Raw genomic sequence first — 138,861 nt, forward strand, 5'->3', positions numbered from 1 at the left:
TGGGGTAGGTGGGTGGGGTGCGAGCAGGGGAGCCACACCTGGGCACACGGCAAGTCTTCTTCCTCCCTAGAGAGATGTGGGGTGATCTCTGAGGACGGTGGCAGGTGGTGATGGGAGCAGGGAGGATGCTGCCATTCTGGACTCAGCCCTGGGTCACCCCTGGCATCCCTCTGGGGCTCTGGCTGCTCAGCTGTTCCCAGCAACCAACTGGGAGAGAACCCCAGGGCACCCTCCCACTTCCATCTGGGCTGGGTGCTGGGTGTGGAGTGGGGGAGGGAGTGGACTCAGACCACTAGGCTGCTCCTGCTCCTGGGGTTGAGCAGGTGCTCCCGGGGCTGGGCAGGTGCTCCCAAGGCTGAGCAGGTGCTCCCAGGGTTGGGCAAGTGCTCCCGGGACTAGGTAGGTACTCCCGGGGCTGGGCAGGGGCTCCCGGGGTTGGGCAGGTGCTCCCAGGCCTAGGTAGGTGCTCCTAGGGCTGGGCAGGCATACAGAGACTGGACAGGTGCTCCCAGTCCTGCCAGTCTGGGCAGTGGCAGGTGACCTAATTCTGCCCTCCCAGGGTTGCCGGGCTCCAAGCTGGCCTGCATGCAGCACAAGGCCCTTGCCAGCCTTTTAAACACTCTCGAGTTAGGTAAGCCACAGACCGCAGGAGGAAGGAAGCGTGCCCGTGTCTACGCCGGGACAAGCCTCCTGTTCACATGATCCCAAACGTGCACAGGCACAAAGCATTTTGGGAACAGAGCAAAGAGGAAAAAGAGCTTTGCCGGGGGGTGGGAGAGCATCCTGAAAGCCTTGCCAGGAGATGTGACATTTCAGCCACACCTGGAAGGACAACAATATTAATATTGAATACTTTTGTGTGGCTGGTTAGGTGCCTACCCACTGTTCTGAGGCCCGTAGAGGAGTTTCTCACTTAATTCTCTCTCAACCCTGTGAATGAGACACGTGTCACCCTCGTTGAACAGATGAGAGAAGCCAAACCGAGGCACAGAGAGGTTGAGTGACTCATCCAAGACCACACCGCTACCAAATCTACCAAATGGCCGGAGTCAGAATTCAGACCCGGGAAGGAGACTTCTGGCAAGTGACCCCACCTCTCAGAACCCCAATTTTTTTGTTGTTGTTGTTTTGTTTTGTTTTTTTGTTTTTGTTTTTGTTTCTAATCCGCAGATGGACGGCATACACGGCATGCCGAGCTGCTGAGGGCTCGGAACTGAGGTAATCCACATGAAAGGCTCGGTCCGTGCCTGGCACACAGTTAAGTGTTCGAGGATTGCATATGGCTCTTATCGTGTCGCCCTGGCAGTGTTATCTCCGCGCGCCTCCCCTCCCCCTACGGCCTCGGTTTCCTCCCCCGCAGTGGCAGCCAGTGACGTGGGAGCCTCCGCTGGCACACTCCGGGTTTAATTGGAGGCGATGCAAGGTGGTGGTGGGGGGGATGTTCGAGGCCCCTCCCTCCTCTCGCATCAGACCCCCAGGGAGTGTGCGCCGCCTGCCGCCCAGCGGGAGTACTGTTCGGGGGACCCCGAGGCTGGTGTTGGGTGGCAGGAGGTGGGAGAGGCGTGGAGGTGCTGGGTTGGGGGCACCTGGGAGACACCCGGGTTCTTGGAGGGCCCGATGCCAGTTCAGTAGTAGCCCGCTGCCCTGCCCGACTGCCCGCGGTGCCCCGCTCTCTCACCCAAAGCTCCTGGGGTCCCCGGTTGGGTGCAGCGGGCTGGGGTGCCAGCAGGGGGCGCGCGAGTCGGGGCTCAGGGCGGGCGGGGCAGCTGTGGGGGGCGGGATCGGGAGGGACCTCCCGAGCTGCAGACGCCAGGCTCAGCCTGCCCGGAGGGAGCGCAGTGCACGCACGGCTACCTGTGGCTCGGGGCGCATGTCCCCTCTCGGAATCCAGCACTTCTCTCTCCTAGCCTCGCATCCAGCCCAGTCGCACCCCGGACCCGGACCCGTGGGAGCCTGGCGGGGAGCGTGCCGGGCCCGAAGCTGGTGACATGTAGGGTCACCTCCTGGTCCAACCTTGGAACCTCGGCAGACTCCTTGCCTGGAAAGTTTGGGACTGTGTGCGCCATGGCCAAGAGCGGCTCGCTGAGTATTCGCGTGGTGGAGGGACGGGCGCTGCCCGCCAAGGATGTGTGAGTCCCCGGGTGCCCACTGGGGTGCGTGGAAGGGTTGTGGGGGCCTCGGTCTAGGACCCACCGTTGGGGATCCGCCCTCTCTGTCCTGTGAGAGGGGGCACCCAGGCTTAGCAGATGCCGCGCCCTGCTACCCTGGGAAAGGAAGGTGGCTTTGTTCTAGGATGTCCCCAAGTGGGTCTTCCAGGGCAGGAGAAGGAATCTCTGCACGGGTCTTCCTAGAGCCAAGGAGCGGACTGAAGATCCCCTTCCTTACCTAGAGCAGGTGTTGGAGGTGGGGCTTCTCTGGATGACGGAACAGGGCTACCCAGAGATCACGGGTAGAGCCCCAGAGGACTGTGGTCCAGATGGACCCCAAGATTTTGCCTGCCTCCGAGGCGTTTAGGTTTGCAGAGTTTCGCCAGGTGCTCTCTAACCCGGAACCCCGGGTCCCCCAGTCTTACACCCGCAAACCCATGGTGGGCTGTCTCGGATCCCCAACTGCTCTAAAAGCCACTCACTCACATGTACCCCATGTGATGGGGCTGGGGGCGCTGGGTTCCTCTGCCCCTATCCTTGCTTGGCTCTGCTTCTCCAGGGCTGAGTCAGCAAGTGCTGACTCAGCAGAACGGGGTGGGTAGGGGAGCGGGTTCCCCCTTCCTGCTTGGTCCAGAGCCAGAAGGGGCTCTGAAGGTGCCAGCACCTGAGACAGGTGCTGCGATCCTTGGGAGGAGCTGTGCTGAGTGACCTTGACCCTGCCTTTTGCCGGCCCTTGGTGTCCCATCTGGAGAGTGTAGAACGGGAAGGAGGTGTTGCTTGGATCCCGTGTCCAGCTGGGTGGGTAGAAGACACTGGCTGGGGGGGGGGTCAGCTGTGGAAGGGTGGGCAGACGGGGGACCCGGAGTCCTTCTTCGCTTGGGCGGAAGTCCCAATTACCCAAGCTGCAGATTCTGCATTTCCCTCCCCCCCCCTCCCCACACCTTTGATTTTGGGAACCTCCTTATCCGCCAACAGTGCAGCTGTACCGAGAGGGGAGCTGTTTGGAGTAATCTTAGCGTCCCATCTTTCTCATCGGCGACCATAAATAAACACGCACCTGAAGTAAATGTAGGGAGTGACGGCACCAGCCGCGAGCTACCCTCTCTTCAAGACGTCTCTGAGCATTAGAGATTGCAGAGCGGTGTGGGGGGCAGGAATGGAGACCTGGCATTTGCTGGCTGGCTGTAGGGACCTGCCCAGAAACAGGACTCTTGCTTCACTGAACTCCAGCCGGTCCACCCGTCTTGGGAGAGACTTAGGAACCAGTGGCAGATGTTGCCGCTGGGCTAAAGAGACAGGCTCAGGGGTCCCCCGCTTCTTCTGGAAGGGGCTTGAGTTTTCTTTCTCTCTTGCATCTTGCCCTCTCCCTCCAGTTTTCTGGCCAAGGTAAGCTCTGGGGTGGGCCATGCCCCAGAGCAAGGCTGAGGAGGTGTCACCGTGCCTGCTGGGCATCCTGCCTCAGTTTCTCTAGTGGTCAGCTCCCTTTCCCCAAAGGGATCCTCTCAGAGCAAGCTGGGGTTCCCTTGTCTGAGAGTGGGGTGTTAGCCGGGGTGTTGTCTCGTTCCCTCTTCTAAGGCAGAGGGCCTAGATTGAGCCTGACCCTCAAGGTTAAGGGGGTGGCCGGCCCTGCCAATCATCACTGAAGGCTTACCATGGACAGGGATCATGTTTAACACTTTGTGTGGGCCGACTGCTTTCTCTGTTTTACAAATGGAGAAACCGAGGACCAGAGAGGCAGTCATGACTGTAAGGTCACAAAGCTAGGACATAAATACTAACAGCTTCAGTGTATGAACCGTACTGGGAATTGATGGCTGAGGGTCACATTTTCCAGTGCTTGACTTAGGGGCCATGGGAAAGGCCGAGAGTCTGGGGAGACCAGGGCCTGGGAGAGGCCAGCCCTGCCTGCCACCCTGGCCCCTACCTGATAGGAGACTGATAAGGCCATGTAAGTCATGGCTCTGGAGCCGAACCCTACTCCCTTGAGGGACCTGGGGTCAGCCAGGTTGCTTGGGAGAAGCTGGATCTCCAAGCCTCCCTGCCAACTGATCTCAGTCGGTCTGGGCCACATCTGCCCTGGGGTGGCTGAAGAATGAGAGAGAGAGGAGCCGTGGAGGGAAACTGAGGGACAGGGAAGGACTCAGCCAGCTAGCCAAAGGCCCAGGTTGCAGCCAGCGGCATCCGGTTCCGTGTGGTTGAGTGGGTGGGTGGCCGGGAGAAAGCAGCTGGAGGAGCAGAGGGGACTTGACTAGGAGAGCCAGGCTGAAATCATGGCTGGACCGTCCATCCCATCCTCCTGCGCTCCACACATCCATTCATCTTGAACCTTTCCTGCAGAACCACCCCCAGACCCACGGAGAAGTAGGTATAGCTGGTACCCCAGGGGTCACAGTTCAGAGCTTGTAGGATGTAGAGTGTCTGTCCGTCCATCCATCCATCCATCCATCCATCCATCCATCCATCCATCCATCCATCTACCCACCCACCTATCTATCTTTCTATCTATCTATCCATCTATCCATATCTATCTGTCCGTCCATCCATCCATCCATCCATCCATCCACCCACCCACCCATCTATCTATCTATCTATCTATCTATCTATCTATCTATCTATCTATCCATCTCTCCATATCTATCTGTCCATCCGTCCGTCCATCCATTCATCCATCCACCCACCCACCCACCTATCTTTCTATCTATCTATCTATCTATCTATCTATCTATCTATCTATCTATCCATCCATCCATCCATCCATCCATCCATCCATCCATCTATCCATATATATCTATCTATTCGTCCATCCATCCATCCATTTATCTATCCATCTATCTATCATCTCTACCTATCTATCTATCTATCTATCTATCTATCTATCTATCTATCTATCTATCTATCTATCTGTCTATCTATCTGAGCCTGGCTCTCACTATGTTGCCCAAGCTGACCTTGAACTCCTGGGTTAAGGCAAACTTCCTACCTCAGCCTCCCAGGAGGTTGGGACTGTGGGTGTGGCCCATCCCAAATGGTTTGGAGGGTCATTTTAGTCAGTGAGAGACAACCTCTCCAAGGAGGTGGCTTTGGGAGTGAGGCAATGGAGACCCAGGTAGGCAGCCTGGGGTTTACTGGTGACTACTATTACAAAGGGGAGGTGGGTGGGACTGCCTTTGATTGGCCTAGGGCTCAGGACTTTGTGAGGGGGAGATAGCACATGTCTTTTGGGACTTGGTTTTGCTTGTTTGAACATGCTAGGCAAACACTCTACCACTGAGCCATACTCCAGCCTTACAGCCATCTCTATGGGTTCAGTTTTGAGGTCCCGAACCCTGGTCTGTGCCCACAAGTCCTTCCTGCTGGAGATGGGGCTTGGGGGCAGGCTGGGGAGCGAAGTGTGTAGCTCAGAAGTTGGCATTAGGGTCTTGTCTGTGGCAGGGATCTCAGGGTAACCCACGATCCCTCCCCCACACCTCTCTTTCTTTTAACCCCTCCGGCCCTCTCGGGGGGCTGGCTGGGTGGGTGTTACCATCTGTTGGAGTCGTATAGTAACAAAAACAAGGTCCCAGAGCAGGATGGACGTGCAGGCTTACACTGCCTGTGGATGGTAGGTGACTGACTGGCCTGGGCAGCAATGATATAACCTGCTAATGTTCCCCAAGGTCTTGCCTTTTTGTAGGAGTTGCTGTGTGACCCAGGGTAAGTCCCCTCCCCTCTCTGGGGCTTAGCTTCACCCTGCCTGAGGTGGGAAGTTAGGCTTCCACCATGGCTGCCCCTTCTTATAGCCTCCTGGACCTCCTCTTCCCACAGGTCTGGGAGCAGTGACCCCTATTGCCTGGTGAAAGTGGATGATGAGGTCGTGGCCAGGTGCGTAGTCAGCATGGGGTCCGGTGTGGAGGGGAAGGGACCCAGCACTTCCCAGAGGAGCAGAGCGAGCAGCCCCTCATGGAGGTGGGGGTTGTCTTTCAGGCTTCAAGGACTTATGCCCTGGCCTTTTGGGTACACCACTGTGTGTGTATGTGGCTGATGTCAACTGGCCAGTATCCTCTGTCTGGGGACCCATGATGTCCCTGGCTCCCTGGGGCTGACTCAGCCAACCACCAGGCTGTGCCTCCCCAGTGGCCTGTTGGGGAGGGGGTGGGGTGGGGCGGGCATCTCACGCTTGGTTGGTTTGGCTGTCTCCGGGCCTCTGGGTGCTGCGGGTGTCTGGGTGTGTTGTTGTATTCACACAAATGTCCAAGTGGGAACGTGCATGTGAGTGTGTGTGTGTGTGTGTGTGTGTGTGTGTGTGTGTGTGTGCACGTGTGCATACCAGCCTGCCCATCTGGGGTGCCACAGAGCTGGTGTGAATGCTTCTGACCATGTGTGAGTGTCCGTGTGGGTGTGCAAGTCCGCAGGACTCCTGTGGGTACCAGAGCACGCAGCCGGGGGGGGGGGACGGGGGGGGGAATATGTGTATATGCCTCAGGTGTGAATGCAAAGGCGGGTGTGTGGAGATCCGTGGGCGCTGAGTCTGGAGGGGACATCAGCTGAGCTGGGCTGCTCTTCCCCCGCAGATCAAGGGACAGCTCTCAGCCCCCATAGACCTGAGGGGGTGGGTGAGTGGGTGGGTGGGTGGGTGGGTGGCTGAAGCCTTGGTTTCTATGGAGACGGCAGGATTCAGGATGCTCCTGGCACTAGTTCTGGTCCAGATGGGCTGGGAGCTGGGGGTGGGGAGCCCCCAGGGAATGCTGACCCCTCCCATGGCTCTCCCTGTGTTTATCCTATTATAAGATGCTAGCCCCCCCCCCCCCAAGCCTCAGACTGGCTTTCTGTATGCCTGGAGGCAGCTGTTCTTCCTTCCCTGGGCTGCAAGGAACCAACAGAAGGAAGTAAGCTTTGCACACTGGTTTGGGCTTGGGCTTCGCTGGGCAATGTCTTTGTCTTTGTCCCTGGGAGCAGCCGTGGTGGGTGGGAGCCCTGTCAGGGTGCCAGGCCCAGATGTTGAACATATGTACGTGTGCCTGTGTCCAGCTTGGGCTTGACCCTAGCGTCCCCGGATTTTCTGGATGCCATGAAGCCCTGAGTGTTCTGACCACCGCTGGTCCCACAGTGTCCTGGCCCTGCTCATGCATGCCCCAGGGCCTTTACACATGCTGTTCCAGCCATCTGGAAGGCTTGTCTTCCTTGCCCAGTTCTCTTTTGCCTGACTAATTTGTGTGGGAAGCCCTCCCCTGTTCTCAGTCCTCCTCAGACATCACTGAGTTTACCCCAATCTAGGTGATGTCTACAGTCTGGGCGGGGGTGGGGAGTGGGGGGTGGGGGGCAGGGGGCAGGGGGCCGGGGGGCCAGGAGAGAGTGAATGAATGGGCCACTAGGTATTGGTGACTAGTGTATTGTATGTTGTTATGTAAGCATGTCTTTGTGTCCCCCCTGGTCCAGGCTTGTGTCTATCTGGGACACCGTGTCTGTATTTGCAAACAGACTTCTGGACGTTTCTGAGGTTGCTTGTGTGCATCTGTGTCTGTGTGAACGTGACTCCCTGTGTCTCTGGCTTTCTTGGCACTTCTAGGTGTGTGTTTCTCTGGTTGTATGTATCTACGTGTTTCCGTGGGTTCTCTCTCTCGTGTGTGTGTGTGTGTGTGTGTGTGTGTGTGTGTGTGTGTGTGTGTGTGTTGGTCTACTTGTGAACCTCTTTAGTTGCTTCTTGGGGACGTGGGTATGTGCATGAATGCCTGCATGTGTACATGCACCACACACGTGTCGACTCCCTGCAGCTGTGCCTGCATTGGTCTGCGTCTCTGTGTGCACGTTGGGCCTGGATTTGCTTCCCTGTCTGGGCTCATGCGTCTGAGTGCATTTGCTGTATTCCTGGGATGGGGTGTGTGTGTATAGATTCTAGAAGCGTGTGCATGGCCATGGTTGTCATGTTTGTGTGTGTGTGTGTATGTGTGTATGTGTGTGTGTATGTTGTGTGTGTATGTGTGTGTATGTTGTATGTGTATGTTGTGTATGTGTGTGTGTGTGTGTGTATGTTGTATGTGTATGTGTGTATGTGTGTGTGTGTGTATGTTGTGTGTGTATGTGTGTGTATGTATGTGTGTGTGTGCCCTACCTGTGTTTGTGGGGGTCCCCAGGTCACCCACCGTATGACGCCCTAGCCCAGCCCCCCTCTTGCAGGACAGCAACCATCTGGAGGAGCCTGAGCCCCTTCTGGGGGGAGGAGTACACCGTGCACCTGCCGCTGGACTTCCACCACCTGGCCTTCTACGTGCTGGATGAGGACACGGTTGGGTGTGTGGTGGGTGGGTGGGTGGGTGGGGAGTGCCTGGGGATCCCAATCCACACACCAATCCACACACCGGGAGGAAGCATGCTGCCTCCAACCCCTGGCCCTTGTCCCCACGGCTCCACGGGAGCGTGCTGGTCCTGCTCTGACCCTCTCCTGCCTCCTCCCCACAGACACGACGACACCATTGGGAAGATCTCCCTGAGCAAGGAGGCGATCACGGCCGACCCTCGAGGTGAGCAGGGCCTGGCTGGGATGAGAGGAAAAATGGTCTGACCCACAGGGGCCTTGCAAGGACTTAGGGAGTGGCCTCAGAGCCTGGAGTGGGAGGATTCCCCCACTCTCCATCTCTCTCTCTCTCTCTCTCTCTCTCTCTCTCTCTCTCTCTCTCTCTCTCTCTCTCGGTTTTTGAGACAGAGTTTCTCTATGTAGCTTTGTGCCTTTCCTGGAACTCACTCTGTAGCCCAGGCTGGCCTTGAACTCACAGAGATCCGCCTGGCTCTGCCTCCCAAGTGCTGGGATTAAAGGCATGCACCACCACCGCTGGGCTCTCTCTCTCTCTTTTTTTTTTTAATTAAAGATTTATTTATTATGTATACAGAAGAGGGCGCCAGATCTCATTACAGATGGTTGTGAGCCACCATGTGGTTGCTGGGAATTGAACTCAGGACCTCTGGAAGAGCAGTCGGTGCTCTTCACCTCTGAGCCATCTCTCCAGTCCCTCTTGGTTTTTTGAGACAGGGTTTCTTTATGTAACAGTTCTGACTGTCTGAGAACTTGCTTTGTAGGCCAGGCTGGCCTCATCCTCACAGAGATTCCCCTACCTCTGCCTCCCAAGTGCTGGGATTAAAGGTGTGCGCCACCACTGCCCGGTGGATGTGTCCTGTCTCTTTAATTTGTAATTCAGCTCACTTATTGAGCAGCTAATTTGTTTTTGTACACCTGGGGCTCACACAGCAGAAGCGTGACACCCCTTCCCACCTGGGCCTCTGGTCCCCATCCCATGTAGTCAGCAGGCTTCAGTTTTGTCTGTTTGAGACAGGCTCTTTCAATCTAGCCCTAGATGGCCTCCAAGTTGTGACCCCCATGCCTCAGTTTCCCTCATGCTGGTATTCCAGTGCACAGTATCATGCCTGGCCGTGGCCAGCCTCCTTGTGTGTTTTCAGACACTTGATATTTGCCTGCTGGCGATGCACTCAGGGCCTCACGAGCGCTCTGCCTCCAAACTGTACCCCAGCCCTGCGGTGCTTTTTTTTTTTTTTTTTAACATATAAAAGTAAGAATAATAGTAGGAGCCGCCACACTGACACATTGTGAATGCATGCCGAGCCCTCCTCTGAGGTGGGGACCTGTAGTCCCTTGTGTTTTTCCTGTGACCGTGCTGAGGCCTAGAGGGTTCGGTGACTTGCTCATGGTCACAAAGGTTTTGTGACAGCCAGGACTTGGGACTAAGGTTGTTTGGGTCCAGGGTTTTGAGCTCACCATGCTGCACTCTGTGTGTGTGTGTGTGTGTGTGTGTGTGTGTGTGTGTGTACATGAATTGTGTGTGTGAGTGTATGTGTACATGAGTGTGTGAGTGCTTGTGAACATGGGTTTTCTCAGCACACACAGCCTGTTACACTTGATTTTTCCCTAGTTGCCTTTTTTTAAGACCTCATGGTGTATTTTTAAATGTGAATTTATTTATTTATTTTACATTTTATTTATTATGTGTACAGTATTCTGTCTGCATGTTTGCCTTCATTCCAGAAGAGGGCATCAGATCTTATTATAGATGGTTGTGAGCCACCATGTATGTGGTTGCTGGGAATTGAACTCAGGACCTCTTGAAGAAGAGTCAATGCTCTTAACCTCTGAGCCATCTCTCCAGCCCCCTTGAACTTATTTTTATTTTATATGTGTGAGCACTTTTAAGCATGCTTGTCTGTAAGTGCACTACTTGTATGGAATGCCTGCAGAGGCCAGAAGAGGGCGGTAGGTCTCCTGGAACTGGAGTTACAGGTGGCTGTGAGTCACCATGTGGGTGCTGGGAACTGAACCCCAGAGCTTCTGGAAGAGCAGACAGTGTGAGCTGTCTCTCCAGCCCTCTTCATCATGTATTTTGAGACAAGTCACCCAGGCTGGCTGCAATGCGTGACAGTCCAGTCTCGGCCTCCCAGTATTGGGACGACAGGCAGACGCCCCTGTGCCTAGAAGCCACACTGTACCTTTTGGGTCTTTGCTTAACGACGCTTGAAGGATTTCTGAGTTCTGAAATCACTGCATTCTGCTGTAATTTCCCATCATGCACTTGGCTGGCTCCCTGGGGCATTGGCAATGTGTTCCCAGCTCAAGCAGTTGCAGTGAGCAGCCCTGTACTTACTAATGGTGTCACACATTCAGGTCCCCGCCAGTCAGAGAAATTCCTGGAAGTTCATGCATTGAACCAAATCATACTTTTTTGTTGTTGTTGTTTTGGTTTTTCGAGGCAGGGTTTCTCTGTGTAGTTTTGGTGCCTGTCCTGGATCTCACTCTGTAGACCAGGCTGGCCTCGAACTCACAGAGATCCACCTGCCTCTGTCTCCCGAGTGTTGAGATTAAAGGCGTGTGCCACCACCACCCGGAAATCCAATCTTACATTCTTGTATGTATTTTTTTTTCTTTTTTTTTGAGACAGGGTTTCTCTGTGTAGCTTTGGCCCTTTCCTGGAGCTCACTTTGTAGACCAGGTTGGCCTCGAACTCACAGAGATCCACCTGGCTCTGCCTCCCAAGTGCTGGGATTAAAGGTGTGCACCACCACTGCTCGGTGTATGTATTCTTTTTTAATACATCACAGACCCCATCAGTTTCAAGAGCCAAAGGAAAGAAGGATGTCTCAGAAAAGGGCACCTGTGGGTGCTGGGCAGGGGGACTTTGTCCTCCTCTTGGTGGGGCAGAGGGATACCACATCTTACCGCTGGGAATGCCAGCGAGAAGGGTAGATGCTGATAAGAGGGACTTCCCAAGTTGAGTTTGGCAGTACATGCCTGTCATCACAGCCTTCAGGAGGCTAGCCTGGGCTACATAGTTGAGACCTCATTTGTGCACTATCATCAATCACCATCACCACCACCATCATCATCATTACCATCATCACCACCACCACCACCATCACCATCACCATCTCCATCATCACCACCATCATCATCAATCACCACCACCACCACCACCATCATCACTATCACCACCACCACCACCACCATCATCATCACCACTACCATCACCACCATCACCATCATCACCATCATCACCATCTCCATCAGCACCATCACCATCATCACCATCACCATCACCATCATCACCATCTCCATCAGCACCATCATCACCATCTCCATCACCATCACCATCATCACCATCATTATCGTCAGTGCTGGGATCACACCAATGGCTCCTCACTGAGCTACGCCTCCAGCCCCAGCTGCATGTTCGCTGGTTATTGTATTAGAACTGCAGGGGCTGGAGAGATGGCTCAGCAGTTACGAGGGAGCGTCGCTCCTTCAGAGGTCAGAGTTCAGTTCCCAGCACCCACATGAGGCTCAGAAGGGTCTGTAACTGCATTGTCAGAGGATCCGATTCTGGGTTTCCTTCCGGCAGCAGTAGGGAGCCACCGAGGGTTGTTTGCTTGTTTGTTTGTTTGAGACAGGGTCTCACTGTGTCGCCCTGGCTGGAATTCGGGGCTTTTCATTCCCTCTGACCGGAGTGACTTAAGGGAGAGAGGGTTTATTCCGATTCACAGTTCGAGGGAGAAATTCATCATGGCAGGAGCTGGTCGCATCCCACCCACCATCAGGAAGCAGAGAGGAATGGCATTTCTTCATCTTGCAGGGTCCAGGGTTCCAGCCTAGGGAATGGTTCTGCCCGTATTGTGATGGGTTTTCCCCGTGTCCGTTAATCAAGAGAATCCCTCATGGGTGTCCTCAGGGGCTAACCTCGATCCAGCCGATCCTCCCCAGGTGTGCCTGAGGCCTATCTTCCAGGCGATTCTAGAGTCTGTCAAACTGTTAACACCAGCCATAGTCACAGGCGCTTCGAGAAGTCGGATGTTTAAAGAGATAAAGGGGCCACAGCGGGTGAAAGCATGGAGCCAGGCATCGTGGCCTCGGCTGTGACCCCTACACTCAGGAGGTGGAGGTGGGAGGGACAGGAGGTTCTGGTCTAGCCTGGGATATATAAGGAGACCCTGTACAGAAACAAGACAAAAGAGAAACAAGGGAAGGAAAGATGTTTGCCAAGGGGGGTTGGGCTGGAAGCTGACTTGCTCATAGCTACAGTGGGGGTCAGAAGTCAATAAACAGTATGTTCAAAGTGTGACGAGGTGTGTGTGTGTGTGTGTGTGTAGTTCACATTCAAGAGTACCCAGGATGACAGTCCAAAGCGTCACCGCCCACATTCAGACTCCATCTCTGTTGTTTTTCTCCTTTTTTTTTTTCTTTTCGAGACAGGGTTTCTCTGTGTAGCCCTGGCTGTCCTAGAACTCGCTTTGTAGACCTCAAACACACAGAGACCCGTCTGCCTCTGCCTCCCTGACCTCTGTTGTCTCCCAGCTGTGGGGTAGAGGGCAGTCTTGTCTCTGTGCCTCAGTTTCCTCCTCTGACATGGGGCTGGTTCCGGACCGAATCTGAGGTCCTGCGCGAGAAGCCGCCAGCATCAGGCGTGGTCGTCAGCCGTGGCAGTTCTGAGCTCATGCGGTGCCGAGTGAGCGCAGGTGCTTCTGAAACACCGTGTGTGCCCCGCAGGGATCGACAGCTGGATCAACCTGAGCAGAGTGGATCCAGACGAGGAGGTGCAGGGCGAGGTCTACCTGGCTGTGAAGCTGTTGGAGGATGCTCGGGGCCGATGCCTCCGCTGTCATGTGAGACAGGCCAGGTATGCTTGCCCTGCCTGGGGGAGGCGTGGGGTGCTCTGAAGATGAGCGAGGGATGGGAGGCCAGGGATGTGGCTCAGTGGGTAGAACACTTGCCTAGCACGCACAAGGCCCTGGGTTCTATCCGCAGCAGCACCACCACATAAACTGCATGGTTGGTACACATGTCTAATCCTAGCACCCAGGAGGCGGAGGCAGGAGGCTCAGGAGGCTCAGGACTTAAAGGTCATATTTTTAGGCTAGCCTGGGCTATAAGACACCCTGTTTCAACAAACAAAAACACAAACCAAGCTGGGTGTTCGTGGCACACACCTTTAATCTCAGCACTCAGGAGGCAGAAGCAGGTGGATGTCTGTGAGTTCAAGAGTCTCTCTATGTAGACCAGGCTGGCCTCAAACTCACAGAGATCCTCCTGCCTCTGCTTCCTAAGTGCTGGAATTAAATGCTTGGGCCACCACACCTGGCAAAAGCAAAATCTTAACCCAGGTGTTCAGGGACAAATAACAGTCTGCTAGATCCTCGAGGTGGGCAGACAGGTGAGTGTGTGTGAGGGGCAGACAGATGAGTGTGTGTGGGGTGGTAGATGAGTGTGTGTGGGGTGGTAGATGAGTGTGTGTGGGGTGATAGATGAGTGTGTGTGGGGTGGTAGATGAGTGTGTGTGGGGTGGTAGATGAGTGTGTGTGGGGTGGTAGGTGAGTGTGTGTGGGGTGGTAGGTGAGTGTGTGTGGGGTGGTAGGTGAGTGTGTGTGGGGTGGTAGGTGAGCGTGTGTGGGGTGGTAGATGAGTGTGTGTGGGGTGGTAGATGAGTGTGTGTGGGGTGGTAGATGAGTGTGTGTGGGTGGTAGGTGAGTGTGTGTGGGTGGTAGGTGAGTGTGTGTGGGGTGGTAGGTGAGTGTGTAGGGTGGTAATAATCAAGTTTTAACAGCTCAGGGCTGGCGAGATGGTTCAGCAGGTAAACCACTTGCCACTCAAGCTGATGACCTGAGTTTGATCCTGGAACCCATGGTGGAAGGAGGAAAGTTGTCTCTGACCTCCACACATGTGCATCAATGCACAGTCACAGACACACAGACGCACACAGTCACAGTCACAGACACACACAGTCACAGACAGACACAGTCACAGTCACAGACAGACACACACACACAGTCACAGACACACACATAGACACACACAGACACACACATATACACACAGACAGACACACAGTCGCAGATACACACACAGTCACAGACACACATACACACACACAGACACAGACACACAGACACACACACACACACACACACACACACACACACACACACACACACCATACATACACAGACACTAATAAATAAATAGCAGACATTACTTCTCGGGCAGAAGACTTAATTATTGGCTCATGGAGGTGATGGGTGGCCTCAGGCGTGAGGAATCCAGGAAGAGTGACGTCAGGCAGCGTCTCCAAGTGGGGACACGATAGGCCTCGTGGCCTGGGGCTGGTGACCTACCGACTCTGCTTGTACAACCGACCAAGAACCTCACTTTTACAGAACATCGCAGGGTGAATTCTTGTTGGCTCAACCTGGGGGTCACACTGGAGTCTGAGGGGCTGAGAGGGAGGGCGAGGAGGAAAGCTTGAAGGAAGCCAACAGACACAGGGACAGGAAAACCCACGGACGGCCTCTAGAGACCACATCCATCCTCCCTTCAGTCTCCCTCCCTGTCCCCAGCCCCCCTGTCCCCTCCTCAGCCCTCCACTGATGTCCCTCAGCTCTCTTACATCTACTCCCTCTGGACATCCTGTCTTTCTGCCCTCCACTCACCCCCCCTCCCGGAACCTCCACTCTCAGGTTCTGCCCACACACATTAAGGACAATCTGCATTTCTAGCTTGCTGTGTGACCATAAGACCCTTCCTTGCCCTCTCTGAGCTTTCCCTGGCACCTCTGGATTCAGGTTTCAGCCTCGGACCCCAGCTCGATGGGGGAGACCCGTGGATGAGGGAATGACCCAAGAAGGAAGGGGACCGCATAACAGATTGTGGGCAGGGGTCTGAGCTCGGCTCTTCTGCCCACGACCCCCTCCCCAGACACTAGGCTGTTAGAGGATCCTTGCAAGCAGGAGAGGGACCAATGGCTGTCGCTTAGCAACTGTGTTGGTTCCTAGGAAACCAAAGGCTTTGGATGCCCAGCAAGGCTGGGAAGCAAGCGGGAGGAAGAAACAGCCCCTGGTGGTGGCGGTGGTGGTGGGGTGTTCCTGGATTTGGGGGCCCCCCGCAAGAAGGGGGATGGGGAAGCTGACTCAGGTGAGGTTTTTTGGGTTGCCATGGTAACCCACAGGCAGGATGTCTGTGTCTTATGCTTTCCCTTTGTTCCTGAGCAAGGTGTGGGCACGGATGTTTGTTGAATGAATAAGTGAGCTGAGCTGAGCGAGTGCTACGCTAAGTAACTCGCCTATGCCATCTCATTGGACCCTGAGCTCTGTGAACTTGGTCTGTGATGGTCCTCATTTTCTGGACTCAGCCTCAGGGAGAGGAGGCGACTTTTTCTAATGTCACCCAGCCAGTGACTGCAGGGTCGGGTTTTGGATCTGTAGGTCCCCGTGTAGGGACCTCTGGGGAGAACGAGGCATTTTTTTTTTCATCCCCGTTGTCCCTTCCCTTGCTGAGCTCTGTGATACAGAGTCTGATCTCTCTGTGCCTCGGTTTCCCCTTATCAAGGGAAATCTGGAAATCTCATGTTTCCCCGTAAGTTTTGTGTATGGAAACCACAGAGTCTGCATGGGCCTGGCCTGGGCCCCTGTGATGGACTGGCTCGTTGCCCTGGAAACAGAACACTGCCATTAGAATGATCTAGCTTGAGCTCTCTTTCCTAGGCCCGCCTTGGGTCTGGGTCCTCGAGGGCCTGTGACCGACCACACACCCCTTCTCTTCCTCTGTCCCCAGGGACCTGGCCCCCCGGGACATCTCCGGCACGTCAGACCCATTCGCACGTGTGTTTTGGGGCAACCATAGTTTGGAAACGTCGGTGAGCAGACAGCCAGGCAGGCGTGGGACACCCCTCAGTGGGTGGAGCCGGTCACCTCTTCCGCTCACAGCTCTTTCCACCCTCAGACAATCAAGAAGACCCGCTTCCCACACTGGGATGAGGTGCTGGAGCTGCGGGAGGCGCCGGGGACCACGTCCCCCTTGCGAGTGGAGCTCTGGGATTGGGACATGGTGGGCAAGAATGACTTCCTGGGCATGGTGAGCGGCCCTCCCACTAACCAATGCCCTCTGTGGCTCCCCATGGCCTGCCCTTAGCAGGCAGCTGAGGTGGGGTCTGAGGACAGATGCTCAAGCTGCCTTGAGTGTCACGGCCAGCCTGGGTAGTGGAGTCTCACTGTTCAATAGACAGGCAAGAAAACAGAGACCGTGAAGGAGGCAAAGACCTATCAGAGGCCACAGGGTGGGCCCAAGGCTCCTCGGTAGACTGGTGCCAGCCCTCTGCATGGACCTAACTCTGTCACCACCCTGCGAGGTTGACAATCATTGTCCCTCTATGTGCATGAGGAAATTGATGCTTGGAACGGTGATGTGGCTTTTCCAAAGCCCTGTGCCTTTTAGCTGTTCTCTGGGGACATGGCCCCGGGCTTGTCTGAGGCTTTGGCTGTGACAGTGGCATTGTGCTCACTCCTGGGTCACTGTGCAGCCCAGGGCAAGCCATCTCTCCAAGCCTTAACTTCCCTCTCTTTTATTTATTTTTTGGTTTTTCGAGGCAGGGTTTCTCTGTGTAGCCCTGGCTGTCCTGGAACTCACTCTGTAGACCAGGCTGGCCTCGAACTTACAGAGATCTACTTGTTGCTGCCTCCCCAGTGCTGGGATTAAAGGCGTGCGCTGGCCGCTACTGCCTGGTGCCTTAGCTTTTCTCAATTGTAAATTAAGTGTCCCCTAGAGGCTCCAAGTGCCCTGGCTTGAGAGAGAAGAAGAATTGGACCCCGGCTGGCTACACGCCATCTGTGGATGGCAGTCTAAGCGCTCCCTCCAGGGCTGGGTGGGCCCTGCATCAGGCAGGATGGGGCCTCCAGCTGAGGTCTGTGTGTCCCCCCACAGGTGGAGTTCACCCCACAGACCCTCCAGCAGAAGCCACCCAACGGCTGGTTCCGCCTCCTGCCCTTTCCTAAATCTGAGGATTCTGGGTAAATATGGGTGCCCGGGGAAGGGCACCACCTCAGCTTGTGGGCAGGTTATCCTGGGTGCTGGTGCCAGCCCACCCTGTCCCTCTGGCCCTAGTCCCATGTCCCCAGGATGTTTTTGCGGGCCCACGCAGCACCCCTTGGCCCAGCTGTCCATCACAGACAGGCTCACATACCCAATGCATGTCCAAATGTTGGGTCCCCTCACACCTGCCTTCCTGGCCACATTCCTTGCTTTACTATGTAGTGTCAGGAATTGAACCCAGGGCCTTGGCTGTGCTAGGCAAGGGCTCTACCACCATTCTGAATAGCCACCACTGCCCGTGCACTTACATGCTGTGCACACAGAGCTCCCTGCCTCCGCCAATCTTTTCCTGGCTGTTCCCGTCCACACTGTTCACATACCTGGCTGCACCACGGTGTCCACAAGACCCACGTTTTACTGCCCTGCTTACTCTTGCTGTTCTGCCTGTCCTGTGTGTGTCTAGGCACCTGGCCGTGGCCTCCACTGTGGCGTTTCCATACACCGTCTGGGGCCCCCAATCCATCCTCTTCCTCCCTATCCATTTCGGTCCCCGCTGCTCTCCTATATCCTTTCCCTGTGTCTCTTGCCTCTTCCCAGGCTCATGTCTCCTGCTCTGGGCTAGCCTGCACTCACACCCCCTTCCCTATGCTCTCTGCTCCGTCTAGGGGGAGCCTGGGTGCCCTGCGGCTGAAGGTGCGCCTCACTGAGGACCGTGTCCTGCCTTCCCAGCACTACCAGCCTCTCATGGACCTGCTTCTAGAGTCGGTACAAGGCCCAGCTGAGGTAGGTGTGATGCAGGTGCCTCCCCCTGGGCTTCTGGGTCCGGGGTATTCGCTCCCCTCCCTCGGAAACCAGGGTCAGCTCTTCTGCTTTGGGGCCTCGGGTTACCTGTCGGCTCTCCCGTCCCTGCTCAGGAGGACACCACCAGCCCCCTGGCTGTGCTGGAGGAGCTGGCCTCTGGGGACTGCCGTCAAGACCTTGCCACCAAGCTGGTGAAGCTCTTCCTGGGCCGAGGCCTGTCTGGGCCCTTTCTAGACTACCTCACAAGGCGTGAGGTGGCTCGAACCAGTGAGTTGCCCATTCAGGTGCCCCTCCCCAAGGACGGGTCTGCAGAGGATCTCCAGGGGGAGAAATGGGGCTCCTTAGAGGACTTTTATGTGTTGGGTTATCTATGCTGTGAACCCTGGAAGGCTGAGAGCACAGATCCAGCTTCAGATGCTGTGTGACCTCAGGCAGCTTGCCAAACCACTCTGGGCCTCTGTACTATGAATAAAGTTGACCTTTTGGGTTCTCCCTGATTCTTGAGGCTGAAAGAATCATATCTCCACCTTGAGTGAGTGGAGTGCTCCCACACACACACACCAGCAAACACATCCCCCTATCCTCCCAGATGACCCCAACACCCTCTTCCGTTCTAACTCCTTGGCATCCAAGTCGATGGAGCAATTCATGAAGGTGAGTGGGGACCTGGCATGTCCGGGTGCATGTGGCTTCCTCCCCCTGCTCACCCAGTTCCCAGAGCCTGCTGGCCTCAAGTGGCACTAGACGGCTGAGCTGGGTGCTGGTGACAGGTGCCTGGCTTCAGCCCTGGGCGGCACCCTTGGACACGGCTGGCCTGGCTCTCAAATCTCCCTGCACACCCCCTGCCCCAGCCCAGGGTACTCCCCTGCCACCCTTAGCCGCTCCGTGTGACCCCTGCCCCCAGCTCGTGGGCATGCGCTACCTGCACGAGGTCCTGAGGCCGGTCATCAGCCGCGTCTTCGAGGAGAAGAAATACATGGAGTTGGACCCTTGCAAGATGGACCTGAACCGCTCCCGGTGAGCCAGACGGGGTGGCTCAGGCCTCCCCCGGCCGCCCCTTACCATTTGTAGCCACCCCGGGCTGCTCCGTGCTGGCTGCCACCTGCCTAGGGACACGTGCGTGTATCCTTCAGGCCTCTGTGTGCTGTGGTAGCTCGGGCTGTTTCTGGGCCAATCCGAATCCTGCCTCTCCCATACCCTGTGACTTGGGGGTGTTGGGGGTGCTTGTAGGTTTTGCATGTGAGGCTCAAAACAGGGTAATGCTGGGAGTGTGTGTGGGGGGGAGGTAAATGAGTGTGCGAGGAGCAATAGATGAGCGTGTGTGGAGCAGACAGATGGGTGTGTGTGAGGTGGTAGATGAGTGGGGGGGGCAGTAGATGAGTGTGTGTGTGTGTGTGTGTGTGTGTGTGTGTGTGTGTGTGTCAGACAGATGAGTGTGTGCTGGGAGATGATGGAGGCCCACATAGGGATCTTCTGCAAAATGGGTCCCAGGAACCTTCTGTGAGATTGGAGGCAGGCTAGGCTGTGACTAAAAACCATCCCATACCTCCCATGGACTCTTCCTCCTTCCTTTCCAGAACCTTCTTTGCCACAGTCAGGGGGCTGGCTTCCACGAAACCCCGAGAGCTAGATGCAGGCCATCTGTTAGCCCAGTAATGAGGGAAACAGAGGACCCACACCTCTTGACCACCCCAGACTCAGGCCTCAGCACCCTCTTTACGGATCCTCAGTCAGGGGAGGTCCCTGTCCAAGGTCACACAACTGGGAAATTGCAAAGTGGGGATTTGAACCCAGGCCCCAAACAGAAAGACAGGGTCATCTATGAAACCCCCAGGGTATAGCTGGAGACCACGGGAGACTCAGTGGCACTGACGGGGCCCTGGGAACTTGGGTGGGGCAGGGTTGCAGATAGATCCTGGAGTTGGTCCTGACTTATAATCTCAGGTCTGCCACCTACTGGTAAAGTCACGTCGATGGGCCTCAGTTTCCATGCCTGTGAAAATGGGAGGGGTCAGATATGCAACTCATGAATTACCGTTAGGACCACCTGGGGCAATGCCAGGGGCCGTAAGTGGGATACAGAGGCTGAGAACTTCCAGCTTGAGGGCTCCGGGCAGTGGGGGCGGCAGGTGCCGAGGTTCGGAACATGCATCCAACATGGCCGTGCTGAAGACACCCAGAGCTAGAGCTTGTAACTGTGAGTGACGGGGGGTGATGGCCATTCTGAGGAGGTGGCACTTTGGCTGCATGCCAGCATGTTCCAGGGCAAAGGAACAGCCACTGTGAAGTCTCTGAGATGGGACGCTGCCTACTGCCCCGAGTGTTCAAGCTCCCGCCGCCAGGAGTCTGGTGTGCGGGAACAGTGGAGGCTGGCGGGGGTTCTGAGGCAGCGGGTGTGGTGTTCTGACTGAAGGCTCTGCCTGCTCCCTCCAGGAGGATCTCCTTCAAGGGCACGCCTACCGAGGAGCAGGTGCGGGAGACCAGCCTGGGGCTGCTGACCGGATACCTGGGGTCCATCGTGGACGCCATCGTGAGCTCTGCAGGGCGCTGCCCGCTTGCCCTGCGCCTGGCCTTTAAGCAGCTGCAGCGGTGTGTGGAGAAGCGCTTCCCCGGGGTGGAGCATCAGGTGGGCTGGGTTCTGTGGGGGCTGACGCAAAAATGTTGGGGTGGGCTGGGCCCCGTGTTCAGGGTCACACGCAGAGTCAGGCCAAAGGTGACATTAAGACCTGGTGTGTGTGTGTGTGTGTGTTCTGGCAGAGGGACAGTGTTCTTGGCAGGTCCTAGAACCCAGGGGACCGTTGATGATGCCTGGTGAAGGTGTGGTTATGATGGTGATGGAGGTGATGATGATGATGATGGTGATGATGGTGATGGTGGTGATGATCGTAGCAGGCTTTTTCTTTTTTTTTTTTTTTTGGTTTTTCGAGACAGGGTTTCTCTGTGTAGCTTTGCACCTTTCCTGGAGCTCACTTGGTAGCCCAGGCTGGCCTCGAACTCACAGAGATCCACCTGCCTCTGCCTCCCGAGTGCTGGGATTAAAGGCGTGCGCCACCAACGCCCGGCTTGCAGGCTTTTTCTTTTAGGCCACCAACCAGCTCCCAAATCATGACACAGAGACTTATTATTAGTTTTGAATGCTCGGCCCAGCTTAGGCTCTTTTCTGGCTAGCTCTTTTAACTTAAATTAACTTGTTTCTCTTTATCTACCTTTTGCCTTGGGCTTTTATTTTTATTTTTTATTTTTTGAGACAGGGTTTCTCGGTGTAGTTTTGGTGGCTGTCTCGGAGCTCGCTCTGTAGGCCAGGCTGGCCTCGAACTCACAGAGATCCACCTGGCTCTGCCTCCTGAGTGCTGGGATTAAAGGCGTGCGCCGCCGCCGCCGCCGCCGCCGCCGCCGCCGCCGCCGCTGCCCGACTGGCTTGGGCTTTTTAACTTTTCTTCTGTATATCTTACTTTCACAGCTTCCTGGGTCTGCTGGCTGGCAGTGGCTGCCTGGCTCCTCCCCCCTGGGCTTCTCTCTCTTTCTTTCCTCCTCCTCTCGTTTTTTTCCCCTCTTCCCTTTGGGCGCAGATGTCTCCTCCTGTTTATTCTCTCTGTCTGCCAGCCCCGCCTATCCTTTCTCTGCCTAGCTATTGGCTGCTCAGGCTCCTTATTAATCCAATCAGGTGCCCTAGGCAGGCAAGGTGAAGCAGATGCAACACATCTTTACATAATTAAACAAATGCAGCATAAGCAAAAGCAACACACCTTTATACGGTTAAAGCAACATTCTGTAGCATAAACAAATAGAGCCATCTTTGCCCAGTTAAAAATAATACTCCACATAGATGGTGTTGATGGTGATGATGGTGATGGTGTTGGTGATGGTGGTGATGATGGTGGTGGTGTTGATGATGATGTTGGTGATGATGGTGGTGATGGTGATGATAATAATGATGATGTTGATGGTGTTGATGGTGATGGTGATGGTGATAATGGTGGTGGTGATGGTGTTGATGGTGGTGATGATGATGGTGATGGTGATGGTGATAATGGTGGTAGTGATGATGATGGTGGTGGTGGTGATGATGGTAATGGTGATGATGTTGATGTGGTAATGGTGGTGGTGGTGATGGTAATGGTGATGATGTTGATGGTGGTAATGGTGGTGGTGGTGGTGGTGATGATGGTTATGATGGTGATGGTAGTAATGAGAGCAGAAGGGAGGGAGAAGGACAGGGCCAGGATGAAGGCACAGTGTGTTCTGTAAGTGCTAGGCTTTCCCAGCCTGGATACAAAAGATGGAAACTGGGGGCTGTGCTTTTGGGCCAGGTGAGGTACATGAGCAGAGCAGATGCAGAACTCTAGGGAGTGGTGGAGACCGTGGCAAAATGTAGCCCCACAGCTTATCTACAGGGACCGCTCCGGCCAGTGCTCTACACAGGAACGGGGCCTCGTCCCCTGCTCCTGCAGAGCCTTTTTCTCACCCCTGTGCTGGGGCTAAAACACAAGTCTCACACACACCAGGTGGGCACTCTACCACTGAGCCAAGGCCTAGCTCTCTCTTCACTTTTTTATTTTGAAATAGGGCCTTGCTAAGTTTCCAAGGCAGGCCTTGAACTTGCAGTCCTCCTGACCCACCTTCTGGAATATCTGGGATGACGGACAGGCCTTTGCCCCAAGCTGAGCTGAGCTGAGCTGGGCATCTTCCTTCCTTCCTTCCTTCCTTCCTTCCTTCCTTCCTTCCTTCCTTCCTTCCTCCTTCCCTCCCTCCCTCCCTCCCTCCCTTCCTTTCTTCCTTCCTCTTCCTCTTCTCCCCCACCCCCAACTTCCCCTCTCTCTCTTGCCAACTTTCAGGATCCTATGTAAAGTCTCCCAGTTTTGAAACATGAGGGCTAATTCACCCAGACACACAAGCAAAAGTCACTTGGAATCAGTCACCACGTGTTGAGGTTGTCCTGGACCGGGGGCTGCCAGTCTGAGATCCCTGTTTTGTTTTTGTTTCGATGGTTTTTTTTTTTTTGTTTGTTTTGTTTTAGGTTTTTTGAAACAGAATTTCCTGGCTGTCCTGGAACTCACTTTGTAGACCAGGCTAGCCTTGAACTCACGGAGATCTGCCAGTCTCTGCCTCTTGAGTACTGCTGGGATTGAAGGCATGAGTCGCCACCACCCGGCTGAGATCCCTGTTTTAATAATGTTCAGTGCACAATCTGAGGTGGCTGTCGGGGGGAGCTTGGTGGCACAGGCCTGTAATTCCAACTCTCCTGGAGGTTGCAGCAAGAGGATTATAAATTCAGGGCTAGCCTGGGCAACAGACAGATGCCACTGATGTTGTCTTCAGTTACGGATGAAGCCAGCAAGATTTTTTTTTTAGATTTATTTTACTTATGTGTGTTCGCTCACACTCAGAGGCCAGAGGGCGTCATATGAGTCCTTAGCATTCCAGATGTTTGTGAGCCACCTGATGTGGGTGCTGAGATCTGAACTCGGGTCTTTCTGATAGAGCACTAAGCATGCACTATTAACCACTGAGGCAATTCTCCTGCCTCAGCTGAACTAACTTTTCCCCAGTGCTAAATACAGACCTCTTGGCAGAAAGATCCAGAACCTGCTGAATGCTGGAGATGTCACAGCCCAATCCTTACAGCCTGCATTAAGAGCTTTGAAGATGTATATAGCATCTCTCTCTGCTTTTTGTTTACAGACTGGGAAACTGAGGCCCAGAGAGCTTGAGATTTCCTCCCCAGATTCCCCCTCCTCCCCCATGGGATTGAGCTCTGGCCTCCCATCTAGAGGTGACGTCATTGCACCCCAGTTAGCCTGGCTCTCACCCGGGCAGCCTCAGAGGTGTTAAGTGGGACACGGCTGAGGTAGGAGGAGGGAAAGAGATCAGGAGGCCAGCTCCCCACTCAGCTCGCCCCTGGGAGCCAACATCAGCGCCACCCACATGTCCCCAGTGGGCAGGGACCACAGATTTTCTCAGATCATGAAGCCCTGAGCAGCCTGTGTGTGTGTGTGTGTGTGTGTGTGAGTGTATGTGAGTGTGAGTGTACATGTATGTGAGTGTGTGCATGCATGTGAGTGCATGTGAGTATGTGTGAGTGTGCATGCATGTGAGTGTGTGTGAGTGTGCATGTATGTGAGTGCATGTGAGTGTGTGAGTGTGCATGTATGTGAGTGTGAGTGTGCATGTGTGTGAGTGTGTGTGAGTGTGTGTGTGTGTGTGTGTGTGAGATGTAGCCCAGGCTGGCCTCTTCTAACTTACTACGTGTCCAAGGATGACTGTTCTCATTTGCTTTCTACCGCCGTGATGAACACCAAGACAAATTTGGGGAGAAAAGAGCTTGTAGTCGGTCATGGAGGGAAGTCGAGGCAGGAACCTGGAGGTAGGTAGGAAATGGAGCAGAGGCCACGGAGGGACACTGCTCCCTGTTTTGCTCTCCAGGGATTGTTCGGTTGGCTTTCTCATGCTACCCGGGAACCCCTGCTCAGGAATCGTGCCGGCCACGGTGGCCTGGACCCTCCCGCATCAATCATGAGTCAAGAAGACGCCCCCACAGCTTTGCCTCGAGGCAATCTGACCCGAGTTGTTTTCTCAGTTGGGGGTCCCTCTTCCCAGATAACCGTTGCTTGTCACGTTCACACACACACAAACAACTAGCTAGCACAGTGACTTTGGACTTGTGGTCCCCCTGCCTCCGCCTCCCACACACTGGGATCAAAGGCGTGTGCCACCGCAGCCGGCGGCGTCTGCGGCACTGGGGAGAAACTCAGGGTTCCCTGCACACTTGCCAAGCACTCCCGTGGTGAAGATGCACCCACAGCCCTCTTTTTCACTTTTACATTTTGAGACAAGTATCGCTAACTTGCCGAGGCTGGCCCGGAACTCACTCTGTAGCCCAGGCTAGCCTTGAACTTGTGACCCCCTGCCTGGGCCTCTGTGAACATGGGATGGCAGGCCTGCACCACCAGGCGCATGTGTACCTTGATGAGCTAATGTTGGGGCTTGAAATGATGTGGGGGAACCTGCCTGGGAGGAAGTGGTGATTTGGAGACAGTTCAGGGCTCTGACTGAGATGGTCCCCTCTCGCTGAAGCCTGGGGTACAGACCTTGCCGGGCCCACGGGCAAGGCTGACATGCCCAGGAAGCTAGCTCGCTCCAGGGTAGCTATTGTCACAGGTGTGACTGACACCCCAAAATAAACATAGACATACCTACTCAGGCTGGATATAGCAGTCGGGGAGCGAGCTGTGCCCAGTGTGGAAAGTCCACGGAGGGACTCAGGTGGGCTCTGTAGCTGACTGCCCGGCTCCTTGGTGAGCCGCCTCGGTCTCCTCATTTGGAAAGCAGAGATTAAATGCACTCTTGACCCTTGACCCTCGGGTAGATGAGACTGAATGGCCGGAGAGTGGCAAACAAGTCTGCCTCTGTTGTTGGTTGCTGGGTAATCTCGGGCAAATGACCAATCTGGGCTGTCACCCGCCCTAGAGTGAGTGGTAAGTAAAGTCTGTGGGAGGAGAATATGGCCTGTTCTTGCCACCATAGGTCATAGGTCTGGGTTTGAATCCTGACTCCTCTGCTGTGTGACCTTGAGCAAACCACTTGGCCTCTCTGAGGTTGCCACGATATCCCTCTCCTCTGGCTGTGTGTTCCGAGCACAGGAGTCTGCTAAAACCAGTTTTGTTGGCCAGATCAGTTTCGTCACCCCATTTTCCAGCTAGAGAAACTGAGGCAGAGAGGAGGGAGCACCCTCCTTGGCAGGCTAGGAAACGCCTCCTGACCCAACTCCCTCTCCCTTCTCTGGGCACTTAGTGTTTGCTGCCTCAGTTTCCCCAGCTGGGACAAGGGCTTCAGAGCCTGTCGTGATTCTCCGGCAGGATGTGAAGTACCTGGCCACCAGCGGTTTCCTCTTTCTCCGGTTCTTTGCGCCTGCCGTCCTCACGCCGAAGCTGTTCGACCTCAGAGACCAGCACGCGGACCCCCAGACCAGCCGCTCCTTGCTGCTGCTTGCCAAGGTGTGTGTGTGTGTCTGGGGGGGTGGGGGGTGGGAGGGGCTCCACCTGGGTCCTCTCAGCTGGAGAGAAGCATGATGGGAAAGATCGGGAAGGTCGTCTGGGAGAAGGCCCAGAGGAAGCCAGTTTCCTTGTGGGGGTCTCTGTTTTCTATGACATGGCCTTGCTGGGCCACTGAGACCTAGAACTTGCCCTGTTGCCCAGACTGGCCTAGGACTCAGGGTAATCCTCCTGCCTCAGCCTCTCAAGTGCTGAGATTATAAGTCTCATTAAAAATGACCACGGTTAGGCGGTGGTGGCGCACGCCTTTAATCCCAGCACTCAGGAGGCAGAGGCAGGCGAATCTCTGTGAGTTCGAGGCCAGCCTGGTCTACAGAGCGAGTTCCAGGAAAGGCTCAAAGCTACACAGAGAAACCCTGTCTAAAAAAAAACAAACACAACAACAACAAAAAAACAAACAAACAAACAAAAGAACCCCACTGTGTCTGGCTTTCATTTGCCCCCCCCCTCCCCTTTTGGTAGTACTGGGAATTGAACATGGGGCCTCATGCATGGGAGGTGATCACTCTACCACTGAGCTACAGCCCCAAACCCTGTTGCTCTCTTTTCCTTTTCTCCCTCCTTGTCTTTATTTTTTTTTAGATCATGAAAACTCACTCCTTCCCAAAGAAATGGAGGAAGTAGGCTAGCAGTCATTTATACCTCAGTATGAATTAAGCCATTCTTGATAAAGTAGCCACAACCTGTGGCTCTGACAGGTCCCCAAGGACACGTGATAGAATTGGGCAGTGCTGGGTGCTGGGTGGGAACTGGGTGCTGGTTCCAAAAGGGAGGGAGGGTCAGACGGTGCCCACGGTGTACAGATATGAGAACAGAGTTTGGGGTTCCAGAGGCCGCTCGCCTCAGCAGTGACCTCGGCTTCCTTTCTCCTCTGCTCCAGGCCGTGCAGAGCATCGGGAACCTGGGCCAGCAGCTGGGCCAGGGCAAGGAGCTGTGGCTGACCCCCCTCCACCCCTTCCTGATGCAGAGCATCTCCCGTGTGAGGGACTTCCTGGACCAGTTGGTGGATGTGGACGGGGATGAGGGTGAGTCCTGTGGTCCTGCCACTCCTGGCTTGCGACCGCCGCCCCCCCCCTCCGGGGGAGGGGAAGTACTCAGCATCCCACTCCATTGGTCCCCAGTTCCCCAGCACCAAGATTGTGGACCTGCAGGTCAACTAGTCAGTCAATTAACACTGGTGTCAGACTTGGTTAGGTCATCTCTACCAATGTGGCCACGTGGCAGGGTCATGGCATGGAGTCTCTGGCATGGGTACGCTTAGTAAGTCTCTGCCATGTTAAATAGGCAGCACCTCAAAGACCTGGGGCTATGGCTTAGTGGAGGAGAGCACCTTGCATGCATGAGGTCCTAGGTTCAATCCTAGCACTTGAAAAAAACAAACCCTTCTAGATGCTTTGGATAAAGTGGTTAATGGAAGGGAAATGGCTCAGTGAGTGAAGTGCTTACTGAGCAAGCTTGAGGACCCGAGTTCAAATCCCTACACTCCCCTAAAATCTGGGCGTGGCTGTGCCTGTCTGTAACCCCAGCACTGGTGGTATGGAGGCAGGCGGATCCTCCGGGCTCCCTGACCAGCCACTGGAGCCACATGGTGAGTTCCGGGTCCAGTAAGTGGGCCTGTGTCAAATCATAAGCTGGGGGGCAACAGAGAAAGACTCCAGATGTTGACCTCTGGTCTCCACATGAGCAGATGCACACACACATGCATGCACTACACACACACACACATGCATATGTACGTATACACACACACACACACACACATGCATGCACTACGCACACACATGCATATGTACACACACACACACACACACACACACACACACACACACACACGAGACAGGAGAAAATCTTGGACTTATTCATAGGATTTCCTTCTAGTGGGGACCAAGGTGTAAGACAACAGCCAGATATACAGAGTGTTGGGGGAGTCACAAAGTGGGTGCTGGTGTGTCGTGGTCCACATTTTTTTTTTTTTTTTTTGAGACAGGGTTTCTCTGTGCAGCTTTGCGCGTATTCCCGGAACTCACTCTGTAGACCAGGCTGGCCTCAAACTCACAGAGATCTGCCTGCCTCTGCCTCCCGAGTGCTGGGATTAAAGGCGTGCGCCACCACCGCCTGGCCGTGGTCGACATCTTTAATCCCAGCACTCAGGAGGCAGAGGCAAGAGAGGCCAGCCTGGTCTACAGACCAGGATAGTCTGGGCCACACAGTAAGACTCTGGAGAGAGAGAGAGAGAGAGAGAGAGAGAGAGAGAGAGAGAGAGAGAGAGACAGAGAGAGACAGAGAGACAGAGACAGAGACAGGCAGAGACAGAGAGACAGAGACAGACACACAGAGAGAGACAGACAGAGAGAGAGAGACAGAGAGAAGATGGATGGCCCAGAGTGGCCTCCCTAGTGCCACTGGAGTGAACATCTGGAGTGAGCACTGTGACTTTTTTTGGAGTGTGTTAAATCAACATCAGCTCCCAGACAAGGACACTGCCAGGTGCCCAGAGAATGGGGTCCATACTTACTCCCCCAATGCTGGGTTTTCTCGAAGTCCTCTCCCTGTGAATCACCTAGCAGCAACTCCCCCCCCCCCCATCACCATCACCACAAACCGGGAGCTGATGCAGTCCTGGGTTTAGAGCGCCACCTAGTGTCAGCGCCTTGGAGATGACTGCAGACTGCAACAACAGGGCACAGACCAAAACCGGGAAGGGGTGTGTGTGTGTGTGTGTGTGTGTGTGTGTGTGTGTGTGTGTGTATGTGTGTCACACGGGACTTACACTACGCTCTATTTTGCTCTTATGGGAGATTCTGATGGCCTCAGAGATACTGACTGGGGGGAAGGATGGCTTGTCTGGCTCCTGTCTGGGCTCACAGAAGAGCTAAAGGGCATCTTGGTGCAAGATGGAGACACTCTAGCTGGGATTCGGGGAACTGGTCCCAACGTAAGAGCAATCCAGGCAGTGAACAGCACGTGCAAAGGCCCTGGGGTAGGGACAGAGGGCATCAGAGAAGCTTGTGCAGAAGAGAGAAAGAGGAGAAGAGAGAGAAGAAAGCTGTGGGAGCAGTCCTCCCGACACCAGCCGGCTTGTGTTGGGAGTGGAATGGTGTCGTGCGCCTTTGAAGCTGAGGACTTGGGGTAGAGGGCACTTTGGAGACTCAGGTCACATTGGAGTAACCAGGTGCAATGGAGACCCCCAGCCAGCTGCAGTCTTACCTGCCGGCCCCTGGGCTAGGAGGAGGGATCTGGGTACCACTTTCCTCTGCTCCTTAGTCCCTTCCCTCAGTGTGTGTGTGTGTGTGTGTGTGTGTGTGTGTGTGTGTGTGTGTGTGTGTGAAGGAGTGGGGTCTGAGGTCATAGCCTTGGTCTTCCCGCCCCTTAGGAGCAGACAGTTGCAGCAGGTGCCAGAGGCCCCAGACATAGCAGAGTCCCCCACCCCTCTCTCTATTTCCCAGAGGCTGGGGGGCCAGCCTGCGCCCTGGTCCAGCCCTCGACAATTGTTCGGGAAGGCTTCCTGCTGAAGCGCAAGGAGGAGCCCGCCGGCCTGGCCACACGCTTTGCCTTCAAGAAGCGCTACTTCCGGCTGAGTGGGAAGGACCTCTCCTACTCCAAGACTCCAGAGTGGCAGGTGGGACTCCGACCACAAGAAGACGTCACTAGGGTACTCGGGGGAAACTGAGACCCAAGGTGGGCGTTGGGGCACCCCCACCCAATATCATAGCAGCTAAGGCAACAGATTCCAAACTCTCGGCTGGCTCCGAGCTTGGGGCCAGCCTGGCCCAGAACAAGGACACATTTCATGGTGGGACATTCTGTCTAGGGGTGGACGTGCAGGGGTGGGGGCCACAAGCATGTCCCACACCAAGCATCATAGACTCACGTAGGATCCATCTGTTCCTCTGGCTATGTGCAGGTGCACACACACACACACACACACACACACACACACACACACACACGAGGCACTCACTCAACAACTCAGTCACCATGCACAAGCTTTCCCTGTGTGCCTGCGTGTGCCGGGCTCTGTCCTAGGCAGATGACACCACTGTCCTCCATGCTAACCAGCCCGAGGGAGACTAGGACTTGGCATTTCATCAGCCGTCTGGGTTGCAAGGCTGCGTCCACAGACGGAGTGACTTTGGCAGGGTCGTTTGCCTCCGTGCCTCAGTCTCCCCATCTTCACATTGGGGAGAGTAACAGGCCCAGTCTCAGAAAGTGGTGGCGGTTATTGAGTGAGCTGAGGGAAGCAGGGTTCGGAAAGCCTCAGCCCAGTGCCACACAAGCAACTGCTGTGGCAAGGATACTGGTGGTGGTGATGAGGGTGAGGGTGATGATAGTGATGATGGTGATAATGGTGGTGGTGGTGATGATGGAGGTGATGATGGAGGTGATGATGGTGGTGATGATGGAGGTGATGTGATGGAGGTGATATGATGGAGGTGATGATGGTGGTGATAATGGAGGTGATGGAGGTGATGATGGTGGTGATGATGGAGGTGATGATGGAGGTGATGATGGTGGTGATGATGGAGGTGATGTGATGGAGGTGATATGATGGAGGTGATGATGGTGGTGATAATGGAGGTGATGGAGGTGATGATGGTGGTGATGATGGAGGTGATGTGATGGAGGTGATGATGGAGGTGATGATGGAGGTGGTGATGGTGGTGATGATGGAGGTGATGGAGGTGATGATGGAGGTGGTGATGGTGGTGATGATGGAGGTGATGATGGTGGTGATGATGGAGGTGATGATGGAGGTGATGGAGGTGATGATGGTGGTGATGATGGAGGTGATAATGGAGGTGATGATAGAGGTGATGATGGAGGTGATGGAAGTGATGATGGTGGTGATGATGGAGGGGATGATGGAGGTGATAGTGATTGTGATGATGGAGATGATGATGAAGGTGATGATGGAGGTGATGGTGATTGTGATGATGGAGGTGATGATGGTGGTGATGATAATGATGGTGATGATGGTTCCAGTGACGAGGGTGATGGTGATTGTGGGATGGTGGTGATAACGACGGTGATGACGGTGTCAGTGATGTTAATGTTGGTGAAAGCCAACTTAGACCCGGGGAAAGTCAAGTCACTTGGCAGGTGACAGAGCAGGACCGTGGGGAAGACACAACAGAGCTGTTCAGAACTGAGCGCATGTCCTTGGCGGCCCCACCTGGTGCCACAGCCAAAGGCATGCCGCCTGTGGCTGCCCACAGGTTCACTCATCCATCCCAGTGTCCTGCATCCGTGCCGTGGAGCGTGTGGATGAGGGTGCCTTCCAGCTACCACACGTCATGCAGGTGGTGACGCAGGAGGGCACCGGGGTGCCGCACACCACCTACCTCCAGTGCAAGGTAAGGTGCCACCGCAGTCAGGGGTGGGGACCCTGGGGACCCTGGCTCAGGCTCACCCGCGTTCTGATTGGCTCCACCCCTTGCAGAATGTGAATGACCTCAACCAATGGCTGTCAGCCCTGCGAAAAGCCAGCGCCTCCAATCAGGACAAGCTGGCGGCCTGCCACCCGGGTGCCTTCCGCAGCGGACGCTGGACCTGCTGCCTCCAGGCTGAGCGCTCAGGTGAGGGGGCGGGCTTTGCTGCAGGCTCCACCCTCCCCGTCGGCCAATCAGTAAGCATCGCACTCTCACTTGGGCGTGCTGTGCAACCATGAGCAAGTGACTCAATGTCTCTGTGCTTCAGTCTTCTTGACTGGGCCGCAGGGTTGAGGATAGCCCTGACCTCCTTGGTTCTATTAGCCGATACTGAGTTGGTACACTCAGAGCACCGTCTGGCACATGGTGCCAGCCACACACAAGTACTGTTTCTAACACTCCCACTCTGTGCGAGCTGCCCAGAGCACACAGTCTGACTTGCTGAGCCTAGATGACAATGATGGTGACCATAACAGGTTGCTATGTTGTTGCTGGGATGAATCTCTGGCCCTGAGCGCTGGCTGTACCACAGACCCCATCCCGGCCCCATCCGGACAATGATAATAGCGTTAGAATCACAAAACTGAGGCTTGGGAGACTTGGAGAGTGTCTGAGACCCAGCCCCAGGGCAGGGACTGGGGAAGGCTGTCTGGAGGAGATGTTGCTTTGCGTGACGATGGTGAGCGAGGGTGTGCAAGGCTGAGCAAAGGGGGCTGAGGCAGGACTCACGGGTCAACACGGTCCGCTTCAGCGTCCTTTCTGTTTCTGTGATGAAACCTTCTGCCCTTAGGGGAAGAAAGGGTTAATTTGGCTTACATTTCTAGATCACGGGTCCATCCCCGAGGGAAGTCAGGGCAGGAACTTGAAGCAGAAGCCATGGAGGAACACTGCTCGCTGGCCCGCTCACAGGCTCACACTTAGCCAGCTTTCATATGCAGCCCGGGACCACCTGCCTAGGGAATGGTGCCGCCCACAGTGGGCTGGGCCCTTGCGCATCAATTACCAATCAGCACAATCCGCCCCAGACATGACCACGGGCCAACCTGATCTGGGCGTGCCGTTATTCGAGACTCTCTTCTCAGATGAGTCTAGGCTGTGTGTCAAGTTGACCGTTGAAGCTGAGCAGGGCCGGGGTTCGTGAGGCCATAGCTTCTGAATCAGAGTGGAGGCGGGGAGGAAGCTGGAACCCAGGCAGGAGCTACAAGGGGGGGCCTGACTAACTGGAGGAGGGAGAGGCTTGCACAGGAATTGGGCAAACTGAAGAAGGCAGGGCGTGGCGACCACCCCGCCTAGAATGAGGCAGAGGCTGCTAGCCCGGGGCAAGACTTTCTTGACCGCACTGTATATCCTCAGCTGCCGGCTGCAGCCGCACACACTCAGCCGTCACGCTGGGAGACTGGAGTGACCCACTGGATCCTGACGCCGAGGCCCAGGCGGTGTATCGCCAGCTGCTCCTGGGGCGGGATCAACTCAGGTGGGTGTCACCCCACGGTGGCCTCTTTACGTTTACGTATCCCTTAGAAAATGTCCCCCTCCCCAGGGTTTCAGCTAGCCCAGGCTAGCCTTGAACTTGTGTAGCAGATGACCTTAAACATTTCTTCTTCTTCTTTTTTAACTGCAGTTTTTAAAAATTATTTTTATTTTATGTGCATTGGTGTTTCATCATGGGTGTTGGGTCCCCTGGAACTGGAGTTACAGACAGTGGTGAGCTGTCCTGTAGGTGCTGGGAATTGAACCCGGGTCCTCTGGAAGAGCAGCCAGTGCTCTCAACTGCTCAGCCAGCCCCGATCTTAAACTTCTGACCTTCCTGTTCGTACTTCCTCAGTGCTGGCCTTACCTGCCGCCATGCCTGGTCTGGCCTTACAGATGTGCGCCCCCATGCCTGGTATATTTATGTGGTGCTGGGGGCTGAGTCTGGAGCTCACGCACGGTGGGCAGGCTCCCCGCCAACTGAGCTGCACGGCAGGCCCAGTCCGTTGCCTTTCCTTTCTTTCTCTGTTTGTCAGTGCTGGGGTAGAACTCATGGCCTTGCGCTCCACTGAGCTTCAGCCAAGCCCTATTGATCCATCTTTTAGCACTCTGGCTGAGCTTTCAGAGGCTCATGGGCCACCATGGGGCCTCAGTGGCCAGGAAGTCGGGTCTTGGAATGATCTGTAAGGCACAACAGGTTGTCTTAGGTCTCACTGCTGTGACAAGACCCCATGGCCAAGGCAATGTCTAAAAGAAAGCATTTAATTGGGGACTTGGGTTTCAGAGGGTCAGAGTCCATGATGGCGGGCCAAAGACATGGCAGCAGGAACAGCTGAGAGCTCACATCTCCACCCCAAAGCGTGAGGCAGAGAGAGCTGACCGGGAACAGTTTGAATCTTTTGAAACCTCATAGCCCACCCCTAGTGACACACCTCCTCCAACAAGGCCACACCTCCTGATCCTTCCCAAACGGTTCCCCCAACCGGGAACCAAGTACTCATGCTTATGAGCTAGTGAGTGATGTTCTCATTCAAACTATCCCAGGGAGCTTGGGACCTTACAGTATGGCAGCTGCAGAGATTTGGGTACGGTTGGTCTCTTGAACTTGGCTTTGAGCCTCCCTGGTACCTTGGATACCTCCCTCCCTCTTCCTGGCTTGAAGAGTTGCTAGTTAGTGACAGGTTTGTACCAAGCCACTGTAGAGAAGGTTCTGTACTGACCCGGCCAGTTAGTGGCTGTGTGGTGTTCAGCTAGTCACTTGACTTCTCTGTGCCTCGTATAGCAAAGGAGGGGACAGGGCATTGACTTCACAGTATGGTCCTAAGAGTCAAGAGCCAACCCAGTGAAAGGACACCACATAGCTTCCCCCATATAGGAGCTATCATGGTGCTGTGTGAACTTAGGCAAGTCCCTCAATCTCTCTGCGTGTCTGTGGTTTATCTGGAGAACAGCGTTACCGGTACGTACCTGCCTTGTGTAAGTTGGCTGTGCCGTTAAGTGAATTCGGGCATGTGCAGGGCTTCTTGGTGTACAGCCTGCTACTCTAGAAACGTTTGTGGTGATGGAGTGGTGATGGTTGGGATGATGCTGGTGGTGATGGTGATGGTGGCGATGGTGATGATGATGATGGTGGTGGTGATGGTAATGGTGGTGGTGATGATGGTGATAATAATGATGATGGTGGTGGTAGTGATAGCAATAGTGATGATGATGATATAGTGATGGTGATGGTGGTGGTGATGGCGATGACGGTGGTGGTGATGGCGATGATGGTGGTGGTGATGGTGGTGATGGTGATGATGGTGGTGATGGTGATGATGGTGGTGTGATGGTGATAATAATCATGGTGTGATGGTGATGATGATGGTGGTGGTGATGGTAATGGTGGTGGTGATGATGGTGATAATGATGGTGGTGGTAGTGATAGCAATAGTGATGATGATGATGATATAGTGATGGTGGTGAGGATGAGATGGTGTTGATGGTGATGATGGTGTTGATGGTGTTGATGGTGGTGATGGTGATGGTGATGATGGTGTTGATGGTGTTGATGGTGGTGATGGTGATGGTAGTGATGAGGAGAGCGATGGTGATGAACCTCTGATTTCCCCTGCAAGCAGCAGAGAATCTTGGGTAGGAGTAGCACTGTGCCTTGGAAAACAGCTTTGTCCCTTTTCCTCTCAACCCTCAGGCTGAAGTTGCTGGAGGACTCCAGCCTGGACCCAGCTCCGGAGGTGGACCCCGGGAAGGACTCTGGTGCCGCGGATGGTAAGGGAGAGGGGTTCCATTCTCGTCCCTTTCAGAATCGTGCCCAAGTTGGCCAAGCACACTCGCCATGCCCTCCTGTTTCCAGTGCTGGTGCTACAGCCCCAGGAAGCCCCTGGGCTCTGGTGACAGCCACCGAGAGCCTGATGAACCCTACTCTTTCCCTCCAGGGGCCTGCGTGGAGGTTCTGGCTCGGCAGAGAGCCGCCATCACCCACCTGCTGCAGGTACTTGAAGACTTGGAGCAAGCCCACGAGGAGTTCCAGAGGCAGGGGCAGGGGCGAGTGGCCTGCTAGGATGCTGAGGAAGTGCCAGAGCCCGTTGAGGACAAGGAGTCACGGGGCCTCCCCCAGCGCAGTCTGGCCCAGGCATCTCCTTCAGGCTGCCCTTCTTCACGGCTGTGGCCTGGAGCCTCCCAGGCAAAGCCTGGTCCTGTGTGCCCTGTGGCCAGCCAGGGCGTGGGAGCCTTTGGCAGGGTCCAGCCCTGTACTGGGCCAGACCTCACTCTCTTCTCTGAGCCCAGAGTCTCGGCTTCACTGGATGCCCCTCGGCCAGTGCCGGTGGAGCCCAGCTCACCCCGAGCTGCTGGATACAGCTGAGTGTGCTTTCCTCCTGTCTCAGGCCAGCACCAAATAGGCTTGACCAAGACCTCCCCGTTTCCACTTCTGTGAGTCCCGTGACCTCACAGATCCTTCTGTACCCCACCCTCATCTGGCAGCCCCGACCTCAAGCTTCTGGAACCAGGTGTTCTCAGAACTGGGGTGGGAGCCCAGCATGCCGATTCAGAGCCTTGAAGCTGGACACGGGCTCTTTCTCCCTCTTTGAGCCTCAGTTTATCCTGTATAAAGTGACGAGTGAGTGTGCTTGGCTGTGAAGTGTTAAAATTGGGGTACCCTGGGGGCCAGTGAGAAGATTCTTGGCCATAAGCACAGGTTCCCAGACTCTACCCGGCCACTGAGGGTTTTGGGGGGCAGGCATCTGAGTTCCGGGGCTCACAGGTCTGGACTGTGGGCTTGGGATATGATTTAAGAGTGAGCCACAGAGGGCGAAACGTTTGGGAACACTCGGCTGGCAGAGCTGAAGACTCCTTGAAGAAACTCAAGTCTACCGGCTGGATCAGGCGCTCCAGGGACGGTGCAGCGCTATCCCACATCTGGCCAGCAGGGGTCGCCTGGAGCCGGAGCATCATCTCCCACTGGCTCGGGTACACCTAGGCTGCCAGAGGCTCTGTTAGGAGGGAAGCTTTTCCTCCTGCCTTGTCCCATGGCCAGGGTGGCATCGGCGGGCCGATATGGTACCTCCCAGCTCTTCCACATCCTCCAGGAGGGCCGCACAGAGTTCCGATCATCCTTGTCACTCGGGTGTGTGTGTGTGTGTGTGTGTGTGTGTTGTGCTGTGTGTGTGTGTGTGCACGCGCGTGCGCGTCACTTCTGCATCCTTAGTGACTCACGAGAGTTCTGCCTCCTTCCCTCGATGCTGCAAGACAGCACAGTATCAGGGCCCATCCACTGCTTTCTCCCGCGGCCCCGGGCAGTGGTCCAATGGTTATCATTGTCTCCCAAGCTGTCTCTCCCCGGTGTTCCCTAGAAGCACAGTCACCCAGCACCCTCTTGGCAGAAAAAGGCCTGACAAGGAGAAAGACCATTTATTTCTCCACCCACAGTGGGACTGGTAGATTTTTTTTTTTCCCTTTCAAAAGAGCAATCGCTGGCGTCCCTTTAAAGCTTGGCTGACTTCCATCGCAGCAGCCAATCCTCAGAGGCGGAGCTGGTGAGTTGCCTGGGCAACGGGCCTCTGGTTGGCCTGAGACGATCAGCCGCCCACTGCCCACTTCCAAGGAGCGAGAAGTTTAACACTTTGCCGCCTGCTCTCCATTTTCAACGCGTGGGCCTGAAACAAGGCCTCCCCTCGCTCCTGAAGCCAGAAGCTACAGCTTTTGGGTCTCAAATGTCCGGAGCGGTTTTGTGGGGGAGAAGCCGGCATAGAGAGAGGCAAGAATGACGCCGTTGCCTGGGATACACAGAGGTCTAGAGATGGGCACAGGAGGAAGAGGGTGGGGTGGGGTGGGGTGGGGGTCCCAGGAAGATAAATAGACACAAGCACAAAATAAGAAAGCCTCGTCCCCAGTGGCCCGCGAAAAGCGACTCTGTAGCCTGGGATTTCTACCCCATTGGCTTGCAGTGCCCAGTGGGCAGGCAGGTGGCAGAGCTGGCATGGGTTAAGAGGGTGAGGCGCAGGGGCAGACCGGCCCCTGGAAACCTTACAGACTCCCCATTCCCCCAGCGCTTGGCCCAAATCCTGGGAAGGGGACGAGCCTACATAGATGTGATGGAGACACAGTGGGAGGATCCACGGGATGTGTCGTCAATGGGAGCCTTTCTGTCTCTTTTCCTCCCCATCCCCTGCAAACAGGGGGGAAGTCAGAGGCACGTGGGTGTACGTGCGTGAGCGTGTGCGTGTGCGTGCAACAGGACGTGTGTGTGTAACAGGACGTGTGTGTGTGTGTGTGTGTGTGTGTGTGTGTGTGTGTGTGTGGCGTGAAGGGCAAAGCTTCATCTTTTCCATAGGGAGGTTGCCCTCTCTGGCCATACTGTCTCTGTTGCCCTTGCTGGGAGCCACAGGTTGTTGGAGCCAGCTGGCCTGGCGTTCCCCTGTCACCCCCCACAGCCACCGGCCAGATCCCCTTAGCGCTTCTGGCTCCTCCCACCTGCTGGAGGGAGGCCTATGCCTGGCTAGGGGCAAAGCAAGAGGAAAGGCAGGCAACTCAGGCCTCAGGCCTTAGACATGGCCTCAGACACGCCCTGGGCGGTGAGCTCGGCTAGCACGTTGTCTAGGTAGCTGGCGTCGGGGTAGCCGTGGCCAGTGAGGTTGGAACCGAACTCCGTCTTGTGGTGAATCTCGTTCCACACCACGGTGTCCGACTCGCCCGTGGTATTGGATGTGCCGATGGTGAAGATGAGTCTGCGCTCCCAGGCGGTGATGAGTAACCTCAGCACCTGGAGGGGTTGGGGAGGGAGGGAGGGGTGGGGGGGGTAGGGGTGAGTGTTACTGGCAGCCTGGGCCTCAGCCTGCCCCGCGACCGGCCATTTCAGAAAGTTCTGTTTCTTTCGGGGGCCCTGTCAGCAGCGGCACTGCTGGGGCTTCGTCTCCACTCTTGGTACAAAACGGCCGCTTGGTGAATTAGTTCCCGTGATTAAAGGTCTGGAGACTTCGCAGGGGAATCGAAGGTGCTAGCTTCTTTGGTGAAGCAGTCAGTGACAGTCAGATGACTTAGGGAGAAAGGCTGCTGTGACCGTATATAAGTGACGTGCCCTCTCTACTACGGTTTCCCTTAGCTGGTGAATGAGATGAAGTAGGGTTTGGGAAGGAACGTCGAAGCAGGGACTTGGACAAGGGAGAGGCAGGCCTAGAAAATGGTGGCTGGGGACCCTGCCCTCATTCATTGTTGAGAGCCGGGGTGGGGGTGGGGATGGGGGGGTGGGCACCCACCTTCCGGCCTTTCTCATTGTTCGGTAGGTAGCAGTGGCGAGGGAAGCCTCTGGCGGTGAACTTCTTGCCTGGGTTGGGATGTTCAGGGCCCTGTGGGGACAGCGGCGGCGGGAGGGTTCAGATCCCAGACGGGTGGGGTCTCTGGAGGGGCCAGGGAGTAGGGGGCTGTGGATCCGCAGGGCTCACCTGGATGCCCGTGGGGATGTCGTAGACAATGCGGATGGTCTGGGTGTCTGCAAAGCCGGGCAGCGAGTGCGGGATGACGTGAAATTCCATCTTCCCTGGAGGCTGTGTCCCCGTCTTCTCCCCATAGATGGCTTTGCAGGTGGGGCACTGCAGGCTGCCATCCTGGGAAGGGTGGGCTGGTGTGAGGCCCCTCCCGGGGCCCGGCCCCCACCCACTGCCCATCTCACTGCCTGGCCCCCACCCACTGCACGGCAGCCCACCTTGTGGCCCACCTTGTTACCGTTGGAGTACATGGCCACCAGGCAGAGCAGGTGGTACATGTGGCCACAGCGGCCCAGGCGGCCCACGAGCTCGGGCCGCACGCTCTTGTTCCGGAGCACACCCTCATAGCCGGATGCTGTGACCAGCCGCTCCATACAGATGGTACAGTCCTGGGGGGCCAGGGAGAGACACTGAGGATGGGAAGGGCCATGGGGAAGACGATGAGGCGCGCTACAGAGGATGGGTAGAGCCATGGAGGGACACTGAGGATGAGGGTCATGAGGAAGGCCACAGAGGGACACTAAGGATGGGAAGGGCCACAGGAGGACACTGAAGAGGGGAAGGCGGGAAACCTTGCCTCTGATTCCCTCCTCAGACAGCCCCTGAGCAGGGGTTAAATGCTTAACTACCCCAAGCAAAACCCTGAGTGGAAAACGTGGCGTAAACCCATCCATCACAAAGTGTGGGAGCCCACAGAGGTTTCCTAGTGAGAGCTGAGCTTGCTTTATACAGCAGGGATGTATACAGGATGTTACAGGATGGCTGGACCACGTTCAAGGTCACCAGGTATCTGGGATGGTCTGCACTTGGCTGTGCAAGGGGAGGTCTTTTGCTCCACCCCTTGGCATTCCTATAAAAGCCCTTTAGAAGAGACAGAAGGGGATGGTGGGTTTTGACCCAGGCCCTCCCGAGGCTGTCCTGTGATTCTGTCTGCCTGTCTCCCCTATATTTCTATCTAAATATTTCTCACTTCTCCCTCCTCAAGAGTACCCTGGGGGGAAAAGTGGGGGCAGGTCCCCCACCACAAGGACGGACTGGTGTGATGCTATAAAACTTAGGCTCCTCCCCAGGGCCTGGTGAGGACCGTGAAACCAGGATGGGTAGGAGGGAGGGAGGCTGGGAGGAGCTGGTCCTGGGAGCTGAGGCCCCCGCCTGGTCGGCTCACCTCATCAGGTGGGTTTTTCACCTTCTGCATGTACCTCCGAACCACATCCTCAGGGTTCTTACCTGCAGAGATGGGGGGGGGCACATGTCTCAGGAGGGGTGAGGTGGGGGGGGTCAAGCGCTGGGGAGCAGGTGGGGCAGTGGCCGGAGGGGGGGGAAAGGGCGAACTGAGGGTAAATAGAGGCAGGTGCCTGCTGGGTCCTAAGAGCACTGGGATTGTGATTGGGGTCACACGGGGCCTACTTTTCTTGAGGTGCTTTTTCTTGGTCTTGCGGCACACGCCGGGCACTCCAGGAACAGGCTTCACGTCGCTCTTGCTCACAGGGGGCGGGTGCAGGATGGGTTTGGGAGCTCGAGTCAGGCACACTGGCAGCCCGGCTGCACACAGCAGGATCCCCGTCATCCCTGGGGTGGGGGGTGGGGTGTAGTGATAAGGGGTGGGGTCGTGACAAGCCACGCCCTCCCTCCACGGTTGGACTGATGGGGCAGGTGGATGCCACAGAGGATGGAGGACAGGGTGTTCCCCCATACTCTGACCCTGCCTACCCCAGGGCACCACCACCCCAAGTTGCAGCCAAGCTAACCTAATGGGAAGGACCGCACTTGGGCCCACCCACCAGTTCACCCAAGGGGCGGGGAATCATGAGGCTGGTGGGCGGGGCCTCACTGGGTTGGGTCTTACCGGCCAGTGCTGGGTGGACAGGGCCGGTGCCATTCAAGTTCTTCACAGGAAGTGCAGGAACCCTGTGGGGACGAGAGGAAGCCTCTGCTGGACTCCAGCCCCAACACTCGGTGCAAGGATCTGGCTTGTTTTTACCTCAGGCTTCCTCCTGGCACACCCCATCTCCTCTGCCTCTGTCATCTGGATGAGCCACCAGGAAACCGCATCCCGTCTTGAGCGCCTATCAGCTATGGGACCAACACCCTTATGCCTAGTTCTGACTCTTGTGTTTAGACATGCTCTCATGTATCCCAGGCTGGCCTTGAACCTGCACTGTAGCCAAGGATGACCTTGAACTTCGGGTCCTCATGCCTTCACCTCCCATGCGTTGAGGTTGCCAGTGTGTTCCACCATACCCAGTTTTATGTGGTGCAGGGGATTGAACCCGGAGCTTCAGGATGAGGCAAGCACCCTATCAAGGGAACCACATCCCAGGCTCGAACTCCTCTTCCCCCTACTGATGGCCTCTTTCCACCAGGGAGTGTTTGGGCCCCGGTTACCCCTCCTTCTCTGGCCTGAAACCCAACTATCATCGAGTAAACTTCTCTTAAGGTTTGTTCTATAGAGAGCCGGTTCCTGCGAAACACTCTGGAAAGGACTCAGGAGTGCGTTGGGAGATACCACACTGTCTCCCGCGCCAAGATTCTTAGCTTATTTGAGCACAATAAAGGCTCGTGAGGTGTCCTGACACCAGGGATCACACGGTCCCCTCTTCAGATAAAGAGCCCCTGGAAAGAAAATATTCTTTGTCTTTTGGGGTCAGTCATCGTTGCTTTTGGTTCTTAGTTCAGCCACTAATTAGCTGGTGACACACAGCACATCAAGTCAGCCTCTGTACCAGTTTCTCTGTCTGTGGAATGGGCATGATGTGGTGCCTGCGTTTTGTTTGCTGAGAGGAGCATGAATCCTGGTAGCTAAGGAATATTCTGAAATCATCATTATTAATATCACTACCATTGCCATCATCACCACCATCATCATCACCACCACCACCATCATCATCATCACCACCATCACCATGATCACTATCACCATTATCACCACCATCATTATTATCATCATCACCATCACCATCATCAATACCATTACCATCTAGGCCCATCTTTGGGGAAGGGGCTGGGACAATCTAAAATCATTATCATTGCTCCCATGGGAGGCGGGAAAAGGGAAGAGGGATGGATGCTCTGAGCCCTGAGTGGAAGTGGGATGAAGGCACTGAGCCTCAGTTTCCCTACCTGTAATGAGGAGTCTTGTGAGGATTCAAGAGCTTCTCCTTCTGCAGTGTGGTAGGACCCAAAATGAGAAGGGCTGAGCACCCATGTGACCTGCCTCAGGCTTTGTCACCACCCTCCAAGACCTTGCTGGAGGACAGCACCACCGTAATTATTACTCTTCATACTTATGGGGCAGCAAAGAGAAGTGGTCACGGTTTCCAGCCTTTCTTCCCACCTGTCTACAAACACTGCATGTGAACACACCAGTTGAAGTCCTGCCCTCATCTCCGCCTTCCCACTTCCCCTTTCCTTTCTGCCTCATGAGAACACCCCTCTTCTTATTCAGGACAGTGTATAATATGGGCAGGGAGGAAAATATTTAGCATACACACCACTACCTACTTATCTCCTACCAGGGGCAGGCATGACTAATCCATCACAGCTCTCTGAAATCCAAAGAATCCATCACACAGCTCTCGAGTCAGCCTCTATCAATCAGGATAGTCAGATTGCTATTTAAGATATATGATGCCCAAAGTCTGGTCCAAATGATTCCCCATCTTGCTGAGTCTCTGTCCCTGGGAGGTGGGCAGGGAAACCCCAGGAAAAGGATTTTTGAGATCTTGGCCACACTTATATTTCAAGAAAAGCTTTACAAACTTTTTTCTTTGTCTTTTTTTTTTTTTTTTTTTTTTTTAAGAGGCCTCGTCTACAGGGGGGAGGCTTGTGTGGGGCCTGATGGTGCAGCATCTCTATGTCGTAGGGGACAGTCCCCAGGTGGCACACACCCTCTTGCAGTCTGCAAACTGCCGACGAGAACCTTCCGTGGCACAGTTCCCATGCCACTAAGCGTGGGAGCTTTGGGGGGTGGCCCTTTTGATGTGGGAGATACCGCTTCCTCTCAGGCATCGAGAATACCTCCCTGGACACGCACTGCCGCCCAGAACCTCCAGTCAGAGGGGGCTAGCCTTCACTCCTGCCCTGCCTTCCTGGCCCCCCCCCAGGTTGACTGAGGGTCTGAGAACAGGCTTCCCTAGGGCCTACCTAACTACCACTCCCAGCTCTGGTCAGCTGCCCTGTGTCCTCTGCCCTCTATCCTGCCGAGGCTAGCCCTTTGCACAGAGAAACAGCTGGCCATCTGATGGCGCCTCTGCTGCGCTCTGAACCTCATTTCCGGTGTACACACTGTCTCTCACGCTTTACACTAGCTCTGCTGATCTCACATATTCCGGGCTCATTCCCAACCCCAGGGTCTTTGCATCAACCCCTTTCTCGGATGGCTCTTTCTGAGATGTTTCTCTTGCTCCCTCCCTCGTGGAGATCTCTGGTTCAACGCTGTCTTCCTGGACAGCCTGTTTCTCCTGATCTTACTGTTTTCTCAGCATTAGCGTGGATGTAAGGAAGTCCTCTGTCTCCTTCACACACAGTAGCTTCTCTAATGTGTGGACTCAGTCCCTCTTCTGACCTTTGCACATCTGTGCCCTCCCCACCCATATCCCCGACTAGGTCTCTCTGGATGACGCCGGACAGAAAGGATGTTCGTTCATCTCTGGTGTGTAGCAGATGCTCAACACACACACACACACACACACACACACACACACACACACACACACACCTGTGGTACCAGGGCACAGAAACAGGGTGGGTACTGTGTTGCTCTAAGCACGGGATCAGAGCACACTGCCCCTGGGTGTTCTCCGACCATGTCTTAAGGGAGCCACGAAGCAGGTTCTCAGGGAAGACTTCCTGCAGCTGCCAGGCTGTGATCATGCCGAGGCGAGAGTGCTCAGGGAGCCTCCTGAAGAACAGCAGCACACCAGCCTTCTCTAAGGAGTCCTCAGCGATGGTGTTAATCCCTCGCAAGGGCAGGGTCCACAGCAAGGCTTCCAGAATGCCTACCCTGAGCCAGGTTCTCTTCCCATGGCTCAGAGGCTGAGCTTCAAGGAGCTCCATTTGAGGGACACAGGAGCTCATCTTCCTCCCCAGCCTCAGAAGGAAGGGGCCCATGTGGTCCCTCTCCCCACCAGCCTCCACGTCTATCCATTGACCACAGCCTCCTCCACACCCTTTTATCCGAGAGGGACAGAGTTCATCTCTTAGTGAGGATCTGGGCATTTTCCATCTTGTTTTCTAGTTGTGTGGTTCAACTCTTATCTCGTCTGCCAGATTTCAAGCTCTGGGAACCACCCAACCCTGTGACCCCAGGACTGAGGATAACAAAACAAGCTCCCAGTACTGAACAGATAAGGAACCAGCTTACTACCTCTGGGGTCGCTTGATTATCATTAGACACAAGGGCTCCAATTCCAGATGTTCCTCCCCGATCTCCCAAACAAGATCAGAACAGATGTCAAATAAATAACATGCATACCACTATTACCAAATTTGCACCCATGGCAGACATGAGCAATCAATCCCAGCACTCCGTCCTACACAGCTACAGTGTAACTTGAGAATCACCCTCAATACCATACTCTAGGAAGTCTGTACTTCCAGGGCAAAGACACACGTGAGATGGTCGGTCATGGACCCTGCACCTGATGGCATGAAGCTGAAAGAGAGGAAGTGAGATCACTTTGGCCCCCTAGCTGGCTTGTGATGCTCTTGGCAACAGGACTTGGAATTTCTGGGCCCAACTCTGGGCTGACCTTACTGGGTTGGCCAAGGTTGGGGGTGTTGTGGATCTGAGACCTACGGGGTTAGGTAAAACCTCAGAGCTGGACCTGCAGAGCCCGCTCAGGGGCTGTACAAGTGACCTCAGGACAGGTCATTCATTGGTTGTCCATCAGAGTGAGTCACCACCTTCGGGAGCAAGAGCCACACCAATGCCCCCTATAGATCTCCTGAGTCTTCATCTCTCCGTCTTTGTTTTTTTCCCCCCCGGAAAGCCCAGGCTTGCCCCCTTCTTCCCACGAGCCTCAGAGCTTCTGAGGACGCCTAACATGTACCCAGCAGTCCCCCGGGGAGCCCCCAAAGGCTCTGGAGAGGAGAGGGCTGGAGTGAAACCATGCCATCTGGGGAGAAGAAAGTCCCCCTCACCCTTTCTCTAGAAGCTCCTGTGAGGATGCTCTTGTCACCTGCTGCCTTTTAGTCCCACTCCACCTTGTAGCCAAGTCCCTGTCCTCCAGGTCACCTGAGGCCACCCCCTGAACACCCCATCTGTGGAGACAAGGCAAGGCCTGGGAGACGGAGCCTGAGTTCATGAGTCCACTATCAGTGATCTGGGGCCCTTTGTTCATGTTGTTTGCCCCCAAGGCCAGCTCTGACCATCTGCAGGCCTCAGTTTCCCCTTCTACCTCCCAGGGTGCACCCCACAACTTGGAGCCCTGGCTGGCATTTGGGGATGTGGATATCTCTCCGGGACCTTGGGGCTCAGTCCTGCTTTCAAAGATTGATTTATTTTGTGTGTCTATGTGTTCTCTCTCAAGGTCTGCCCTCCCCAGAGCTCCGGGTGGAGCCCAGGTAGCGGAGGGCGGGCTGGTTGCTGTTCCCACGCCCCTGGGGAGCACACAGTGCAGACAGGAGTGTGTGTGTGGCTTGGCTTCCCAGGGAGAGGGCAGGAAGTGCTTCAGGTGGGGGCTGGTTGGGGAGGCTTTGGGTTTGACCTTGTGGTGAGGCTGTGACCTGCCTCATCACAGCTACCCTGGCCAGGAAAGGGGGATGGGTGGGAAGCCAAGGCCCCTCCTTTCCCAAGTTCAGGCTCCTGCAAGACTTTGGGACATAAATGTTTTAGAGAGCCATTTAAACAAAAAGACCGAGAGAGAGAGAGAGAGAGAGAGAGAGAGAGAGAGAGAGAGAGAGAGAGAGAGAGAGAGAGAGAAATGTGGTGCCATGCGGCAGACATAAAAATCACAAGAAATAAAAATAAACAAGGGTTGAGGGTGTGGCTCAGTGGGTAGAGTGTTTTGCCTAGCATTCATGGCGTCCCGGGTTTGACCCCCAGCACCACATGAACCTGGCACGGTGGCACACACCTGTATATTGAGCATTAGAGAGGGCAGGAGACAGGAGGACCAGCAGTTCAAGGTTATCGTCAGCTATGTATCGAGTTCAAGGCCAGCCTGGGCTACATGAGACCTTGTCTTAAATCATACACACACACACACACACACACACACACTTCAAATCACCTCTCCTCCATAGACAATCGAGAACATCTCTCCACAGCTGAAGACTCTTAGCACTGGATCAAGCCGGTTAAAGCAAACCAGGTCCCACAGCCTGTACACACTCCATCCTCTCTAGCTACTTGGGCCTACCACATCAGCTCAGTTCCCGCCTCCTTTGCACAGTCTGTTCCTACTGCCTGGAAGAAGACTTGTCCCTCCCTCCTTCCCCAGGCACGCTGCCCACCCCCACCCCCCACCCTACGTCTCAGCATCGGGCCAGGCTGGCCTATCACGATCTGTACACCTCAGCCCCCCAAATGCTGGGGTGATAAGTGTGTGCCACCACGCTTCTTTCTCTCCCCAACCCCATTTATTATTTTGCATATGTGCACATGTGTGCATGTGCTGTGATGGGTATGTGGAGATCAGAGGACAACTTCTGGGGGACAGTTTTCTCCATCTACCATGTGGCTCCCAAGGACTGAACTCAGGTCGTCAGGCTTGGCAGCAAGTACCTTTACCTGCTGAGCCATCTTGTGGGTCTCCTGTTGTGGAATATATTACTTTAACTGTAGAAAGGTGTGTTGTGCTGATATATTGTGTACCCTAATAAATTTGCCTGAAGATCAGAGAACAGAACAAGCCACTAGATTAAACATAGAGGCCAGGCAATGGGTGGCACACACCTTGAATCCTAGCACTCGGGAGGCAGGGATCCGTCTGGACCTCTGTGAGTTCAAAGCCACCCTGGACTGCATGAGATTGACTCACTCTAGGAGAGAAACAGAGCCAGGCCGTGGTAGCACACACCTTTCATCCCAGCACTTGGCAGTCACACGACTTTAATCCCAGCATTAGGAAAGCTGAGACAGGAAATGATATGAATGGGTGGAGAAAGGTATATAAGGCGTGAGGAGACAGGAACGAAAGTCTTTCAGCTGAGGAAAGCTTTTTAGGCTGAGGAGTCCTAGAGGTAAGAGGTGGCTTGTTCCTTTGTCTCTCTGATCTTCAGGCAAATTTATTACAGGCACACAATGTATCACCAGAGTGTGTTACATTCGTTTATGCTGCATTTGTTTAACTATGTAAAGATGTGTTGCATTTGTTTCACCTTGCCTGCCTGAGGCACCTGATTGGTCTACTAAAGAGCTGAACGGCCAATAGTTGGGCAGGAGAGGGATAGGGGAGCTGGTGGGCAGAGAGAATAAACAGGAGGAGGAACCTAGAGAGAGAAAGAGGAGAGAAGAGAATGAGGGAGAAAGAGAGGGACGTGCCTGGGACAAGAAGCCAGGCAGCTGCCAGACAGACAAGCAAGACAGACAGAAGGAAAAGGAAAAGGCCTGGATAAAGGCAAAAGGTAGATAAAGAGAAACAGGCTAATTTAAGTTTTAAGAGCCAGCCGGAAAGGAGCCTAAGCCAGGCCGAGCATTCAAAACTAAGAAGTCTCCGCGTCATGACTTGGGAGCTGGTTGGTGGCCCGAAAGAAAAAGCCTGGTACAGTCCCTCTCTTTTTTTGAGATAGGGGCTCGCTGTGTAACCCAAGATGGCCTCAAACTCCCAGCAACCCTTCTGCCTCAGCTCCTGGAGTGCTCAGATTAGAAGTGTGCACCGCCAGGCCCGGCTCTGACTGGCTTCTTGACTCCCACCGTCTCCTCGGCCAAATGCAACTTTACTTTTCCAAGAACAGTTATACTCTCCTTAAAAATAAGGCCATAAAATAAGACGTCATCCCTGCCGTCCTTCTCTTGCTGTGTTTCCTCCGCGGCACCAAAACCACCTTCTAGCATGTTCTAGGATCCATTTCTTTTGCATTGTGTTTGTCTCCATGAGGCTGTGAGCTCCTGGGTGTCGGGGCCTGGCAGCTTCACTGGCTGCTGGGTCCCGGGGTCCCCCACGGTGCCGGCTACACAATGGTTCTTTAATAAATGGGGAGTTGATTGACGGAGAGACGCAAGTCGTGCCGTGCCGGGAGCTGGGGGAAGATGTCCGGTTCACACTGTCACGGCAGGGAGAGTGTTTACAAGGGCGGAGAAGAAAGGAGCAGGGGAAATGAGCCAGTCACGGGCCACCGGGAGCCACTGAGGGCCTGCACGCAGGAAAAGGCCTGCTAAGACCCAGGTGTCCCAACGGCGCCTGCCTGGTGCCTGGCACCTGTTCAGTTGGCAGTGTTGCGCAGGATAACAGGGATGGGGGAGCAGGGTGCAGCCTGGGAAACAGGGGGAGTCACGTGCCAGACAATGCCCTGTGTGGCCAGTCCTGTCTTCACAAGTTGCAAAGACCAACGACCAGAGAGGGCCATGGGTTCGGCTAGGGTCACACAGCCAGAGAGGAAAGTTGAAGCTGGGCCGCAACTCGGCGGCGTCTGTTGCTTCATCCTCTCTCTGGGGGTTCTGTTATTGTCCAGGGCCACAGCTTGGAACAACATGGGCAGGTGGGGGGAAACAGGACCCCCACATACCCCACTGACCAACTTAGGTTCCAAGTGACCCAAGCGAGTGTCATGGTGTTTTGGAGCCTCGGTTTTGCCCTCTGAGAAGTGGTCGCAAGAGGAGGGGTTGCTGTGGATTTCTGTGATGGAGACAGGCGATGCCGGCAGAGCTGTGAGATGGGACTGGGGACCCGGGGTGGGCTGTGTAAAGAGAAACAGGCCTGCAGCTGTCCCCATGAGGGGCGGAAAGCCTGACTTGGCTCCTCCGCCCTGCAGCTGTGTCCCAAAGCCATGGACACTGACCTCCCGTGAGACAGGGCGGATCTTCCCACCCTGTGTGTCCTCCCCCTGCCCAGGGCCCACCCTGCCAGCTGGCTCCTGGCCCCAGCACAGGGAGAGTGGAAAAAACCCTGACCTGTCCCCACTGGCTGTGTGACTCTGGGCAGGTCGATCTCCTTCTCTGGGCCTCCCTCCTGGTCCCCCTCCAGGGATGACATGAGCATCGCATCATAGGCCGAGGAGTCCTTGGCCCCCGCCCCTGCACTCTGATCACACCTGATAAGTGTAAGGATTTCTTACAGCCCTGGACAGGTGTGGGGTGGGACTCTCTGTGTCTGGTGGGGGAAACTGAGGCCGAAGAGGTGAAGCTATCCTGAATGTCGTCGCCCAGCTGGAAGGTGGCAAAGAAGGAGAAGGGAGGAGGGGCTGAGAGGAAAAGGAGTCGATGGGGGCGGGGCACGGAGAGCTGTGGAGGGAGACACAGAGACCCCGGGACCTAAGCACCGGATCCCGGAATCCCAGAACGGATGAGGACGGACGCAGCCACTTGACAAGACACCGAGGCCAGCGAGGGCCTAACCCAACGTGGCCCTGTCCTCCCCAGCGGAGGCAGTCTGGACTCGGGGCCACCCAGAGAGAAGGCACCATGAGGACCCCAGGAGACAGGACACCCCGAAATCCAAGGGACGGGACCTAGAGGACAACCGGCCCCACCCCGCCCTCCATCTTGGGTTTCTAGAACTCAGAAGTTCAGAATTCAAATTCGGCAGCTCAAGCCCTTGGGTTGGTGGGTGAAGGCAAAGACTCAGAAGTAAGGGGCTGTGAGGGGGCTTGGGGAGTGGGCTGGGGTGGGTGAGTGTGTGGGGGTGCCTGGTCCACAGAGACACCCACGACTCTTTCCTAGTCTAGTTCACAACAGGGGTTGGGGGCCCCTCCCTCCCCATCCCGTCCCCCCTGGGATCCACCTATAACTCATGATGAGCCAGGGGTCTATTTCTTGGGGCTCCTTGGGGAGGGAGGATTGGAGGGCCTGGACACCGACTTGTCAGGCAGGAGGAGGGGCGTCTGCATGGCCGCAGAGCTGAGACCTCAGGACAGAGAGGCATTTATCTAATGATTAACACCCCCAGCCGACCACTTTCTTCTCTCCATGGCCCTCTCTAGCTCAAGCATACTCTATGGTTCCTGGCTGCTGGCGGCACCAACCTCAAGCTCTCTTGAGGCTCCCCAGTTTATCTCTACGAAGGAGGCTTTACCTCTGTGTGGTTTCTAGAAGCTTCTAGATTTGTTCAGCCTCCACCCCTATGCACCTGCAATGCCTAGCCTGGGATGCCCTTCCCCCTGCTAGGTACAGAACACCTCCAACTCCTCTCTGGACACACCGCGTCCTCTGAGCACCCTAGAAACAGCCTCTTCTCACACGCTCCTCCCCATGGTGGCCTGTCCGGACCGTTCACTCCCTCCAGACCACACGCCACCCTGTTCCACCACCTCCCCAGACCTCCCCACTCCTCCTAGGATTATGCCCACGGACACCCTTGATGTCTGTGTGTCTGTCTCCTGTGTGTGCATCATGAGAACTCAGTCCTCCCCGACCAGCTCAGCTTTGTGAGCTCACGCCCATGGCACACTCGTGGAGAATGGACACTGGGCAGGAAAAACTGAGTGGGTTATATAGCATGCCCCAGGGGAGTGGCTCCCATGCCTGTCCTCACGGACCCACGAAATATGAGCAGAAATGGGACCTGCGACATGGCTCAGAAGGTAAAGATGTCTACCGCCAAGCCTGATGGCCTGAATGCCATGCCAGGGGTCAGCACAGTAGGAGAGAACTGACTCCCACAAGTTGTCTTCTGATCTACACACACACCTGGTCTCACACACACACACACACACACACACACACACACACACACACACACACCAAACACACAAATATATAAATACATCTTTAAAATATATGTAAAAGTGACCTTGCCGGGCAGTGGTGGCACACGCCTTTAATCCCAGCACTTGGGAGGCAGAGCCAGGTGGATCTCTGTGAGTTCGAGGCCAGCCTGGGCTACCAAGTGAGTCCCAGGAAAGGCGCAAAGCTACACAGAGAAACCCTGTCTTGAAAAACCAAAAAAAAAAAAAAAGTGACCTCACAATGCAGAGAACACCGCGCGCGCGCGCGCGCGCGCATGTGTCTGTTGTCTCTGTGTGTACACATGTATGCTGATGCCTGCAGAGGCCAGAAGAGGGCATTGGATCTCCTGGAGCCAGAGTTACAGATGGTTGTGAGTGCCATGTGGGTGCTGGGAACTGAACTCGAGTCCTCTGGAAGTGTGGCTCCGCGTTCTCCAGCTGCCCCGTTCACACACTGAATCCAAAGCTCACCGGCGGCTGATGGAGCTGTCACAGCAAGCAAATGGCCCAGGAGGGCACGTGTGTGTGTGTGTGTGTGTGTGTGTGTGTGTGTGTGTGTGTGTGTGTACCCCTGAAGGGCTTGTTTGCCACCCTTCCAGGGACACCTTCCAGCTGTAAACGGGATGATGGTGGCCCCTGCCTCATCCTGCTGTCTAGCTTGCTAACGTGTGCTCCACCACAAAGCGAGTCCGTGAGGGGTGGCCCACACCTTACCTTTTTCACCCTAGCCTTGGCCCTGGTGGACAGTGGCCCCTGGGTAGCTCCTTGCTGGGGGTGGCCCTGGGTGCCCTTCCGGAGGAGGGGGGGGCGTCTTACCCAGGCGGGATAGAGGCGCGTGCGCTGACGCTGGTGGATCGCTGGGGTCCTGGCCGGCTGAGGTTATTCTGGCCCGGGGCGGGCGCTCCGTTGGGGGCGCTAGGACTCCGCGGGGGAACTCCTGGAGGCGGCGCGGTCTCTGTGGGGCCGGCGGCAGGTGCGGCCCAGAGCGCAGCCCCGGCGGCGAAGGTGGCGCTGGGGCGCACAGCGAGTGTACCCGGAGGCCCTCCTGGCGGCGGCAGCGGCGGCGGCGGCGGCGGGGGCGCTGGGGGCGCTGGAGGCGCGGCTGGCGCAATGGGCGCCTTGCGGCGCTGCGAGGCCAGGATGGCGTTGGAGGCGGCGCGCGTGCTGTTGACCAGCAGGCACTGCTGACACGAGCAGGGCTGGCCCGAGTTGGCTCCCACGGGCCAGGACTGCGACTTGGGGATGGAGCCGACCGTCAGCGGGTAGGCCAGGTCCAGGCGGCGGCGCAGGCGGCGGCGGCGGCGGGTCTGGCGGTTCATCTGGGACATGCTGTTGAAGTAGATGAGGTAGCAGAAGCCGAGCGACGAGAGGTCGAGCCACGGGTGCTGCTTCTCGTACGCGTTCTGGATGGTGATGCAGATGTCCATGTCGTAGGCCGTCCACGCGCCGCCGTCGCTCTCCCACTCCCACACGATGCCCTTGCCCGGCGCTGACGACGGGTCGTAGAAGTTGCGTCGCACTGGCCGCATGGTGCCTGCGCTCAGAAGGGAGAGGGGGTGTCAGTCGGCACAGGCCCCCCCAAGGGGACCTTCAGGGCCAAGAAGGGGATCTGGCCGGGCGGTGGCGGCGCACGCCTTTAATCCCAGCACTCGGGAGGCAGAGGCAGGCGGTTCTCTGTGAGTTCGAGGCCAGCCTGGGCTACAGAGTGAGTTCCAGGACACACGGGGACTGGGCCGATGAGATGGCTCAGCAGGTCAAGGTGCTTGCCGCCAAGCCTGAACATATGATTTCAATCCCATGATTCCAATCCAATCACAGGATGGAAGGAGAGAATCGGCTCCTTCAGGCTGTGAACTGTCCTCCAATCAACTACTAAAAGCAATGAGATTTGATAGGGTATGGGGGCTGGGAAAGAAGCAGGCAGAGGCCCGCCCAGTCAACATGTGGGGTTACAGGTGCATACAAGAAGGGGTAGGTCATAGAGAGGAGGTAAAATCAAGGAGTGGGCCCTAGAGAGCCAGCCCACCCTCTGCAGGGCCAAGGCAGGCCCTGAAGGTCCTGGTTATCGCAGGAGTAGCAAAGGTGGGTAGTGTCCACACACAGAGCAAGGCTCATCTACAACCCCCCCCAACTCCCTCCCAGACTCCCAGGGTGCCCCCAACCTGACCATTGTGGGTTTCTGCATTCACACACAGGGCCCGTTGGATTCCACACTTCTCTCATTGGTCCGTTCATCGGGCCACACTTTCATTCATCCCCCCCCCACTTCATTCATCCAGCCACGCCTTCTTGTATTCATTCACACCCGTCTGTACCCTTTCTCCTTCACCCCAGCTTTTCCTTCCCCTCCCCCCTCCCCTCTCTGTGTTCCAGCCCTGGGTAAAAACCGGTGCTGAGTACCCGCGGTGAGAGCGGAGCGTGCACGCCGCCGACCCCACACGTCAGCTCTGTGGTATCCTGGCCTGAGGTTCACCCGTGTGGTGTCTCCCGGCTCCTCTGCTCTGCACTGGCTGAGAGCCACGCTCTTGAGGAAGCTGAGGTTACCAGCGAAGGCTGCAGGACTTCTCAGGGCCTTAGCTGGCTGACTCGGGGCTGCCTGGCCCAGGTGCCACAGCACAGACATGACTCTCCTGGGCATGCAAGGCTGCCACCTGCTGCAAAGCTGTGGGAAGCCCTCCACCCCAGCCCCCCCACCCCCCGCAAGCCTCTCCAGGCCCTGATGACAAGGAATACAGATCGTTGACTCTTTGGCAGGGCCTAGCATCCATGACCTAGGAGCCAAACCTCTGGGCTTGTCTGGGAGGGAGTTTCTGGACTGGGTTGGTTGAGGTGGGAAGACCCATCTTGGATGTGGGCGGTACCATCCCCGTGGGCTGGGGTCCTGGACTGCATAAAAAGGAGACCGGAAGCTGAGCAACTGGCATTGATGGTCTCTCTCTACTTCCTGGCTGTGGATACCACGTGACCAGCCGCCCCCAGGCTCCTGCCACCTCGCCTTCCCGCCTTGTAGGCCCGAACTAAGGAGTCAAAGTAAGCCTCGTTCCGGTCAGGTATTTTTGTCAAGGCAATGAGACAAAGGATTAACCTGCTGGCCTCCTCTTGACAGTGGCAGGGAGCTCCCTGGCCCACCGTGCCCCGCGCCTGCCGGGAGCACTTGAGCGCGGAGTCTGCGAGAGGCCCCGGGGATGGGGCGCAGAGAGCCCCCCATCTCAAGTTCCCACGGCCTGACCCTCCCGTTCTGTAACCGCGTTCAGACGACTTCCTCTGTCAGCCTTGGTTTCTCATGGGGGGGTGGGGGGGGAATGGTCCAGGTGGGCGGAGCTGCCTCGGCTTTGATGCCATTGGCTCCGCCCCCTCTCCTGAGGGCTCCCCTCCCCCACAGGCTTGTCAAGCAGGCTTTTTGACTGCTCGCTCGGTTGCCTGATTCCGTCCTGCTCTGTGAGCCACACTGCCCCTCTTGTGCTTGGTTCCCAGCAGTAGACGCATGCCCTTGTCCCCACCCGGGGACATCCTGTCCAGCCCACACCGCATCCATTCTCAGAGAGCTCAGAGTCCTGTAAAAGCTGAAATCCTCATGATGACCCAGCTCTGACGTCCTCCTCTCTGACGATGTCCTCCTCTCCTGGACTCCCAGCTGCTCCCTAGCCACCTCAAGCCCTGCGAGGCCGCAGGGCCTTTGCACTGGCTGTTTCCTCTGCCTGGATTATGACTTGGCCATCCTTCTTTAACCGGGGTCTGTTTGGATGTCACCGGTTCAGAAGCACACACCCCACCCCACCGCCAACCAAACTTGGCTTCCCAATAAGCTATTCTATCGCTGCCTTGTTCTGCCCCACTTCCCGGGACCTGCTCATTCTGGCCACAACAGGCTCTTTCCTCTGCCTCCACCCTATGGCCCACCCATCAGCTCAGGCTCACAGGGGGGCCCCTCTGCTTAACCCTCCGGCTCCCCCACCCCCACAACCGGCACGGTGACTCACACAGGGGGTCCTCACAACATGAGATATTTCTGCAGCCAGACGGGGGCACCCAGCGTGGCACCCTGCTGGGAGGTCCCCCTTCGGACCACAGACCCTGTTACTGTACTGCCACTCAGGTCTCAAAAACCTCATCCTCGGCCGGGCAGTGGTGGCACACGCCTTTAATCCCAGCACTCGGGAGGCAGAGGCAAGAGGATCTCTATGAGTTCAAGGCCAGCCTGGGCTACAGTTTGAGTTCCAGGAAAGGTGCCAAAGCTACAGAGAGGAGCCCTGTCTCAAAAAAACAAAAAACAAACAGCAACAAAAAAAACCCCTCATCCTCTGCCTTGCCTTTTAGAATGTCCAAGGCTGCCCCTGACAGACCCTGAGAGCTGGGGAAACTGAGGCACAGAGCTGCATCTGTGGATAGGAGAGGTGCAGGATGGAGGATGCCAAGAAATAAGGCCCCTGGGCAGCAATAATATCCCCGTCAACCACTGGAAGACTCCCCAGGGCCGGATGCTTGTTTGTTTTAATGGAATTCATATTGATTTTCTGTGGTTTTCTTGGTGCTGGGAGCAAGCCTTCCAGCCTGCCCCCTTGCTTCTGAGTGGGAGTCTCATCTCTGTGTCTCACAGTTCCCATCTGCAGAACCAGGAGCTGTGAGAGAGACGAACCTTACGTGCCGTGGTCACCTTTCGATGAAGTGACAGGCTGTGTTCTTTGGATGGGACAGGAGGAAAAAGGGAATCACCCTCCTTGAACCCCATCTGTTGCCCGGGTCCTGAGCCAAAAGGGGACCTGGGGCCAGAATGTGTGAGAAAAACGGGGGGCAGAAGCCGCCAGGGGGCTGGAGAGGAACGCTGGCCCCTCACACAGCCTCAGCGTTCTTCTACGTAAAATGGAGGTAGCAATACCCACCCCGAGAACTTCTGGGTTCGAAATAAAAGAAGGCGTGACAGGTGCTTAGCACGTGACTGAGCATAGAGAAGCGATCGTTGAGTGTTGCCTGTGACGGCTGCCAGCATCACACACTTGACCCACTTCCAGCCTCCCCACGCCTGGTGAACTCCTAACCATCCCACAGAGCCCCTTGCGCGCGCCCGGCCCCTCCAGCAAGGCCTTCATTCTGTTGCTGAAGCTGGCGCGTGCGGCTGTTGTCCTGTCCTTGAACCATTTCTGCCTGTGTCTCCTGAACTGGCTGATAACTTCTGGGCTGACGAAGGCCAGATCGGCGCCACCGTGTTCCCAAAAACCTGCCCCGAAGAAAGACATGGGCCGCCGAAACCCAGGCCCCGTGGAGCCCAGCGGGAGGGGAGGGGCCAGGCCTGGCAGGGAGGAGGGGAGGTGGACCTAGGGCCGTGGGGGGGAGAGAGAGCGGGCTGGAGGAGATTGCCTTGGCTACTCTGCTGCAAAGGATTCTGGGAGCTGTCCAGCCCGCATCTGCTCCCCGGGGCTCTGTTTACCAGGCATGAATTTTCTTGCCTGTTTAGTGGTGGTTATTAAAGGCAGTGTCCCTGGAGTCCTTTTGAGAACGGATCGGAGCCTGGAGAGCGGGAGTAATTAGGGCGGCTGCGCTCGCCCCTACCCGACCCGGCACTGCCGCGCCCGCGGCTGCCAGGCCACCCACCCCTCCAGCCCAGGGTGGCCATGAACCAGGGGGGGCGTGGGGAGGGGAGGCAGCTGGCTCCCGGTGTCTGCTTGGACTTGGGTCTTGAGATTTCTTAGCTGTGCCGGCCTCTTCCAGGGTGGCCTTGGCCTAGTTTTGTGGGCAGAACAGGGAGTGAGCCCAAGACTGGACGCCCGGTGCGTGAGCCTGGGAGACGGGCCACGGCTCAGGCTTCTCCTGCCCCGCCAGGCTGGCCATCCGGGGTGGGATCCCAGGGCAGTCGGCCCCTGGGCAGAGGACTGTCCTGGGTCTGCTGTTGTCTGTCAGCTTTTTGGAGGGGGGGGGGCGCTCCTTCCTCCTTCTCTGTCCAGTGAGAATGGACAATTGAAAAATTGCCAGAACTGGTGAGGGGGCTGGGGGCCATTGTGGGCGGGAGTCTGCAGGGAGGTGACAGCCAGACAAGGGAGGGGGCCTGGGTGACAGAGAGAGAGAGAGAGACAGAGACAGAGACAGAGACAGAGGCAGAGAGAGACAAGTAGACAGACAGAGAGAAACAGGGACATACACAGAGGAGGAAGGGGGCAGAGGGACACAGACAGAGGCAGACAGAGAAACGGGGACACACACACAGAGGAGGAGGGCAGAGAGAGACAGAGAGACAGAGACAGAGAGACAGAGACACAGGTAGATAGATAGGCAGACAGAGACATGGACACACACACAGAGAGAGAGAGAGAGAGAGAGAGAGAGAGAGAGAGAGAGAGAGAGAGAGAGAGAGAGAAGATGGGCAGAGAGAGCAAGAGAGACAGAGAGACAGCATTCACTGAGACTGTCAGATCCTTGTGGGAACTGGAGGGGCAGGTACTGTATACGGAGCCAGAGAGAGGCTGGAAGCCTAGAGGCTGCCCAGCAGAGTCAAGGAGAGGGCCAGAGGCTAAGGCTGAGGCTCAGTCCGAGGAGGGAGCCACAGCCCCACCACAGAGCTTCAGTTTGTCCGCCCTACTGTACGCCCTTTGCCGAGCACTTGCTCGGCGCCTCCGTGGTAGCTCATTGCTGTCCTCTCCCTCCGTCTCTTTCCTCTCAGGCCACACAGGCCTGTCCCCCCTTTTACCTTGGAGGAAACAGGTCTAGAGAGAGGAGATAAGGACGGGCGAGAGTTTTGGGCAAAGCAGGGCACGGCAGAGCATGGCTTGCTTCCTGAGGCTTCCAGCCTAACCTAGAATTCCTCCACTCACGGGGATCTCACTACCTCAGTTTGCTTTCCTACCTGGATAGCTCCCCCCCCAAATACCTTAGAGGTACAATATTGGGGGAGGGTCTCTGCCCCAAGCTCAAGCTCTTCAAACAGAGTGGCTTTGTGAATAGAGGTAACCCTTGCTTGCCCCTCTGGCACCAAGCAGTCCCCAGTAGGGGACCCTCCCTTTGGGGGCGGCTTCCTGGAGGGAAATGACCTCAGTTAGGGGCACCCAGACCTGCCGGGAAGGAGGGCCTGTGGGAGGCAGCCACGGACATCCATCACGCGGTGTGGGGGGGGGGGCTCCGCCCAGGAGGGAGCGATGAGTGGGTTGAGCAAGTTTGAGCATCTCTGGATGCCGGGCTCGAGGACGGATGGGGTGGGATCTTCAATCATCCCAGAAACGAGTGGCATTGCCAGCAAGCTTATTCTCGTCCAGAGCTCGCTTGTCCCCCACCCCATCCTCAACCACGCTGCGAAGTGGAGCTGGCTGCCCTGGGTACAGCGGAGGATGCACAGGGGCCGGGCAGTTCTGGGACACGCACACAGGGTCGTCTGCAGTTAGTTCCCTGGTCTGGTTGACTCCAGCCTGGGGCCGCCTGCCTTCTGGGGCTGCTCCTTCAACTGTGTACATCCACAAGTCCCTGCCGCCCCGGGGGGGGGGGAAACTGAGGCACACAGGCTACACGGCATGTCAAAGACACGGCCGAGGCCGAAGGGAACCCCCAGGCTGGAGTATCGCAGCTTTGCAACTCAGGCTGGCTGCAGGGGCTGGTGGGTCTCCTGCAGCAACAACAGCTGTTCCCCCCCCCCGGGGGGGGGTCCATTTGAAAAATGGGGAAACTGAGGCTCCTCAGGAAGACAGAAGTAGTCCAGCCCTGGCATTGGCTGGCTTGGGTAGAAACAGCTGGCTCTGGGTCAAGGGCCTCCCGCTCCAGCCGCGATCAATGCACCGGCAGATTCTGTTTCCCTCCGATTGCTCCCAGGGGACTCTCAGGCTTGGCTCTGGCTCATTAGCGGTTTGGGCACGGGGCTGCTCTAGCTCTGGGGGGGGGGGGTTGCTGCTTGTGGTGGGGTGGGGAGGACTCAGGCCCCCACATTTCCTCCACTCTGGCCACTGATGACCCAAGGCTGCTGCAGTGTGTGTGTGTGGAGGGGGAGGGGGTCCTTGTGCACCTCCTGGCTCTCAGGGCCTCCCTGACACCAAGTCCACGCCCAGGATTCAGGTGCCCTGGCTCAGCAGCAGCCAATGGGAAGGGGAGGGGGAGGAGACAGCACCGAGGGGCCCTGAATCCTCCTCCCCTGGGTCCCCCAAGCTGTTCCCTCCAGGCTGTGAAACGGACACAGTACTTAATAACAGTATACTTGGGGGCTACCACCTGCCAAGCCTCGTCTAGAACGTTCTTCCATCTTCCCAATTTTCCTCCCTGCTGAGGTGAACTTCCTTGGCTCAACTGTGTCCTGGAATTGTCTCCACCATCTGAAAGGAGAATCAAGGAGTCTCCCACAGGCTCCCTCAACACCCTGCATTCTCCAGCACCAGAAGCTGGATCACTAGACGGCAGGGTGGCCTGTGTCCCCTTCCGTCTGGCCATGCCCCTTACTCAGAAGGTCAGGCTGGTCTTCTCAGCCTCTTGCGAATCTCAAGTATAGTCGGTAGCAGCACAAGATCAACACTGTGGAAATAACGCTGACTATGAGCGAATGAATGATGCATTGAATGAATGATGTGTTGGATGAATGATGCATTGAATGAATGAATGATGCAATGAGTGGACATGGATGATGCTAATTGGGCCATTCCCACCTCCAGGCTGGAGACTCTCACTGGAGAGAATGTGGGCTTCCTCTGCTCACCCACTGCTTATGATGAGGGAAAAAAAAATCGTGAGCAACATTTAAGAACTGGCAGTGTAGGCAGGCAGAGTGGCGCACGCCCTTAATCCCAGCACTCAGGAAGTAGAGGCAGGTGGATCTCTGCCAATCTGAGGCCAGCCTGGTCTACAGAGTGAGTTCCAGGCCAGCCAGGGCTACATAGACCTTGTCTCAAAAAAAGGGGTGGTGGTGGTGGTGATGGTAAGGACACATATTAGCCTACTTTTCCAGAACCTCAAATATCCAGAGATGTGGCTACAAGGTTTGGTTTCCCTAGCAACAGGTAGCCCGAGCTGGGTCAGGGCCACCCTGAGCGTGACTTCAAATTTTTTTGTTTTTTGTTTTTTTTTTCCATTTGATTTGGTTTTCTCTTGTTTGAGATTGGGTTTCACTAGGTAGCCTAGGCTGGTATCGAACTCATAATCCTTCTGCCTTAGCCTCCGGAGTGCTGGGATTACAGATGTAATACTGGGCTCAATACCTTCAAGGATCTATTGAGGACCTACTATGTGCCATGTACCGGTGAGCAAGATACTCTTAGACCCGTCCTTTTCCCAGCATAGAAAACCATGCAGTGTTATTCAGTTAGACAATTGAATCTGCAGCCTCTGCACAGATGGGGAAACTGAGTCCCAGACAGAGGAACTTGATAGTCAGACAGAGTTTGAATGGGGCCAGGCCACTCACACCTTGACAGGAGCGCTCCTCCGTCCCTCTGCCTCCATGTGGCCACTCGACTTAAACTCTGGTACCCTTGGTGGCCCCACGGGAGCCCAAGAGAGCAGGACAGAGACTCACAGGGGGGGGCATGCCACTGTCACTGTGGACGAGGTGGCGAGGTGTGGGCAGGCTGTCTTAGCAGCCACCTCTGATGGCTGGGTCCTTTGTTCTGCAGCTCAGGGTGCCGGGCTCCAGGGCTTCCTGCCAGGCTCCTTCATATACCCAGTCACCGAGTGCCACTGCTGTCTGGGCAGGTAGAGGTGGCAGCCTGGACCAGTTCCAGGGAGACTGTGGGAGGGGCCCAGAGAGGCCCTGCCATCGAAACAGAGCAAGGGTGCAGCCAAGCAGGATCTGGAGGAGGCTTAGCCCCAGTCTGGCATCTGTGGAGACTCAAGGTCAGGGACAGCCACATGTTCTGAACTTCTGTGGTAACCTGGCTTCCTGTACTGGGTCCTCCTCACCCCACCAGAGCGGACACATCAGAGACAGGCTTTCTGCGTGTGCCCTGTTGATGTGACATTCCTAACACTTGTACACAACAGACGCTCATGAAATTCTTATGGACCTTTTTTTTTTTTTTTTTGAGACGGGGTCTCATGTAGTCCAGGCTGGCCTCAAGCTCTCTACGTAGCTGAGGATAACTTTGAGTCTCTGACCCTTCTGCCTCTGCTTCTGTCTCCCCGGTGTTGGGATTACAGCTGTATTCCACCATGTCTGGTTCAGGCAGGGCTGGGATTCGAACCCAGGGCCTTGGGCACGCCAGGTAACATCACTAACTGGGCAGCATCCCCAGTCCCTGTGGAATGAGTGAAGACTGAACAGTCTGGCCACAGCTGCTGCTGGGTGCATCATATCACAGATGAGTAAACTGAGGCTTGGAGACGGGTGTGGGCCTTGGCCAAAGTCACAGCTTCTCACTGTGCTTAGTTCGGAGTTCCTGGACCAGACCTGGGAGCCCTGTCCTCACTCATGGGCTCCCGAGGCAGTCTGTGTTAGGGTTGGGGGTCCCCAGACCCTTGGCTGAGTGGGGCTCAAGGTGAATGAGTATCTTGGGAGCAAGGCTGTCCTAAGAACTGGCCAGTGCTGGGTGTGATGCTGTCGTCAGTGGCTAGGCAGAAGGCAGGGACACAGGGGTGGAGGGGCATGCAGAGAGGCCCCTGGGGTCCCTGAATGAAGAGGGATTTGGGATGGTGCTGCCCCCAAACTCCCACTTTCCACCTCTTCCTCCTCATTCTCATCTCTAGGAAGGCCTCACCCCCTCCCCTCCAATTCCTCCTCCTCCTCCCTCAGGTCCTTATCTCCTCGCTGGCTTCCTCCTTCACCTTTAGCCACGCCCCTTCTTTATCACCTGCTGCACAATCTCTTCCATCAGACCAGCACCCTCATTGTGGCTGTCGTACCCTCCTCACATCGAAGACAGACCCCACAGCTGCCAGAGAAGAGGGGAGGGGAGCGAGGCCGGGGACACTGTGACCAGGACCCCTCCTTACACACTCAGGATGCTCATAGCCATCCAAGGTATCACAGAGCAGCCCTGGGGTTTGCGGTGGTGGGTGGTGGGTGGTGGAGGTGGGGGGCTCTGTCCCAGCTCCCCACCTGTGTCTCAGCCCCTGGCTGTGTCCTGGAGCTCCCACCTCCCAGCTTCGGCGGTGTGTGCTGTCACTCAAGGGAGCCTTACTCACTGCGGAGAAGCCTGCCTGCCCTGGCTCTCACCTGTGCCAGCCTCTCAGGGCCTGAGATTAATGATGCTGCACTGGCTCTGGGGCCCTCGGGGCCTGGCCGCTAAAGGGCAGCAGCTGGTAGCCATGTCTGCCAGGTCTTAAAGGCCCCAAGGGAGCACCTTTCCCATCCCCTGCTTGTCACGGCCTCCCTCTGTCCCCAGGCCTGAGTCCGGGGCTGGCTGCTTCTCCTCGGACCCTCACACAGGTCCGCAATACCCTCAGGAGCCCACAGTGCCCGCTTGGTACGTCAGAAAGCACCTAGGTCCTTCTCCTACCTCAGTGCCCGTAAGAAGGATACACAAGACTGTTCCCCAGGCTTCCCATGAAACCATTTTACACTGCAGGAAATGGAGGCCCAGAGAGGTTAAGTGACTTGCCCCCTGCCACACAGCCAGCCCGCAGGTGGGCTTTGTACACCTTTCTGTTGGCCTCAGGGCCAGAACTGGGGTCACAAGTCATTTCCAGGATGTTCTGGCTTTTATCTCTCCTAGACTCTGACACAGATTTGATAGATTGATAGGACCTGACATGGATTGATGTTGTCTTTCTCTCTAAGACCCCCAAGACCCAGCCCAGGACCAGGCCCTGGACAGCAATAATGCCTGTCCAATAGAATGATGATGGAGCTGGGCAATCAGGAGGCTCGTGGGCCTGACCAACAGTCGACCTCAAAGAACAGGAGTACCGGGAGGTACTGTGGACTGTGACAGGGACCCAGAGGCATGGGGCACCCTGTGGATGGCTTAGCCAGACCTGATAGGAACCTTCTTCTAGTCCTTGCTCGGGCATCAAGCCCAGCAAGGATGAGACAAGCCAGATCTGCTAGGAAAGGGCCCCAGAGGTGTGGGAGCCTGGGACTCAGGCCCTAGAGGCTCCATGGTAACTCGGGATGTCCCTGCTTTAGTTCAAACCCTGACAACGAGCCCAACAGAGCTCTCAGGGGACAGGGAGAAGGGACACCCAGCCCTCACCTTCATCCCTGAGACCTGACGTCGGAGCCTAGTTTTGGATTGAGAGTGAACTGCTGTGTGACCTTGGGCAGGTCACTCACCCTCTCTGGGGCTTTGTCATCCCATCTGGACTCTAGACGTTGGAGGTGCTTTCCATGGCAACAGCTGCCCTTCCTCTCTGGGTGACCTCACTGGTCCTCCTCAGTCCAACTGGCGCAGGCAGGACCTACCCCTAACGGCAGGATGCAGGGTGAGGGAGCCCTGGCCGCCCAGGGAAAGGGTGTACCCCCCCTCCCCATGGTGCCTGTCTCCAGTCTAGCATCTTGAGACACTTGAGACAGAGCTGCTGGTGGAGCTTCTGACATGGCCTCTGTCTTCTTCACTGTGTCTCTTTATAGAGTGGATGGGGGGGGGGGGAGATGGGAGACGCATGTCACATAGGAACTCTCTAATCCCTACCAGCCACAGAGACCACGGGGTTTACTATCCACAGGGGACCAGATCACCCATTTCTAGCTGTGTGGAGAGGGTCTGGGAGCCAGGCCCTGGGGGCTGCTAGGCTGTGTGATCCTGGGCACGTGACTCACCTTCTCTGGGCTTCGATCTTCCTCTCTGTCCCCTAAATCTTGTAGGCCTCAGAGAAGTTGTGTGTGTGTGTGTGGGGGGGGTGAAAGTCATTCCTCACCCTCACCCCCACATCCTGGTGGCTCCCCAGCCTCTGGGTGCCCTCTTGGCCAAACCCCTGGAGTCCTGACTGTTCATTTGCAATCACCTAGGTTCCTCTGGGTGGGGAAGCTTCAGATAAAAGGGGGTAAGCTTTGGGATCCCAGGCAGACCTGGTGGGGCAAGACCATCATCTCCATCTACTCAAGAGACTGAGAAGGAAGGCCACGAGTTCAAGGCCAGCTGGGGAGAACCTGTCTCAAAATGAACGCTAAAGAGGGCTGTTGATGATGTAGCGCTCAGTGGCAGAGTGCCGGCCCAGTGTGTGTGAGGTCCTGGGTTCAAATCCTAGCATAGAAAAGCAAAGCAAAACAACGCCACCCACATGGAAGTGTGAGGGAGACACTAGCAAGCAGCCCAGGGGTGTAGCTGTTAGGGACCTAATATCCCATGGCCAGGGGATATAGCCTCTGCCTCCCTGTGAGGGGCTATAGCCCGGAGGGTTTCAAACGGAACCTCCCTCCCCCTCCCCCCATGGGCAAGAGTGGAAACATCTGGGGCAGCTGAATAAACAGCAGTCCCCATGTGACAGGTCTGTCCTCTCCACTTGTCCCCAAGCCTGACATCTGGCCCCCTTCTCTTCCCTTCCCTTCTCTTCCGCCGCCGGCTGCTGCTGCTGCCGAGCAGATCAAGCAGACAGACAGGACATTTGTGTGCCGCCGGGCGGGCGGCGGCTGATGAGCAGGCTGTGGCCGCGTGTGTGTTTGCGCTGAACATGAGCTCTGTCTGGCACATCCTGAGGCGTGCCTACATCATACCGGGTGTTCTGGGGTGTCAGTCCTTGTCACACCCCATAGGCATAGATTAGAAGATGCTCTGGCAGGGGGTGGGGGTGGGGTGAACCTCAGCGGGGGGGGGGGGGGGAGGAGGTGGGGGTCGACACACCCACCTTAGTCTCTGCCTTCTCAGAGATTAAGAATGGAAGAGTGGCGTTTACATTTTCAAACAGTTGTTAAAAAAAAAAAAAAAAAAAAAAAAAGAGCCAGACAGTGGTGGCGCACGCCTTTAATCCCAGCACTCGGGAGGCAGAGCCAGGCGGATCTCTGTGAGTTCGAGGCTATCCTGGGCTACCAAGTGAGCTCCAGGAAAGGCGCAAAGCTACACAGAGAAACCCTGTCTCGAAAAACCAAATAAATAAATAAATAAATAAAATAAATAATACTTTATGAGCCATGAAAATGGCACAAAATTCAAATGTCAGTGGTGGCCACAGTGTTTACGTCAACCCAGCCACAGTCACTCATTTGCATAAGTCCCGGGCAGCGCTCATGCTCCAGGGGCAGGATATGGGTCCCCACGAGGTTAAAAAGCCTACCAGCTCCTGCATCAGGGCAACACCAGACTCGTATTTCCCCACCCGAGGCCAGATCAGCTTCCAGAAGCTTCCAGGAACTTTGATACCAAGCAAGTCTAGATGGGAGTCCTGTACATTTTGGGGCATGTGTGTGAGTTTTGGGTTTTACGGCTTTACCTTGGTGGGTTGTTTTGTTTGCTTTTTGAGACAGGCCTCATCGACCCCAGGTTAGTCCTGAGCTCGCCATGGCTGAGGATGACCTTTAATTTCGGCTTCCAACTGCGTGCTGGGATGACCAGTGTGCACCACCACATTGCCTATGCCTGATCTATCAACTGAGCAAAAATCCCAACCCCTGGCATTTGGATTTGCCAGCCCCTCCTCCCCCACAGTGTGCCCACAGTGTTCACCATAGAGCAGGAGTTGGTCTATGAGACAGGCTCTGTTCTCTCTGACCTGCTGGTGTGGAAACTGAGGCCTTCTGGCCTGGGCCCCCAGCTGGTCGGAGCAGAAGGGAGACCCTGTATACATCTTGGCTCTTTCCTGGAACTGGGGCAGCGAGGGCCAGAGGCCTTTCCTAAGTAGCTCAGCCCAGCCTGCCTGTCTGTCTGTCTGTGGGGAGGCAGCCCCACCCCCAAGCTTCCCAGGTCTCCTAGCTGTGGCCCCCCACCCTGTTCCCAGACCCTTCTCCTTCCTTGGAGGGGGTAAGGGGGTGGGGGGAGGTCTTGGCAGGCACACAGAAGCCTTGTCCTGTTTCTAGCTCACAGGCTGGACGAGAGAGGCTGGGAGTGGAAGACTGGACGGCAGAAGGTTGCTGTGGAGAATGGGGTGGGTGGGTGGGGGGCGATGGAGCAGGCCTGAACCTGTCTGTGGACTTGGGAGCTGAAGTGGGGTTGATGAGACTCGAAGAAGGCCCCAGGGGAGGGCTGCAGGCAGAGATACTAATTTGAGGGCCTTGGCGGGGTGTGTGTGTGTGTGTGTGTGTGTGTGTGTGTGTGTGTGTGTGTGTCTTCTAATTCTACTTCTCAGGACCCCCACTCTCCAAGTTAAGTCCTGGAAAATCTCTATAGCCAACACTCTGAGGCAACAGAAAGCTTAGCCAAGGTGGTGCTGGCGAGGGGAACCCCTTCTCCTCTCAGGCCCCACCCCCACCCTCCTTTCCTCCTGAGAAGGAGCCTCGGGTGTCACCTCCAATTCTCAGGCTCAAATCCACAGTCCTCACCATCCAGGCCTACATCTGCATGTCCGGGGCCAGCTCCTCTGCCTCCCAAACCCCAGAGAGGCGAGCATGCACAGTCCCTTGTCACCCCAGGACCTTTGCACTGGCTATCCTATCCCCCCCCCTTTTTTTTTCTGGGAACACCACTTCCTGACTGGTCTTCCCAAGTACCCGAGCGCATCTCTGTCTCACAGGCTCCTGCCTCCTGCTTGCTCCTTGACCACACAGGGATGGTTACTAGTGGTCAGCCCCGGCCAAGAAGGGTCTTGCTCCACACCTCGGCACTAGGGTACACAGTAGGCGCTCAGGAAATGTCTTTAGGATAGGCATGGCCACGGCTGATGCCCGAAGCTATGGAAAACAGATACATTGAAATGTCACATTGTTGAGTTGCTGGGGATGCGTCCCCTGGGTGTCTGAAGTTCTATAGCTGTCACTAGAAGGCCACGCTGAGGCCACACTGTCCCCTGCCTAGTCCTGCTCCTGAGTGATTGAAGTGGGGCTACACGCTGATGTATTTTTTTTTTTAAAACTAATGTGAGTTGAAATGGCCACAGGTGGTTAGCGGCCTCCAGGCTGGGCAGGGAGCTCAAGGGAGGAGGAAGACTCTATTGTCCCCAAGGTAGCTCGGCCACGGTCACCCTGGCAAGTGCAGCGCAGAGGCCTCCCTAGCCCCTATCACTGCCCCTGGAGGCCAGACACACCAAGGTTCCCACAAGGCAGGGCCTCGCTGGCCGCGCAGTGCCTGTCTCAGAGGCCGCCGGGTGATGTGGCAGAAACTCTCCACGGAGGTGACAAATCCCCCGGAAGAGGAGAGAGGGCCTGAGAGTGAGGCCATCTTCAACGTCACTGTTACTATAGTACTACAAGTACGGCCGCCATCAGCAGCCACCACCCACACCATGGGGCCACCAAGATGGCCAGCAACACCCCCTCACCCCGCAACCCCCCACTCCTGCATCACGGGCCACTCCGAACATCCCTCCCAGCAGGACCACCAGTTTCGGACCATCAAGGAATCCCACACGACATCGCCACCATCACGCTCTCCTCCCTCACGACCCCACCCCCACCCACCTGGACCCCACGGCCCGCCCCGGGTATCACCCGGACCATTACCACATCCCACCCCTCCCTCTGCACCACGCCAGCTCTGGACTCCCAGCTATCTGCATTTTGATCCCAGCTCTGAGTGCGATTCACTCAGCTTCTGGGAGACTCAGTTTCTTTGCCTGTAAAATGGCCCACTAGGATTTTTTTTAATTATTATTTAAATTTTTGAGTTGGTGGAGAGAAACCGAACAACCCCTGAGTTTGATAAATGGGCGTGTTAAAGCGCTGAGGGGCTCCGTGCTTGGGGGGGGGGGACTCGCTTAAAAAAAAATCTTCACAAAGCTCTGAGAGACAGAGATCCATCCACTTTGCACGTGAAGAAACTGAGGTTCAGAGAGGTGATTCGTTTATCCACATCTCCACCCCCACCCCCGAACTAATACGAGATAGGGCTGGAACCAGAGTGTGAACCTGGACCAGGCCACACTGTCCGTTTTCCCAGTGGAGGGAGAGGGAGGAAGCCTAATTGGCCGGCGGGATCTTTCGAACCCCAGTCTCCCCTTTCAGGAACGCTGGGAGGGGGGGGATTGTTGCATCCCCCCCCCCGCCCCGGCCCCCATCCTGTGAGAGGCTGGCCTGGCCCGTAGAGGTCTACTCACCTGTGTCTTGACGGAACTGATGCATGGATTGTAGGTCGATGATGTAGGGCACCAGCTGGGCGTCCACCTGGCCCAGGACCACGGAGCCCCGGGCATCCTCCTTGAGAACATTCTCGATGTGGTGGCACACGGTGGCCGTGTACGGTCGCCAGCGGCTGTGTTCATTGAGCCACTCCCACACCACCACCCGGGCCACGTTCTGCGGCGGGAAGCCCAGCCCGTTCACCGGGACCATCACACCTTGGCCTGGCCGTGACATGGCCGCTGCCGCCTGGGGGGCCAGGTCACCGCTGTTGCTGGCCCAGCTCCTCCTGGGCCTGGGAGCACCGGGGAAGCGTCGTCCTCTCTCTCTCCAGGGCGGGCGGCGAGGCGTGTGGCCTCTTTTCCAGCTGGGCTCCACTCCAAGGCCTAGAGGCCTGGGTTAGGGGGGATGGGTGGCCATCCAGACGCAGCAGCGAGGACCCCCCTTCCCGCAGAGCGCAGCTGTTGCACACAGGGGTGCGCTCAAGGCAACGTCTGTCCTAGGTGTGGGGGGCGGGGGATGCGCTCTTAGTTCCTCCGTCCCCTCGGTGCAGGTGCGGGAGTGAGGCGCTTGCCCCTCTAGGTCCTCCTGCCTTTCCCCGATTCTCTGTGGTTGCTTCGGTCCGCCACGCAGGGCCTTGTCACCCGGGAGGCCCCGGTCCCAGCCTGCTTGCTGCTCACTGCGCGCTCAGCTCTGCGTCTCAGACCCCGTGCCTCACTCCTGGCTGACTCTCGGTTCCGCCCCTCCCGACGACGGCTCCACTGTAGGGGCTCCCTGCACCCCTGCACCCCTGTCCCCTCTCCTGGCCGGCCCGAGTGCTCACAGATCTCCCAGGGAAGGGGGCGGAGCGCAGAGATTTCGCTGCTCTGGAAGCAGAGTCTGGGGGACCCCTGGGGGGGGCGGGGGCCGTGGGCACGCCCCACCCCACTGGTGTTCAAGACCTGCAGGGGCGACAAGAAGGGGAGAGGGCCCTTTAAGAAGAGAGCAGCCCCCTCCCCCTCCCGGGAGCCGCGGTGGAGAACAATGGGGTGCCGGTGGGGGGGTGGCAGGGGGGTTCGGGGGTCCACGCCCTGCGGTCCCTGGGGTGCCTGGAGAAGAGCAGGCACGGTACCCTAGACTGTCACCCGCAGTGACCCGTGCTCGGTTGGAGCGCGTCCCCCGCCTCGGGCCACGCGCTACCGGGGGCTGCGGTGTGGGATGCGGGGATGCATCGGGATGTGGGGACGCAGGATGTGGGGTTGCAGGATGCGGGGACGCAGGATGTGGGGATGCAGGATGTGGGGATGCGGAATGAAGGATGAGGGATGCAGGGATTCGAGCTCAAGATGAGGGATATGTCGAGACGGATGGCGGGTGCCAGCTGCAGCCGCGACCCAGTTCTCCTCAGGGGTCGCGTCCCCAGAGGCCAAAGAGCCGCAGGTCGCTATGTCCCTTTCCGGTGGCATCTGCCCGCGGACCCGCCTGAGCCAGGGATGTGGGGTCCCTGCACTCATCGCTCACCGTGATCTCCCCGCGCTGGCTCCTTCCCTGCCGGCTCCCAGGAGGGAGGGAGGGAGGGAGGGAAAGGAGGGGACGGTCCTGCCTCCGCCCCAGCTCGGACCTCGCCCGCCGAGGACAGACCGACAGACAGATAGACAGAAGAACGCAGCAGCCCTGGCTCGCAGACGCGTCGGACGCGTCGCCGGGATCCCGCGGGTGGAGGCGGCCTCGGGGCGGGGCGGGTGGAGGAAGGGGAGGAGACCGACCCGCCCAGCCGCCGTGACACCGGAGTCACTGAGTCCCCGGCTGGGCCCGCCGTGAGGCATCGGATCCAGGCACGGAGAAGGAACCCGGGTGTGTTCAAGGGTCCCAGGTCCCAGTCGATATATCATCTTTGCATTTTAGCAGCGAGGCCGGCGCCTGGTATACATAACAGGCCCTCAGCAAATGCTTGAATGAATGAATCTGCTTTAAAGATAGTCTAAGGCCTTCTGGGGTGGACAAGTAAAGGGCTCAGAAGGCCCATCTCAGAGCCAAATGGAACCATGGAGCCTGGAGGGCGCAGAAGGAGGCCCACATAGGATGAAAATCAATTCAGAGCACTGGCTGCTCTTCCAGAGGACCTGGGTTCAGTTCCCAGCACCCACACGGTAGCTCACACCTGTCTGTAACTCCAGTTCTAGGGGATCTGACTCCTTCACCCAGATGTACATGCAAAATGCCAATGCACAGAAAATAAAAATAAACACAGCTTTAAAAACTAAATAAAGAGCCAGGTGGTGGTGGCACACACCTTTAATCTCAGCATTTGGGAGGCAGAGGCAGGTGGATCCCTGAGTCTGAGGCCAGCCTGGTCTACAGAGCAATTTCCAGGACAGCCAGGGCTACACAGAGAAATCCTGTATTGAAAAACCAAAAAGAAAGAAAGGAAGAAAGAAAGAAAGAAAGAAAGAAAGAAAGAAAGAAAGAAAGAGAGAAAGAGAGAAAGAAAGAAGAGAAAATCAAGTCCCACATCATTGGCGTCTGAACAGCGACCAGACCTGCATCCCTCTCTAGTTTGGCTTCAGGATCCAGTTAGCACTTTCCTTGACAGCCACCGGCTCTTCCAGGCCAGAGGGATGGGGATGGCATCTCTCTGTCGCAGAGGGGCAAGGGACCAGGCCTGGAGGCAGACATTTTAGAGGAAGGGTGTGGGGGGGGAGGGGGGAGGAGGGCCTCAAACCAAGACCCTTGCGACCACCTGCAAACAACAGGTGTTTCATAAATGTAGGGACAGCAGTTCAAGGGTTAAATGGATGCTACGATGGGTCCTTTGTCCTCTGGCAAGCTGGACACAGCAGCTGAGGACACACACACACACACACACACACACACACACACACACACGCTGAGAGGAGGAGGCCCTCCCGAGCCTGTGATGTTTAGATTGGCGAAGATAAGGACTTGGCTGCCCAGGCTGTCTTGGAATGGGAACTGTGGCCTAAGCAGCTGAGCAGGGTCAACGGGTCTGTTTGGGAGTTAGCCCAGAGTGGCCCACGCTTGCTCCTCTGTCTCCCCAGGGGGCAAGGTCAAGGGCAGGCTGCACTGGGCACTTTCCCAGAACCACACTGGGTCAGCTGGAGTAGTTCCTCCCCTGCCCCGGCTCCCCTCTGGCCCACAGGGCCAGCTCCCACAGATCCTGGGCTCTTCCAGCTGGAGGTCAGCGGCCTGTGGGAGGGCGGCCTCCAGGTCTGCGGAGACAGCCTCCCACAAGATTGGGGAGCACTGAAATCTTAGTTCAGGGTCTTCAAATGACTTCCGGGGAGGGGCGGGGCATAAAACACAACCTGCACCAAGGAGCAGACTTAGGGGATTATTTTTCGGAGAAGAAAGCCATTTACAATCATTTGTAGTCACTGCTAAGTGACCACCTTGTGGCAGGTGGGAGCCAGAGGTCGTCGGGGGAGGAAGACATGGGCTCAAAGTCACGCAGGGATTTAGCAGCAAAAACAAAAGAGGAACCCAATCTAGTTTTTTTTTTCTTCTTTATGTTGCTTAAGGCTCAAGCAAACACCACCACCTCCAGGCAGCCTTCCTTGATTCATCCCTCTTCCTCTGTGACGCCCTGTGTCTCGCCATCAGCTTCTTAACCACTTACGTGAAACCGGTTCCTGCTCAAGAGGTGCCTAAGGACCCCTGCTCTATTCACCTCCGTGGCCTGGGCTCGCTGCACGATGGATTCTGTTTGTGGAGTGGCTGTTACATATTGCCCCTGGAGGAGAGACTATGTCTTCATTTTACACGCGGGAAGCAGAATCCCCGGCAGCTCAGGGAGGTCACCTGATTTGTCCAAGCTCCCACAAGACGGAGGAGGAGAGCTGGGAGTGGACTCCCTAGATGCCTTTGTGTCTTCCACGGCAACGTGCCGCCCTGGTGTTTGTTGATTTAGAGCACAGTGAGGCTTTTCATGGAGGATGGCTCAGAAGACGGGATGGATAGAAGCCGTGAGCGGTGAGCCACCTGTGGCTCCAGGCCCCTGGAGGGGTTGTGTCTCGGGGTACAGTCCCTCGGAGCACACATTTTGTCCCTCCTGCCCGTGACCCGCAGAACAGGGTGGATGCAGGCTTCTGGGCTCTTCTCAGGCCCTCTCTGTCCATCCAGAGCTGGGACCAGCCATGCTCTGTCCTTCTGCCATTGTGACAACTTCAAGTGGGGAGCAGGAAGCAGAGTGTGGCCAGTTTTTAATGTCTTCGGGGCCCTTGGAAGTCAGGGGACTTCCTGAGGCTGTAGAGCTGGGTGTGGTGAAGGTGGATTAGCGGGACCCCAGAAAGGTGACCTGTGAGGCCCACCCTGGTGACAAGGAGGTTCTGTGTTGATGATCACATGTCTAAGCTGTGGCCCAGGATCCCTGTTTTCCCATCAAGAGGTAAGGAGACCAGGCTGACAAGATCCTGTACCCATCCTGAAGTCCACATCCAGCCCAGCATCCACCTGTGAATGCTAGTCTCCCCCGGGTGCACAGGAAGTCTCCCCGAAGAGTTCTCAAAGACGGCGAGACAACAAGCCTCACCTAAGAAACTGAGGTTGGCCTCGGATCTGATTTGTTTTTCTGGAATTGAACATGTGACACAGAGGCAGGTCGAGTCAGGAGGTCTGTAGTCTGAGCCCTCCCAGGGCCATCCACAGTTTGGTTAAAAAACATTTATCCTGGGGCTGGCGAGCCGGCTCAGTGGATGAAGGCGCTTGCTGCCAAGCCTGACTGACACCTGCGTTCGATCCCTGGGGCCATTTGGAATGGCAGAGAGGCCAGCGGGCCTGAGCAAATGGATGGGTCTGTCCTGAAGATGATGGAGCAGAGGGAAAGAATGAAGCAGGCTGAACACTCCTGGGTCCCCAGAGGGGTCCAGATCCATATTCGGCTGCCTCAGTTACTCCTGGAATGGTATGACCCAGGACCCAGAAGTTCTACCAAGCCAGTGCTGGGCATGAGATGCTGGCAGAGACGGGACATTTCGAATACATTCTGTGAACCAGGAACTCTGTAAGCCCAGCGGGCATTGCAGCAGAGTACACATCCCAGGACCTGGCTCTTGGGCTGTGCATCCGAAGACACAGGTACATAACTTCTTCATGGACCCCAGTCTCTCTACTCCGTCACGGAGACTGGACGAGCCCTTAACGCCTCTCCCTTTAGGTCCAAGTCTGCTGGCTGCCGGGCAAGGTGGGTGCCCTTCATCTGGGCTCCTTTCCCCATCACAGAGGAAAGAACCAGCCAGTTCATGTGTGACCCAGGTGTGCTTGCAGTCTGGTGCCCCTGAAAGAGTTGGTCCATCCGTGGAACAGGAAGGCTGGCTAAGGGAAAGACAGAAACCTTAGGTCCGACCATGGGACGAAATAGGCGCTGGTGCAGAGCGCCCCCTGGTGGCCAGAGCTTTCTTTCTTGCTCGCCTGCTGGCCGCCTTTTTAGGTAACCTATTTTGAAACGTATTTTAAAGGTTTCTTATTGTGGCAACAACTGGGAACCGTATGATTTCCCCACCTCAGTCACACCAGAGTTTACAGTTGATCAGCACCTCGTAGGTTCCTGTGGTGCAAATGACCCCTCAGGGGCTTTGCCTTGCAAATGTGAGGCTTAGCTCCCAGACTCTAGAATAGTGCTCCCCAATCATTTATTCAATCATCTTGCTTTCAGCTCCTTTGCCAGTGTCCATTGTCAACACAGAAGGCTCTAGAATGACCCGCCAAATGGCTCTGAGTGTGTCCCTGAGGGAGTTTCCAGGTAAGAGACCTGCCTCGAGTGTGGACCACACCATCCTGTGTGCTGATGACTGGGACAGTTTGAGGGGTAAAGAAGGAGCCGCTAAAGTGCTGGCCTTGTCTCCTCCTCCTGGGCTCATCGCTGTTAGTCCCTGTCCTCCTCCTGAGGGATGGGAGCCTCAGAAAACCACTCCTTCCTCCCTCAGGCTGTGTCTGTCAAGTATTTTGTCCCAGCGATGAGAAAATCGAACTAATGTTGGAGACTGAGCCATGCTCCCCTCAAATTCATAAGCTGAGGCTTAACCCTCAATGCATCGGGGCACACGACTCTAACACAGCAAATGAGTTAGGGGAGCTGGATGCGGAAACCTCAGTCCGCTCCTCACTGGATCTCTCTGTCTCTGTCTCTTGGTATCTCTCTGTTTCTGTCTCTGTCTCTCTGTCTCTTGGTCTCTCTCTGTCTTTGTCTCCCTGTCTCTGTCTCTTGGTCTCTCTTTGTCTCTCTGTCTCTCTCCAAGCCAACATGATCATGTACATATAATTTTTTTGTTGTTGTTGTTTTGGAAACATCTGAGATCAGATCCACATAGGATATCTACTTACCCCGGAAGCACTCTGGTCCCTATGTGCTGTCACGAGGGAGCCCCGGCGACCACCACACTTGTACAGTACACCTGGCCACCATGTCAGCTCCCTGAAGCCTCACTCAGCCCAGGAAGGGCATCCAGACACAGCAGCGGAAGAGAGGAAACTCCCCAGGTCACCCAGCTCAGCTCAGCTAAGGGAGGCCCAGCTGGTGCACGGGTTTCTGGGAGATCATTTCTGGTTGCTGTTTGTCCCCTCTGGCCGAAGGGATTTTTTCATTGCAGTTCAAACTGATAAAGCAGGTGCATTATCTGCAAGCTTTGGGATACAAATTTTTTAAAATAAATCTTATTTGTGTGGGGGGCGGTGTGTATCCCAGCATATGTGTTTAGGTCAAAGGGCAACTTATGGGAGTCAGTTCTCTCTTTTCTACCATGTAGGTTCCAGAAATTGAAGTCAGGTCCTTAGGCTTGGTGACAATTGCTGCTACCCGCTGGCCCAGGGCTCTTAATGGGGGAGCCTCAGGGAGGTCGGCATCACCTCAGATTCAGTGATGCTACAGAGAAAGAGAACTGTGTGTAATGCTCTCCCTCTGGCCCTCCCTCCCTCCTTCCCTCCCTCCCAGTGAATTCCTATGACCATGGAGAGGGGCCACAGGGCAGGCAGGAGCTCAGGGAAGAGCTGACGACTGTGGGTCACAGAATTCTTTCTTCCTCTAGAGACCTCAGTCTTTTTCTCTTGAGACAGTCAACTGGTTGGGTGAGGCCCGCCCACGTGACGGAGGGTCAACCTCAGTGCCTATTCACCCGAATCTTAACAATACTGTCACGGCACCGTGTAGACGGCTGGGTGTGTGATCACACATCTGGACACCATTGCCTAGGCCAAGTGGACACCTGAAACTAACCATGCCCGCCAGACAGATTGGCACGTCTGCATTAGCCTTATCTCCTCCATGTCACAAGATGGCCGCTGGGACGCTGGAAATCGCAGTCCCAAACAGAGGTGTCCAGAGCAAGGAGGGAGAAAGAGTAAACAGATCTTTAACTGGTCCCTCTCTTTCGTAAGAGGTGGAAAATCTCTGATCTCATGGCCAAGCCAACTCTGTTTCCATCAGCCAGCACCCCAAGGGGTAGCCTGGCAGGGACACAAGGTGGCCTTATCACAGGGGAGGCCCAGCCTCTGGGCTCAGGTGAAGTTTGGAGAGCTAGAAGGGAGGAGGGATGACAGTGAGGATGGGGTATGATTTGATGCTGGTAAATATCCTGGGAGGGGAGGAATGGCAGATGGAGTGTGGTCCAGACAAGCCACAGAGGAAGGAGCAGGAAGCAGGAAGCAGGAAGCAGGAAGGCAGAGTGTAGAATGGGCTAGGACCTCTTACCTTTGGGAGCTTCCGGATGGCTGGCCCAGGCCGCTTGAGACTTCTCCTGCTTGGGTCAGTGGGGAGACCCAGCTGCCCTGGAAGTGGTCACCCCCAACCGAGTTTCCCCCGGTGTGATCATCGGCTCTTGTCTGTCTGGGCTCTGGCCAAGCGCTGACACCTGGCCAGCCGCCTGCGGTCAGCTGAAAACGGAGTCGGCCTGGGGAGGCCGTGGAGAACACTGGGTGGGAGCCCGCGAAAGGGTGATTCCCCACGCGTGGAGGAGGGCGGAGGGGGAGAGGAGGGCGCCGACGGACACATGGGAGCAAAGGGCCAGGTTTTGGGAGACGGTGGACGCACTGGAACACGAAGTGTGGTTTTGAGTGGGCCGGTGGAGGTGGGCGTTAGGGGTGTGCCTGCACGTTTAAGTATGTGCAGGTGCACGTGACTGTGCACGCTCATGGAAGCCAGAGGTCACCGCAGGTACTTTTCCTCTGGAACCACCCACCTTGGCTGAGGACCGGAGTGCCATTTGCACTCGGGACCCTCTCTCCAAGCTTCTCATCAGTGTCGTGTGAGGTCACCTCACAGGCCAAGCAGGCAGAGGACACTCTTCTAGACCAGACCTTCATCCTGTTCTACTCCCTTCTTGCTGCGGTGGCGACCAGTGGGGGAACTTAAAGAATACAGCTTCAAATCCCGGCATAGGCAGCTGCGCCCCCTAGAGGCTTCCGGGGGAACAATTTTCTCTTTCCTCCCTCTTCTGGGCGTGGGATCTTTCCTTCATTGTCAAAGCTGCGCAGGGTGGGGTGGGGGTGGGAGTGGGGTGGGGTGGGGATGGGGGGGTGGGGAGGGTCGGGTCTTCGGTCTCATTGTTCACAAGGACTTCCTGCTCTCATAAAGACCGCATTGAGGACCTTGGGCTGTCCAGAAAATCCCAGGTGATCTTTCATTTGCTACACACATCGTGCCCAAACGAAAGCCCCCTGTACCCAGTGAAGACATGGGAATAATCATCACTGGGGTTGGCATGCAGCTGGGGGGCATTTGTCCAGCTACAGGTCCCTGGCTGAGCATCTTCTTGTCACCTCTTTCATGTGTCTGCAGAGAGTGAACCCCTGTGGGCCTCGCCTGCCTCAGTGGTAGCATTTCAGAGAGTCCTGTGCTTGCCATATTAAAAAAAAAGATATAGACTTATTTTTACTTTATGTGTATGAATGTTTGCCTGCCTGTATGTATGTGCACCACATGCATGCAGTGCCTGTGGAGGCCAGAAGAGGGCGTTGGATCCTCTGGAGCTGAAGTCACAGACAGCTGTGAGCTGCCATGTGGGTGCTGGGAATTGAACCCGGGTCCTCTGGAAGAGCAGGTGGTGCTCTTAACTACTGAGCCATCTCTCCACCCTGAGCCCTGGAGGTCGGCCTTTGAGGGCCATAACCTGGACCCACTTGCAGCCTGGGTTCTCTGCTTGGAGGTGAGAACCCCTGCCTCTGGTTCCCACCACCGTGAACTCACCCATGCTTTCCCCATTATGATGAACTGTGTCCTCTCAGACTGTGAGCCAGAAGGGGATTCCCGTCTCCCGTAAGCTGCTTCTGCCAGTCATTTGGCCAATGTGCAATAAAGCAATGAATATACCGTTTTCAGGCAAGAGATGAGCCTGTGGACCCTGGGGTCCTGTTGTCCCAGTTAAATAAGCTTTAACTCTTCGTTGCTGTGTGACTTTGGACCAGTTGCTCTACTTCTCTGAGCCTGTTTTCTCATCTGTAACACGCGATGGTACCAACTGCTACTTCTTCCCAGGCACAGAGTGGAAGGACCCAGTTGTCTCTCCAATGCCGAGTCCTGAAAACACTACCTGATTGCCAATAACCTTGGTAAATGTTAACCAGCTTTGAAAAAAAAACACTTCATTATTGAAGAGAGTACATTCTGTCATTTACCATCCGCCAGGTTGCCTTGCTCTCTTCTGGCCCTGAACTTCAGGGTCTGAATGTTCCAGAGTGTTTCAGGCAATGGCCTTAACAAGACAACGAGAGGAAACAAAAGGACCATCTCGGGAACAGACCAACCCTGGAGACCACACTCAGTATGGCTGGCTTCCTGCCTTGCTCCAGGACTAAGGTTGTGGGCAGGTTCCCCCATCTCAGCCTCATGGGGCTCGGCAGCCCATGGCAGGGGTGGTGTGGTGTGGGGTGGGGTGGGGTGGTGGAGGAGTTCTCTCTGTATCAGCCCCCCAATGGTCCCTGTTTGGAAGTGAGCCTTGGGCTGGTGGAGGCCAGCACGGGAGGGTGTGTGCTGAGTCAGGGGGAGGAAATGGTTCCTGGGGAGGGGTGAGGAGGCAGCTGCTGTGCCCCAAACCCAGGCAGGCTTTGGGAAGACCATGTATATAGTGACCCAACACGAGGAGCCTGCAGGGATGGTTCTGGATGTAGCCCAGTGTCAAAACTTGCAGGTGCTGAAGCTGGGCCAGAGTCAGACAAGATGGATGGGAACAGGACTAGGTGATTTGGTGAGAATGTGAGGAGCCTGGAAAACCTCCAGGCTGGGGTTCCTCGTCCGGGGTTGCCTTACTCAGGGTTTCTATCCCTGTGGTAAACACCATGCACCAAAATCAGCTTGGGGAGGAAAGGGTTTAATTCAACTCAACAGTTCCAGATCACACTCTATCACTGAGGGAAGTCGGGGCAGGGACCTGGAGGCAGGAGCTGATGCAGAGGCTATGGAGAGGTGCTTGCTCCCCGTATCTTGCTCAGACTGCTTTCTTGTACAACCCAGGACCACCAGTCCAGGGGTGGCACCACCCACAGTGGACTGGGCCCTCTCACATCAATCGCTGATGACGAGAATGCCCCCCACAGGCTTGCTCACAGGCCATCCTGACGGAAGCATTTTCTCATTTGTGGTTCTCTCTTCCGAAACGGCGCTAGCTTGTGTCAGGTGGATGAAAAAGATAAAAACACAAACAGAAAATTGGCACAAGGATTGGGGGGAAAAGAGGATGGAAAAAGAAAAGTGGGTGTACGGGAGGCAGAAGGGAGGGGATGAGAGAGAACAAGGAGTGAGGGAGGACGGAGAGGAAGGATGACATCAGAGGAGGGGGAGGGGAGGGGAAGGAGGGGACCTGGGAGGAAGAAGGACTTTCCGAGCTTGTTCTAATCCATTTCTTCTAGTCCACTTTCCAATCAGCTAACTCTCTCTTCAGCCACGTCTAACTCACTGTGCTCTGGCTGCTGCTTCATTTGTGTCTTTGAATGCCTGCTTCCTTCCTTAGCAAATCCTTCATGTCACCTTCTATGGCTTCTATTACCTGCCACTCCAAGCTGTTATCTCTGTAAACACGTAATTCCTAGTTGTTTTCTGCTGTTTTTCTTTTTTTCTTTTAGTGTGTGTGACGTGGGTGTGTGTATACCTGTGCATGGGAGTATATGTGTAGGTGTGTACACGTGTGTGCATATATGCCTGTGGATGCCAGAGACTGATGTCAGGTTCTCAGTCACCCTTACATATCCAGGCAGGAGTGTGCTTCCCCAAGTACCTTAGAGCTTGGAAGGAGGTGGGTGCCAGCCGATGCCTGGCCATGCCCATCATTCATAGTACCATGGCGGACCAGCGCTTGGGTTACTGGACAGCTGCACTTGGTCAACGTGCTGGCTTCTGGGTGTCATGCTTGTTTCCTCGTCTTGGCTAAATGTCTGTCACAGCTCCAGCTCCATATAGATGTTCATGGCCAAGCAAGAGGATCTGGGGTGGGGTGGTCAAGATCGCCCCTTCCTTAGGAAAATCCATGCTTTTAACTCCCTCCCCCAGTCCAGGAGACCCCCCCCCCACCTCCCCAGCCTCACTGCTCTGCACTGAGACCCAGTGCAGAGTCAGGCCAGCTGCCGAGGAGGCTGGACACAGTCGGAGGGATTGGGTACTGTAGTGAGATGTGTCAAAAGGGAGGCATTGGGAGTGACAGTAGGCATGTGAAGTCTGTTGGTGCCTTGCAGCCATTCACCTGTCTCTTCTCCCTTCTATCCCTCCCCCATATGTTTCCAGGCACTTAGCAGTTGCTGGCTCCCCCCCTGCCTCTGCCAGGGCCAGCTTCTTGGATGTGAAACCCGGGCAGCCACATGGTGACTGACCCATGGATCAGGAACGCCATGGCCTTGATGCTCTGTGTGACATCTTGACACTCTGAGGGATCCCATAGAGCATGGAGCCTGGCATGATGCCCCCGAGAGTCCAGGGGGTCCCCAGTGTTCCATATGGCATCCTCAGGTGGCAAAAGGCTCCAAGATGCGAAAGTTGTCCCCAGAGAGCTGACCATCGCGATGAGACTGTATGCAAATGTCCTCGGGCCCTAAGAGACGTGGGGAGTGTCTCAAGTGAAGGATATATTTTAGTTGGGGGGGGGGGAAATGAATGCTTGATTTAATCTTGTTGAAGAGCTGGTAATTAATTGGAACATAATGTAAAATATGCTAATTGGAACGCAATGTAAAATATGCTAATTGGATCATATTGTAAAATAAGTTAAATGTCATTTAAAATGAGCTTACTTTCAAGTAACCCATCTTCTCACTCCCACTTACAATGGCATTTTCCGTCTGTGGGCTCAGTTTAGGGGCTCTTCCTTTCTCTCTCTCTCTCCCAGTGTGTGTGTGTGTGTGTGTGTGTGTGTGTGTGTGTGTGTGTGTGTGTACGCGTGCGTGCGTGCGTGCGCGCGCGCGTGTGTCCATCCCTGTCTGTCTGTCTGTCTGTCTCTCATGTGTTTCATTAGGGTTGCTTACAGGAGCATGGGCACCTTACCAATGTCTACATCACTGAAGAAGATCCCTCTCTCTCCCCCAACAACCATTAACTGCATATAAATCCTCATGAAGGGGTGTGGTCTCATGAGCCCCTCATCTCTTCCATGGCAGGCTGTCAATGGATTCAGTCTTGTTCAGGCCTTGTGGGTAATCACAGCCGCTGTGCGTTCAAGTGTACAACAGCCCTGCCGGACCCCGAAGTTAGCTTTTCCCACCCCTGCTGTCTCCAGCTCTTAAATTCTTTGTGTCCCTTCTCCCCTGATGTTGCCCGAGTCTTGGGGACAGGGGACATATAGATGTCCCTCTTTCTTCTCTTCTCCCTTTAAAGTATTGTTTTGGTTTTTTGGGGCAGTCCCTCGAAGTTCCATATGAATTTTAGGATATGTTTGTCATCGGGATTTTGTGAGGGCCAGCTTCGATCTGTGTGCCGATGTGCCATTTTAGCAAGATGGAGCCTTCTATTTGTGAGCAGCAAGGGTCTCTGCTGGAACCCTTCAGCATCTACAGCTTTCCTGATGTGATGAAATAACTCAGGAAGCAACTCAAGAGGAAGGGTGATGGTGCACGCCTTTAATCCCAGCACTCAGAAGGCAGAGGCAGGAGGCTCTCTGAGTTCGAGACCAGCCTGGTCTACAAAGTGAGTTCCAGGAGAGCCAGGGCTTATGTTAGTGCTGACGATTCAAACTCAGTCAAACATCTTGGAAGATAACTATCAAAAACAGGTATTCTAGACCTGTAGCCCCAGGATTTAGGAGGTGGGGAGGAGGGCAGGAAGATCAAGGGTTCAGAGTCATCCTTGGCTACTTATAGAGCTTGAGGCCAGCCTGGGCTACAGGAGACCCTTTCTCAAAACAAAGCAGCTAGGAATCTTCTGGAACTTCAAGCTGTGACTTCACAGGGTCAAACTTGAGATCCGCGGGAAAGAGCTGTTTCTCATATAGATAGAAGAATGATTTCAGAAAAGCCACAATGTTAATTGGGGTTAATTCAGGCATCAATGTCCTTTGGGCATGTAGATGCCAAGGAAGAGAATAAGAATGTCCCAACCTGTCCCCCTCTCCCCTAATACGGTATGTAGACCCTGTAGGCTACTGAAAGATGCCTTAGTTCGGAGACGGCCAGTCAGAATGGCCCTCTGTGGCCCAATCCCATTTCAATGGCTTCACCAAGTACCTAAGCACATCTTAGGGCTTTACTGATTCCCGCTTGGTGAATTTAATTCTCTTCAACAACACAAGGTGGCAGAAAGTACAGTCGCAGCAAGAGCCAGAGCACCACAGTAAAGGAAGAGACCCGGGAAGAGGGGAGAGGAACGGGAGGAACAGGAGATGGGCATGAGGTATGGGTAGGCTGCAGCTCCCTAGGGATAGTGTGCCTGTCCTTGGTGGGTCTCAGATGCTGGCCACAGGTGTGACTCCGCCCTGAGCAAGTGGTTGACCAACAGCTTGTTCGGTAAGACTGTGCACAAAACCAAAAGCCCAGCCCCTAAGGCATCTCTGTCTGTATCTCTCTCAACAGTTGCAACATCGTATCTAAGACAGCCCTCTGGATGCCAGAAATGTTTCACCCAGAATGTCACCCAGAGCATGCAGGAGGGTTCCTCAGACAGCTCTGCATCACAGTGGTGACCAGCACTGGACCCACCAAAGCTGCTGAATCACTGTTGAAGGTTGCTATGGAGACAGATGAGACGTCATAGTGCTGATGTGATCGATCTATGGGTGGCTGGGTTCAAGTCCCAGCCTAACCATGCATGTCCTTGATGATTGACCTTGACTTTGGGCTCCATCTCTCCAGGCCTCAGTTTACTTTTCTGTCCAATGAAGATTGAATCAAATGGTCCACCACTCTTTAAACGCCCCCCCCCCCCAGTCTCAGCTTTCCAGAACGGGAATATTAAAGGTGGGCGGGGCAAGGGAGGTGCAGAGGGATGAAGAACAAGAGGGAGTGTTCTAGGGTGGGTGGGGATGTCTCCCAGGCTGCAGCATGGGGGTGTTCTGGGGTGTGAGGAGCAAGGAATGCTTTTGTTTTATTTTAACTGGTACAGTTTTATTTAAATTCTACTTTGATTTTTTTGGGGGTGTGTGTGCTTCTGCCCCTCTTACAGGGATCCCTTATAATGCTAAGAAGGAACTATGTCCCCAGAGATTGGAACACTCTTTCAGATATGTGCTCTGCCCATGTGACCCTCAGGACTCCTCTAGGAGCTTCAGCTATCCCCCCCACGCCACCCCTGGATCCCACAGTTGCCTCCTTGTTCCAGCTGGTCCAGTCTTGGTGGGCTCGCTCTGCTACTACCTCTTGCAGGGCTGCCTCAGAGCTGCCTTGCATTCCCCAGGAGGCGTAGATCACCCACCCTTTACTTATCTCAGGAGACCCCAGAAACCCAGACAAGTTTGGCTGACCGGTCAAAGTCTTGTCGTTTCCATTGAGACGCTGAAAAGAAACCACATGAGGGCTCGAGGTTGAACAAAGGGGGAGCAGGAGAAAGAGGGGTAACCCCATGAATTACTGTTTCGAGTAGATAAAGGGCAGGATGCGGTGGCGCGCACACACGCACGCACGCACGCACGCACGCACGCACGCACGCAGCTAGAGTAAAGGAATCAAGCTCTCCTCCTTCTCTGCGCTCTGCTCCCTCCTCCCAGGTGATCATCTGGGGCTCAGCGAACAAGAGGGAGAAAAGCATCCGGATCCTGGCCTGTCCATGCACCTGTGCTGAAAGTCCTGTGGAATGTGGTGTTCCTGGGACTCTGTGCCACTCAGGGCCCATGATAAAATGGTCGTGACCAGCGTTGGGGGGTCCTAGGGTACCTTCAGCTTTCCTTTGCCGAAATCCCACAGGAACGGGACAGGGCATTTCTATTCTCTCCTGCTCCCCCTCTGCCCTGTCCCTGGCTTGCTGATCTTTCTCCTTCGGACGTCAATCAAAGAGGCAGAATGGCCACCCCCAAACACTGATCTCAGATGGTTCTGCCACGCTCTTGAGGGACCGATGCTTACAGAATGGGTCCCAGGCAGCAAGCTTAACCAGGGCACGTGCACACAGGCATGATGTAGCCTGAATGTGGAAGTTAGAGGACCACTTGAAGTTGGATCACCCCTTCCATGTTAGGCTGTGGGGACCAAACGCAGGTCACCAGGCTTGGCGACAAGCCTCTCTACAGGCTAAGCCATCTCGCCGACCCCCCCCCCCCCTTTACTTTTCTGAGCCAAGGTCTCTCGTTGAATATAAAGCTTGTTTTGGCTGGCCTGGCTGGCTAGAGAGCCCCTGAGCGCTTCCTGTCTCCTCCATCCAGCTCTCTGGGTACAGGCGTGCCGCCATGCCCGGCATTTGTGTGGGTGCCGGGTCCTTGTGTTAGTTTGTGAATCAAGCACTCAGCCCACTGCGCCATTGCCACGGCCCCTTCTTTTGTTCCTTGCAGATAAAACGATTTTGTCAACTCAGCAAGAACACACAGGTTGGGCTGTGGGCTACATGCCAGGGTTGACTATCTCTCTCTCTATCTCTCTCTCTCTCTCTCTCTCTCTCTCTCTCTCTCTCTCTCTCTCTCAGTTTTTATCTTTTGTTGTTTGGGTGCGATGGAACCCAGGGCACACCTCCAGCTGCACTACCCGCTCCTCTCATTGGGGTGATTTAGCTGTGGGCTGGGATTCTATAGGGGTCGAGTCTAGGGGTACAGTATGGTGGTTTGTACTCTGCCAGAGCTAGATTAATGGCTTATCAGAATTCCATCCACTAATGCTAAGGTTATGAACAGTAACATGATGAGAGAGAGAGAGAGGAATCTGGAACATGTTTCACTCTTTTATACGTCTCAACTCACTTTTTCCTTATCACCACTTAAGCTTTCCCTATCTTCACATAAAACAACAACAACAACAACAACAACAACAACAAAACCCTTAAAGCACCTGTTCCTTTCCCATCACCACGGCATCACCTTGACACCCAGGAGACACAGGTGAGTGGTTGCTGAGGACAGTCCATAGTTAAAAAGGTACATTGAAGTCTGTTCTGTTCTGTGAGTCTCTTTTCCTGAGCCTGGGGGGTGTGGGTATCTCTGGGGTGCTGTTGTTTCTTACCACCCGGGGCACATTTGGTAGTCTTTACTTCTCCAGCTCTGTGGTTAATGGTTGGTAGTCCTGTAACAACAGCTAATTAGTGGTTTGATTAGAGCTTTCTGAATGTGTCATCGGAGATACGGAGAGAGGAAACCGATGAAGCAGGGTGTGATTAGTAGAGACAGAAAAACGTGGAGGCCCACAGGTCAGGAAGGAAAACATCCACTTTCATATGGGGTTCTCAATCCAGTAGAGTACGGCTGTGGGGTGAAACTTCGTTCTTCTGGAATTGGGGACAAGGCAGTTGATCCCGGTGTCCTCTGAAAATTAGGGGAGCAGGGCCCTGTTGGGGTTGCTGTGTATGAGGAAAAATTACCTTGTGTGGGTGAGTAAAGGGCTTGAGGTGGGCCAAGTGAATCCATTGAGGAGACCCTCAAGCTTCGTGGCTATGGGGGTTACAAGAATTACCTTGAAGGGGCCTTGCCATTTAGGGGTGAGGGGTGAGGGGCATTGGTCTGGAGGAGAGGGAAGAACCTGATCACCAATGTTGATTGGGGGTGGACAGGGGTAGGGAGTGGTCAATGAAGTTCCATAGGAGATAATGGAGATGATAGAGTAGTGGGCAGGTGATCAGGGAGAGGTGAGGGTTTAGATGGGAGACCAGGGATTAGAACTGGCATCCCATACATGAGCTCAATGGTGCGATTGGAAGGGGTCATTTGGGGAGAGCCCAGAGCCAGAAAAGAGTCCGAGGCGAGAGCTTTACCCAATGGAGGTGAAGTTCCTGCGACATTTTAACAAGGGTGTTTTCTAAGGATCAGTTAGTTTGTTCTGTCTTTCCTGGGGATGGTATGGGATATGAAAATGCCAAGGAATGCTGAGGGCTTTAGATAGGGTTTGGGAAATCTGGGAGGTGAATTCAGGACCACGGTCTGACTGGAGGGATGTGGAGGCCCACAGAGACTTCCTAGTGAGACCTTATCCAAGGTCAAGAATCTGAGCTTGCTTTACCCAGCAGGGCTGCAGAGTGGGATGATTTGGTCTTGGGTGTGGTTACCAGGTGTTTTGAAGGGTCTACACTTGGCTGTACATTGTGCTTTGATCTTGAAACAAGGAGGTCTTTTGCCTCTCCCCTTGGCATTGTACAAAAAGCCCTTTGGAATAAACCTCGAAGTGACTGGGTATTGACCCAGGACCCTCCTGAAACTATCCTGTGTCTCTGTCTTTCTTATCATCTCCTTCTATTTTTCTAATACTTCCTTATTTCCCCCCCCAAAAAAAAAACCCTTAGACAGGTCAGAGCTGGAATCCAACAGACTCCCACATATGGTGCCTGGACATGGAATTTGGGTACAGAGGATAGACAGAAGGAATACTGTCGGTTAAGTGGATATGCTCGGATAGTTAAGTCAGGCGGTGATATTCTTTTTTTTTTTTTTTGTGACATTCTTTTCTTCAGGAGTAAAATTGTAAATATAAAGCAGAGTAGTTCCAGTTAGGCTGCAGCAAGTATCTTTCTCAGTCTGTCTCTGTCTCTCGCTGTCTCCCTGTCTCTCTGTCTCTGTCTCCGTCTACTAATATAAGTAAGGCATAAATGTTTTGGTGACGTTTGGTGAAATGTAGGCTAAGGTAGATTAGAAAGTAATTTAGGGTAGAGTAGATTTTCTTGAGCGTAAGACCTGGGTGGTAGAAAGCAGCGTCTGGGACGGAGCAGCTACTGTGGACTTGGTGGCCCGAGAGTGGCCTCGGAAGCCCCCACCGCAAGCAGCAGCAGAGGGGAGCAGTGGCTGCCCCAGCCAAGCGTTGGCACTGCTGAGACCCTTGAGGCGTCATCGAGTCACAGGCAGCAGACACGGAGAGAGCCTGCGTGAGCAGCCAGTGTCTGTGAGTTTTCTTCCATGAAGAAGCTGTGGCGAGGAGAATGCAGTCAGCCAGAGCGCTTATAAGAGCCCAACTGACATGGCTAGAGGCTAGCTCTGGGACCTCCATGAGCCAAGGGGAGATGCTGCAGCAGAGAGGTGAATGGCAGGCAGCATCGGTGGCTTGGAGAGTGCAGCAGAGACTTCAGACCCCAGTGGCTGGAGCAGGTCTGTCCCTAGGAGCCAGAGTCCCCAGCAGCCAGAGCTGGGCCCTGAGTGTGGGATGCCCTGGGAGAGTGTGGGCAAAGAGCCCAGCAGGCAGCTGGAGGGCCAGTGCATGGTTGCTCGAGAGACAAAGCCTCCAGAGAAAGATGCCCACCGATGGCCAGGGAGTGGGCACCTCTGTGTCTGAGTGTGTCCAGCTGGCCATGCGTTCTGTGGACACTGAGGTAGGCCTGATGACCATGAGCAGCAGTGAGCAGGGGAAGCCCTGCAGCGCAGCATCCCCCGAGGGCAAGACCATGGCAGAGGCAGTGCTGCAGACCCGAGGGAAACTGCTAGCTGACAGAATGCCTGGGTGAGACAATACTGGAACTCAGCCCAGGCTAGGCTCCCAGCAACAGGGGGATGTGAAGCTGTAGGGCTGCCCTGAGGGCTGGTGTTCAGCCATGCAAGCAGGGCAGAGCACAGAGGCTTCCAGGACCCACGGTGCTGAACAAAGAACCACCAGCAGAGCAGGTAACAGGACCCAAGGAAGCACAGCTCATAGTGGCTGCGAGGCACTCTGAGCCCAGGGGGCTCAAGGAGATTGAATGCCTTTGGGCCCCGGGACCCAGGGATCTTAGGACTTGTGACCCAGAAAGGCAACCAACACTGTAAAGAAGCTGAATGAGAATGGAGCCATCAGCCAAAGCCGCACAGCTTCTGTTTGCTGGTGGTGAACAAATGTGTGGCTCCTTTCAGAGATGGCTTCCCGGTTCATGCTCCAGAGAGCTTTTTTGAAGAGGTCTACAGCGGCTCAGTCACCTTCACCCCGGGGCAAATTGCCTAGAGGTAGGCTATGGCTGGGAGGTGCTGCTGTAGCTGAGAGCGAGGTTTCAGAGATGCTTGTTTGAGCCGGGTTGTTGCATGTTAGTGATGTATGTTGCAACAAGTTTTGTTTGTGGGTCTCTTTGTATTTGGAGCTTTTTGCTTCAGATTCATTCTGACTTGGAGAGCTATACAAAGACTTCGGGCAGCTGGCGAGCCAGGCCCAGATCTTGAGCTTTCAGTGGAACGTTAAGACTGGTATCAGAACCGACTTTTTGAACTTTTCAGACTTAAGAAATGGGATGGACAGGAGTGGTTCAATTGCAATGGGACAGTTTGATTTCTCTCTCTCTCTCTCTCTCTCTCTCTCTCTCTCTCTCACACACACACACACACACACACACACACACACACACACACACACGGAACAGGAGGTACTTAATTCATCTGATTGTAGGCATGTGGGTAAAGTCATGCTGTCAGTCAGACCCTGGGAGGGAGCCTCTGGCATGGTGGGTAGGAAAAGGGGGTGGCGGTAGTATTTGGAGTTGGGGGGTCTGACACTTGACAGATTTTACAAGAGGCAGTAATAGTTCTTAAGAAATGTAAGTTCTCGGGGTGGGCTGCAGGTGGGCCTTGACAAAGTCAGATCTTACCTATTAGGATGAAAGAGCTGGTGTAGAGAGGACAGAATTTGTCAAGTTTCAGGGGGTGACAGTGGGGATGGGGGTGCAAGGGTTCCCTGTGGTGCATGAGGTGAGTCTAGGGCTGGGGTGGGGGGGCTGCAGCTCTAGCAGCCTCGGCAGCTCCGTTATTTCCCTTAGAGATGATGGAGTTGTTGGTCTGATGAGACCGGCAGTGAATAATCCCTATAGCTTTGGAGAGACGGGGGTGCTTTTAGCATGGCCATAATTTGACCTGAGTTGGTTATAGGTCCTCCTTTTGTTGTAAGTAGCCAGCACTCTTTCCAGATGGCAGCGTGGGACAGGAGGATATAAAAAGCATATTTGGAGCCGGGCGGTGGTGGCGCACGCCTTCAATCCCAGCACTCGGGAGGCAGAGCCAGGCGGATCTCTGTGAGTTCGAGGCCAGCCTGGGCTACCAAGTGAGCTCCAGGAAAGGCGCAAAGCTACACAGGGAAACCCTGTCTCAAAAAACAAACAAACAAACAAACAAAAACAAAAAAAAAGAAGCATATTTGGAGTCTGTGTAAACGTTTAGGGGTTGTCTTTGTGCCAATTGGAAGGCATGAGTGAGAGCTATAAGTTCAGCCTGTTGGTTAGTGGTGTGGGCAGGGAGGGCCTGTGCCTCAACCACCTCAGTATCTGACACTATGGCATAGCCTGCTTTTTTGGGGTCCCCTCACGCAAAAAGGTCGAAGTCGCTGGTAGGCAGCCATTTCGGTTGATTATCTAAGGGGTAATGGGGCCAGATCTGACTGCAAAGGAGAATAAGTTTAGAAGCCCTTAAGTCAGATGCGAAGTGTAGAGGTTTGAGGTTTTCTAAAAGGCATCCCAGAGGGGAGGTTGGACCTATGGTCCTGATAGCAATTCCCAACACGCCCCCGTGGTTGGGCATGGTCGCACATGCCCAGCGGGACCTAGTCACTTCTGCCTAGTCATTTCTGGGTCAAACGTCTTGTGTGACCCAGGACCCCATGGCTTTACGGGGTTGCATAAAGCACGCAACACAACCATGTGATCTACGCGCATGTGTGGAACAGCCACATGGGCCTGTGTGTGCAGGTGCGGCCCAGCCTTTGTAAGCCGTCGCCATGATTCTCCAGCCCACTTCACACATGTGTCTTTCTGCAGGCCTGTGCACATCTGTCCCTCTCCCTTATCTTAATAAAACTCTTGTGAGTGGGTTCTGTCATGTTTTGTGACTTTTCCTGGTAGGGTAAGAGCGCTGTAAAAACCAACGCCGACGAGGCGCAGTTCCCATGAACGAGGCAGGAAAAAACAAACAAACAAACAAACAAACAAAAAACCAAGATTCAAAGGCTTGGACTTTCCAGCCTCCCAGAAATTCGGAATTCCTGCATGAGAAGGCACACGCAGTCTAGTGAGTAGTCACACAAAGGGCAGAGGCCAAGGGACTCTGAGCCCCGAAAAGGCACATGGTTGCCTGGTACCAGGGTTGGCTGGCAGGGCCAAGAGGCGAGGAACCATGGTCAAGAGATAAAATGAAGCCTCACTCATGGCCAGGGGTGATTGTGGGCAAAGGGGGCCAACTGTAGCCTTGAAGGCTATGACTGGGGGTGCCTGCCTCCAAGAACGCCAGAGAGGTCCCGGATGGTCAACGCTCACTCCTATGGGTCCAGGGAAGGGTTTAAGCCGACCGGGAGAAGGGAACTCACCAATCATGATCGATTGATCGATCGGTAGTTGAAATGTGAGCCTGATACAGGTAGACTGGTTCCAGGGGTCCCAGTGGTGCCTCAGTCTGTCAGTGGGCAGGAGGAACCACTAGGAGAGCCTGCCGAGTCTCGAGGCACCAAATGTTGTAGTTTAGCGGAGGCGAAAAGGGAATACCATACAACGGAACTCACCTTGAGGGTTTATTGTAGGGGAAGGGAGAGAAGGGGGCACAGAGACCCGCCTCTGGGAGAAGCAGAGTTAAAGGTAAGAAGTGTGCTGGGTGGAGCTTGCTTTTAAAACGGGGGTGGGGGTGGGGTGGAGGGTGGAGGGTGTGTAGCACACAGGGACTACGGCTGTAGGACCCTGAACTGGCCAGTTTACCTGCCTGAATGCTAACACATGCACACAGGCGGTGCTCTGAATGGCTGGAGCTGAGGACCCTGAGCAGGCCAGCATGATGCCTGAATTGCTAGAAAGTGCATGCGTGCGGGGAGAGGTTGTAGTTGATGGCGTATTCTACCAGGTCCCAAGGGCAGTCCAGTGTAATGCCTGAATGCTAACCCCAGGGGTGGGTGGGGGATCAGATCCAAAGTCTTGATTTCAAGCAGAGTTGTCTGAGAGTGAAGGAGAGAGAAAGAGAAAGAGAAATAGGGGTCAGGCAGGGAGGACTGGACTCAGCTCCCTTTTGTAACATGGACTGAGTCCTTAAATCAATTGCCAGACAACTCTGGAGGCTTCTTCATTTGGCATTTTCATCCCAGAGCTGGATTCCAAATTGACTGCACTCAACCCAGAGCGGGGTGGTACATCTGAGCTCCGCAGCTTCCTGGGGTCTGCACTACCTGAGGAGAGAAAGAGAGGTGGGGTGGGGGCTTAAAGAAGGGCGTGATGGCGAACACCTTTAATCCCAGCAGAGGCAGGCGGATCTCTGTGAGTTTGAGGCTAGCCTGGTCTACGTATCGCGTTCCAGGTCAGTCAGGGCTACACAGTGAGAACCTGTGTCCAGAAAAGAATCTGGCAACGTATTTGGAAACTGACCAGAGTTGCTAAAACACAACAACAAACTGACAGATAGTATCCGTCTTGCTCATGCCGGCTGGCAGGTGAAGGCAGGGACGTGTCCCTGAGGTACAGGTCTCACCTGGGACCAATTTTCTCTCGCCAGAAAAACACAACACAGTGTCTCAGGTTCCAACTGGGACACCTCTAGAAGAGTCTGGGGACACTGTTCAGCAGCTCACGATGCACAGCCCAGCCCTCTCGGCTTGTCCCCAGATGTCAGCAGTGCCAAGGAGGGACAGGAGGAAGAAGCGTGCTGTCTGTGGGAGGGCGAGCGGGAGGGCTCTGCCTGGTTTATCTGGGGTGGAGGAGGGAGCTCTAACCCTTAGAAGACACAACTTTATCCCTTGCCACTTTCCAAGTTTCAAGTAGTAACTCTGTGACAATGGTAGGTCTTTAAAAATGTGTGAATGCATCAATGAAGCTCTTAATCTAATCTTTTTTTTTATTTTTATTTATTTATTTATTTATTTATTTATTTATTTATTTATATATATATTTTTGGTTTTTTGAGACAGGGTTTCTTGTGTAGCTTTCCTGGAACTCACTTGGTAGCCCAGGCTGGCCTTGAACTCACAGAGATCCGCCTGCCTCTGCCTCCCGAGTGCTCGATTAAAGGCGTGCGCCACCACCGCCTGGCACTTAATCTAATCTTACTACATGCCCTCTTTTCTATTTTAGTTTTTCTGTATCACATGCATGTGTGTCTGCATATTTGCATGTGTGGATGTGTGTTGTATGAATTTGCATGCATGCCTGCATGTGTGTACATGCATATGTCATTCCTGTGCATGTGTGTCTGTGTGTGCACATGTATAAGGTCCCGGGATGCTGTGAGGACTCATCCTCTGTCAACGATTCCACCTTATTTATTGAGGCAGGCTCTGTCAATCAAACCCAGAGCTAGCTGATATGGTTAGCTTTGCTAGCCGGCTTGCTCTGGGGATTCCATTGACTCAGCCTTCCAAGGTTGGAATCACAGGCGGGCTGCCACACCCATGCTGCATTTATGTGGGTTCTGGGGGGACTGAACTCTGCTGAACCATTTCCCTATGTCCCCCCACTCCACCCTGCCTCAGGATCCCAACTCTCAGGTATCTGTTCTTTCCCCCATCTTCCTGCTTGAGGAAGCTGCAATGTGCAGGCACCCCACTGGACGCGGGGCCACTTGTGCTAAAATCGACTAAAGAGGATAGTCCCGAAAGGTAAGAGTCAGAAAGAGTGGTGCCCCTACTTCCAGGGGACAGTTGACAGTGTCTACAGGTATTTTGATTGGGGACATGTGTGGTGCTGACACCAAGGCACCAATAGGGAGCAAAGCATTCCCTAGTTAAAAGGCAGGATAGGCTAGCTTTGGCGCTGCCATAAGATCCCTCCCGGAGAGCCCAGTTCTCACTCTGTCGCCTGTGTCTGGGTCTTTAGGTACCTGGGGCAAGGGAGATGAGTGGACTCCTGGAGTCCAGTTCTCCGTTCTTTTGGGGGGGACGGGCTCAGTAATTCCAAATTACTGCAGCAAGACCTTTGATTGGATTTGGGACGGGGCCACCCCCTTTCTTCAGGGCAGTCTTACTGGCACTTTCCACGGCTGTATTCTTTGCTCCAGGTCCGAGTCACTCTTTGGCAGTTCGAAACACAGTGAGGACAGCCACCCCTTGGCTTCTTCGGCTAGAAGATGCCAACACCAGCGGTCACCTCCTCCCACGTCACCCGTGGGATCAGCTGGATCCAGAATCACAGGCCTAAAGGAGAGTTAGAAGCTGAGAAAGGGCTGCTAGCTTTCAAGACCTCCGGCCTCAGCCTTGGGGCCTTTCCCTGTTTCCACCAATGACACAATGTATCCTGGCAGCCTAGGTCGAGCCATTTGAATCTACTTAAGAGTCCAAGCAACTTCCTGGAATTATTGTATCTGAAGACCAAAACCCTTCTGAAAGCTGTTATTTACCGCACACAGTAAACGGTAGTGGTGACCTCTTTCAAGAGCCTCCTCACCCAACTACAAGGTGTCGTCACACAGAACAGTGTTGCTAAGTAGGTCAGCATGGGGGAGGGGGCTGGGGGCTGGGGGTGTGCCTGCCCACAGTACCTGGTTTTAATGCTCCTGTTCTTCCTTTTGCTCTTTCATTTTCTTTCCCTTCCCCCGCTCACCGTCTTTTTTTCCTGTTCATGGTATTGAGTATTGAGGGTACACTCTGAGGACCCCCCCCTTATTTAAATAATTTTTTTTTAGACAAGATCTTGCAACGTAGATAAGGCTATCCTCTAATTCAAGGTCTTGTTACGTAGACAAGGCTATCCTCTAAGATAGCTTTAAGATCCTCCTGGCTGGGCGGTGGTGGCGCACGCCTTTAATCCAGATATTTGGGAGGCAGAGGCAGGTGGATCTCTGTGAGTTCGAGACTAACCTGGTCTACATAGTAAGTACTACAGGCTATGTAGAGGGACCCTGTCTCAAAAAACCTAAACATAGAGTAAAATAAAATATCTCTCAGCTTTCAGCCTCAAAAGGGCTGGAACTGTGGCAAGTTCTTCTAGTTCTGAAAGAGAAAACCAGATCTGACGAGACGTTAATAGTAGGGGGCTGGATAAAGGGTAGAAGGACTTGCTGCCAAGTCTGATGACCTGAGTTGGATCCTCTTGGGCCCATGTAGTGGGAGGAGAGAAGTGTCTCCTGAAAGTTGACCTCTGACTTGCTGTGGTGTGCACACACGGGCCTGGGAATGGCCATGCTGTTTCTCAGGGATATCCTGCCAACTCAGACCCCTCTCGGGCGGGCTAGCACACACATTTCCACTCGACAGGAGAAGGAAAGCTGTGTGGGCAGCCCCTGCCTGCCCCCTGCGTCTGCATCCCTCCTGGTTGGCCAGCCCCTCCCACTCCCGAAGTTAGGTTTTTCTCCCTGGCGTGTGTCCCTCATCCGGCAGCTTCTCCCTCAGCCTCACACTGGGAATGAACAAGACCCTGGGGAGAAGAATCCGGGTCACGGAAGAAATAGCACAGAAGGGAATTGGGTTAATTCAGAACAGGGCGGGAGGCCGGGACACAGGCACCTCTTCTTCCAGATCTGGGTCAGCAGGAATGACCTCATCGGCTCGTTTTCAAAGTTGTAGTTGACTGTCCAGAAGATGCAGAGCTGCTGGTAATTGATGACCAGGTCCAGGACGGTCCGGAAGCCTTCGGCAATGTCGAACTTGACCATGCCACTGCCTTGCTCCCAGGCGTACACGGTGAGAAGCTCCAGGGCATACTTTGGGGGCAGGGATGCTTTTGACCTCTTTTTCCTTTCGCACTGATGGGGAGAGTGGAGATGTCAGGTACCCTTCCTTGGTGAGGCAGAGGGACCCAGTGTGTCTCATGGACTGCTTGGGTGGCACAGCAGGGCGACAGGGGTATGAAGTAGAACCTGTAAGAGGGAGCTCCTGAGTCCTGGGTAGGCTTGCTAGACTCAGCAGCAGGCAGAGTGTCACACACAGCGTCTTGTGTTTGGACCACAACGTAACCACTGGCTGATGGGACCCTCTGTATGATAGTTATGGGCCCAGTACCATGGATTGCCATCTCAGAGGAAGATCGGGGGGGGGGGGGTGGTTGAGGGAGTCACATGACTTCCTGAAAACCAAACCATAGCTTCTCAGGCCACGAGGCATCCGCTCCCCGTGATGACTTCAGTCTCAGCCACAGCTTCCATCTTGCCTTCTAAGAGACAATATGGTATCCACACAGCTGGACTGGCAACCTGTGGCACACCACCTTAACTTCCATGCACGCTTCTCGGGAGAACTTGCCTGCCACTGAATTCTTTGGCCAGCAGGAGAACAAGCCCTTAGCTCTCAAGTTAGGAGGCTCTCTAGGCCTGACCCAAATATCAGTCGGAATGCAATCAGAAGACCCGTGGCTTAATGAGCCACAGCTTCCCTAAAGAGTCCCGGCACCTAGCACGGGAGGATTTGGGTGTTCAGGACATGTGGCAAAGCCCGTGTCCTAGCTTGCTGGTAAAAACAACAACCACATTGACCAGAGCAGGGACTGGCTGACCTGTTTGTACCAGTGCTTGATCAGGCGAATCAGACTCTTCAGTTTGGTGGGCCGGGGTTCAATGAAGTTGCGCTGTAGCTCTGTAAAACAGGGCGAAAACTCTCCTCCTCTGAAGTTCGATGATCTATACAGCTCAATGAGCTCCTTGTAGGCTTCGGGCCTGGGGGGGAAGCCAGAACGCAGTTGACCTAACACGGGAGCAAAACGTCCATTAGATCCTAATGTGTATGATAAGCAACAGAGTAAAAACAAAAAAATTGTTTTTGAGACAGGATTTCATGTAGCTTAAGTTGGCATTGAACTTATTATGTAGCCAAAGACGATCTTGAATTTATGATCCCCCTGCCTCCACCTCCCAAGTGCTGAGATTACAGATGTGTACCACCATGTCTAGTTTATGCAGTGCAGGGGGCTGAACCCAGGTCTTGGGCATGGTAGACAAACTCTCTACCAATGAATCTATATCCACAGACCTCAAAACTGTGGTTTTTTTTTTTTTTTTTAAAAAAAACCTTTATTATTTACTCATTTATTTGGTTTTTTGAGACAGGGTTTCTCTGTAGCCCTGGCTGTTGTAGATCTCACTCTGTAGACCAGGCTGGCCTCGAGCTCACAGAGATCGGCCTGCCTCTGCCTCCTGAGTGCTGAGTTTAAAGGTGTGTGTGTGTTACTGTAAAAATCACCTGTGCCTGCCAGACCACGAGGTCACTACTGTCTGCATCTTGGATACCCATCAGTAATTCAAATATGTATCCATGGCTCAAAGGGAACTCCCCGCAGAATGAAACTACATTTGTCAAAAAACATAGAATGGGTTCATTGGCTTAGGGAGGCTTTCTGCTCTTTCAGGGGACCCAAGTTTGGTCCCCAGCACTAGAGTCTGGTGGCTCACACCCTGTAATTCCAGCTCCAGGGGACCTGGTCCCCTCTTCTGGCCCCCACAGTCACTCACACTTACATGTGTGAACCATGTAAGTACGAAAGGAAATGAGATGAAAATTCAGCTCTTTGGTGGCTCTAGCCACATTTCAAACTCTCGGTGGATTCAGAACACAGGTCTAGATGTTTCTCACTGTTGGAGAGAAAGACTTCCCTGTCAGTTCTGAGCTCAGGCTTGCACACTGCTGTCACTGAGGTATCTTTAGTCCAACCCCCCTCCTTTTGGTTTTTCGAGACAGGGTTTCTCTGTGTAGCCCTGGCTGTCCTGGAACTCACTCTGTAGACCAGGCTGGCCTCGAACTCACAGATTTCCACCTGCCTCTGCCTCCCGAGTGCTGGAATTAAAGGTGTGTGCCACCACCACTCAGCTTGGTCAGTGTTTTATCACATCAACAAAAGACAAACTAGAGCAGCTGCCCTTTCAAAAGCAAACAGACAAACAAAAGTGGCCTGAACCCCATTCTATATACTCCTGTCTCTTTTTCTGAGAGAAATCAAAGCAGCTGGCAGCTGGTGTAACTAGAGTTTTCCTGCCTTGCCCACAGTCAGGACAAATCTCCATCACCCGCCAGTCCCACAGCCGCTCAGACCCAACCAAGTAAACACAGAGACTTTTATTGCTTACAAACTGTATGGCAGAGGCAGGCTTCTTGCTAACTGTTCTTATAGCTTAAATTAATCCATTTCTATAAATCTATACCTTGCCATGTGGCTCATGGCTTACCAGCATCTTCACATGCTGCTTGTCATGGCGGCGGCTGGCAGTGACTCCTTCTGCCTTCCTGTTCTTTATTTTCTCCTCTCTGTTAGTCCCGCCTATACTTCCTGCCTAGCCACTGGCCAATCAGTGTTTTATTTATTGACCAATCAGAGCAATTTGACATACAGACCATCCTACAGCAAGCTGGTTTTGTTTGCAGTGTGTGTGTGTGTGTGTGTGTGTGTGTGCCAAACCCAGGGTCTTGAGCATGCTAGGCAAGTACTCTGTCACTGACTGAGCCCCAGCCCCAGTCCCAAATAATTACCTTATGGTGGTAAATGGAATGAAGAGACTTGTAGATGCAAATGTTTTATCCCTGATTACACCTGGTCCCCAAGAACTACTCAGGTGGAAGATACTAGAATCTTCATAATTCTAATATAGGACACACACACACACATGTAGTAACTTGGCCTCTGTATGTGCATAAGTGAGTGTGTGTGTATGTGTGTGTGTGTGTGTGTGTGTGTGTGTGTGTGTGTGAGAGAGAGAGAGAGAGAGAGAGAGAGAGAGAGAGAGAGAGCATGAAACAGCCTAGAGTCAATCTGGGAAGTTGTTATTGATGCAGGAGGGCCAGCCCATTGTGAGTGGCACCATTTCCTTGACATGTGGTCCTGAATAAGAAAGTTGGCTAAGCATAAGCTTATGAGCGAGGCAGCAAGCAGCATTCCCCCATGGTTTCTGCTTTAAGTTCCTACCTTGAGTTTCTGCCCTGACTTCCCTCCATGATGGCCCTCCCTGATGGACTGAGATCTAGAAGTGTAAGCCACACAAACCCTTGCTTTCTCTGAGTTGCTGTGTGAATGTGGGCACATGTGCCTGGATGTGTCCACCCAGGAGAAGCCAGAGGAGGAAGCTGGGTGTCTTGCTGTATCATTCTTCACCTTATTCTGTCATGACAGGGTCTCTCACTGAACCTCATCCTTCACCTTATCCCATCAAAACAGGGTCCCCCACTGAACCTCGTCCTCACCTTATCCCGTCAAGACAGGGTCTCCCACTGAACCTTGTCCTCACCTTATCCCATCAAAACAGGGTCCCCCACTGAACCCCATCCTTCACCTTATCCCGTCAAGACAGGGTCTCTCACTGAACCTCGTCCTTCACCTTATCCCGTCAAGACAGGGTCTCTCACTGAACCTCGTCCTTCACCTTATCCCATCAAGACAGGGTCTCCCACTGAACCTCGTCCTCACCTTATCCCATCAAAACAGGGTCCCCCACTGAACCTCGTCCTTCACCTTATCCCATCAAAACAGGGTCCCCCACTGAACCTCGTCCTTCACCTTATCCCATCAAGACAGGGTCCCCCACTGAACCTCGTCCTTCACCTTATCCCATCATGACAGGGTCCCCCACTGAACCTCATCCTTCACCTTATCCCATCAAGACAGGGTCTCCCACTGAACCTATCTGATTCAGCTAGACCATCACTCTTTCTACCCCAACCCCTCTCCAGGCAGCACTGGGGTGACAGGTATGCCTGCAATAGAGCCTGGCCTTTTACCCAGGTGCTGAGGATAAAACTCAGGTCCCCATGACTGAATGGCAAATAATCTTATCATGGAGCCATCTCCTCAGCCTACTTCGAGGCTTTTCAATCATCTGTATTTCTGTATCTCTCACCTATAAATGGGATTGCTGAGGAGGAGTTTTCCACACCTAATTTCCTGTCTCTTATCTCACAAAGCGCCCCCCCAATTCTGTTCTTTAATTTCCTCCTCCACAGAGGAAATGAAGGGATGTTATCTGTGATATGTATATAACTATATGTGCCATCCTTGACACACCATGGAGAACAGAGCCAACAGCTCCTGGAGACTGCCTGGGGTGTTTACATGAGAATGGAATTGCATGTAGGTGTCTGGGGGCCTGGGCTAGAACTGGGAGACAATTACAGCCCATTACCCACCCCCACCCCCCGCCATTTTTCCTCACCTAGGGTCTGGGGCCTCTTACCTAGTGCATCATAGGCAGGCAGGACATCAAAGTCGACACTTTCGTTGAGACTCTTGGATTTCAAGGTAAAGCTTAGCACCCTGGGGAACTCCCACTTTGAAATCTCAAACTTCACTTCCAGCTCCTGCGTCTTCTGGAAATCTTCTAATTGCCTGTGGATCTCCCGGACTAACATCGAGCGCTCGTTTTGTTGGGAGTCATAGCTCTTCAGTGAGCTGAGGAACACAACGATGTCGGCATCCGATCCAGACTTCAGAGCTGTGCCTTTGGCAGTGGATCCTCCCTAGGGAAGAAAGAGAAGGTGAGGGAAGATGTTTCCCCTCACCCTTGTCTCCCTGGCTCCCAAGAGCTGGAACCATCGAAGGGCCAGCACTCACCTTGACGGTCTTCAGAACTTTGGTGCTTTGGCCCTGGAAGCAATTTTCTTTAAGGAATTTACAGATGGTGTCAACAGCTCTTTTGATCTGGTCCAAGAAATCTTTATCGGGCTGGAGGAAGTATTTGATGAACTTGTTCAGTAAGTGGCTTGGGGTGATGAAGAGTGATGTGGGCTGGAGAGGAGAGAACTTTGATGGGCTCTGCCCAGAAGCCACCACAAAACTCACCTCTGTCCTTCTGCCAACCTGCTCCCAACCATGGGCAGAGACCTTCCTGTCAGAGACCTTCCTGTCTTGCACAGATATACCCTAAGAATGTTCTTGAGATGTCAGGCAATACCTACCTCCCAACACACTCCCCTCACTGAGCAGAAACTTTCCTGGTTCCTCATGGGCTACTTGAGAGAGATCTAGATCTTTCTGAGGGGTTTGTGGTATGCAGACATGGGAGGTGCCCTGGGCCAGCATGAGAAGATCCTTAAGGACCTTCCAAGAGGCAGGTGCGAGGGTCAAAGTTGAACAAGGAGATGTGAGCTCAGGAGCAGAGTGGAGGGGGCTGGAGGGTGTTGGGGCAATGGCTCTGAAGATGGATGAAGGAGCCAGGACACATGGGCAGCCTCAAGAAGCTTGAAAAGGGAACGAGCCCTCAAGTTCCAGCTCCATGAGTCTGCGTTCGGATCGCCCACTGCTGTAACAATAAGATTCTAAATTTAGGGTACACGTTTCCTGGAGAGCATCGGCAGAGAGCGGCCCAGCCGCCTGGGGACAAGAGGCGGAGCTTAACTCTGCAGTCCAGCTGATCTCGGTGCCCCTCGATGTTGTGGCCTGGCATCCAGATGTGAGAAGCAGCATCCTCAATCCTTCCACTCAGATGGCATACAGGGTGGGCATGTGCACATGAGTGTACATGCGTCATGTGCATGTGTGTGTTTTGTATGCAAGTGTACGCATGGGAGTGCACACAAGGGCGCGCGAGGGTATATATGAATATATTTGAGAGTGTGAGTGTTCTGTTCGTGTGTGTGCATGTTCATGGTGTATGCACATGAGTGTGCATGCAGATGTGAGTGTATGCAGCTGTGAGTGCTCATGTGCTCTCACAAGTGTCAGCATTGTGCAGGCACCTGTGAGAGCGTGAGGCTCTGGGTGCAGAGACGAGTGTTCATAGGTGAGTGCGCATGTTTACACGTGAGTGTGTGTATGTATGTGCATAAGCCTGAAATGTTCATTCCTGCTTGTGTCTCGGTTCCTGGGCCTGGACGGAAGTAGCTGTTGAAAGTGGGATAATGTCGTGTCCGGAAGGACAGGCTAGTGAGACAGCAGCACAGGGATCAAAAGATGACTAGAGCCAGGTGGCGGTGGTGCACACCATTAATCCCAGCACATAGGAGGCAAAGCCAGGCAGATCTCTGTGAGTTCGAGGCCAGCCTGGTCTACAAAGTGAGATCCAGGACAGGCACCAAAACTACACAGAGAAATCCTGTCTTGTCTCCCCGCCCCCCCCAAAAAAAAGATGTCTAGAGAGACGGCTCATCGGGTTAAGTGCACTGTCTGTTCTGTCAGAGGGTCTAGGTTTGATTCCCAGCACCCAGGTGATGGCTCACACCGGGCTGTGATTCCAATCCTAGGAGACCTGACACCCTCTTCTGGCCTCTGTGGGTATTGCACACATATGACATAACATACGTTCGGGTAAATACTCATATACGTAAGATGAAAAATATTTTTAAAAGGTGGGGCAGGAGAGATATGAGAGCTGAACATAATCATGTACCTGTGTGTTGGAAAGGGGGAATCTATGGGTTGCTTGGGATGTCTGTCAGAACATGAAGATGGTATGTGTGTATGTGTGTGTCTTACATTTTGACAGCACTATGAACTTAAATTTACCTTTGACCATAGCCTGGTGTGCTGGGGGATGGTCTGTATGTCAAATCTGTTGCTCTGATTGTCAATAAATAAAACACTGATTGGTCAGTGGCTAGGCAGGAAGTATAGGCGGGACTAACAGAGGAGAAAAGAAAGAACAGGAAGGCAGAAGGACTCACTCCAGCCGCCGCCATGACAAGCAGCATGTGAAGATGCCGGTAAGCCATGAGCTGCATGGCAGGGTATAGATTTGTAGAAATGGATTAATTTAAGCTATAAGAACAGTTAGCAAGAAGCCTGCCATGGCCATACAGTTTGTAAGCAATATAAGTGTCTGTGTTTACTTGGTTGGTTCTGAGGGGCTGTGGGACTGGCGGGTAACAAAGATTTGTCCTGACTGTGGGCAAACTCTAGCTACACTGGTGGTTGTGGAGGTGAAGGCCTCTCAAGTGACTCTGGTGACGTGCAGCCACCATCATAGTGATGAGGCTGAGTGTGTGTGTGTGCTGATGTCACCCAGCCAATGATGGCAAGTGCCCGATTTCCTATCTATGAAGCTCGCACAGGGGTTATCCATCCCTTTTTGCAGCGTTAGATATTTGAAAACTAGGAGTTGGTGGGAAGAGACCATCCCTGCCTGACCTTAGGAAGCCAGGGAGGTGGACACAAGGAAGTAAAAGACCAGGCTGAGGTGAAAATGGAGCTTGGCGTTGGGGACTTGGGAGCAGTTGCCGAGTCCTTGGCATCTACCTGGGGAGTGACCCCATTCACAGACTCTGCATCCTTCTGCCCACCCCAGTTACTTAGATCTTAGCATCTGATACCTCTGCAGATGGGATGTGGCCTCTGCCTCCCACACTTTGGATATAAGCTTGCCCCTCATCTGTGGACGTGGGGTTCGACTGACACATTTGTCCCACTTCAAAGGCCAACAAGGCGGCCTTTGAACAGACTCAGCTGGTCTCACTTGGGGATGTGCTTGATGCCCTTGGCCGAGAGGTAGATTGCGTCTGCGTCACTGCTGGTCCTGCCCCCATGGGTTGGACTTCAGGGTCTGCTTGAGTGTCACAGACATGAGTTCTGTATACTTCTAGGAGGCTCGGCTCCTTGTCTCTGTCCCCCCACCCCTACCTCCTCCCCTCCTCCTGATTTCACACTTGCAGAAATGAATTTATCTCTTTTCTCCAGGAACCTGCTTTCTCTATTTCCCCCTTTCCTACCTCATAGTCATCTTTGTGGCCCTTAGGAGTTGGTTGAGTTGTGTCCCCCTAAAATATATTGGGGTTTGGACCTGTAGTACCCATGACCACAGCCTAATAGGAAGTGGGGCTGTTTGAGAAGCCATTGAGTTAGGAGGGGGGTCACTAGGGTGGACCCCAACTCAATATGACTATTGTTCTTAGAGGAGTGGGGTCCCCAGACAGACCCACATCAAGGAAAAAGCACAAAGGCAGGGTAGACATGTGACAATGGAGGGTGATGATGTCACAAACCAAGTCAGGTATCAGTGCTGTCCCTGGGAGAGCCCACCCCTCCCCCATCCCTTGTCTTTGAACCTCCAGCATCCAGAACAGCGGGGAAATAAATTTCTGTTGCTTTAAGCCACACTGAGTGAGTGACCATGTTACAGTAGTTGGGCATAGGCAGCCAAGACACACTCTCTGAGATCAGGGTCAGGAGGACACTCCCTCCATCGTGGAAACCCTCTTACCAGAACATTCCAATGCGGTGCAGGTGACACATTATTCAGGCTGGGAGAGTACAGCCAGGCCTGAGCCGCCTCTGTCAGCATCTGCCAGGACCCATCGTCTTTGCCCACGTTATTGGTTGGATCAGTTGGATCCAAGATGACCGGTCTAGGAATTTTATCAGAATTTAAAAGAAATCAGGGCTGGGCTTAGTAACATACATCTTTAATGCCAATATTGGGAGGCAGAAGCAGGAGGAACTCTGAGTTCAAGTCCAGCCTGGTCTACATAGTGAGTTCCAGGCCAGCCAGGGCCGTACAGTAAGACCCTGTCTCCCTGCCCTCCCCCAAAAAAGCAGGACATGGGAAGATAGCTTGGTGACTAAGAGTTGCTTAGTCTTAAGGACCAGAGTTCGGGACCCATGTAACAACATGGGTGTCCTGAACAGGACTTCAACCCCAGCTCTGAAATGGGTAGAGGTGGCAGGATGTCTGGGCCTTGCTAGCTTCCAGCCTAGTTGAGAAAGCTGGAGCCCAGATTGGAGAAGAGAGTCCCTGCCTCAGAGGAATAGATGGGAGACACCTATCTCCTCTTCTGGCCTCTATGTGCAAAGAGATGCACACCCACACAGATGCGTGTGCTCGTCCGCACTCACACAGACTCACACATTTTAATAAAAAAGAAGTCAGGCTGGGGAATGGGTCAGTGCCTGCCTCACAAACAGGCCCTGAGTTGGGCACCCCCAAGACTCATAGAAAAACCAGATGCTGATGTGTCTGTAATCCCAGTCCTGAGGAGACAGAGGCTGGGTCCTGGGGCTCACTGGCCGGCCAGTCTAGCCTACTGGTGAACATTAGTGAGAGACTAAAAATGAGGCAGAAGGGCTGGAGAGACCCCTCAGAGGTTAAGATCACTGGCTGCTCTTGCAGAGGACCTGAGTTCAAGTCCCAACGCCCACGTAGTGGCTCACAGCCATCTTTATAGTCCCAGGTCTGACACCCTCTCCTGGCCTTCCTAGGCATTGCATGCATGTGGTTCACAGACATACACGTGGGAAAACATCTATACACATAAAATAAATCTTCAAAAAACAAAGCAGAGAATGAGACACCTGATGTCTCATTCTGGCTTGCACATTGCATCTGTGCACATGCATGTGTATGCGCACACTCACAGAAGGGGGAAGCAGATGAGGGCTCTGTGGTACCCAGTCACACTAACTCCTCATCCTCCTCTTCTGAGAAATTAGATCTCACTGTTGTTCGCTGTGAATTCCTTCCCCTTCCCCCAGCCCCTTCCTCCAGGCTTTGGGGGACAAAGCCTGACCATGGTTTGGAGCACGGAACGCACTGACTGAATCTCCTTTGCAGATAGACACTCGGGTCCTCCCCCCAACCCCAGCTGTCTGCAAACAGCAAGGGCTCAGAACTCGCTTTCAGTGGGGGCTCTGGCGTACAGCTGGAGAAAGCTGGGTACCTTTGGGACCTGAGCTGGCATAGAAGGGTGTTGCGGACCGTCTCATCCTCAAAATTGTAGTTGTCTATCCAGTAGACGCACAGCTGTGACGACTGCCCGATGAGTCCCAGCACGGTCCTTGCACCTTCTGCTACGTCGAAGTTTTCCCCTTGGCGGCTCTGTTCCCAGGCATACACAGTGAGCAGCTCCAGTGCATACAACAACCGCAGAGACAGGGAAGTCATCCACTTCTCCTCGCACTGTGAGAGAAGACAAGGCCGTCAGGAAGCCGGAGCCTGTGCCGGCAAGTCAAGGTGTCGGTACCATCAGATACTGATGACGGTGTGGAAGGAACACCTGGAACACTCACACTGCTCTCAGGGGTGTGAGTGTGTGCGAGTACGTGACTGTGTGACACGGTGTGCGAGCGTGGCTGTGTGTGTATATGCGTATATGTGCTATGTGTGTGTGTGTGCATGTGCACGAGTGTGTGTAGATGGGTGAGTGTGAGCACATGTGATTGTGTATGTGAGTGTGGGGGCATGTGGGTGTGTCAGTGTGAATGTGCATGTGTGTGAGTGAGTGCCGAAGTGTGTGTGGTTGTATCAGTGTGAGCGTGTGTTTGTGAGTGTGAAGGTGTGTGTGTCAGTGTGTGAATGTGTAAGTGTATACATGTATGTGAGTGTGAGCTGTGTTCGTGAATGTGTGTGTGTGAGTAAGCCAGAGGTCAAGGTCACATATCTCCCTCAGTCACTCTATACCTTATTTTTTTGGAACAGGGCCCCCTCGCTGAACCTGGGGCTCACTGATTGGCTGCAGCGTCTGGCCAGCAGGCCAGGGGATCGGCCTGTGTCTGCCTCCTGAACATGGAGTTACAGCCACAGGCTGCCACTCCTGGCTTTACATGGGCTGTGGGGAATCTTCCATGCTTGCACAGCATGTACTTCCCTCACTGAGCCTTTTCTCCAGCCCCGGGACACTGGTTTTGAAAAATCCACTTGGCACTCTTCATTAAAGCTAAATAAACACTCTCCACTATATTTCACATAGAGTCCACTTATGCAAATATAGACATGTATATACATGCTGTCTGGGGCTGTGTCTGAGACCCCAGCAATTCTACTGCATATTTACCCAAGAAAAATGAGTGCTTAAGTTCACAAAAGACATGTCAGAGGACACCCACAGTTACCCAATTCACAGAGGCTACAACCTGGGAATGACCCAAGCAAGGACCCACCAGCAGCAGAGAGGAAAATGGGTATGTTACTACAACGGAATAGTACAAGGGAATGAAGAACTATTGCTATGTAATGATGTGGCTGGATTTCTCGAACGTGGAGTGAAATGAGGGAGATACCACCTGTGTGCTATATGGCCCATTGACAGTGTTCGAAATTAAAGGGAGGGCTGACAAGAGGGCTCAGTGAGGAGAGGTGCCTGCCACAAAACCTGTTGAACTGAGTTCGATCCCCCGGACCCACATGGTGGAAGGAGAAAACTCACTCCTGTACGTTGTCCTCTGACTGCCACAGCCACACATGCACTACATCACATTCACATACACATGCACACACACACTCTTGTATACATGTGCATGAGCACTCATGCACACACACGTGTGTATCCATGTCACATTCTTTTAAATAAGATTCATTAGTGGTGATGGTTATTGGAATTAAAAAATTAATGTATTCATAAAGTTTTATTGCTTATATATATGGGTGTTGTGTTTGCACGTTTGTCTGTACCATGTGCATGCCTGGTGTCTACGGTGGCCAAAGGAGTGCACTGGATCCCCTAGGACTGAAGTGACGGATGGTTGTGAGCTGCCATGTGGGTGCTGGGAATCGAATCCAGGTCCTCTAGAATAGTAGACAGTGCTCTTAACCATGAAGCCATCTCTCCAACTCCTTAATATTTTTAATTATGTGTGTGTGGGTGTAGGTAGAGGTGTTAGATCCCCCTGGAGTTAGAGTTAAAGCTGATTGTGGGATGCCTGATGTGAGTGCTGGGAATCGAACTTCGGGTCCTCTGGAAAAGCAATATGTGCTCTTAACCACCGAGCCATCTCATCAGCCTCAGGATATTTTTTAAGGGTCATGCTTGAACTCTAGATCCTCTTGCCTCCACTTCTTGAGTGCTGGGGCCACAGTGGTGCAACCACCATGCCCCTGAGTTGAGAAAATGCTCTATTTTGGTTTGTGGCTGAAGAGGAGATCAAATTAGATTGAAGTATGTTGTTAATATTGTTGGAGTTTGCTTACTGGGAATGATCTCAAAAGGTCATACAGTGGAGTGGAGTGCCACGTGGCTGTGGTCCCAGCGCTTGGGAGCCAGAGGCAGCCTGTGAATTTGAGACCAGCCTGGTTTATGTAGTGAGTTCCAGGCCAGCCTGAGACCCTCTTTAAAACAAGGCAACGGCGTAAATTACCTGGTGATACCAGTGCTTGACCAACAGGATCAGATCCTTCACTCTCCTGGGATATTTCTTGAAGAACTGCTGCTGTAGCGTGGTAAAGCAGACTGCGAACTCACCGGGCACTGCTCGTACTCGATCCATGGATCTTTTGAGATCCCGATAGACCTGGGAGCTGGGATTCTGACCGAAGCCTGATGGGAGAGAGCCGCGAGAAGCTCGGCCGTGATGGTGGTGTAAGTCAGCTGGAGTCGGGGAGACTGTCTATTGCCTGATCTGCAGGAAGGCAGCTGGCTCTTCCAGAAAGCTAACAGTGGGGTGACTCTCCCTGGTAGGTAGAGTAAAGGTTAACAGGAAGCCTGACGTGAAGGCAGGACGGGGTGGACCCAAGACAGGATCAGCAGAGCCACACAGCATGATGACACATGAGAAATAGATGCCCCAGATGAAGACCGAAGGCAAGTGTCTGCCCAACTGTCCTTCTTACAGAGACTCAGAGACGCCTCGAGGTGGCAGGAGCAGGGAAGCGTGGAGGTGCACTGAACCAACTATTTTCCATTCTTGGCCTGCTGAGCTCTGCCATTCATATTTAGGTACCCAGCCTTGGGCACGCGCCCTTGCCATTTATTCAGGGCTGACCTGTAGACCAGGCACAGTTGAAGTCCTTTATGCAATGATGTCACATCGTGAAAGTCTTATAAGCCTCTTATGGGGCGCAGCTACCTCAGTTATCCAAGAGGAAAACACCCTGAAGTTAAATAAGCTGGAGCCAGTTTTGGGTTAAAGGTCCTGGGCAAAGAAACCACAGCAACAGCAGGCAGCCTACCTGACCTGGTAGAGACAGGTAGACCAGGTTAGTTGGGATTTTATATAGTAAAGGCAGTGATTTATGAATCCCCCTATAGGGTCTTATTTTCTCAGAAAGCAACATTTATTGCTTCCTTGTAATTAAAAAAAAAAAAAGTCCTAATTTGGAAGATTCAGCTCTACTGCCACCTGGTGGTAGGATCTGGGCACTACATGTGAAGACCCTTGGCTGGGCACCTTCCTTAACTGGTCAAGGCAGCAGAGGGTGGACTAGTCACAACATCTCTCCCTCACCACCGACCACTCTTTTGAGGCAGGCGCACCACTACAACCAAACAAACCTGGAAGGTTGTTGCTCTGACCTGAGAGCTGGTGGGGTGAAAAAGGGACCCATGGGGTCATGTGTCAGTTACTTTTCTGGTCGCTGGGATGGACAGAAGCAACCCAGGCAGGAAGGCTTTCATTCGGCCCTCTGTTTGAGGGTATAGCCATCGTGGTGGGGAAGACATGGCTGCATGCTTCCTTCTTGGACCAGGAAATAAACAGAGACTGGAAGTGGGGCTGGAGGCAGGGTGGGTTTACTGCCCTCTGGGCTCACTTCCCAACCTACCCACTTGCTGTAGCAAGGCTCCCTCTTCCATGGGCTCCACACCCTCCCAAATCAGTGCCACCAGCTGGGGACCAAGTGTTCAAAGACATTGCATCTTCAAACCCTAACAGATGAGAAGGACCCATGGGCAGCACCTTGCATTGTTCTCTGATCCAGGCCACCTTCCCGGAACCTGCTGTCATGTGGGTGTGTACATCTCCATCTCATCAGAAAATGGTCAGGTGGTAGCTATTCAAGGTCCCAGTAACCCAGAAGTTCCTCAGAATTGTGGACAATGTAGGCACCCTAGCTTCCAGCTCAGAGGTCCTCAGCTGTTTGACTAGTTGGGTCCACCATTCACAGCATGGCCACTCTCCGTTCCTGTCCTGTTTTCCCATCCACCCTACATCCATCCATTTCTCCATCTGTCTATACATCCTCATCTCTATCCATCTATACATATATCCACACATCCACCCATTTTTCCATCTGTCCACCCATCCATCCATCCATCCATCCATCCATCCATCCATCCATCCATCCATTTATCCCCCATCCACCCATGTACCCATCCATACATCCAGTGAGCACTCAGCCACCCACTTTCATCCACCTGTTCGCTTTCTTTTCCTGCTGCTTATCCATCCACCCATGCACCCACTGACCTATAAAAATCTCCACTTTAGATCCAAGAGTCTAAAACATCTTATCCAAAGTAGATGAGATGTGAATGAAGTTCTAGATAGAGTGTGCCCAGGGTAGGAGGCTCTTCTCTCTTGGAGACTGTGGTAACGAGCCCCAGAGGCTCGTATGTTTGCATGCTTAGTCGTGTCCCCCCCCCCCCCATGAATTGTTTGGGAAGGATTAGGAGGTGTGTCCTTGTTGGAAGAGGTGTGCTGTTGGAGGTGGGCTTTGAGGTTTCAAAAGCCCATGCCAAGCCCAGTGACTCTGCCTGCTGCCTGCAGATCAGGATGTAAAGCCCTCAGCTACTGCTCCAGTGCCATGCCTGTCTGCTTCCCACCATGATGATAAGGGACTCACCCTCTAAGACTGTAAGCCAGCCCCCAATTCAGTGCTTCCTTTCGTAAGAGTTGCCTTGGTTACGGTGTCCCTTTACAGCAACGGAACGGTGACTAAGACGGGTTTACAAGCCTCATTTTGGAAACTGTCTGGCACGGCCTCATCCTGAAGGACTCAAGCAGCTCCCCAGTACTCCTAGAAAGTTTGGACTCCCCCACCCCACCCCACCCCCCACCCCCCATAGCACTCACACAGGGGATCAAAGGCTGGAAGCAACTGCAAGAGTATCCTCTGCCCTTGTGTGGACAGTCGAATGACAAGGATGCCCCTAGAGTTTGCTGGCTTGTATTTCTCGTGGGTTTTTAGCCGTTGTTCAATCAAGTTGAGGAGTTCACTTTGGTTTTCCTTCTGTTCCTGAAACGTATGAAACTGATCCACGAAGAGCACAAGGGTACCATCAGAGCAGCCTCTTAGGACTGTTTCCCGGCCATAGGAGCCACCCTGCAGGGGATGAAGTGGCAGGTAGTGAGGTCTGCACTTTCCTGTCGCTCCAGGCAGTGATATTCCTCAAGTGAAATCCCCGAATGTCACCACCATTTTAAAATCAGGTTGCCGGCGCCCATTTGTGTCCAAGCTCGTGTTTTGTACACTAGCTCCAATCTGGAGGCAACTCAAAACTGCAATGAGAGGCACACAGCGGAGTACTATACAAGAACGAAAACGGTTGCATGAACAAAACTCTCCCAAAACGTGGAGTCAAAAAAAAAAAAACGGCCACCCAACAAAGCACGCTTAGGCACGTAACCATTCCCTCTCATTTACTGAGCACCGAGGCTGAGAACACTGTGTGCGACAGTGTATCACAACACTCTGAAGTGGGGTCCAGGCGGACCTCATTCTGCAGACCCAGACACTGTGGCACAGAGAGATGAAGCAGCCTGCCAGGCAGAAGCTGACACCAGGCTGCAGCTTGGGCCCCTGCACGGTCTGTCCGCAGAGGGAGAAAAGCCTTGGGAAGTGCAGTCCCCAGGGCTTGGTGTGGAGCCCTGCTCAGCATCACCATGGTGGGAACATGGGGGGGGGGGCGGGGAGGAACAGCCCTGGCCCCAAACCTGGGTCTCCTCACCTTAGCTACCCTCACCACAGGGCTCTCTCTGCTCAGCAGGAAGTCGGAGATGGCATCCACGTCCTGGTCTATCAGCTTCAGGCATTCTTCGTTGGGTTTGAGGTTTGCTTGGATAAACTCTTCCAGCTTGTCCGCTGGCACCGAGGTTAAGTCAGACGGCTCTGCAGAGGATGACCCCCCAGATGGCCCTGCAGATGACCCCCCAGATGGCCCTGCAGATGACCCCCCAGCCAGCCAGTTTCCCATAGTTGCTGGCTGGCCTTGGGAAGGCTGTAAATGGCAAAGGCTGTGTAGCTCAAGTTCTGGGGATTCTGCCCTGCCGGGGGAGCTGGTCCTGGATAGAGGAAGTCGAGTCCAAAGCTGCTGCCCTGCCCCCCATCACAGCCTCGCCTAGCAAATCGGAAATCGAAACCCAAGTGCAAGAGAGAGTCACTGCCCAGCAGCTGGCAGGGGAGCTTCCTGCTGGCCAGCCACTCCCGGGACACCCCGAGTTAAACCTAAAGCCTCCAGAGCCTGGGGGTGGGGGTGGGGGAACACCTCCGTGTGTGTGTGTGTGTGTGTGTGTGTGTGTGTGTGTGTGTGTGTGTGTCCCCTCCAGTGCAGGACTGACTTCTTGGTGTCTCTATCTCCTCCATCTGTAGATCAGAGGAGCCTGTCTCAAAAATAACAAAACCTTTGGTTGAGTGCTCACTAAACGCTAAGCTAATTGGGTTTTTATAGAGGGTGGAGGAGGCCGTGCATTGAGAATGGCCCTTTCCTCCTGTTTCCAGTGCCAGGCTGAGCAGTAGAGAAAGAGCCCAGAGAGGGGAACTGACTTGCTCAAAGACACACAGCAAGGCAGGTGCCCTGGTAAGATGTAGGCTTTGGGTGAACACAGGGCCCTGAAGGGTCAGAGTAGCTTACACACACACACACACACACACACACACACACACACACACACACACACACGCACGCACGCACGCACGCACGCATGCACACACACTAAGTAAATACTTAAAAATTAAATTAAAAACAAGGAAATTTTGCCAATTCAATTGTTTTGTGTTAGTTTTGAGACAGAGCCTTGCTATCTAGCCCAAACTGGCAATCCCCCTGCCTCAGCCTCTCATAAACTATTATTTATAGATCTTCCTTCAAGGTAGGATGGGACATGGCATTTAGCTAGCCTATGTCACAGATGGTTTCCTGGGAAGCTCGCTGGAGTGTGTGTGTGTGTGTGTGTGTGTGTGTGTGTGTGTGTGTGTGTGTGTGTGTACAGTGACTTTGTACTTGCAAGTCCCCTCAGAGTCCAACTGAGTGCCTGGACCATCATGACAAAATATCGGCTCCCGCACAGAAACCCTGAAAGCAGAAGGACTCTAAGTGAGGCCAAGGACAGAAAATGACTGCAGGGAACACCAGCAGCTCCCAGGGACCCTGCCTCCGTCTCCTGACTGCTAGAGTTGCGTTTGTACACCACCTCACCCAGCCCTAGCTCTGCCCTGCTCCTCTCCCCCCTCCCGGCCCCCCTCCCCTCTCCCCGGACCTTCTCCCCAGGGCTATGGCCTGAGTCAAGCTCAATGGCTTTATTCTGCCACCACCATGGTGGCTGCTCTTGGAGATGGAAGGGCTTAGGTCAGCAAGGCCTCTCCGTTGCCTGGATGGCCATGACCTCACTCCTCACTCACTCCAGCTCACAGTCGCCCCAGTTCCGGAGCCATTTTGACAAGAGGGCCCAGAGTCTGTGTGGTAGGGGCAGGGGCTGGGATACCAGACCAGTATCCCATCTGGTGCTGGGTTCCATGGGAAAATTAGGTCTCTGCCGGTCACCTTTGTCTAGAGCAGTGGTTCCCAAACTGTGGGTCTCGACCCCTCTGGGATCGAACAACCCTTTCACAGGGGTCTCCTAAGATTATCGGATAGCACATATTTCGAATGGTCTTAGGAACTGAGACAGCGCTCTTCTGTTGGTCTCCAGGCAGGTCGCCCACGTACGTACCGAGTACCCGGATCTGTATTAAAGGGGTGAAGCGTTAAGAAGGTTGAGAGCAATTGGTCTAGCGTTCTGAGAACGATGTGACCCGCGGCCCGCGGCCGGCCATCATGAGACACAGTTTGGGGTCTGGTGAGGTGGAGTTGGGACTAACCCTGTGGAATCTTGGTGTTGCCTGGAGCCAAGAGCAGGTAACACAAGTAGGTGGTGGCAGAGAGGGGGCCTGGGGACCCTTCATCTCTCACGCAGGCTGGTCACTGTGGGCTAAGCCGAGGAGGAGGGAATGGAATGCAAGGATGAAAAGTGCTGGGAAGGTGCTGTCCTTCTGGCTGTTCTGCCCCCCAGCAGTGGTCCAGCGAGAGCCGGGCTGTCTGAGCCACCCCCAGTGGGGGATGGGCAAGTGCAGACTCCTTCCTCTGTTTCTCTTCTGTGGAAGCATCACTACCGCGTCCACCCCTCGGTGGTCCCTCTGGAGGACTCGGCTGTGGCCACACTGCCCCCCCAGCGTCTGCCACTTGCTTCCTGTGTGTAGGGCTGGGACAGCCACAGGATCTGTCTCCCTACCCTCCACTCCCTGGCCCCTAGCCGTCACTCAGACTCTGCCAGGGGGTTGGAGGCATTTTCTCATGTAAGACAGGTAGATATGTGTCCTGGGGACACCCCGGCATCACCCTGGCCCTGGTGGGGATGAGAGAGAAAGAGAGAGAGAGAGAGAGAGAGAGAGAGAGAGAGAGAGAGAGAGAGAGAGAGAGAGAGACCATCCATCCACAGTCCGCCCATAGTGTGGCGAAGGTGAGGATTCTTTCTGGAAAATAGGTTTATGGATCAAGGGCTTGCAAACCCATCCCTTCCGCCCCCCAGCAGGACCCCCGTATCCACTGTATTTGGGAACAACGGACATCAGGAGGCAGGATGGTGAGGCATGATGCCAACAAATGTCTATTCATCCCAGACAGGGCGCAACGGCTGAGCAAGGAAAGGATTCCACCCGAATCTAAGCGGGGGGAGTCAACAGGTTTATTGGGGTTACACTCAGAGCGTGAGTTGGGGCTGCAGGGGTGTAGGTGACCCCTAAGCACTGCATTATCAAAAAGCCTGAACTTTCACGGGTGATGAGTTCGGAAAGCTGTACTTCTGTGCTTCTCACTTACCCTCCTCCCCAGGTGCTACCTCCTAACGGAGTGGGTGGAGCCACAGGGGAGGCTTGGGACACTTCCTGCTCCGTCCACATTCCTAAGGCCCAGTTATCACATGTTTTGCTTATTTCATTGCCGTGGCTGTGGGCGGGGTGTTCCCTAGTCACCGCCCCAGCCTCTGCCCCATCATGGCCACGGTCACTTTACACACACATTACACGCACAGCGGGACCACAGCTGGTGGGTCTCTGCCAGGCAGAGGGATGCTGAGGAAGAGAGAGGCTTCTTGGCAGGTCTGGGGCGCTGCTGGGTGTGGCGGTGGGGGGTGGGGGCGGGGCCCAGGGGTAGCTGAAGAGCAGATGGGCAGAGTCTGAGATGTCTGGATCCTAGGGTGCCCAGCACGGGAGTCAGGGGCACTGGATGATCGAAGTAGAGGTCTATGTATGAAACTCCACCGGGTGGGTGGAACAGGGAAGAGATGAGAGGGTGGTGGGTGGGCAGGCGGTCAGAAGGGAGATGGTGTGAGGGGGCACACATACCTATATACAGATATGCACAGACACACAGACACACACATATATACGCATAGACACACACAGATACATGCATACATATATACATAGACTCACAGACACACATATATACATATACATACACATGAAGACACACACAGAGACACAGACACACATAAACACACAAACACACATGTAGACTCACAGACAGACAGACAGACAGACACACACACACACACACACACACACACATACACACACACACATCTGGCCCGATACTCTGAGTCTCCCGTGCTGAGGGCTGGTGTCACTTTCTCTCAGGCGGTGTGACCACTGATTTTTCTGGACTTCATACAGAGGCCTGTGGGAAGGAAGACATGCTGGTTACCTCAGCATTTCTGCAGAGCGGAGACCACACACCGCACAGGAAGTGGGGGCGCAGGGTCCGCAGGGGCCATGGGTGGGTCCTGCCCCTTAGTGGGCACCATGTCTTCCCATGACCATGTCTGCTCCCAAAGGATGCCCTTGTCTACCTCGTATGCCTCTCACCTTTACCAGCCATGGCTTGATGGGGGTGCCGCTCTTGTCCATGCAGCACAGGGCAGATGTGCAGACTGCAGCCTCCTGGGCAAGCAGGTCCCAGCGGGCAGAGCGGCCCAGGTTGCCTGTTGGGTCAGCTGGATCCAGGATGATGGGTCTGCAATGGCACCCAGGGTCAGTCTTATCCCCACGGCGTCCACCTGCGACACTGGCTGGGCTGTTCTCCCCTCTCCCCTAACACTACAGCGGCCAGGGCCAGGACCCCGGGACCCCTCAGTGCCCCAGGTGAGCACTCTAGGGCAGGGGTAGAGAAGAGACATATGGAGTGGATGTGGGTAGCACATGTCTGTAATTCCAGCACCCGGGAGGCAGAGGCAGGAGGATTGTGAGTTTGAAGCAGCCTGGGCTACACAGTCTATTCAAAAGGGGTGGAGGTGGGGGGACTGGTGAGATCACTCAGTGGTTAAGAGCACTGGTTGCTCTTCCAGAGGACCTGGGTTCAGTTCCCAGCACCTACATGGTGGCTCACAACCTCTGTAACTCTAGTTCCAGGGGATCTGGTGCCCTCTTCTGGTCTCCATGTGCACACAGTGAAGCAGGCAAAACACTTCACACATAAAATTTTTAAAAATCTTTTAAAAGGAAGGAAGGAGGGAAAAGCAGTTGCATACGCACCACTTTTTCATGCTGTGTCCAGGCAGACATTACTAATCACTCACAGTGCTGCTGTTCCCCCTTCTACAGGTGAAGCAGGCATTGCTAATCAATTACAGCACTGATTCTGCCATGGTCCCTTCCAACATTAATGGCAGATACTATTACCTGGCTAATGTATATCATACATCAGACTCTTTCTCAGTATACACTGCCACTACTCACAAATTGTCAGTGTATTGTGAGTTTCGGGGACAATCTTGCTTATCTCCGTCCCCATTTCAGAGGTGGGGGAGATGGTGAAGAATGACACCCACTTATATAACCCGAAGGCTGCGGATGAAAAGCTGCCAGATTTAATGAATGTAAGTACCAGATACCCAGTTATGTCTGAGTTTCTAGGAATCATGAACGCACTTAAGTGTTGAGGCAGGACTCTCACGATGTAGCCCAGGCAGGCTGTGAATGTGTACCAGTGGTTTTTTTTTTTTTTTTTTTTTTTGTTGTTGTTGTTGTTGTTGTTTGGTTTTTCAACATAGGGTTTCTCTGTGTAGCTTTGGAGCCTATCCTGGATCTCGCTCTGTAGACCAGGCTGGCCTCGAACTCACAGCAATCCACCTGCCTTTGCTTCCCGAGTGCTGGGATTAAAGGCGTGCGCCACCACCGCCCGGCGTGTACCAGTGTTTTGCCTGCATGTATGTCTGTGCACATACATGTCTGGTGCCACGGAAGCCAGAAGAGGGCATCAGGCTCCCAGGAACTGGAATAACAACAGGCGGTCATGAGCCACCATGTGGGTGCTGGGAATGGAACCTAGGTCCCTACCCTGCCGCCCTCTGCCTCTAGGAGGTGGGAAGAAGTGGGTAGTGTGGGTCTGAGGCAGAGGAGGAGTCCGCGGGTGACCAAACCTGGGCTTCTGAAGTTGCATCCTCAGGAAGTCCCCGATGGTCTTGTCCTCGGCGCTGTAGTTGACGGTCCAATAGATGCACAGCTGGCGGTACTGGGCAACCAGCTCCAGCACGGTGCGGAAGCCCTCCGCCATGTTGAACTGGGGGTTCCGGCCGCCCTGCTCCCAGGCGTACACGGTCAGGAGCTCCAGCCCATGCTGGGGGGGCAAGGAGCCCTTCCCCTTGACTGCCTTGTCGCACTGGAGAAGCGGGAGAAAGGAGATGTGCCGGTCCATGCTGCCATTGCCGCACACAGGTGAAAGAGAGGCCCCCAGGAATTGACAGATGGACCCCTAAAGCTTAACCGAGCACCCGTGTGTGCCGGGTGACCGGCCAGGCATCATCAACCCTTGGCACGGAGACTCAGTTTGTCAGCTCCACTTCTTGGTGTGTGTGTGTGTGTGTGTGTGTGTGTGTGTGTGTGTGTGTGTGTGTGTGTGTGTGTGTGTGTGTGTGTATGTGTGTGTGTGTGTGTGTGGTGTGTGTGTGTGTGTGTGTGTGTGTGGTGTGTGTGTGTGTGTGTGTGTATGTGTGTGTGTATGTGTGTGTGTGTGGTGGTGTGTGTGTGTGTGTGTGTGTGTGTGTGTGTGTGTGTGTGTGGTGGGGGAGGAGCTCAGGGCCTGGTGCACTCTAGGCAAATGCTTTTCCCAGCACCCCTCCAGGAACTGCAGCCCAGCCTGCCAGTGCTAACTCCTTTTGAGAGAGGTTCTTGCTGAGTTGGCCAGACAATCCTTGAGCTCACTCTGTAGCCCAGGCCAGCCCTGACCTTTCAATCTTTCTGCCTCAGCCTCTTAGTAGGTAGCTAAGAGGACACCCCTGCACTAGACCTGACTTGACTCTGTTTATGGACAAGTAAACCAAGGTCCTCTGGGTGGAATCTTTTCTTCTCTTCTCTTTCTTCTCTTCTCTTCTCTTCTCTTCTCTTCTCTTCTCTTCTCTTCTCTTCTCTTCTCTTCTCTTCTCTTCTCTTCTCTTCTCTTTCTTCTCTTCTCTTTCTCTTTCTTCTCTTCTCTTCTCTTCCTTCTCTTCTCTTCCTTCTCTTCTCTTCTCTTCTCTTCCTTCTCTTCTCTTTCTTCTCTTCTCTTTCTTCCTCCCCTTTCTTCTCTTCTCTTTCTTCCTCCCCTTCCTCCCCTTCCTTCCTTCCTTCCTTCCTTCCTTCCTTCCTTCCTTCCTTCCTTCCTTCCTTTCTTTCTTTCTTTCTTTCTTTCTTTCTTTCTTTCTTTCTTTCTTTCTTTTTCTTTCAAGACAGTGTTTCTCTGTGTAGTTTTGGTGCCTGTCCTGGATCTCACTCTGTAGACCAGGCTGGACTCGAACTCACAAAGATTCACCTGGCTCTGCCTTCTGAGTGCTGGGATTAAATTCATGCACCACCACCACCCGGCTTCCTCTGGGTGGAATGTGACTGACCTCACATGCTATGCTTGTGGCCAAACAGACCCCCATTTCCTCCAAAGAAAGTACTCTGGACACAGTTCCTGGGACCCAGTATCGCCTTGAGTGTGTGTGTGTGGGAATTGGGGTGACTGACGGCCCCGTGCCTCACCTGTTGGTACCAGTGCTTCACCAGCCGGATCAGGCTCTTGAGTTTGGTGGGACGGGAGCTAATGAAGTCCCGCTGCAGCTCCGTGAAGCAGGTAGAGAACTCGCCTGCGTTGCTGTAGCTGTGGATGAGGTCCGCGTAGACCCGGGGATCAGGCCTAGAGCCGGACCTCAGCTGGCCTGTACGGTGGGAAAAGGTTAGAGTCACTTTGCCTCCCAGGGAGCCTGGGTGGGCCAGCTTCCAAAGCTGGTCTGAGACACCCCTAGTGTCCCTTGTCTAAGGGTGATCTGAGACCCACTGGGAGGTCACCAGGTGTTTTAGCGAGGGCATCGGTGTGGCACAGCCCAGATTAAATCCCTCATGAGAGTGGAATTCTCTGCCCGGCTCCTTTCCAGCCTCCTGCCCACCCGCCGTGGAGAACGTCTTGGTTGAGAGTCAGTCTAGGGTGTGGTGTCTCTCAGCCCCTCCGATGCCCACTCATCCCTCTCAGGGAGGAGGCTCTCGTAGTCATTAGACAAAAAGCCTTCTTCAGGTACCAGGGCTGCAGGGAGGAAGGGGGTGATTCCACCGTGCAGGCTCTGAGGACCTAAGCAGAAGCAGACCAGACCAGTTTATGCTGGTAGACCCAGAGCCCACCTAGCATCAAGATGCCTGCCTGTCTCACCCAGTACGTGGGTGCTTCAGGTTAAGGTTCAAACCCAGGACAAATGATTGAGGTGCCTACTTAGCATATCAAAGTAGACCTGGCCTCCAGGTTCTCCCAGAATCCTCAGTCCCTACCTGTTCCGGGGTATGCCTGGAGTAACCCACCCTCTACCCTGAACTCTCCAGCCCAGGGGCTGGGCTGCCCTTCCCCCAGGGGCTCTCCCTTGATAATCCAGACATTTTGCTTACCTGCCCTTTTTGTACCTTTGGCCTCCTGGCTGATTCCTCTCCCTTCCCGCCCCCTCTCCTGACATGGCCTGGCTCAGTCTGGTTCTGTCCACTCTGGACACTCCCAGGTGTCCCTGCCTCTGTCATGTATGCTCTCTATTTTATCTACAATAAACTCTCTCCTCCATCACACCTAGGAGCGGCCATGTTCCTTTCTTTCCTTTTGATTTCTTTTTTTTTTTTTTTCATTCACCGGGAACTGAACTTGGGTCCCATGATGGTTTGAATGAGAACGTCCCCTCACAGGCTTATATATTTAAATGCTTAGTCACCATCTGGTGGGACTGTTAGGGAAGGACGAGGAGGTGTGGCCTTGTTGGAGGAGTTGTGTCACTGGGGGTAGGATTTGAGGTTTTAGACACCCACTCCAGACACCCCCCCACCTCACCCCTGTTTTGGGGATCAGGATATAAGCTCTCAGCTACTCCTCCAGCACTTGCCTGCTGCCAGGCTCCCCTCTAGGATGATGATGGACTCACCCTCTGAAACTGTTAGTAAGCCCCCAGTTACATGCTGGAGAGATGGCTCAGGGATTCAGAGCACTGACTGCTCTTCCAGAGGTTCTGAGTTCAATTCCCAGCAGCCACATGGTGGCTCACAACCATCTGTAATGAGATCTGGTGCCCACTTCTGACCTGCAGTCATACATGCTGTATACATAATAAATAAATAAATCTTAAAAAAAAATTCTAAGCATTGCCTTGGTCATAGTATCTCATCATAGCTATAGAACGGTGTAGAACTGAATAGTATTGTAAAATAAAAGAAAAAAAAAAAAGAACAGTAGCTAAGACAGGTCCTCTGTAAGAGTAATATGTGCTCTTAATCACCAGGCCAGGTCCTCAGTCCCTCACCCAGCATCATTGTGGGAATCAAAAGCAGGGCCTCGCCACGCACTACAGGGAAGTTGTGATGAACAGGCGTGGCCTAGTTACACAGTGCCTGGCCTCTAGGGACTGCCTGGAACCCCCCTGCCTGTGCTCCTCCCCTCCTCCTAGGTCTGGGAACCTCACCGAGGGCATCGAAGGCTGGCAGCACGTCAAAGTCCACGCTCTGGTCCAGCAGTGTCTGCGACGCCAGCGAGAAGCTGAGCACTCGGGGGTTCTTCCTGTTGGAGATCTCAAACTTGACATCGAACTTCTGCTCCTGCTGGCACGCCTCCAGCTGAGCCCGGATCTCCGAGATGATCTCTGCCCGATGGCTGCCTTGCTCAGAGAACTCACGGAAGCAGCTGAGGAACACCACCAGGTCAGCATCCGAGCGCCCTCGTAGAGCCGTGCCTTTGGCCGAAGAACCGCCCTGGGGAGGACATGGAAGGTGGTTTGAGGCCTGAAGTGCCCTTTGATGTCCCGCAGCCTCTGTGTGTGTGTGTGTGTGTGTGTGTGTGTGTGTGTGTGCGTGCGCATGTGGAGGTCAGAGGTCGACACTGGTGTCTCCATCAATCTTTGTTGTTGTTGTTGTTATTATTATTATTATTTTGAGACAAGACTGGCCAGGGAGCCCCAGGGGTGGTCTTCTCTCTACTTAGGAGTTCGGGTATCACAGGCATGTTCCATGATGCCCAGTTCACACAGTGCTAGGGATAGAACCAAGGGTTCTTGTATGCCAGGTAAGCTTTCTCCCAGGCGAGCAACATTCCCTCCAAGAAAAGAGAATCCCCCTCTCTGGAGGTTAGCATTCCTAAGGGCTACCACATAGGAAGACACATAGTCAAGCCAGTTTTGTAGATTTGTATGGAAATCAGAGAGCTGACGTCACTAGGGTTGTTGATATTTTTTTTTGTATTTTTAGTTAAAAAAAAAGAGAGAGAGGGAAAAGCAGATCCAAGAATTAGAGAGAACAGCCAGCCCTGGTACCCTGTGGATGCCCCTGGATCACCCTGTCTGTCCTACAAGCGGACTGCTCCCCAGCTTCCTATTAGATCAGCCATCTTGTTCCTTTGCTTCAGACATGGGCATCACTATAGCCCACCAGGGGGGCCGGAGAGAGGTTCCAGCCCACAGGGGCCCCCCTCACCTCCAGCTCCCTGGGCCTCACCTTAACCACCTTGAGCACCTTGATGGAAGAATTCCGGAAGCAGTTCTCCTTCAGGAAGGAACATATGGTGTCTACGGCTTTCTTCACTTGAGTCAGGAAATGGCGGTCAGGCTGGAGAAATTCGCTGATGAACTTGTCCAGGTCCCCAGCTGGGGTCTGGTGAAGAAGAGCCGGCTGTGGAGAGAAATGGGTTCCAGACCGTCCCTGGCGGGAGCAGGCTGCCAGGGACACTCACGTGCTGACCTTCAACATCCAGGGATGATGATGCTCCCACGGTCTCCCACATCTCCCGCACCCACTGTCCTTCCTCTCTGGCTGGCATGACCTAATGTAGTAGCATGGGAGGGCCCTGAGTTCCAGGTCTGTTTCTACTACTGACATGCAGCCTCAGTTTCCCCACCTTTAAATGGGTGTGGTCACCCCTCCTCATCTCAGTGGTCCTTGTGTGTTAAACAAGTGGAGTAAGATCACATTGGCTGTGGCCCAGGTATGATTTTCTTTCAAAGATTCACGCATCGAATGCTGGGTCCTCAGCGGGGTGCAGGGGGGTGCCTTTAAGGTGGAGCCCTGTAGAATGTGCCTCAGGATGGAGTCAAGATAGTCCTCAGGGAATCCTGAGGGAGTTCTGACAGGGAGATGGGACAAGAACCAGCCTGGCTCTAAGTAGCCCTGTGGCATCTTGTCTTGGAGCGCGGTGTGCCCCTTCAACACACCCTGCGCCAGCTATGACACTGTCCACCGTGGCATCCCCAATACAGCCCAGTCCGTGCCACGGCCATAGCCTTGGGCCACCTTCTCTATAAAGTTGCCTGGCTTCAGGTCTTTTGTTACAGTCACGGAAATGGATTAAGACAGTAGCTGCAGGTGGCTTACTGGGATAATCTTCTCCAAATGCAAAGCCTGAATATTTGCCCGGGGCCTGACTTAGAGGTGGGGCACGGGTGTGTGTGTGTGTGTGTGTGTGTGTGTGTGTGTGTGTGTGTGCTGCTCAACTTGACAAAAGCCAGGGTCATCCCAGAAGAGGGAACCTCAACTGAGAAAACGCTTCCCTCATATTGGCCCATAGGCAAGCCTGTGGGCACTTTCCTGGTTAATGGTTGATGCAGGAGGGCCCAGCCTACTGCAGATGGTGTCACCCTGCCCAGGCCATCCTGGGTGCTCTGAGCAAGCCATGAGGAGCAAGCCAGTAGGCGGCATTCCTCCATGGCCTCTGCTTCAGCGCCTGCCTCCAGGTTCCTGCCCTGGCTTCCCTCAGTGGTGGACTGTGATGTCGGAGTATAAGCCAAATGTCATTTCCTCCTCAAGTTACCTTTTGGTCCCGGTGTCTATCCCAGCAACGGAAGCCACCAGGGAGGCAGAAGAGGGTGGACCGGATGAGAAGCCGGGGTTCAGCCGGGCACAGGCTTGGCCTCAGGGAGCTCGGGGGTGGGGACTGAACCCCATTATAGACGGCTGTGAGCCACCCTGTGGTTGCTGGGAATTGAACTCCGGACTTATGTAAAAGCAGTCAGTGCTCTTAACCTCTGCGCCATCTCTCCAGCCCGGGGGGAGGGGGCTGAACCCCATACAAAGGCAGTTTATTGTTTCCAAGTGTCACCCGGGCACTGGCTGAGGTCAGCTCTCCAGGGGAGGAGCAGCTGTCACCATCAGCATCCTAGCGACTGGGGAGGTGCGTCCTGGCCGTGCAGAGACCTGGAAGGGAGTGCTCACCACCCCAGTGCCCACCACCCCCGTGTCCTGTCTCCTTAAAAAAATTAAAAACACAACATTTATTATGTGGCATTTATTACGATGCAGTGTGTGTGTGTGTGTGTGTGTGTGTGTGCGCGCGCGCGCGCGCGCGCGCATCCATGTACGCATGTGCGCGCATGCGCACTTGTGCCACAGAGCATCTATGGCGGTCAGAGGATAACTCAGTGGGGTCAGTTCCCTCTTTCTGCCTTCATGGGGGTTCTGGGAACTGAACTCAGGTTGCCCAGCTTGTGGGCAAGCCCTTTACCCGCTGGGTCATCCCAGAGGCCCCAGGGCACCATCTCTTACCATCACATCCCAGGGTGGTACAGGAGTCCCATCTCCACTCTGAAAGCAGACCTGTGACTCCAGGGCTGCTGCCTCCCGAGCTAACAGTTCCCAGCTGCCCTGGCCCACGTTCCAGGTGGGGTCTGCAGGGTCCAGGACTAGAGGCCTGGGGACAGAGCAGATGGAGGCAGGGAAGGACAGTCAGTGATGAGCAGCTGGGAGCGGCCGGAAGGAACGTTAGATGGGGTCTAAGCCTCGGTCAGAGAACTCTCGGCGTCCTTAACTCTAATGACGCTTAATTGTGCTAATCAAATGAGCTCTGGAGTCCTCTTGGGCACCATGCATCCTCATCAGGATGCAGAGGCAAGCGGGGAGGGTGGGATGGGTGATCTAAAGCCTACCATGGTCCCTCCCGGGTATACAGACTCCAGGAGTGAGGAGGGCCCTGGGGAGCATGTACCTGGCTTTCTGAAGCTGGCTGAGAAGGTGTGCTCTGAGGGCAGGGTCCTGCATGCTGTAGTTGACTGTCCAGTAGACACAGAGTGACCGGTGCTGCTGGACCAGCCTCAGGATGGTCCGCAGGCCTTCAGCCATGCTGAACCCCTGTTTCCCACAGCCTTGTTCCCAGGCAAAGATTGTCAGGAGCTCCAGGGCATAGGCTGGGGGCAGAGCGGCACCTGCTGCCTCTCCTCCTTTATCGCGAGTGGCAACCTGTCACCCAACCAGAGATCAGTCAACGTGGTCACCTGGAGGCTGGCCCTCGGGACTTAGGAAGAGATAGGGGTATGTACAACAGATCACCTCAGAAGAACAGGATCACAAAAAGAGGCTGGACGATGCTTTGTGTTTTACGGATTGGGGAAACTGAGGTCTGGAGGATGGTTGTGACTTGTTCCAGGTCAGACCATGAGTTGGGGAGCTCAAATTTGGGTGGTACTTCCCTCAAGGAGGATGAGGAGCTATATGGGAATGGGGGCTGCAATCTGTCCGTCATGGTATCTCATCACCCATCCCACAAGCGGCAAACGTGGACTCTGGCAGGTGCTTGTGGAATACACAGTGATTGTGGACGAAGGTCCACCTGCAGGGCTGCTGCACTGACCAGAACATCAGTGATTATGAGGAGGTTGGAATGCTGCAGGTCCGGAACCTGGGGTTGTCTTTAGCGCCCTAGATAGCCATTCATTGCCCAGCTCTGGGCCTGACTTAGCATCCTTGTGTCTTGTTACAGGAAGCCTTTCAGAATATGTTGATTGAGCAGCTACCAAAGGCTAAAATTGTTATCAGTAGCCTATGAGGCTATAGCAGAGCTAACCCTGTTTGCTGATACCCACCATTGTATTTCAGAACTGTTTTGATTTATGACTTCTCTCTCTCTCTCTCTCTCTCTCTCTCTCTCTCTTTCTTTCTCTTTCTCTCTCTCTTTCCCTCCCTCCCTCTCTCTCTTTCTTTCTTTCTCCCTCTCTCTCCTTCCTTCCTTTCTTCTCTCTCTCTCTCTCTCTCTCTCTCTCTCTCTCTCTCTCTCTCTCTCTCTTTCTTTTATTATGTAGTGCTTTTACAACAGTCTCTCTATGTAGTCCTGACTGTGTTGGAGCTCACAGAGATCCGCCTGCCTCTCCCTCCCAAGTGCTGGGATTAAAGGCGTGCGCCACCACCGCCCGGCTTACTTAGGCTTTCTTTATTCTGTGTCTACAAAATGTCATGAAACTGTCCCCCCATGGACCATGGAGTTTGGCGCCCTAAATCTGGTTGATCGTATTCTGGTCCAGGTTATACTAATTTTAATCCCCTTTTGGGGGGGGGGGCTGGTTTCTGTTCTTGTCAGTGGTACGGATGCAAGCTGGCCTTCAGAGGAGAAGGTTCTAGAAGCTGCTCAGGGCTCAGTACAACTTGGAAAGAGGTGGTGATGGAGACCATTGAGGGCACTTGGAGGTGATGCCCGTGACAGCGGCGGCTTCCCGGGAGGGGTGAGGGTGCTCACCTGGCGGTACCAGTGTTTCACCAGTAACATCAGGTTCTTAAGCTTGGGCGGGCGATTGTTCACGAAGTTCCTTCGGAGCTCTGCGAAGCAGGCCGCGTGCTCCCCAGCCTGGCACCCGCTGCTGAGGAGGGAGGCGTACACCTGGGGCTGAGGTTTGTCGCCAGACTTCAGCTGCCCTGCAGAAGCACAGCACACAAGTGAGCCCCCAGCCGACCTGGGCATGGTGGTTGGTGCCATTAAGCTCCACATTAACGACCCAACACCGCCGCCGCCAGCTGTGAGCTAAAAACCGGAATGACGTCAGAACTTGTAATCGGTCTCAGCATCCATGCAAGATGTAGTAACCCAGGCTGGCCTGGAACTTGCAGCAGACCTCCTGCCTCAGCCTTCCAAGTGCTGGGATGATAGGTATATGCCATCCGGTTCATAGTTTTCACTACCCCCACCCCACCCCACCCCCCACCCCCTGCTAATTTTGCAATGAGCTCCGGAGCAAGACAGGCCTGGGTGGAAATCCAATCTGTGTGGACCTGCCTCTTTAGGTCTCAGCTTTCTCACTTGTAAAAGGGGTTCATGAGGCTGGAGAGATGGCTCAGTGGATGAGAGGCATGTCCCATCTACCTGTGGGGCTCTCCGTAACAAGTCACAGATGAGGAAGTGGTCCACTATGATGGAAGGAGGTACCTCAAGGATGGGGGATTTAGCACTTAATTGACTTGCAACAGTGGGGTGGGGTGGGGGGTGCCTAGAGAGATGGCTCAATAGCTTAAAACACCGGTTCTCCCAGAGGACTTTGGGTTCGATTCCGCACCAGGAACCTTCAAACCTTCTGTAACTCCAGCCCCGGGGGAAACCTGACACCCCCGTGTGGCTCCTACAGGTACTGCATGCATGTAGCGCAAAGGCACACACTCATCCACATAAAATAAAAATTAAAAAGGAAAAAAAAAAACCCAACCATTTGAAACTGGTCCTAGACTCACACACCTATGATCCCAGAAGACTTGGGAAGCTGAGGCAGGAGGATGGCATGCTTGAAGCCAGCCTGGGTTGCATATCAAGACCCAGTTTTAAAATAAAAATGAAATGGGGAAATCAAGAGAACAGCAGAGGTGGTGCGGATGGATGGTCAGAGGGCAGAGAAGAGAGAAACAGGGAGGCAACGTTCAAACAGCTGCATGGGCGGCTGGTGCTGGGGAAGGTTTGATGATCGCTTTAAGATCTCCCAGAGGCATTTTCAGTGTCTGGTGAATCCCAAGGAGTATGGCAGGTACCCCCTGTCCCTGGTCCCCTGGGGTCCCACCACTCTCTTACCCACAGCATCAAAAGCAGGCAGCACACTGATGTCCACCCAGCTGTTGAGATCCGTGGACGCCAGCCGGAGTTGCAGAGCGTTGGGCCTATTCTGTTCAGTGAGCTGGAGGCTCAGTCCAGGCACCGGGGCCTGCCACCAGGACTGCAGCTGGGTCCGAAGGTCATCCAGGATCTGTGTTTGGTGGGACCTTTGGTCCTTGAAGTCCCTGAGGACATTATAAAAGACGACCAGCTCCACATCACAGCCACCCCTGAGGTCCGTGCCACGGCCGAAAGAGCCACCCTGTGGAGAGAAGTGCAGCTCAGACCTTGGGCTCTCCGGGAACCCCAACCCTCCAGGAACCTGGAGTGGCCTGGGATGTGGCTCTCCCTGATGTTGGGTCTGGACCTCAGCTCAGCCCTGGGGTCCAACCCTCGGGAGCTTCAAGAGTTGAGTTGCCTCTGCGGAGCCTGCCTCCAGGTCCACTGAGTCAGACCAGCGAATGGCTGATAACTCAGGAGAAAGTGGGGGCAATGACCAGTGCTATCTGCATCTGTTCCCTCTAAGCACATCCTGATCAGGAGGTGGATGTCCGCGTCCTAGGGACCAATGAGGCTGCGTGGACTCTGCTGGCCCCGGGCCAGTCAATCACTCCGCTTTTACCCACCCGCTCACTTGGGAATTTAATTCACTATAGTTGGTAAACAGCAAGTCCTCGGCTTTGGGGCTTTGCTTAGAACCTGCCAGGGCAGGAAGGGTGCTGGGGACTGAAGTCTCACACTGGAGACACCAGCTCTTTGTGTGTGTGTGTGTGTGTGTGTGTGTGTGTGTGTGTGTGTGTGTGTGTGAGAGAGAGAGAGTCAGGGTCTTTGGGCTTTGCTTAGTACCTGCCAGGGCAGGAAGGGTACTAAAGTCTCAGACTGGAGACACTAGCTCTTTATGTGTGCAAGAGTCAGGGTTTCCACCTATGTAGCTCAGGCTAATCTTGAACTCAAGAGCCCGCTGCCGCGGCCCCCCCCCCCCCCGCCTCTGTCCCTCAAGTTCTGGGATGACTGGTGTGTGCCACTGGCCTCAGTGAGATTGATTTCTAAAAATACCATGGTTAGGCACTGGGCCGGTCTTAACGGAGGGGAGGGGTGTGAGAGAGCAGAGCCCAGGGGAATAGTGTGGTCCAGAGAGAAGATCCAAAGAGCAGCCCAGTGGTGAGTCCGGAGCTGGTGAAGGGGTCAGCGTGAGGCCAGAAAAGAGTCCGAAGCATTCAGAACTGGCTCCACGAGCCTCAGGGGAAACACAGAAGACCGTGAGCTCAAGAGGGAAGGGATATGGCTGTTTTAACAGTGATTTAAAAGCAACAGCAACAACAACAGCAAAATCCTAGACAACTTCAGGGGTGTAGCTTAGCGGTAGAGCAATTACCGAGGGTAGCGAGACCCAGGCATCAGGCAAAAGACAGAACAAATGAACAACGGAACTGTATCGTGCAAAGTAGAACAAGCCAGACGTGGTAGTCCACACACGAAACCCCAGTTCTAGGAATCCTGAGGCAGGAGGATTGACTGGAGTTTAAGGCCAGACTGAGGTCAGCCTGGGCTACATGTGAGTCCCTAACTTGAAAAAAAAAATCCTAACATAACATTGTTTTGATTTACAGTATTTCCAGCTAAATTAGTGTAGAGACTTGCAGAGGTTTCCTAGTGAGAACTTACTCGGGGTCTGAGAACCTGAGCTTGCTTTACCCAGCAGGGCTGCATAAGGAGATGATTTGACCACGGGCGTGGTTACCAGGTGTTTGGAAGGGGCTACACTTAGCTGTGCAGTGTGTTTTGATCTAGCAAGGGGGACATCTTTTGCCCTGCCCCATGGCATTGTTATAAAGATCCTTTTGAAGAGGCAGAGGTGCCAGTGAGTTTTGATCCAGGTCCTTCTGAAGCTATCCTGTGTTTCTGTCTTTCTCCTCTTCTCTATCTTTCTATCTAAAAGTTTCTTATTCCTCTCTCCTCCTCATAGGAACCCTTTAAAAGGCAGGAGCTTGCTGTGGATATCACTCTATATAAATAAAACACTGATGGCCAGTGATCAGGCAGGAAGTATAGGCGGGACAAAGAGAGAGGAGAATTGGGGAAACAGGAAGAAGGAGGGAGAGACACTGCAGCCACCACCAGGATAAGCAGCATGTAAAGACACCGGTAAGCCACCAGCCACGTGGCAAGGTATAGATTTATAGAAATGGGTTAATTTAAGATATAAGAACAGTTAGCAAGAAGCCTGCCACGGCCATACAGTTTATAAGTGATATAAGCATCTGAGTGATTATTTTATACGTGGATTGTGGGACTGCGGGGTTTGGTGGAACCTGGAGAGAAGCCCTCCAGCAACAGGAGCTGGCCTCCCACAAGTTAGGATGGGACTCCACTTAAGCTGCGGAGCGGCTGGCTGTCTACACCCAGTCAGCAAACCACACCTCGAAGGACATCCAGTTTCCCTGGCTCTGTTGCCTCCCTGCCCACCGTGGTTCCCTGGGGGCATCCCAACGGGCACCTTCACCTTAGGACTCACCTTGCTGACCCTGGAGGCTTTGTGCAAACACTTCTCTCGGAGGCAGCGCAGGATGGTGTCGATGGCTTGCCTCACCTGCTGCTGGAACTGGGGACTCGGCCTCAGATGGTCCTGGATGAAGGAGTCCAGCTCCTTGCTGGGGATCTGCGACAGATCTGGGCCCAGCCCTGACCCGGAGATGCTGGCTGCCCCTGCGTGGCCGAGAGGCGCGTTTGACGATGGTGTGCTCTGGGTGATCTGGGCGTGACTCGAGATATTCAGCACTGTTTCATGGGCAGTCCTTGGTGGTGCTGCCTTTTTGAGGTTCTTGCTGACCTTACAGGCTGTTGGGTTCTGCAGAGCAGCGACCTTGATGGCTGCCTCCAGGAGTCCTTGAGCTGAATGCGAAGACTGCGGACTCCCTGCCCTTGGCTGGACGGCACTGAGGCCTTTGTTGGCTTTAAGGGCCTGGCTAGGCCTTTGTTGGATGGGGTGGTCCAAACCCAAGACACCAGCACGTGGAAGGCCCTGGAAGGTGGTGACCCAGCCTCATCAGCCATAGCAGAGGTTTCTCTCGCCACCCAGCCTTTTCTCTCAGCCCCTCCAACCATAACTGAGGTGACGGGACCTTGAGGAGGGGAGTGAGTCTTGGGAGGTGGGAGCCTTGGTGTAGAGCAGGGCAGGTGCCTGGATAGGGAGATAGTTGTGAGGACTGCTAGGTGGATGGACATACCCTAGGAGTGGAGGATACCACAGACAGCCCCAGGTGCTCTTCCCCAAAGCCTGAGCTGGGCGATACGCTCACCACAGCAGCTGTTGCAGCCCGCAGCCCCTAGCACATCAGCGCCAAGCCTGAGGTCCCCGGTGTTCGGTGTTCTCTCACTCACCGGCCCCTCCCAAGGCTGCTCGGGCGCTCCAGACGCCGCCTGCAGGAAGCATCGCCCCTTAAAGCAGGACTCAGCCTCCTTGGCCAGCACATCCCAGCGCCAGGCTGTCCCGTTGCCCACATCCCAAGTCGGGTCAGCTGGATCCAGGATCACAGGCCTGTCATTGCAAGAGACAAGAAGGCTCCGGGCAGCGAGAAGAGTCAGAGTCAGGGTAGACCTGGCATTCATCCCAGCTTTGCCCTTTTCAGCATGGTGTCCAGGCAGATGACCCCCCCCCCACTTCCTCCAGCCCAAGTTGTCTCATTTGCATAAGGATGACCTCACTTGCTCTGCTGGAGCCAGGTCCTGAGCTCCAGTGTGGTGGTTTGCATGAGAACAGCCCTCCCTCATAGGCTTATATATTTAAAATACTTGGTTCTCCTGTGGGTGGAGGAGCTATTTGGGAAGGATTGGGAGGTGTGGCCTTGTTGGAGGAGGGGTGTGCTACTGGGGTTTGGGTGGGCTTTGAGATCTCAAAAGACTCCCTATTCCCAGTTAGCTCCCTCCCCCCGCCCCCCCCTCTTGGCTTCCTGCCTGAGCTCTCAGCTACTGCTCTGGCACCATACCTGCCTGCCTGCTGCCATGCTCCCTGCCATGATGGTTTCACCCTCTGGAACCCCAATCAAATGCTTTGCTTTATAAGTTCATGGTGTTCTCTTCATAGCAGCCGAAAATAACTGAGACATCCGGCCCCACAGCAGAGGAACGTGGTCGTAAACAGGGTCCACCCCCAGATTCACGATACGGGTTCTAGGTGTGTACGTTCATTTGGCTCATATATACCAGTGCACACACAACTGTGCCTAGTAGGCCCTGTTCACGACTCCTCCCCAAACAAGCCCCAAGTCCCCAAGAAACGGAATGCAATTTCATCGCAGGACAATTCCACACAAAGGAATGCTTCACATCAACCAAGTGTGAGCCGCAACCGTATGGCTGGATCACAGAGATTTAATGTGAAGGAGTGAGTGGCAGCCAGGCACGAGAGGGCATGCATGCTGCCGGATGCCACCCAATACGACTTAAGAGCCGGCAAGACTCTGATGATGAAAATCAGAGCAGGGATACCCTCTGGGGTGCCGCCGCCGCCGCCTGGGAGGGCCGACTGGCATGCTGGGCATGTTCTGTGGCCTGGGGCAGGGGAGGGGGGCTTCACGGGCGTGAACTGTCATCAGTGTATGTATGCCACATGCCAATCCAACAGGAACAACACCACGAGCCCCGGAGAGGGCTCTGGTTCTAAATTCCCCCCAAGCGGTTCATTAACCAGGACCAAACCATGCCCTGCTGCGCAGGACAGGAGAGCAGGCCGGGGGAAACCGAGGAAATACCTGGGTCTCTCAAGCTGCCTTCGCAAGAACTCCCCGACCGCAGGGTCCCCGAAGTCGTAGTTTTCCGTCCAGAAAATGCAGAGGGACTTGTTCTGCTGGATCAAGGCCAGCACGGTCCGGAGCCCCTGGGCCAGGCTGAAGTTGTCTTTCCTGCAGCCCTGCTCCCAGGCAAAGATGGTGAGCAGCTCCAGGGCATAACTAGGGGGCAGTGTGGCCCCCGGGGTCTCCTGTGTCTGCACCTGTGAGCGGCAAGGAGGGTTTGGGTCAGTGACAGGGACAGAGCTGGGGCTCACAGCACCCCACAGCCGGAGCCTGGGGCAGGGTACAGCTTCCTCCACGGACCCCAGGACCCAGCCCCTCCCCACCACCCATCTTTCTCATCTGCCTGTGCGGTTTCAGATTGACCTAAAGGGACCGGACAGAATGAGTATCAGGCCTCAGTGAAGACATCAATATGCCCGGTGACATTCGAATTCAACTATTTCCAGTGACAAATGGCTCTTAAAGATAACAGAAAGACCATCCGCAGACTGGGAGAACACATTTGCATTACTATAGGTAAATAAGGATCATCCACCATATATAAAGAGCACCATGAACCAACAAGAGGTCATCTTATAAAAGAAAACCATAGACAAAGAACATAGCAGGAGCATCCTAGAAAGAGACTAAAATGGCCACTAAGAAAACAAACCACTTAGGCCCAGACAAGCGGCCTCACCTGGCGGTACCAGTGTTTGACCAGCAGGATTAAGTTCTTAAGCTTGGTTGGGCGAATGTTGACAAAGTCCCTTCGGAGCTCCGTGAAGCAGGCGGCGTGCTCCCCGGCTCGGCAGCCGCTGCTGACGAGGGAGGCGTAGACCTCAGGTGGGGGCTTGACTCCAGAGCGGGGCTGTCCTGGGGGTAGCAAGGGGGGAGGCGGGTTAGGAAGGACACTGAACTGTCAGTCTGTCCCTGGGAGGGCAGTTGACTTGGAGGGAGGGGGAATTGGAGACGGGGGCGTGGGGGGGGCTGAGAGGTAAAGTGGGGGTTCAAAGTGGCTATAAACAGAGGAGCTTCCGGCTAAGTCAGAGATGCTGGGGGCCTGGCGGTTGTGGTCAGGAGTTGGTCACAGTGAGGAACAGGCGACCAATGGCCTGCCCCTTGTCTTAACTCCCAGATGCAGATGGAGGCATATTTTGGAATAAGTCAAAGCACAGCTAGAGCAGGTATGGTAACTCAACATTCTCAGTAAGGGCACCAAGAGAGCATCTCCACCAGCCCCAGGTCCACATTAAAAAAAAAAAGAAAAGAAAAGCCTTTGCACTGGGCGGTGGTGGCGGCGCACGCCTTTAATCCCAGCACTCAGGAGGCAGAGGCAGGCGGATCTCTGTGAGTTCGAGGCCAGCCTGGACTACCAAGTGAGTCTCAGGAAAGGCACAAAGCTACACAGAGAAACCCTGTCTCGAAACCCCCCCCCCCCCCCCCCCCCCCCGGAAAAAAAAAAAAGCCTTTGCTTTCAGGGCTGAGGGAAACCAGAGCTGCCCGGTGAGGGCCAAGCATCGACCTCAGGACCACAGACCAGTGGGACTAGGCGTACCTGGCTCCTGTGGTGTCTAAACTCGCTACATTTAGGCAAGAACTGAGGTCCAGAGAGGGAGGGCTAAGGGCCCTCCCTAGGTCACACAGCAAGTGGGTGGAAGGTCAGAATGCAATGTCCTATCTTTCTCCTAATAATGGTGCCTCCAACTCTGGATCAGGCCAAGGACCCCTCACCCAGGACATCAAAGGCGGGCACCAGGCTAACATCCACCCAGTTTTCCTGGTCTGCTGACGTCAGCCGGAACTGCAAGACACCGGACGCCTTTGGCTCAGAAAACTGGAAGGTCAGGCCGCCCCCAGGGTGGCGTCCCCAGGACTCCAGCAGTGCCCGCATGGTGCCCAGGGTCTCTGTGTGACCGGTCTTCTGGTCCCCATAGCTCCTGAAGCAGTTGAGGAAGACAACAAGTTCGGCGTCGCATCCACCCCTGAGAGCTGTGCCCCGGGCATAGGCTCCTCCCTGTGAAGAAGAAAGACAGCTGACGACCACATACTCCAGTTCTATCTGGGGGGGGGGGGGGATCCTGAAAGACTGGGTGGGCCATGTGGGCTGAGGAGAGGCAGCCACACAGCTCTCTGCATCCGACACCAGGCAGAACCCGGGTCCTGCTCACAGCAGCCAGGCCTGAACTCTGGGAGAAGTGACTTTAATCTCTAAATTCATGACTGACATTTGATGCTGCGCACCGGCCCCCACTCTTTTCTGTTTAAAAAAAGATTTTTATTTCATGTGTATGAGTGTTTGGACTGTATGTATGTATGTGTAGTGCATGCATGCTTGGTGCCCACAGAGCCAAGAAGAGGGTGCTGGATCACTTGGAACCGAAATTACAGACAGTTGGGAGCCGCCATGTGGGTGGAGGGAATCAAACCCAGGTCCTCTGCAAACGCAGCCAGAGCTCTGAACCTCTGAGCCTTCTCTCCAGCCCCCTTTTCCATTTTTACATGTGTGCCCGTTTGCAATGTGTGGGCCCACGTGTGCATGGGTGTGCATGGGTATGTGTGTATGTGTGTGTGTGTGTGTGTGTGTGTGTGTGTGCACCTGGGGATGCACAAAGTGGATATCTGGAATCATCCCCCATCTCTCCTCCACCTTGCTCACTGAGGCAGGATCCCTGTATCAAACCCAGGGCGTGACAATATGACTAGTCTCTCTGGCCTGCTTGCTCTGAGGATCCTGGCTGCACCTTCAGAGCGAGGTTGGGATTAGGTGGGTTCTGGGGATTTGAACTCCAGTCCTCACGCTTGTGTGGCAAAGGCTTTGACCACCGAGCTGTCCTTCCCGGCTGCATTCTTAGCCCTTTAAAAACTGAAATCGCTGGGCGAACCAAGTGTGGCAGCGAATACAGGAGTATGCTGTGACAAAGGCCGTGTCCCATCTGGTGTTTTGGTCTCAAAAGCTTCCAGCCTGAGGACTCAGGAAGGAGACTTCCATGCCCTGTGCCCTGCATCGGTCACCCCTTATCTGCTGCTGCCCGCACATAGCCACCCTGGTGTGGCCAGGTATGGTGGCAGATACGGGCACTTGAGCCTGCGCACAGGACGGTGAGGATCAGATTGAGGCACAGGTCTCAACCCAGTCTGAGGCCCTTCGTCACCACCGTGATGACGCCGGGGCCCCTCACTGTTGACCCTCGGGTTGTGTGTGGAGGGGAAGGAGGAGAGGGAATGGCCACTGGTGAACTTCCAGTACCTCACAGGAGCATCTCACCCTCCCGAAGGATGCTGGGACGAAGGTACCGCTGTACCCTCACCTCACAGAGGAGAAATGAAAAATCAAACAAACAAACAAAAACAAACAAACAAACAAACAAAAACAAGAAGGGGATACTTCCATCTCTCTTCCCTCAAGCCAAAACAGAAGAGGAGAGTGAGGTCCCAGCTCCCACCTCAGGGATGCGGCAGGAGGGTCTTTTTCCTCCCATGCAGTATTGGGCTCAATTTTGGTTTTCAAACTCATGCCATGGGGAGTTTAAAGAGGTTCCTTCTGCCTCCACCCCGTCCTCTCTATGTGATTGAAAAGGGAGTTTCTAGTTTCTAGCCTGGTGGTAGTGGCCTGTGGTGGCCCCCACCCCTAACCCCAGTACTCAGGGGCCATGATAGGTCTGAAATAGTGGCAGCTGTGTCCCATAGGACAGGCACTTTGCACCACAGGCCAGCAGATGCTCCTGGGACTGCTGGTCACCTGAGATCAGGGTTCATTCTGACATGACTCCTGAGGTCTGTGGCCCCAAGCTCTGTGGCTTCCTTCTTGGCTTTCTGGCCCAGCTAGGAGCCCCAGAATCCCAAGAGCCCTTTCAGTGGGGAGAGAGGCCCCTGAACCTCAGTGTGGCCCTGGAATGGGAGCTGACCTTCCTTTCTCAGAGGCCACAGGTTGGTGTCAGGTCTGAAAGTCCTGTGGGAGTTCTCTAGAGAGCTGTGGATGCCAGGGCTTTTACAGCCTTCGGCTCCTGTCCTGCAGGATCCCTCATAACCCTGTACTGTACAAAAACAATCCTCCGAGCCAAACAACCGCCTTCTTGGGGAGTTCCGCTGTGACTGTGTGCAAGACATGACCACAGCTGGGCTTGTTGGCTGTTTATACCGGTGATGGACACTCACATGAGTTCCCAGCTGCTCCCTAGCACCTGCTGTATGCAATTCTGCCCTAACTTCCTGGGGAGGGATAGGGTATATAGGGTGTGTGTGTGCATGCGTGCGTGTGTGTGAGTGTGCGTGTGCGTGTGCGTGTGTGTGTGTGTGTGTGTGTCTGTCTGTCTGTCTATGCAGCTTCCAGAACGCCTCATCCCTGCTGGGGTGAAGACTTTCCAGTGTGGCCTTTGAAGGTAAGTACCCCCTTTTAAAGTACCCCCTTCCCTAGACTCAGTAAGGAAGCCCAGGAGATTCATGGGTTCCCCAGAGTGAACTTTGGTTTCATTCTTCTGTTAGTCCTTAGGGCCTCAGGAGGAGGGACAGACGATGCTCACATCCCCCACTCTCCCAAAGGATTAAGCCACACCTGAGAAGTGGGCTCTGCATCTCCAGGGCCTCAAGACTCTTATTTCCAGCTCAGATGTAGCCTCAGGAACCGGCAGGTGACCTGAGACCTACTCAGGACAATCTCTAGACTCACCCTACCCTCTGAGGAAGCCATGATGCCGCCACATCCCCAGGTTTACCCAGATTAAGGGAGCTCACAGTTTGTCTCCCCAGCTCTTAGAGGTGATAGAGGCAGCGTGACCTGACACTCGAGTGACATAATATGGCTCGGAGAAGTAGCTTTTAACCACTTTCAGCCTCAGTTTCCCCATTCGTAAAGCTGACAGTAATCCCTACCTCGGTCACCGTGACGATTGAGGGAGTCGGTACAGGTTTAACCAGGCCGTGTTCATTGCTCCTTAGCATTTTCTCAAAGATTGGGCCACAGTGGGTAAGAGCGCGATCCCCCAGTCTCAGCTGTGAGACTCGGGCAGCGTCAGGTCTACAATCTGCACAAGTGAGTGAATGAATGAGGCATCCTTTAAGAGAGAGCACAGGAGCAATCAGGGCCACCCTGTGTGCTCTTCCCCTGCATGTGTTACTTGGCCTCTTGATGCCTCAGTTTCCCCACAGAGTGGCTTGTAAAAACAACATCTGGAGAACACCCCTCAGAAGACCAAGCAGGTGACTGTCTCGGGGTGCCCCACCCTCTCACCTTGGCGATCCTTATCACCCTTGGTCTCTGGGACCCTGGGGCTCCCCGCTCCCGTAGGGCGGTGTCCAGGGACCCCAGAGCGCCCCGCACAGCCGCAGTGAACTCCGGGGATGGGCGCAGGCTGTGGGCCACCAGCTTGTCCAGAGCTCTGGCTGGTGTGTGGTACAGGTCCATGTTGATCTGTGTCCTCAGGAGAGTTTCGTTTCTCCGCGGGCTTCTTGGGGCGTGCCCTGAACTGGCAGGCAGGGCTGGCATTTCCTCCTCCTCCATTTCCTCGACTCCAGCAGCTCAGGGTGTTGTTCTTGAGATTACCGGGGTCAAAGTCATGCTTCCCCTGCCGCTCTTGTGGTTTCTGACCCCCTGGGCAGCCCAGGAACCCTAGGGACCAGGCTATCTGGGACAAGCTGCCCACAGAGCACCTCAGAACCAGGCCTGAGGAAGCAGACCCCTCCCCTCCTCCACCCACGCCCCAGTTCTCATCTGTTCTGTTTTGCTGTGGACCCTGTGTTTATGAGATCGACTCTCTGGGCCTCAGTTTTTTCCATCTGTAAGATGGGGTTATGTTTGTGAGCAACCATTAAATGCCTGGTGGTGATCTAAATATAAATATCAACTCAGTCCTCTGAAAAGTCTCACAAGCTGACAGCACTGTCATCTATTTTAGAGACAGGCTGGCCAAGGAACAGAGAGGTTGACTAAGTCACCCAGCATCACACAGCACGACCCTCAGAGTTAGAATCTGAATCCAGGACTCCCAGTCCCAGGCATCATGACTTGGTGCTCCCTGTTCTGCTGAGGCACAAGGTCGCTCCATGAGAAGGTGATGGGTTGATGAGCGTGAGGTCCGTCCTTAACCTGGGCCGCACACAGGCCTTGGCAAGAAATGGGAGCAGCTGTGGTTGGCGCCATGTCTGTGGGGTGAGCCACCGTGATGCTGCAGACAGAGAGTCAAGGGCAGGTCAGGACTGATGAATGTGTGTGTACACGTGTGCGTGCATGAGTGTGCCAAGACTGTACAAGCGAGGGACAGATAAATAGTCCTCTTGGTCTGATACCGGGGGTTCTGTCTATGTTGGAAACCTGATGTCTTCAAATGGTGATCATAGCTAGTACACACACACACACACACACACACACACACACACACACGAGAGAGAGAGAGAGAGAGAGAGAGACAGACAGACAGACAGACAGAGACAGAGAGAGACGGAGAGAGACAGAGACAGACAGAGACAGGCAGAGAGAAAGAGAGAGAGCTTACTTTAAACTAATCCGGGTCTCACCAGGCTAGAATGGACACCCCTAGACCTGCATGCTGTTCTGGGGACACAATTTGGGCACTCCAGGACGGCCTATGGTTTTAGGAGACAGTCTGATGGCGATCGTGTCTGCTCCTCCCACACCCCAGCCTGCCTTGGGCATCACACATCCTGATTCTGTTCTCGAAAGAGGCCATGGACCTGCGGATTGATAGGAGCCAAAGGTGTCCTTGGTCTGCTGTGATCACTTAGCTGGGGAAGGAACTAAGGGGGTTCAGAGCTGTGCACCAGGGTCAGGGGGTGAGAGATGTGGGGCAGCAAGTGCTGTGGGCACATCCGGGCCTGGGAGCCCCTGGACATCTGTTCCATGCTTTAGAGCAGTTAGCACAGCCTGCCTCCCTGCCCACCTGCCTCCTAGTACCCGTACTTCCTGCAGGAAATATCTGGGTACAGGGTTACCAACCCATACGTGCACAGAGAGGAACCAAGGAGCTGGGACATCCCCAGCCTTTCTCCAAGAAGGGACACTGAGGTCTAACTCTCAGGACCTCACAGTGAAATATTATTAAGAAATGGGGCTGTGCTAAGTGATGGTCATCAGGATGGCTCCTGACCCGAGGCCGCTGGCTTCCTTGTGTGATGGAGACATTGGACAGGGCTGTGCACACAGGGCACTGTGGTGTGAGGGAGGAGGCGGGGAGTGGACAGCAGGGGCCAGCAGAAGGCAGAGGCGGAAGCAGAGTCTCCCTTGGGACACTGGAAGGGACCAGCCTGCTGATGTCTTGACCTTGGGTCTCTAACCCAGAGCCACTCTGCTCTGGAATCCCACTGTCACTCTGTCACAGGAGTGTTTACACACTTTTGTCCCTGCAGCCCTAGGGAATGGCCCGCCCCCTTGCCATCTCCCTGGCTCCCTGTCTGTCCTCCCCTCCCCCACTCTGCTCCTTGGTGTGTTTCTTCTGGTTTTTATTCCACCTCTGGGTCTCTGCAGAGGCTGTTCCCAGGGCCTTGCATGCTGTTCCACTCCTGCATTTGGCTGGAGGCTCTGCATGCTGCTGTCCTTGGCTAAGACCTCCCTTCTTCAGGGAGCCACTCAGGAGCACTTTGCAGGCCCCAGGCAGAGTGAGCTGCCCTGCCCACCACCATTACCATGTGATAAGAAGTGAGCCAGCCCTGTTAGATAGCATATGTCTCCCAGCACGTAGGCCTTAGGCCCTGCTCACATTTGTCTCCTCAGTGCCGAGTATGTGGGTGTCTGTCAGTGCCTGTCTCTGTGTGTGCGCATGTCTATCTGTCTCTGTGCATCTCTCTGTGTGTATCTGTCTCTGTGTGTGTGTCTCTGAATGTCTGTCTCTGTGTGTGTGTGTGTGTGTGTGTGTGTGTGTTCACTTGTTGAGGTCAAAGGTCAATCCTCTATCATTTTCCTTCTCGTTTTTTTTGAGTCAGTCTCTCTCACTGAACCTGCAGCCCAGTGGTTAGGTGGGACTAGGTGGCCTGCAGCCCCCAGGCTCCTCCTGTCTCTGTCCTCCCCAGGGCTGGAAAGAAGGCACCTTCAGTCACCCCCAGATTATATGGGTGCTGGGGTCCAGCTCATGTTCTCCTGTCTGTGTGGAGAGCACTCACATCTCCCCAGCGCTGTATGCTGTAAATCTATGTTGCTCTGATTGGCTGATAAATAAAATGCTGACTGGCTGGTAGCCAGACAGGAAGTATAGGCGTATACGCATATAGGAAGTATAAGTATAAGCAGATGAAGAGAATTCTGGGAAGAGGAAGGGCAGAGAGAAGAGACACTGCCAGGCACCAGGAGAAGCAAGATGTAAAGGTACAGGTAAGCCACGAGCCACGTGGCAAAGTATACATGTATAGGAATGGGTTAATTTAAGATATAGGAACTAGACAGCAAGAAACCTGCCATGGCCATAGTTTAAAACTCATATAAGCCTGTGTGTATTAATATGAGTCCAAGCGGCTGCGGGACTGGAGGGTGAGAGAGATTTGTTCTGACTGCAGGGCAGGCAGGACACAGGAAAGCTTCAGTTACACCCCAGA

The 138,861-nt window shown here is 54.4% G+C and overlaps 4 protein-coding genes across 9 annotated transcripts; 1 reads left to right on the top strand and 3 right to left on the bottom strand.

The window, feature by feature from the left end:
- Nucleotides 1-1,807: 1,807 nt before the first annotated feature.
- Nucleotides 1,808-36,353, top strand: Rasal1 (RAS protein activator like 1). 4 transcript variants are annotated; one of them, XM_037198663.1, is made up of 21 exons: nt 1,808-2,129; nt 5,952-6,008; nt 8,301-8,414; nt 8,583-8,644; nt 13,165-13,294; nt 16,222-16,303; nt 16,390-16,521; nt 17,368-17,453; nt 18,141-18,258; nt 18,390-18,543; nt 18,910-18,930; nt 19,128-19,293; nt 20,710-20,902; nt 26,133-26,270; nt 27,208-27,352; nt 29,774-29,946; nt 31,544-31,681; nt 31,768-31,903; nt 33,110-33,230; nt 35,418-35,494; nt 35,662-36,353. In XM_037198663.1, exons 1-21 carry the CDS (start codon nt 2,065-2,067, stop codon nt 35,784-35,786), a joined length of 2,433 nt encoding a protein of 810 aa, XP_037054558.1. In that variant the 5' UTR covers nt 1,808-2,064; the 3' UTR covers nt 35,787-36,353. The 4 variants fall into 4 exon arrangements, with proteins under 4 accessions (XP_037054558.1, XP_028734604.1, XP_037054559.1 ...); XM_028878771.2 differs by having other exon boundaries at nt 1,809-2,129; nt 18,866-18,930; nt 19,181-19,293; XM_037198664.1 differs by lacking the exons at nt 1,808-2,129; nt 5,952-6,008 and adding an exon at nt 6,928-7,012.
- Nucleotides 36,354-37,120: 767 nt separating this feature from the next.
- Dtx1 (deltex E3 ubiquitin ligase 1) lies at nt 37,121-69,773 on the bottom strand. Its single transcript, XM_028878770.2, has 10 exons — nt 69,572-69,773; nt 68,050-69,012; nt 51,850-52,567; nt 41,054-41,115; nt 40,615-40,776; nt 40,373-40,434; nt 39,438-39,596; nt 39,166-39,327; nt 38,980-39,069; nt 37,121-38,486 (listed from the first exon to the last, which is right to left on the bottom strand). The coding sequence occupies exons 2-10, from the start codon at nt 68,306-68,308 to the stop codon at nt 38,262-38,264; spliced, it is 1,899 nt and encodes a 632-aa protein (XP_028734603.1). The 5' UTR covers nt 68,309-69,012; nt 69,572-69,773; the 3' UTR covers nt 37,121-38,261.
- Nucleotides 69,774-90,027: 20,254 nt separating this feature from the next.
- Oas2 (2'-5'-oligoadenylate synthetase 2) lies at nt 90,028-111,426 on the bottom strand. Of its 2 annotated transcripts, XM_028878768.2 has the most exons (11): nt 109,940-110,886; nt 109,065-109,314; nt 106,413-106,591; nt 104,000-104,238; nt 102,547-102,691; nt 98,967-99,140; nt 98,590-98,872; nt 94,932-95,119; nt 93,947-94,185; nt 92,470-92,638; nt 90,028-90,682 (listed from the first exon to the last, which is right to left on the bottom strand). In XM_028878768.2, the coding sequence occupies exons 1-11, from the start codon at nt 110,183-110,185 to the stop codon at nt 90,626-90,628; spliced, it is 2,169 nt and encodes a 722-aa protein (XP_028734601.1). In that variant the 5' UTR covers nt 110,186-110,886; the 3' UTR covers nt 90,028-90,625. The 2 variants fall into 2 exon arrangements, with proteins under 2 accessions (XP_028734601.1, XP_037054560.1); XM_037198665.1 differs by lacking the exons at nt 90,028-90,682; nt 92,470-92,638; nt 93,947-94,185 and adding an exon at nt 94,192-94,299 and having other exon boundaries at nt 109,940-111,426.
- Nucleotides 111,427-113,756: 2,330 nt separating this feature from the next.
- Nucleotides 113,757-135,813, bottom strand: Oas3 (2'-5'-oligoadenylate synthetase 3). 2 transcript variants are annotated; one of them, XM_028878767.2, is made up of 17 exons: nt 135,551-135,634; nt 135,193-135,344; nt 132,055-132,337; nt 131,021-131,196; nt 130,300-130,538; nt 128,930-129,086; nt 128,064-128,570; nt 125,528-125,810; nt 124,214-124,389; nt 122,693-122,943; nt 122,254-122,398; nt 120,214-120,387; nt 119,190-119,475; nt 117,247-117,422; nt 115,665-115,903; nt 114,112-114,259; nt 113,757-113,923 (listed from the first exon to the last, which is right to left on the bottom strand). In XM_028878767.2, the coding sequence occupies exons 2-17, from the start codon at nt 135,259-135,261 to the stop codon at nt 113,912-113,914; spliced, it is 3,321 nt and encodes a 1,106-aa protein (XP_028734600.1). In that variant the 5' UTR covers nt 135,262-135,344; nt 135,551-135,634; the 3' UTR covers nt 113,757-113,911. The 2 variants fall into 2 exon arrangements, with proteins under 2 accessions (XP_028734600.1, XP_028734599.2); XM_028878766.2 differs by lacking the exon at nt 135,193-135,344 and having other exon boundaries at nt 135,551-135,813.
- Between the last annotated feature and the right edge of the window lie 3,048 nt (nt 135,814-138,861).

This window comes from Peromyscus leucopus, chromosome 23, assembly GCF_004664715.2.
Source record: "Peromyscus leucopus breed LL Stock chromosome 23, UCI_PerLeu_2.1, whole genome shotgun sequence".
Classification (NCBI taxonomy): Eukaryota; Metazoa; Chordata; class Mammalia; order Rodentia; family Cricetidae; genus Peromyscus; species Peromyscus leucopus.

Coding starts and splice junctions, on each gene's coding strand:
- Dtx1 (XM_028878770.2), bottom strand. CDS start 68,308: ATGTCACGGCCAGGCCAAGGTGTGATGGTCCCGGTGAACGGGCTGGGC. Junction 41,116..51,849: donor CGCGCCTCTATCCCGCCTGG/GTAAGACGCCCC, acceptor TCGTCCCCACAG/GGTTCCTGCACTTCCTGTGA. Junction 39,070..39,165: donor ACATCCCCACGGGCATCCAG/GTGAGCCCTGCG, acceptor CTGTCCCCACAG/GGCCCTGAACATCCCAACCC.
- Oas2 (XM_028878768.2), bottom strand. CDS start 110,185: ATGGGAAACTGGCTGGCTGGGGGGTCATCTGCAGGGCCATCTGGGGGG. Junction 106,592..109,064: donor TCCAGCCTTTGATCCCCTGT/GTGAGTGCTATG, acceptor CTCTCCCATCAG/GCTTCGGTCAGAATCCCAGC. Junction 102,692..103,999: donor TGCCAGCTCAGGTCCCAAAG/GTACCCAGCTTT, acceptor TAAAATTCCTAG/ACCGGTCATCTTGGATCCAA.
- Rasal1 (XM_037198663.1), top strand. CDS start 2,065: ATGGCCAAGAGCGGCTCGCTGAGTATTCGCGTGGTGGAGGGACGGGCG. Junction 6,009..8,300: donor GATGATGAGGTCGTGGCCAG/GTGCGTAGTCAG, acceptor CCCCTCTTGCAG/GACAGCAACCATCTGGAGGA. Junction 35,495..35,661: donor GGACTCTGGTGCCGCGGATG/GTAAGGGAGAGG, acceptor CTTTCCCTCCAG/GGGCCTGCGTGGAGGTTCTG.
- Oas3 (XM_028878766.2), bottom strand. CDS start 135,805: ATGCCAGCCCTGCCTGCCAGTTCAGGGCACGCCCCAAGAAGCCCGCGG. Junction 129,087..130,299: donor AGGCAGCTTGAGAGACCCAG/GTATTTCCTCGG, acceptor TTGCAATGACAG/GCCTGTGATCCTGGATCCAG. Junction 122,944..124,213: donor TGAAACACTGGTACCGCCAG/GTGAGCACCCTC, acceptor GTTGGGTGACAG/GTTGCCACTCGCGATAAAGG.